Source organism: Trematomus bernacchii, unplaced genomic scaffold (assembly GCF_902827165.1).
Source record: "Trematomus bernacchii unplaced genomic scaffold, fTreBer1.1, whole genome shotgun sequence".
Classification (NCBI taxonomy): Eukaryota; Metazoa; Chordata; class Actinopteri; order Perciformes; family Nototheniidae; genus Trematomus; species Trematomus bernacchii.
The window spans coordinates 7,791,566-7,929,290 of NW_022987720.1; the positions used below are offsets into that span (position 1 = coordinate 7,791,566).

General features: G+C 38.6%; 7 protein-coding genes across 12 annotated transcripts; 1 reads left to right on the plus strand and 6 right to left on the minus strand.

The window, feature by feature from the left end:
* Positions 1 to 424: 424 nt before the first annotated feature.
* cdipt (CDP-diacylglycerol--inositol 3-phosphatidyltransferase (phosphatidylinositol synthase)) lies at positions 425 to 9,450 on the minus strand. Its single transcript, XM_034142433.1, has 6 exons — positions 9,257 to 9,450; positions 7,821 to 7,955; positions 6,279 to 6,432; positions 3,563 to 3,644; positions 2,709 to 2,790; positions 425 to 2,265 (listed from the first exon to the last, which is right to left on the minus strand). Exons 1-6 carry the CDS (start codon positions 9,297 to 9,299, stop codon positions 2,123 to 2,125), a joined length of 639 nt encoding a protein of 212 aa, XP_033998324.1. The 5' UTR covers positions 9,300 to 9,450; the 3' UTR covers positions 425 to 2,122.
* Positions 9,451 to 12,831: 3,381 nt separating this feature from the next.
* On the minus strand, positions 12,832 to 42,312 carry taok2a (TAO kinase 2a). Of its 2 annotated transcripts, none has more exons than XM_034142435.1 (20): positions 41,835 to 42,312; positions 34,888 to 35,028; positions 30,195 to 30,266; positions 29,737 to 29,838; positions 29,598 to 29,643; positions 29,412 to 29,508; positions 28,602 to 28,715; positions 26,769 to 26,860; positions 26,368 to 26,461; positions 26,095 to 26,176; positions 25,254 to 25,424; positions 24,900 to 25,109; positions 24,097 to 24,225; positions 23,532 to 23,768; positions 21,261 to 21,389; positions 20,649 to 20,852; positions 19,678 to 19,917; positions 16,717 to 16,929; positions 15,714 to 15,896; positions 12,832 to 15,268 (listed from the first exon to the last, which is right to left on the minus strand). In XM_034142435.1, the coding sequence occupies exons 2-20, from the start codon at positions 35,017 to 35,019 to the stop codon at positions 14,228 to 14,230; spliced, it is 3,588 nt and encodes a 1,195-aa protein (XP_033998326.1). In that variant the 5' UTR covers positions 35,020 to 35,028; positions 41,835 to 42,312; the 3' UTR covers positions 12,832 to 14,227. The 2 variants fall into 2 exon arrangements, with proteins under 2 accessions (XP_033998326.1, XP_033998325.1); XM_034142434.1 differs by having other exon boundaries at positions 16,708 to 16,929.
* Positions 42,313 to 43,469: 1,157 nt separating this feature from the next.
* On the minus strand, positions 43,470 to 47,478 carry LOC117492278 (heat shock 70 kDa protein 1). The gene is made up of 2 exons (XM_034142437.1): positions 47,364 to 47,478; positions 43,470 to 45,776 (listed from the first exon to the last, which is right to left on the minus strand). The coding sequence occupies exon 2, from the start codon at positions 45,751 to 45,753 to the stop codon at positions 43,834 to 43,836; it is 1,920 nt and encodes a 639-aa protein (XP_033998328.1). The 5' UTR covers positions 45,754 to 45,776; positions 47,364 to 47,478; the 3' UTR covers positions 43,470 to 43,833.
* Positions 47,479 to 69,684: 22,206 nt separating this feature from the next.
* LOC117492279 (trypsin-like) lies at positions 69,685 to 79,196 on the plus strand. Its single transcript, XM_034142438.1, has 6 exons — positions 69,685 to 69,794; positions 71,171 to 71,191; positions 73,118 to 73,277; positions 73,723 to 73,991; positions 77,236 to 77,378; positions 77,557 to 79,196. Exons 1-6 carry the CDS (start codon positions 69,743 to 69,745, stop codon positions 77,839 to 77,841), a joined length of 930 nt encoding a protein of 309 aa, XP_033998329.1. The 5' UTR covers positions 69,685 to 69,742; the 3' UTR covers positions 77,842 to 79,196.
* Positions 79,197 to 80,629: 1,433 nt separating this feature from the next.
* On the minus strand, positions 80,630 to 89,919 carry jmjd8 (jumonji domain containing 8). The gene is made up of 9 exons (XM_034143186.1): positions 89,720 to 89,919; positions 86,295 to 86,384; positions 85,182 to 85,230; positions 84,739 to 84,835; positions 84,593 to 84,661; positions 83,254 to 83,373; positions 81,945 to 82,012; positions 81,701 to 81,835; positions 80,630 to 81,092 (listed from the first exon to the last, which is right to left on the minus strand). The coding sequence occupies exons 1-9, from the start codon at positions 89,818 to 89,820 to the stop codon at positions 81,012 to 81,014; spliced, it is 810 nt and encodes a 269-aa protein (XP_033999077.1). The 5' UTR covers positions 89,821 to 89,919; the 3' UTR covers positions 80,630 to 81,011.
* Positions 89,920 to 95,895: 5,976 nt separating this feature from the next.
* LOC117492322 (calpain-15-like) lies at positions 95,896 to 121,773 on the minus strand. 3 transcript variants are annotated; one of them, XM_034142498.1, is made up of 13 exons: positions 121,727 to 121,773; positions 120,330 to 120,514; positions 112,875 to 113,922; positions 106,364 to 106,572; positions 105,843 to 106,026; positions 104,603 to 104,826; positions 104,271 to 104,396; positions 103,785 to 103,937; positions 102,074 to 102,235; positions 100,840 to 101,060; positions 99,847 to 99,980; positions 98,957 to 99,135; positions 95,896 to 98,005 (listed from the first exon to the last, which is right to left on the minus strand). In XM_034142498.1, the coding sequence occupies exons 2-13, from the start codon at positions 120,488 to 120,490 to the stop codon at positions 97,813 to 97,815; spliced, it is 2,994 nt and encodes a 997-aa protein (XP_033998389.1). In that variant the 5' UTR covers positions 120,491 to 120,514; positions 121,727 to 121,773; the 3' UTR covers positions 95,896 to 97,812. The 3 variants fall into 3 exon arrangements, with proteins under 3 accessions (XP_033998389.1, XP_033998390.1, XP_033998387.1); XM_034142499.1 differs by having other exon boundaries at positions 95,896 to 97,990; positions 100,834 to 101,060; XM_034142496.1 differs by having other exon boundaries at positions 100,834 to 101,060.
* Positions 121,774 to 123,788: 2,015 nt separating this feature from the next.
* amdhd2 (amidohydrolase domain containing 2) lies at positions 123,789 to 131,605 on the minus strand. 3 transcript variants are annotated; one of them, XM_034143672.1, is made up of 12 exons: positions 131,271 to 131,605; positions 130,641 to 130,751; positions 130,007 to 130,143; positions 129,177 to 129,316; positions 128,591 to 128,645; positions 127,658 to 127,870; positions 127,309 to 127,397; positions 126,177 to 126,321; positions 125,468 to 125,575; positions 125,259 to 125,327; positions 124,405 to 124,506; positions 123,789 to 124,326 (listed from the first exon to the last, which is right to left on the minus strand). In XM_034143672.1, the coding sequence occupies exons 2-12, from the start codon at positions 130,721 to 130,723 to the stop codon at positions 124,253 to 124,255; spliced, it is 1,215 nt and encodes a 404-aa protein (XP_033999563.1). In that variant the 5' UTR covers positions 130,724 to 130,751; positions 131,271 to 131,605; the 3' UTR covers positions 123,789 to 124,252. The 3 variants fall into 3 exon arrangements, 1 of the variants encoding a protein (XP_033999563.1); XR_004556950.1 differs by lacking the exon at positions 123,789 to 124,326 and having other exon boundaries at positions 125,434 to 125,575; XR_004556951.1 differs by lacking the exon at positions 123,789 to 124,326 and having other exon boundaries at positions 124,482 to 124,506; positions 125,449 to 125,575.
* Between the last annotated feature and the right edge of the window lie 6,120 nt (positions 131,606 to 137,725).

Genomic DNA, 137,725 nt, shown 5'->3' on the forward strand with positions numbered 1-137,725 from the left:
AATGTTGCTTGTTTTCAAAACCATAAGACTAATGGCTACTTATCTATTTCCACTTTATGGCAAGCAAGAACTCACCAATTCAGCATGCCTCCACCCCAAAATATTTTTATTTTTAAAAAAGGAAACCTTTCACTCATTTGTTTAACTTCTTTTGTGGATTACACCAAATTCATCCAAAAATCTATACACACTTTTTACATTCAGTATGAAGCACTGACAAAAATGAGGGCTCCTCTGATTCAGCAGGAAGTATCTTAGTGCCAAAAATGTTTTACCACCTAAGTCTGAGCAGACTTCCATTCTGAAGAGGATAATACCAAACCGCATTTAAAAAAAAAAAGAACCACAATAGAAAAATAAATAAAAGCGATGATTTTGAAACTTCACCTACATGAAGCTGGAAGGTAAGAAAAAAAAACTAAAGTCCGGTTTTCATTGTCTTTATTTTTACAGTAAACTCAAAACGCCTTCACTTCAAACCAAATATCCATCACATATTGTTCCTACTATGCTTGTAAATCTTTATATATAATATTAAACTTGGCATATGATCAATAAACATTTTTATTTTAGAATAATACATTCTGCGTAATGAGTTCCATCAAAAACAAACATTTATATTCCAACACACAAACACACACATTCAGCATCGAAACAAAGGCTTTACAGCAGTAAATGTACGCATGGTCAGTGACTTCTTTAAAAAGTAAAAATCAGAATACTTGGTGCTCTTAACGTCAGAAATAACTTATGACCTGCATAACTATCTATTTGTTTCTATGTCAAAAAGGAAACACAGCTCTTCTACCACCAACAAAAACATTATAAATGTCAAATAAGCGCAAACTGATCAACTTGCTCTAGTGCGACTATCATCATTTAATCAACACCAAAATATCTGCAGGAATCTCTAATAAAAGCAACACAATATGGCTCGGAGGTCACACAAGGAATATCTAAGCACTCCCTGGCTCAGTGCTTTGTAATAAAACAAGCTGCTTTCTGTTTTAAAAAGAAATATTTTCTACGTAACAAGAACAAGATGATGCATCAAGTGAACAAAAGCTTCAGTTTTTTGGTCTGTCGTAGATTTTAGGGATTTAGTTTCATCTTGAAAAATCATGAAGATTAACAATAAAAACGAAATAATTCAGAAGAAAAAGGTACATTTGTTTTCCACAAAGTTGCGGACGGTTTGTTTTAATGAATGTGTGGTTGGGACGGAGCTAGGACTCTATCCAAATGTAGTGCAAATTTTAACCAAATGTATCAAAAATGTGAATAAATGCTTGTTGAAATTACATTATTTTGAGTTGGTTCATATAGACAAGAAGTACGTGGCGAACCATTGTTTATTTGGTCAAAATGTGATCCTTTCTGATCAAAAGTAGGACAAAAATAAATAAAAAGATTTACTATTTTTCAGATTTATTTTATTTAGTAATCACAGAAAAAAAAAAGTTTTCCGTCAAAATGTGTGATCTTTTTCTCAAAAATATGGGAATTTGATTTTGTAAATTAAAGCATTGACCACAGCTTCATTTATAACTTTTTTACTACAAAGGCCCTACTAATCCGTCACAGTAGTCAGTGATCTTCTTTTACAATACATTATATTTTATATCGTCATATCTGTTATTCTCTCTGTATTTAAAACCTGTATGATTGTCAAATAAATTGGCAGTATAAACTTGTTTTTTTCACACTCAACTATTATATTATATTTGCTTTTTCGTATATTTATAAAATGTTAACACACTATTTTCTAATAGTTTTTACAATAATTTGTAATAGCAGTATATATATTTTTATTTTACAACTACATTTCTTTCACTGCGTTGTATGTATGCACTATTATTCACCATAACAAATTCCTTGTATGAGTAGACCTATTTTGCAATGAACTGAATTCTGATTCTCTTGATTCTGATTGGTTGTCTGTAAAAGTGAATCCCATTTTAAGTTGAGATATTTGGTCATAAAACATTCCTCCTTCCTGAAGTCGCCTAACAAAACAAGTGCGGTTTCACGTCCTATTTATGTGCACAAACCCTTAAAATAACAAAAGATAAATAGAAAACGGTGGTGGACATGCAGCTGAAGCTCTCACTCTCTCTTTGTCTCACTGTGACTTCCTGTTGGCCTCTCGCTCGGCGGTGTCGAGGGCGGCCATGTTCTGCGAGGCAGTGACGAGGTGCACCACGCTGATGCCGGTCTTCAGCAGACAGATGACCCCGCAGAGAGCCTGCAGCCCGTACAGCCAGCCTGAGCACACACAGCACATGTATACTATATTAATAATCATTTCATTTATAAAGCACTTTTCAAGGTGATGCAGAGAAACTCTCTCTGGAGGGAACACAGGGATTTTAGCCTTTGCAGACCATTTACATGCACAACAACCTATATTACACACTGCAGGAAAGGGAAATCCCCCCAAGAAGAATAATAGGGACTCTTTAAAATAAAACACCAACAATATTAATATAAAGAGGAAATATTAGATATTTCCTTATTGGAGAAAATTGATCAAAAAGATGCTATGTGAAGACAAAACCACAAAAGGTGAATAATCTTTTAAGCCTAAAATCTGTAAAGTGACTAAAGCTGTGAGAAATGCAGTGCAGTAAAAGTAGAAAGTTGCATGAGTACCTCACATTTGTCATGTAGTACTTTAGTAAATGTACACAGAGGAGGAGGTTCTTTACCTGCAGGCTCCTCGATGTGATGCAGGATGTAGAGCAGACAGAAGAAGAGCTCGTTCCCGGCGCACATCACAAACAGCACGGGCTGCAGCACACACACACACATCACTCTGTCAGTCTTTACATTCATAGATTTGAAAAATATAATAATAATAATAAACATGATCTGTATAGCATCTATTAAATAACAGTTCAGAAGTGCTATACAATAAAAATCGATCACATTTTAAACACAAAGAGGATAAAAACGAACTAAACTTCAAAAACTAAATGCATGAAAAAAGAGAAAGTAAAAAATGAAATGACAAATAAATACACTTTTCCACGTTAAATGTAAGTGTTTTTGTTTCATCTATCTAACGGAGTATATTTGATCAGTCGTTTCATGTATTGTCCCTAATCAAATCATGTCAAAGGCTAAAGTTCATTTTCATATTTAACCTTTTTTTAGCAGCCATATCATCTGACTATGCCGACCTCCAGGCCCGCTGTGGAAAACTCACACCTTAGCTACCTCCATTATCAAGTTCGGAAAAAACGATGTAAAAATAATTAGAGCGAGGCCTCTCAGGGCTTTGTGAGCCATTAATAGAATCCTAATATAAATCTAAAAGAGTGTAAGGGAGCCAGGGGGGGTGAAGCAGGAGACACGATGAATTAGTCTGTTAGGAGCTGGAGACGGGAGAAGGGCTTCTGCACTGATGCCAGAGAGAAGACAATGACACTGATCTGATTAATGAGGGCATGATGTACAGTGTGTGTGTGTGTGTGTGTGTGTGTGTGTGTGTGTGTGTGTGTGTGTGTGTGTGTGTGTGTGTGTGTGTGTGCGTGTGTGCGTGTGTGTGTGTGTGTGTCACCTTGGACGTGTAGTAGATCCGGAGGATGGGGTTTCCAGAGAGGTCGATTGTCTTGTGACTGGAGGATCCTTTTATCGTTGAGCTGAGAAAATACAAACGATGAAAGGATAAATGATGATGAGCAGCATATTCCCTCTGAACCACACACTCCGAAAAGCGTGTTCGACTTTCTAAAAACAGCACAATTAAATATGTTATCATAGCCAAAAACATTTCAAACACATTTCCACCTTTCAAGAGTCCTTCAATGTGTGACGAACGCAACTGTTGGGAGATAATACCCCCCAAAAAGCGTTCAATTGGGATTTTTCATTAAAATCACTTTATATGATCAAGTTCTTGAAATATTATAACTCGTGTTAAGGATGAAGAAAATGTCTCGTGGCTAACTGCCTCATTCACAGCAATGTCAAATGTCCCTGTTAAATAAACTTACCTTACCTAGACTGATGAAGATATTGGTGAAAACAGTGATCTGTTTATATCTCAAATGAATGATACAATGTCTTCCTTCTCAAGGAGAGGGTGCCTTAGGGACAGGAAGGAACATCATCTTCCCTGGCTGAATCTACAATACAGGAATATAATGAAATCTAGAGACCACCTACTGAAGCAGAGCTTGAAATCCGGACTATCCACTGACAGACAGAAATTCACTCATGCTCGTAACAAGGTAACACAAACAATAAGACAGGCCAAAGCTAACTTTTTCATCAATATAATTGAAGGTGCGAAAGGTAACGGTAAAAACGTTTGGCAAATCCTAAATAAACTATTAGGTAAACATACCAAACAGGAAAATAATGCTCTAGAATTAAAAATCAATGATGCCCTGATAAAAGACCATGCAGTGTTGGCCAGCTCTCTAAATGAGTATTTCATAAATAGTGCTCTGGACATTACAAAGCTCTTCCCGCCATCTGAGGTCTCACCTAGCCCGACTGTGGATACACACCCCGTTTTTGACCTGGAGGAAATCACAGAGGTTGAGGTAAAACATATAATCTTAGGGTTAAGAGGTTCTAAGGCTAGGGATGCAGATGATTTAGACACCAACTTTATAAAAACACATATTGACGGTCTAATAAAACCAATTAGTATGCTAGTGAATCAATCTATCAGCACGAGGGAAGTTCCATCATCCTGGGAGGCGGCCACGGTGACACCGATCTTTAAATCTGGGGATAAGGCAATGATGTCCAATTACAGACCAATCAGCATCCTCCCCTGTGTCTCTAAGGTAGCTGAGAAATGGGTGTCAAAACTAATCACCAAACATTTAGACAAAGGTTTCGCTCCACTCCACCCAATGCAGTTTGGTTTTCGTGCTCACCACTCCACTGAGACAGCTAACTGTGTCTTTGTGGAAAAGGTTAAATGTATGTTGGACACGAGCCCATATGTAGGTGCTGCTACAACATTTGCTTACAGTTAAAAGCAAAAAGAACAGTATGCATGATGTTCAGTAAACGACCAGTCAAAATCGAAGGATCCAACGTGTTTTTAAACGGAGCAGAATTAGAACTAGTCTCCCAGTTCAAGTATCTTGGACTCGAACTTGACTTTTAAGAAAGTATCAAATACTATTAAATTCAACTTGCAACATTTTAAACAAATTAGACCCTTCTTAACTGTCAATGCTGCAAAGTCATACCTCCACTGTATGATTCTATCCCACATTGAATACTGTTTTACAAACTGGTCGTTTGCTTGTGCCACAAACCTGAAACCTATAGAACAGCTGTACAAGAGAGCTATCAAGGTGTTTGACAGAAATGCATACCACCACTCTACCATCCTTGAAAAACATAATTTCTTAAGTTTTGACAAATGTCTTTTAAAAGTATGTGTTTTTTTATAAATGTTTACATGGACTGCCCCCCCCCCCCCCCTTAGGGGAATTCATCCACAGAAAACACACTGGACGCTGCACTAGGTCAGAAACCAGAGGAGACTGTGAAGTCCACCGCAGACGGACAACTTTTGGACAAAATGTCCTCTCCATTAAAGGCAGCTCATTGTGGAACAGCCTCCCTACTCAGATACAGGATTGTCCCTCTCTCAATAGCTTCAAAGGTCAACTCAAAGAATGGTTGAGAAACAAACAGACGTGCAATCACCGCTAAATGCACTTTAATACAGGGGTATCTTCTCTTGCACTTTATGTATCTCTTCTCTTGTCGTTGTTGCTACATTGTACTGCCATGTCATAAATACTTGTGTATGCTGCTCTTGCTCTTTCTGCATGTCATGTATTTGTTTTTGCTATGTTTGTAAAATGTCATTTTCTTAAATGCTTTATGTGAGGGACTGCAGATGGAAATTAGCTCAAAGTTAAATCTGGCACTGTTACCCTTGACACATTTGAATGTTTTAAGTGTTCATTACTGTGCATTGTCCCTGCCAAATAAACGATGAAATGAAATGAAAATCACACATTACATATTTTAATTGTCCACCAAAATATAAACCTTTTGCTTTAACCAGATCCTTTTTCATAAAACCTTCAATTGTGGTCTCCCTAACAGCACGGCTGTGAAGCCATGAAAACGTACGTGTTAAACTGCACCCTGTCTACGAAGCAAAGAGGAGACAGATGTGTAGACCTACAGCATTTGGAGCCTATTTTTCTAATATCTGTTTAACTTGTGGGTACAAGCATAGCTGCAGCAGGTAAAAGGATAAACAACCACAGGGGGGGGGGGGGCTGATGTACCTGTGCAGGTGCAGCCAGTGGCTGGCGATGTCCACACACATGCTGATCTGGAACAGGAAGGTGTAGGAGGGGTAGAGCAGCGACAGGTTGACCAGCAGACACATGGTGGCACAGCGGTCCGTCAGCATGTCCATCATCGCCCCGAACTTAGTGGCTGAGAGAGCGCAGTGACAAATACATGATAATAGGATCAGAAACTATTCAAACATCAGCAACTCAATTCATTAAATATGTATAAATAAGAACAAAGTGTGCATGTGTGGCAGAAAAATAACAAACATTTAAAATCCTAAAAGGTTTGTCATAAAATCATGTGTTTAATCTCAAAGAATTAGGGAGTTTTCTAATACTTATATCAAAACGTTGCAAATAATCAGCCAGGAAAATGTACCTGCATCTTTTCATATGAGTGGAAATGGTATTAAAACACAGTATATCAATAAGGCCATCATCAGCTGGAAAGTGATTGTTGTACAGGTCAAAGAAATTGATCTCAATTTGTATTTTCATGCCTTGTGTTTTGCACCCGGCCCTGCAGTCTCATGCTTGTGGTGGTCACAGTTTAGCTGCTAACTGTCATGCTTTCAATTGACTGTACTCACACTGCTGTGAAATGTCACTTTTTTTTTTACAATTGAATATAGTTACTAATGGCAGCTACTTCAATACTTTTATGATGATGATTTTAGCTAGGATGTGGTCTTACAAAGGCTTTTATTTTATTCATGTGTGCTTGACACTTTATTTAATATGTTAGTCTACTGATTTTATTCTGCCTTTTTATCTGCACTGTCCCCTTTGGTAACACTTTCATTTTCTTTTGTCTGTGGGACAGAGACATTAGTTCTGATCTCCAGAACAATGAGATTCATCATTAGAAGCAGAGATGGCAAAAGTGCACTCGTCCTTCACTCTGGTTTGTTTAAAAATACTCTGGGAAAAGTTGAAGCACTCATTAAACTTCTTTACTCAAGTAAAAGTAAAGAAGGTTTTGAATGTATTTAAAAAGTAGCCATAACTTCAAACTGTTTTATAGTCGCTCTGATAACTGGACCTAACGTTATATTGATAGAACATTAAAGAACTTCTATTTCAAATTGTAATACTGTTAATGTCATATATACACCGATTGTGTTTTCTGTGTGACATTAGGTTGAAATAGGCGCTCAATGACTCATAATAATGATCACGCCACCAAACACAGATTAAAACTAAAGTAACGAGCCTGTTTTGAAAATGTAATAACTAGAAAGGGCAGGTATTAGGGTTAATAATGTAAGGCTAAGGAGTACAAATTCAAAGTTGTCAGAAAAATAAAGAGTGGAGTAAAGTACTTATACCAGAAACATGTACTTAAGTACAGTAACAAAGTATTTGTACTCCACTACTTCCCACCTCTGATTATAAGAACAACGGTACGGACAACTCTTATGCTTTAAACAAGTCATACATTTCATGATGTAGACTTTTCTAAGAGACATTATCACAACATATCTACTTTTTCTTTTTGAATTGATAGGTACATATCCCCCCTGCACTTACACTGGTTGAGGGCCCGCGCGGCGTGGCCGTCGAAGGCGTCCAGCAGGGCGCTGAGCAGGTAGCAGAAGACGGCGGGCCAGGGGCAGCAGGGCATCAGGAGGAAGGAGATGAACGCCAGCGCGATGCGGGCGTAACCTGAAGCACAAACACAGCTGTGAGCTCTTCTGTTTCACAATGACAGTGCGTACAGAAGCACAGAATACAATTTACATCAGATATGAAACATTAGAAGGGTTACACAGACTCAGCAGCACCGCATTCATGTATATTAGAGTAGAAAACAACAAAGCATCATTCCATTACATAAACGTATGAGCGACATAATTGCATTGAAAACTTGTTTTGAATCAAACTTTATTTAAAGCTCAAGGAATTGGACATGCCTTTGTTACCATTAATGTCAAGACTAAACTTAAAAGCAAACAAATACAAACTAAATCATAACAAAGCCCTGATGTATGTGTTTGATTATTTACAGAGGACAGAGACTTTTCTTTGCTATCTAGAATTAACATCAGTGATGGAAGGATTAAACCAACAAAAGGGTGTTAATGCCAAAAATGTACTTTAAATGCCAAATATAATAGTTCTTATTATGTAGAATGGTCCATTTCTATTGTATTGTATTATTGGATCAAACATAATGCATTAATGACATGCTGTTTAGCTGATAGGATCATTCAAGTATCATCTTATTGGATTAGTTTTTGGACTTGAGTAATAATGATTGTTATGCTATATGAAATACTCCACTACAATAGAGGAAACTGTTGTGGTTTTTACTACTCTATATTAATAGAGTAGTGTTTGATGGGGGCTAGTGTTATAGCTGCCGGATTTCGCTTCGATGTTGTTAGTCCAAAAGCTAAAAGAGAATTCCTTTGATCGAAACAGAATAATAAAAAAACTCCATATTTCCGACGCTGAAAATAATAATGCATTTTATTGATATAGTCGCCTTTCAGGGCTCTCAAGGTCGCCGGAAACAGTATTTAAAGACACAAGTGCAGGACAAAATACGATTTAACATTTATCAAAATGATTCTGTCGATGTACTAATCAGTAGCTTTATTTATTACGAACTAAACTATCCAGCAGCATATGAAGTAAATAGACTGAGCTTCTTTTTAAAAACATTTAAATGCACTTTTTACATGATCTGTTTTCGTACAATATTACAGAACTAACCAAGAGGGATTTATCTTTATTGGGATTTTAGAGGCCTGGAGAAAAAGATGTCACAATAAACAAAGCAAGAAGTAGAAAACAAATACATGAATTCAGTGTAATAGATAGATACAAAGATACATATAATGTTTGATCTTTCTATCTGTGGCCCTTTGAATGGACTTTGGTGTGACTTCCAGCATCATCCCCTGTATGTAGGCTAACGCTAAACTAGCTACAGTAAACGGTGAAAACAGTAAAATACTCACCAATTAAATTGGGAACGAAGTAGAAAATATTTTCTTGCTCCATTGTTGATGTTTTTGTCGTGTTATGTCTCTGTTAGCTTCGTATTATAACTCCTATTTGAAAGAGAAGCTCCCTCAAAGCGACAGGATGCTAGTTGAGCGATGACTTCCTCACAGCAGCTAAACGTCAAGCAACAACAGAAACACCACTTCCGGTTACATTTCAGAATTAAAGCTTCATAATGGTTCATTTAGTGAAGAAAAGTCAGTTCTCATTTTATCCATTTTAAAAGCAAAAATAACAAGCCTCTGAAATAATTATTGGTTGTCGAGTTGTTTTTTTGTAAAGTTTGATAAAGAAAATACATACAGACTGAAAACAACACTTAACAATTGATCAATGAATGAATACTAAAATATATAATACATTTGTAATGAAACATTTTTGGATCATGGTTTTTAGTTATAAAAGGCACAGTATTGTACATTTTAATATTTTTTAAACTGTGACTACATTTTTTAAAGTATGCTTCTTTTCATACATTAAGTTAAGGATCATTTTCAATGCAGGCATTTACTGTGACAATTTCTTGTTGTTTCTCTATCCGGTCTGAGTGACTTCACGGCTTCTCTGGTTGGTTGGTTGATATTGTGACGTCTTGGGAAGCAGCCAACAACGTGCAGCGCGCGCCTCCCCTTTAATAACGTTTTAGGTCACCGGAAGTTAATTTCCTTCAGGATAAGACATTTTAGACAAAGATATACGCGAATAAAGAAATTGTAGTACCCTTAAACAATATATCACAAGAATATTGAAAAAACACGTAATTTAATGTATTTAGTCTTGAAAATAAATGTTTTCCACTTTGTTCCTTATTTGTACGTTTCTACTTAGGTGCTTACCATTATTACTTAGTTTCGTCAAAATAATGGTTTTGAATTTATAAATATTTTTTACATTATGGCATGTTTTTATTTTGCTATTTTCAGATTGTATTACTAAATTAGTTTGAGGATAAAGTACACAGACACTTCTGTTTTTGTTCATTTATTTCTCCAAAAGTATTTTCCCTTACGTTTCTGTACAACTAATGTCTCAACATTTTGAACCTGAACATGTTAAACTCGACCTCCAGCTGTAAAAACAAGATTGAAATCCATCCATCACACATCCATCAGACTCATGTTCATCATCTTCATCCTTCCTGTCAGTTATCTTCCTGCAGGCCACAAACAAACGTGTTTCTTTCTGTCTTTTCTGGGGGAGGAAGGTGTCTCCTGTGGATGAGGCGACTTTGTCCCACAGAAACATATACAACTGCATCAGGAGAAATATAGAAAATGAAGTAAAACTATTGATGAATTAAAGGAATAACAGCACGGCATTATGGGAAATGTGCTTGTTTGCCATCAGTCTGGAACTAGCAGTGTCTTCCCATTTTAAAAACTGTTGAATTTACATATTTTAAACCTAATATTTAGAGCTTTTGGACTTCTGTTCGGACAAAACAAGACATTTTCTTTTGTCAAATAAATTGACATTAATAAAATAATGACTGATCTGACAGCAAACCTGCACATTTCCCAAAATGTTCCTTTAATTTTGAGGAGATGAAAACACAGAAATCCTGATGTCAGTGAACTCAACAATAGAAACAGGAAGAATTGACCTCTAGTCTCTCTGCAGGAGATGTATTCAGAGTGCAGCATTAAACATAAAAGCATCTCCGGAATGATAAGCATTGGAACATCTTTACAAAACAATGCATTTAAAAAATAAAAATAAAAGTTGGCAAAATGAAATCTCACAAACATTTTCTTGAGGTTTTTTTTTTTTGAGGGAGTCCTCTCCATCAACACAGATCAGCACAACATGTGGGGTGAGTTTGTTTTCTCCACCTGAATATCTTTTAGTGTTAAAAGTCCAGCTTGTAAAGATGACATTTATAAACATTTCCCAGCTTCCACTCTGTTTTCCAACCCCTCCTTCTGCATTTCCTGTCTAACAGTTGCACACAAACAGGAACTGAAACATTTAAGCAATAATACAAAGTCTGCGTTCAAAAAAAAGAAGTATTATTTGAAGTCCGCCCAAACATTCTTTTACTATCAGTGCAAATGAGGTAGACGTGACAGCGACAGACAGCATCAGATCACACTGAGGCCGGCCTCCTGCAGACGCCATGTTGGCAGGAAGTCCGCTGATATTTCCCGCCGCTGCAGGAAGTGACCCGATGATTTTTCTACCCATTCACGCCGTGCAAAATCAAATGATGAGCTGTTTATCCAGAAAAGTCCTGCAAATAAAGCTCCACAAAGTGTTCAATATCTGATCAATAAGCAACTATAGCACAACAAGTCATTATCATTCATAATAATTCTTTATATATTTTACACGCAAAAACATTTTGTATAGGACATTAAAGTAATATCTGATAAAAACTGTTATCTTTGATGTAAAATATAAAGAAATTAACAAATATTTGTGAATGTTCTTATTTAAACTAAACTCATTACTTGTCATATTAATAAAATAACACTTAAGATAATGAGATAAGTTGAAACATTTTCTCCACAAACTGGAGAACTTAATATATATATATTTGACACAATGTATTTTCATATTACCATTCATGTCATAATGCGTATTTATATTACTAAATATTGAACACTTTGTGGCAAAATATTTGTCAGGTTACAGTGTTTTATGAGCTGGAAAATAATAATAGAGATAAAACCATGGCACCAAACGTCATGAAATAGTCTGAAGATTATGAAAATGACTCGGCTCCACTGTGGACGTTCCACACTTTAATACTGGCTCAAAAAAATAAAAGGTCAAAAGTGGAACTCAGGCCTGCCCAAAGGAATGCTGGGAAAGGTAGTCCTTAGAAACATTAATATTTTTTTCTTTTTTTTATAGCTCTATCACAGTAAAATTGCGCTTATTTCCCCACCTAGTGGTTAAAAATGAGCATACAACATAAATATTACAGCTGCAGTAGAGGTAATAATAATGATAGCGTCTATTTGTCTAAAACAACACGTACATCATTATTATTACTCTAACACAGTCTCAGTTAGTGCTTTATGTACACTGCTAAGTACAATGCAAGTCAAAGTGTTTGGACAGTGAACAATCTTCAGTATATACCTGCTACATTTACAGGTATCTTACATTTATTTATACGCATTTATATAAATAGGTAGTGTGCATGTTATCCATACAAATGGCGTCTGTACACAAGATCCATGCACTGCAACTCATTTATTTGTAATGCAACATGTACATCTATCTACAGATGCAGAGCAGACTGTGAAGAAGGGGGGAAACAACAGGTGGAGGGTGGAGGTTACACACACACACACACACACACACACACACACACACACACACACACACACACACACACACACACACACACACACACACACACACACACACACACACACACACACACACACACACACACACACACACACACACACACACACACACACACACACACACACACACACACACACACACACACACACACACACACACACACACACACACACACACACACACACACACACACACACACACACACACACACACACACACACACACACACACACACACACACACACACACACAAAAAATACTCTCTGGCAACGTCCCTTTAAAGGAGCAGTCAGACATTTCGGGACATTTTATGATTTGCTTTTTAAAATGTAAATGATTGTGTAAGTGGTATAATTATAATTTTAAAAAATGGTTTAAAAATCAAGTAATTGTCTTGGTTTAGACATTAATTTGCACTGGAAAAGCCTAATTGAAGTAAAAATAAATCTGAGTATCCAAATGTTTATTATCAATTTGATATGAATCAGTTTTTTTCCCCTTGAACTATTTATATAGTAAATGTAAGACAGATAATTTATTCTGTAAATTAACTTAAAAGATAGTAGTTTTTCTCATAAATTTGAGTTTTATCCAGTAAAATGACTTTTTTTCTTGTACATTGATGAGTTTTTTTTCTCTCTTAAAAGTAACACTTAAATCTTGTAAATTCTAAATTATTTCAGAATATTATTCCCCTCCCCTCCCGGGTAAGGGTCATTTCTGTTATTTCTATATACCTACAATGTCCCTTATGCGCGATAAAAAAACCACCAAAGTTCCCAAACAGGCAGACCGCCCCTTTAAGGGGACTTAAGGGCAGTGGTAGAGTTGTCCTGGGTCAGCCCAACAAACAGGTGGCAGTGTTTCTTTAAATTGTCATTTACAGAACCTTATTTATCACTACAAATAAAAAGAAATGTGTTTTCTAGAAATCTTCCCTTGGTCGACCCCGCCCCTCCGCCCGCCTCGCTGAACATATGTCACTTTTTAAAAAAAAAAAAAGAAAAGAAAAGAAAAAAAACTTGGTTTACAATTTACCGTTATTTACATAGTTACAGTGGTTTTTAAAGCACCGCTAGCCAAGTGGAAGCTCCACAACAGTCGCCTGAAAACCAGAATTTAGACCTGCTAGACTTTAAACCCGCTCTCTGCAGCTCAACCGTTACTGTGCAACAGATTCAATGTGGCGCACGATGAACAAATGCACAAATTCTGGTCTGTTTTTTTTTTTTTTAGATAAACTTTGTCTTGTTCATTTTGCGGCACATGGCTCAATTTTCACATGTGGACGTTGTGTTTCATTTGTTGGGATTGTTTAGTTCCGACACCTCCTGTGCAACTCTTTAATAATGTTTGGAAGAGGTTAGCAGTGATTTTAATACTTGTGTAGTGACTAAATAAAAAAAGGCGTCCTCTCTTTGTGCATCAGGAACACTTTTAAGTCCCTGCACACATCAGGAAAGGAAATAATTTACATTTAAAATCGGGGTATTTGTTGTTTTTTAAGTATTAACTTTGCTCCGGCTCTAAGAAGCATCTTAAAATATGTCAAAAACCTAAAGCTCTCTTTTAAAAAGAAGCAGAGCTCAGATCAGAGAGGAGAATCAGGAGTAAGAGAGGTGGGAGCCGTTAGAAATGTGAGAAGTGACTGACGTGCTCCGGCTGAGCCCTCCGTCACTCCCCCCGCCTCCCCCCGGCCCTCCGGACGCCGTCCTCCTCAGGGGCTGGGGGCTGTTCCTGAGCGCCATGAGGCCCGGGCCCCTGATGCTCAGGCCGCCACCGCCACCGTATCCTCCCTGTGACGACGAAGAGGACGAGGCGGAGGACGGAGGAGAGGAGGAAGACAGGGAAATTGGAGGAGGCGGTGGCGGGGGAGGCAGCAGAGCCAGAGACTGGGAGGAGGCGTGGGAGGCGAGGTGGTGGTGGTGGTGGTGTCCCTGGGAGTGGTGCGGGTAGTGGCTGCTGGCTCCTCCCCCCCACTCCCGGGGCCGCTCGCGTTCCCTGCTCTCATGGGGGTCGCGGTACAGCTGCGGCGTGCTCTGGTGGTGCTGGTAGTGCTGGGGGAGGTAGTGCTGCTGCTGCTGCTGTTGTTGTTGTTGTTGTTGTTGTTGTTGTTGTTGTTGTTGCAGTTGCTGCTGCTGCAGCAGCAGCTGCTGCTGCTGCTGGTGGTGGTGGTGGTGGTGGTGGTGGGAGGGGTGATGGGAGGGGTGATGGGAGGGGTGGGAGGAAGAGGAGGACGAGGAGGAGGAGGAGGAGGAGTGACCCCGGCTGCCGCTCTTGTACATCTCGCTGTCCCTGCCGAGGCCGTGTGACGAGGCGACGGACTCTGCGCGGCTGAAGGCCCCCCCGCCGTGGTTCTGACTGCGCCAGGAGGGCGTGGACACCGAGTTCTGCACGCTGTGGCTCCAGTGGCTGCCGGAGCGAGGGACGGGCCGCGAGGGCCAGCCGCTGGAGCCCGAGGAGGGGCTGGGGGTGGGGTAGCCCTGGTTGTAGGCCTCAGCAGGGATCCCGCTGAGCGCCATGTTGCTGAAGCCCAGCCGCATGCTCTCCGAGTCGAACGCCTCGATCTCGTGCGCCTGCCGCTCCAGCAGAGTCCGGATCCGCTCCGAGCGCTCGTTCTGCAGGGACAGCATCTCCTCCTCGATCTGAACAAGGGTAATTACACAGTTTTCCTTTTTGTTATCTATTGTATGTTTTTCCCTTATGGATTTGAGATTTTTTTCACGTAAATGTGTACGTTTGTAACGTTTGTCTACATTTCTGAGTTTTTTCATGTACATTTTTTGATGATTTGTTTGTTTTTTTGCGATTTTGTAGGTCAATTATATTTGTTTAAATCTGGGATTTTGTTTTCACTCGTGTATGTTTGGCTTTAGATGTTTCTGAGTGTTTTTCTTATTATTACGGATATCTACGGAAGTCAAATGGCTTTGTTTGGTTCATTTGTGAGTTTTTTTCTTAACGAAGTAACAACTATGAACACTAATGGACCCTTATGAAACTCATATGGTGTTGTGGTTTAAAAAGACTGGCCGACATAAAACAATAAAAGCTGCTTGGTGTATTGTTTGAAGAGGTGTTGTAACGTACCCGTTGCTCGAGCAGCGCTCTGCGGATGGACACCCTCTGCTCCAGGTCCTTGACCTCCCTCTCGTGCTGCGTGTCCGTGTGGATCTTGATCTTGCTCTGGTAGGCGTTCAGCAGCTCCAGCTCCTGCTGCAGCTGCATCCTCAGCACCTGGTACTCCGCCTCCTGCGTCTCATCCAGGCGCAGCTGAGGGGACAAAACGGGACGAGCATCAGCACCGGAGGGGCTTCATGATGATAAGGACAGCTGGACGGTTTGTTTATACGAGTGTGTTATTCAGTGTTTTAAATAAAGAATTATACTAAACTAATCGCAACCAATAATCATTGATCTGCTGAACTTTTTTTTTTGTTCAAAGTTTAGGTACATTTCACAAAATAAGGAATTGCCTAAATAAAAAATAAAAGTGTTTTTGCCTGACCAACAATTACAAATTATATATAATTATGAAAAAAGGTTATTTTTGTTTATTAATGATTTACATCATTAAAACAATTAACAATATCGCTGCCAATAAATTAAATAGCTATTGAAATAATAGCTTTGTCTCTAGGATTAAATATATTAAGTGTCTTTTGTTCAAAACATTTTTAGTCAAAAGATTTATACTGTATTAATAACCCATATCATTGAGTTATGATTTTTTACTTTTGAGTTTTTCAAAGATTCTCTTTTTTCCCCATTTTGTTCATTTGGAATTTGTTTACGTGTGAAATTCAACCATTTTCTGAATTATTATTTAGAACTAAATAATTACTAATTGTGTTACACTGCACTCTACGCTTTTTTTGTAGCTTTTATAAATGTTTTTTAATGCTTTGAATCACTTCTGTAAAATGCTATAGTGTATATCCAGCAAAATAAAAAAGGTGGTGATTTTCTTTGTAGATGTCCTAAAATACTACTTTGTTTTTATTGTGTTAATATGATAAATATGTGTTGTTGCAGTGTGTGTCTGTGTTGGTGTGGCGGTGCGCGGTGCGCGGAGGTTCCTTGCCTTACTCACAGCCTGTGTGGACAGCATGTCGTTGATGGAGTGGTCGTACTGCTCGGCCAGGATGGCCAGCTTACGTGTTTGTTCCTCTTTGAGGCGTTTGAGGACGGCCTTGTGGTCGGATTTGGGAGTGCTCTCCAGCAGGTGGTTCCTCAGCGCCTTGTACTGCCGGGTCTGGATCTTACAGGTTTCCTGGAACTGACGCTTGATCTGGAGCTCTTTGGTCTGAAACGATAGTAAAATCAGTCAGATAACACCAAAGTAATATACAAATATTTTCTATATTGTAATTTTGGGGTGCCCCATCTGAATAGTTTAGTGGACTTGATTGTTGTTTTGGGCAATTTCCTAAGCATTTTCTTTTGTTTACTTTTCACACTGCATGACCTACAACTAGTGTTTATTTCGTTGACTAAAACTATGACGAAATATGTTCGTCAACGACCTTTTTTTCCATGACTAAGACGAGACCGCACCGACGTCAGTAAACAATAACTGTAACGAAATCATCATGCAATATCGTTGACGAAAAAGGACAAGACGAAAATGTAGTTTACTAAATAAAAACGTTGCCAAAATCTCTCTTTACTTTCGTTGACGAAAAATGAGGAGACTAAATATAATCAAAGATAACGTTACATCTCTGATAGTCCGTTTTTTTCCCCAGCAGTTCCATTTCCGGTGCTGCGGCTGGGCAGCAGCTGTGTGTCTGTGCTGCGCGCGGTACATTTGAATTACACCGGGCAGCGGCACACTGACAGTCAGGAAGACTCGGATCTAACTAACCTTATTTAACAGAAAGGAAAATGGCAACAACAGGGCTTGGGAGCAGTGGTCGCGCATACATGTCAAACGCAAGGCCCGCGGACCAAATCCTGTGGTGGATTTAATTTCGGCCCGCAGGATCATTTCTAATTACTATTAGATCTGGCCCGCCGGTATATTGCACGCACACCTTCACTCAATCCTGAGAGTTTCCTCAGCTCAGAGCCTGACCCCAAACATTGATGAACTTGCACCCAAGATGAGATGCCAAGTATCTGGCTTGAACTAGCATCACAGAGCAGCAAACTGAGTTTACATGGACTACTACCGATTTTTTTTTATTTTGGCCCACTGTGTATTTGAGTTTGACACCCCTGCGTTAACCGAATATCTCCCACGTCAGCGCGAGTGAGTGACGAGTTGTGTACAGACCCGTCGGGTAATAACGGATTATGACGGAAATGTTACGATCCTGTCCGTCAAAATGACGGACAACGAAAAAGTCTAACGACACCACTGCCTGGGAGAAAGAAACAAGGCCATATTTGGGCCCATTTTCGCTACAATGAGGCGGAGAAGAAAAGTGAATGCATTGTTTTATCAGAAGGGAAGCAATGTGGCCATAACACAGCTGGTAAAAACACCACAAACCTGACCAGATACTCTCTGAAAAGCTGCATTCTTAATCATTCAACCTGTGTTTTTCATCAAATAAGGATAAGATATCATCTTATTATGAAATAAGTTTGACTAAAATGACAAATGATTGGTTTTGGCTAGACTAGTTTGACTGAAATGTTCAATATAATCTGATGACTAAAAAGAGATTAAAATGTCAACAGTTTTCATTAACAAAAAGTAGACTAAAATAGTTAGTTTTAGTGGACTAAAATAAGACTAAAATGCTCAGACTTTTAGTCGACTAAAACTTGACTAAATGAAAACAGGATGAAGGTGACTAAATATGACTAAAACTAACAAGGACATTTGACACAGGACTAAGACTAAATTGAAAAATAGCTGACAAACTGAACACTACCTACAACTCTGGTTTTACTATTTTTAGTTGTTTGTTTGAGTAAAATACACAAAAAACCTTTTAAATTGATTTTCTGAACTACTGACAACATGTTCCCAAATCACAATATTTTTATTTAGATAAATTATTTAGATTAAATGGAAAATGTTCAAAACAACAAAAAATATGCAGTAGTATCAGACCTAAAATAATAATGTCTTAGTCGAGGACAGACCTAAAATAAGCTTAAACTACATTTTAAGGGTCATATGACATTTTAGTTTATTTGATCAAAATGTTGTTGCAGATTATGTTTTTATTGTGAAACCTTTTTTTAAGTTTAACCATATTTCTTTGTTTTCCCAATATAACCATACATACAATAACAAATATATAAATAAAACACAATTCATTTAATTATTGGTTGATGAAAGCATTCAAATGACATTCATTAAAGGTGGGGTAGGTAAGTTTGAGAAACCGGCTCGAGATACACTTTTTGTTATATTCCATGGAATGCTCTTAACATCCCGATAGCAATGAATATCTTAAGTGCTTTGACAAAAAATCCATAAAAAAAAGTCATCTGTGGAAGCCGTAGTACTGTAAAAAGTACGACCAATCATTTTAGCCGGCCCGGCTAAAATAACTGGATGGCCTACCTGCCTGTCAGCCTTCCATCTGTGCACAAACTTATCTCGTGCCCTCATTGGTCATGTGTGCGTTCGTGTGTGTTGGAGGAGGGGCTCTGTAAGGAAGTGGCAGATTTTCTCCGGTTGTGTATTTTCAAATTCTAGCGATCTCGAGACGGTTTCTCAAACTTACCTACCCTACCTTTAATGATTATCATTTCAGTTATTATTTCATACGATGTAGTAATGACATCTAGTTTTAATAGTTTGCCATCACTATCATGAAGTGATATAATTGTCTTTATATTATTTTAAAGAGAATACTTGATAGTGCTCTAAAAAGCTTTAGTTTAATAAAATAATAAGATAAGATATTCGTATAGCCAAATATTATTAATCTTAATTAAACATTTCCTCAAAATATTTGTTTAAAAGTGGTTGCCGGTAATAAATGATCCAGGACATACAACACATTTCCAGAATGTATCTACGAAATGAGATAATGAAGATATTAAATATATAATAGATAGATACTGCAGACCCCCCCCCCCCCCTCACCTTGAGGCTCTTGGGCTGCTGCCGGACCTCCACGGTGTGTTTCTGCCGCAGCTCCTGCTCGCGCCGTTTGTTGTACTCCATCTGGTTGGTGAGCTCCGTCTGGTGCTGCGTGCGGATCAGGTCGGCCCGGGTCCGCTGCACCGAGCCCAGCTGCCTGAACTCCAGCTCCTGAGTGGACTCGTGGTGCCGCAGCAGCATGGCACACTCCAGATCCTTCTGGGTCTGCTTCTTGTTCAGGTCCTGGGGGAGGAAACACATGAGGGAGGACAGGAACATTAAGTGTGGTGTAGAAATGATTGCACTTTCCCTGAGACGGTCAATGTTTTAATGTATAATGTATTTGAAATAGGAATGAGCTTTTATTTTCCAGTTATTTAAAAAACAAAGAAAAAATGGTTCCGTTTGATTTTGTATTTTGAGTGCAATTTTGGTATTGGGTGTTGAATGGATGTATTCATGTTTTGTTATTTTTATTTGCCATAAAGAAATTGTTGTGTTCTATTCAACAAATATCTTCTTTTGAGCACATAAACAGGAAATGGCCTAATTTCCTAAAAGTTTGACAACAATAATTCCACTGAAATATAAAGACAAATAATGATTTGATTTGACATTTTCATGGATCTGACGGGTTCATTTAATAAATGACAAATAATGATTTTATTTTTTGGAATTCTTTTTTGCATACGAGAACCATTTTTAAAAATATTTATGTAATTGTATTTATCTATTTATTTTCAGATTTTTGTTTTCCTTTTTCAAGCTGCATATCACTAGAATATTTGCATTGTTATTGTTAACTGTGTGTGAAAACTCAACTTTAGTTTGAAGCAGGAGAGGGAATGCTTCATTTTTGCTGATACACGTTTCAGAAAGATCAGTCTTATGTCTACTATATTCAACTGTTGTGTTTTTTAATATTGTTGTTATTATTATTATTATTATTATTATTTGGATTTGAGGTGGGGTACCTCTCTCAGCAGGTCCTGCTCCAGGTTGTGGCGAGCGAGCAGCATCTTCCTCTTGTACTGGCGGCACTGCAGCTCGTAGTACTGCCGCTGCCTCCGCAGCAGGCTGGCCTCCTCCTCCGCCTGCATCTGCTGCAGACACTCCTTCTGACGGATCAACCACTCCTGCTTCTCCCGCTTCGGAGTCGACTGGTTCTCATTCAGCTCCTGGGAGACCCGGCAGAGGAGAAAATAAGAGACCAGCGTGAGAAAAACTGTGTGCAAGAACAGTTTGGATATAAATAACATCAGTCCTGCCATAATAAAGAATACATCATCTTTAAAATGATGAGAAAATCATTGTGCAAATATAAACATAAATAAATAAAATAATAGAAAGTCAATGGTTTATATTTTGAGAATTTTGTATACTGTAGTTTTTAATAAAACAATACTGCATTTCTATTCAAACCTTTTACTTTCCCGAAAGCATTTTTTTACGTTTCATAGACTAAATTATTAATCACACAAGCAATCTTTCATTGTAATCAATAATGAAAATAACATTTAACTGCAGTCCTAGATTTGATGAGTGAGTGAGTGAGTGAGTGAGTGAGTGTGTGTGTGTGTTCTGACCTCTTTCAGCTGGTCCTTGCGCTGGCGGTACTGCCGTTTCTGTGACTCCAGTAAACTGGTCAGCTCTTTCTTCTGCTGGCCCAGGATGTGCTGCTGGAACTTCTTCTCTTCAGCCAGAGCTGCTTTAGTCTGCAGGAGGTCAAAGGTCAGATTTCAAAATACAACTTTAGTGCTTATTCTCCAGAGATGGGTGATGGGTGATAATAATAATAAAAGATTACATTTGTATAGCGCCTTTCAAGGGACCCAAGGCCGCTTTACATGGTAAACAAACAAACAAACAAAAGGGGCAAATAATAAAGTAAAACATTTATTAACTAGAGAATGCAATTCCTGAAGAAATTGCTAGTGGAAATGCTTTATGCTGAAAAGCTGACGCTAAACTGCTATGCTGAAATGTAATGTGTAAGAAGAAAGTGAAGAATTTAGATTGAAATGATACATGAACACTGGGGGCTTGAATGTGTGATGAGTGAAGAAAAGAAAGTAAAAAGGCTTGGAAAAGCAGCAGAATATTTGAACTGCAAACTTTTGAACTAACTTGATGGTGAATGATCTGTTGCCATGGCAACGGCATTTGATGACACCCCATAATACGCTTAGATGTGTTGATGGCTGCATCGTTACCAAACCTGTGAAGTTTTGGGCCGTTTGGAACATTTTCACTGAAGTTATGAGAAAACCGTGTTTCATGGCGAGCATTGTATTGCCATGGCAACGGCATTTGAAGAAACCCCATAATTGACGTAGAGTTGTTGAGGGCTGGACCGGTGATATACAAGCGAAGTTTGGGGGACGATCGGACCGTTTCCATTGGACTTACAGCGACATCGTGCTTCATGGCGAGTGGTCTGTCGCCATGGCAACGGCATTTGATGACACCCCATAATACGCTTAGATGCGTTGATGGCTGCATCGTTACCAAACCTGTGAAGTTTTGGGCCGTTTTCACTGAAGTTATGAGGAAATATCTGCCTGAAATTACAATGGGCTTTAATGGAGACATGTTGAACGTTTTTGTCACTTCATGCCCTCAAGAGGCATTTTGTTTAATTATTTTTGCTTAATTATTTGTCATTTTTCAAGCTACGAGATGTTTTCCTACGTTTGTCATGAAACATTATGTCTCAGGAATGTAGGGTTTGGGAATTATGGCAGTTTTAAAAAAAAATATGAAGGCAAATTTCAAGATTTCCTACTCTCTAGCTGTGACATCACGCACTCTAGTTAATGTTAAAATCTGAAGAAAGCCTCTTTACCAAGGTCTGAACAATGTTTAATATCTCTAAAAGTAAGAATCAGATTTAAAAGTTGTGTTACACGAATAATGTCAGAAAGATGTGTAACATTTTAAAGTTGGAATGAGGTTTCTGAGTGAAAGTATGAATGAACAGTTAGCAGCTGAAGTCGCATGAAGATTTTTCAAGTCTGAAGATTTTCTCCATTGACTTCAATGGTTAAAAATGTGATGAATTATGGGATGTATCTCTGGAATTATGAAAGTTATGAATGATAAAAGTAATAGCCATCGATTCCCGACCGAGCTGAACGTTTTGATGTTTGAACGGAGTTTCTGCGATGTGGAATGTGGGAGAAGAAGACCGGCAAAATAACGGGCGGAATAATAAGAATAAAGAATTCAGTGCGTAGAGGAACAGCAGGGGGATTGAGGGTTAGGGGCTCAAAGGCCATATGATATATTGAATATTCTCAATGTATAGTGGCTTGTATAATAATTGATCTTTTTATAAATGCCGGCAAACAGTATTTTTGAGAACATTTATTTAATTAGTATTTAATTATACATTTTTATGTGTTAATATATTTTTGACAAACTGACCTATTTTTTTACTGAATGTAAAATTGTGTTGACTTTCACATGAAGTCTGTTTTTTATTGATATTAATAAATAAAACTAAAATGAATAAACATTAAATAATCAATCAAAACAAGCATTTTAGTATGTGAATAATTAGTCAAATGAAATAATAAATGTTTTCCCAAAGACAAATCTGACTTCAGAATGAAAGCAGACCACCAGTGTCACTGATGTGGATTTTCAAAACTAAAGCCCACTATGTCATGTTCAGTTGTTTTTTTTGTGGCATAACCTGAAAATGTCTAAACATGATTCCTAACTCATCATAGCCTACTCCTAGATAGCGATACAGCAGCACTTCCATGTAGTGCTATATAACCGTACAAACACCCACTGATCTTGTGGTTGTTGTTCCAGGTAAATTCCACTGAAAGGTGAAGCTCTGTGGTCACCTCTTTCTCCAGGATGGCCTGGTGCTTCTTGGACAGCTTGTCGGCCTCGGTGGAGAAGCTGTTCCTCTGGTTCTCCAGCTCTTTGTCCAGCTTCAGCTGGTGCTCGTCCATCTCCGCCTTCAGCTTGTTCTCCAGCCCCATCAGCTGCTTCTGGTGCTGCCGCCTCATGCGCTTGTAGCCGGACATCTGCTCTCTGAGCGCAGAGCCCTGCTCGTGTTCCTGGATCTGACGGGTCACCTGGAGGGGGGGAGGGGGGGAAGGGGGGGTTCAGTTCATGAATTAAAGTGTGGATCTACTGTATAAAGGGTCATGTCGCACAAATCACAAAACTTTAGGAAATCTTCAATTTTTCAATTAATTTCAATACATTTTCCCTTATTGTAGTCGTGTGTATACAAAGACTACAAGACCCCTATTTTCTGTTTTGTTTATCTCTTTTTGTATTTTTCTTTGTTTTTTTGTTGTTTTTTTATTTTATTCTCTGTCAAAGCGTCTTTGAGTTCCTAGAAAAGCGCTATACAAGTATCATGTATTATTATTATTATTATTATTATTATTAACTCACCAAGGAGGCAGTCCTGATGGTGGCGAAGTGGTCCCGGTTGCGGTAGTAGGCTCGGCGGCGTCCGGCTGAGGGAACCTGGGGCTGGTCCATCTCCGGCTGGTAGGGGTCATCGTAGATGTTATCCTGACCCTGGGGAGGAGGTGGGGGGAAGCATCGGACATTATCATCAAAAATGCTTTATTGCAAATAAAATACATTTGGATTTGAAATGTCCATTCAAAACGTATTTGCAAATCAAAACTGGAGTTTTAAAAAATGACTACTGAAACTTTTTTTAAATTCAAAAACATTGAAACACAAAGAGAGAAGTTATTCAAATTAAAATACTATATGAAAATATGGAGGTAGATTTGTCTAAATTGTAATTGTGAAAAACTATTGGTGTGTAAATGTGTAATCTGTAAATGTTGTAAACTAATTATAGTATTCACAGACTTTCTTTGTATATGTGGAATATGTTTGCATATTTGCAGATCATTTCGTTTGCAACATTTTTTTTGTGAGTTTATACTTTTTTATTTTGCATTTGTGAAAGGTGCTTTTCATTTACAGATTACACATTTAAACAGATTATTCATCTGTTCACACAAATAATATTGAGATAAAGCTAGCAGCATATAAATCCCTGGGGGTAAATGACAGGTTACAGGACACGGACCTCAAAACTGACAGCAGCTGTTGCCAAGCTGTCCCTCAAATTCAACTGGCCAACAGAGTCTTACACAAGAAACTCATGGAAAATCAAATAAAAACAAATGTTTATGTTTGTGCACTTTGGGTCCTGGCAGATGTGTTGTTGTTACCGTGGGTCTGTGGATGATGGAGCTGTTGGAGGTGACGGTGTGCTCGCCCTCCTGCATCATGGCCATCTCGTTGTTGCTGTCGTCCGAGGCGTCGGCCAGACTGTTGACGGAGCTGCTCTGAGAGCTGGCTGAGATGGACATGCTGGGCACCGACTGGGAGCTCTCCATGCTGTTCACTGTGCCTGTCCGCAGCAGGTACTGCTCCACCTCCTGACACACACACACACACACACATTCATTAAATACTCCGCTCCACATGATGTCAGGATTTAACCATTGTTCCACCTTTTTTTCTTAATGATGTATCCCTTCAAAGACATGTGCCCATACGTTACACGTCTCCTCGCTCCTCACCTCCTCGTCGTCCCCTCCCTCAGAAACGGGACCGTTCTGTTGGGTCTCATGGAAGAGGATCTTCTTCATCTTGCGGTACTGCAGGTTGTCCAGCTCTCTCACTGCATCCTTGGTGCGTGCGATCAGGTCCATGACCACAGTCATCGGACGCTCACGACACAAGAAGCGATGCTGCGTTAGAAAGGATGGAGATGTAAGCAAGACTAATGCTGAGAAGGCTTATGTTCAGTGGGCAGGTCAACCATATTCTCCTTAGTTGACCCCTTTTTTTAAGATTTACTTTAATGTCATTAAAATCTGAAGGGTGATCTACTATAACTTTAAAGTGATTTAAGCGCGTCTCCAGTGCATGCTGCAAGACATCCTCACTTTTTTAAGGATTGGTCAATAAAATCATACATATACGGATCGTTTTTGCAGACTTATGGTCACTTCCTGTGAAGAAATGTTTGCCTAAGTAAAGAAATGTGGCTGAATTGATGCTGCTTATTATGTGAGGCAGCGGTCTCAGCCCCGAGAGCAACATAAAAAACGGTCTACAATATCTTCTATCTGAGGCAAAGACACAAAAACTAATTTGGTCAAATTGCGTTGTTCATATTCAACATTTGCGTTCTTTATTTAACTCTGCTGTCACTGCAGGGAAGTCACTGGAAGCCATTTCTATTTAGTTATTATTTAAAAAATGTAAATAAATGAATGATTCACAATTAAATTCATTTAAATATGCCTCATCATCAAAGACAAATATACCGGTTAATAATAGATACATCAACATTACTGAGAGCTAGAAAGTGCAGACTCTGTTAGTGAAATAATGATGAGTTTGTTTAGTTCTTACATTCAGCAGCACGTCGGAGGTAGGCCGGTCCTGGGGAATCTTCTGTAGGCAAGAGTCAACAAAGTTGCGGAAGGAATCAGACCTGCAGAGAAAGATAATGGATGTTATTATTTATTTTTAAAACTCATCACAGGAAAAGCTGTGAAAGGGTGTTAAAAATCAGAGAGCCGCAGTGGTTGTTAATAATTTAAGTGCTTTAGATATTTATCATAGCAAATTGCTTTATTCATTTATTTATTTGAACGTTCATTCAGGAGACAGAAATGTCCTCACCAGTGATTGGACTGCAGGATGGGACTTTCATTCTGAGCGATGTGATATAAGGCACTCATAGCATTCATGTTGAACAGCGGGGGCTTCCTCTCCGCTGGGGAAAGGAAACGGCACAATGTCAAAAGATATATATTTACATTTAGAAACAAAGTCATGGCGATTCATTTTTAAAAAAGGTACACAGCTTTGATATCTAATCTCAAACTATTTCTATATTAAATCCGGATTAGAACACTCATACATAAATCATAGACTGCATATTAGCCCAAAGAGACGCAATAAAATGAACCCTGATTTATCCAAGTTTAGTAAAAAAGTGCAAAAAAACCATTCTTGGCAAAGATGATCCCCTTAACACTCATCACATCTGGTTTAATCTGATTTAAGCGTGCATGTTGTACCCAGTTCAATGGAGGTGATGCCCAGCGACCACACGTCCACTTTGCCATCATATTGCCCCTCGTCCATGGCCAAGATCACCTCTGGAGCCATCCTGGAAAATAAAAAGCACAGTAGATGTTATAGAATATTAAAGAATTTCATAGAGCTACTTCTACTCATCTTTTTTTTTATATCCATATTTTACCCACCCCCCTTAAGGAAATAAGAAAATAGACCCTACAGCAGGGGTGTCAAACTCAAGGCCCGGGGGCCAAATCCGGCCCGCGACTTCATTTTATGTGGCCCCACAAGAGCTTGCAAAGAATATAATATGTTTATTATACGGTTACATGATGATTTACAGAAGCACGTTGCCCATAAACGACATGTCCCACAATGCATCTCAAATTTGACTTTCTCAGAATTTGACTTTTTTTCTTCAACATAGAGTATGCATTTTTTCTCAGAATTTGACTTTTGTCAAAATATGCCTTTTTCCTTAAATTATCCTTTTTCTCATAAATAGATTTTTTTTTCAAACTGTCACTTTTTTGTTTTGTTTTTCCAGAATGTGGCTTTTCTTTTAAAATCATATTGTGACATTCTTACTGAAGAGACTTGCAATTACTTGCCCTAGACTTCTGCTTTCAGACGTAGTTAATTATGAAGTTATTACCCTATCCGATAATAATCCAATGCAGAGGCAATCATTTAATATAATACATTATTATATTCAATATTTATATATGTCTATTTATATAGTCTTAAAGTTACAACCGGCCCTTTGAGTGCAACCATAATGCTGATGTGGCCCGTGATGAAATTGAGTTTGACACCCCTGCCCTACAGGAAAGGGAAACCACCAAAAAGCACAATAGGCCCTTTAAAGAAAGTAAACTTTAAAGCACAATAAGGGGCGAAAATGCCGGTTTAAAATGAACTTCCCTAAGAGGAGGAGTTATTTGCTACACGTGTCTTAGGCTCCATTTACACGAGGATGAAACGGGTACCTTTGCGTTTACGCACCGAATTCGTTTTCAAAAAAGTCTTCCGTTCACACGCATTCGGCTCAATTAACGTGACCGCTCGACCCGCTGGAAACGCTGTAGTACATATGCCGGGCCTGTAAGTGGCGCTGCTGCCGCCACAAAATACACCAAAAGCAGCGAAGAAGACCCCGGAGCATGGTTGCCATGGTTGCCCTTCTGTTTATTCTCCGCGGTGGACGGCGTGTGCTCCTGCTGTAAATCTCTCCGGTAGTCCACCAGCAGATGAAAAACACCCACCTCTCCGCCTCTTCCAAGGGACGAGGGAACCGTGCGGCAGAGTTTCCGCTAAAAAAAATGTTCGCCGGTCAACATGTCCGTTAAAGTTTAAATCTTCCGGACACAATTAGAAAAGTGCCGGTCAGAGATCTTCTTTGTTATTTATTGAGCTTTAAAACAAATTGATAACGACTCTATATAATAATATAAGAATAATAAACGGAGCCTCTCTTTTCCTCCCCCTCTTCTGACAGCCCAGCAGCTGATCTCTGAGCAGGAGACGTGGGGAGAGGGAGGCGGGGCTATTTCATCGTTATCAGAAAATGATCATATAGGGCGTACACACGGAGCCGTTTGCCCCCCCAGAGCGTTCCGTTTGCAGATCTATCCACCTTGGGACCCGTTATCGTTTGGGGGTCCGTTTCCGCGTTTGCGGGTCCGTTTACGTGTCGGCCTTGTGTAAACGAACGGGCTATACGCGATAGAAAAGTAGCAGATACAACCCATTTTGTCCTCGTGTAAACGGCACCTTAATGTCCCCATACTTCCCTCTCATTGATTAAATGTTGTGTTGTAGAAGGAACTCACCAGTAGGGAGTCCCTACGAAGGAGTTGGCAGGCGCCACGATGGAAGCAGAACCAAAGTCCCCCAGTTTGACCTGTCCGGGCTCCGTCAGCAGGATGTTCCCTGCTTTCACATCCCTGCACAAAGAATCCGTCCTTACTAACAGTGTTTGTTCCTGCTGCTTTTTAACAGGTCAAGTCCAAAAATGGCCAGGCTCTTTCAAGGCATTTCAAAGCCTTTATCATCACATCTTAACTGTTATTATGAATGCAATTTGAAAAACAAGGGTTTACAGATGTTTCTTTTCACCATTGATTTGACTGATTTTGTGTTGTTCAAGATGATTTAATGATGCTGATTAAGGGATCAACAAGCTACGAATGATTAGTGAACGCGAGAACATTTTACTTTAAGCTTTCAAAAAACAAGATTACTTACTGATATTTTATAGACCAAACCTGCTGATTAATCAATGATAAAAATAATGGTTAGTTGCAGCCCTTATCAAAATAAAAAAAAATGTTGTGTTGTATAATTATTTATTTTAATCGATTGCTGCTGCTCTCATTGTATTATCTACATTATTTATTTCTATATATGTAGGGGTTTGCAACATCTGTTGAGTTGGTTATGGGTGTTCACAAGCTATAAATGTTAAGTTAAATACATTTTTATCCTAATTGTTAGAGATGGAAAATAATCTATAAATCTTTTTTTTAAACTGTAACACCTTGTAAACAATACAAAACATTTTGTGTGTTGCATTAAATGTAATAGAACAAAATATTGTAATTTGTCAGAAAAAGCTTTAATAAACAATTGACATCTTTTACCTGTGAATCATGTTGTGCGAGTGAAGATATGCTAATCCCTGCAGTGCACCATGGGTAATAGCAGCTATTTCCATTTCCTGGAGCGGCTTTTTGTGAACTAGGGGAAGAGAGGACACAAAGAGTCACAAACAGAAACAAGACGCATAAATAATGATGTTTTAAAAGCTCAGTAAGTGTTAAACTGACCTTCGAGGAGGTCTGAGGCCGAGCCGAGGCAGTACTCCATCACCAGCTGAGGAGAAATCATTATATATTATTATCAGTAGACACATAAACACGTTGACTTTGTATTTAGCTCTGTATCTATCCATCTATCAGTACGTACCCATGCTGTGTGCTCCTTCAGGTAACAGCCCCGGTACTCGATGGTGTTCGGGTGGCGAAGTTTCTGCAGGAACTTCACCTCTTTAATGATGTCCTGCCATTTCTGAACATGAACATACAAAAAGATGCTTGTCTTGTGTTTTTGAGCACATTTCATATACAGGAAAAAACGAGATAAATATATGAAACATCAATAATTAGACCCATCTTTGTTTGTCGAAAAGTACCGTAATGAAGAATGATTATTGTTCAAAAAGGTAGACATATGGAAGTACTTATTTATTCACTTTTCCCACGTTTATTAAAAGTAGAAGAATATGACAACATGAGGTTGATTTTAAAAAGGCAGAACATTTTTTATTAACTGAAGGGTTCATTAGTAGAGGATGAACATTTACTTAAGAAAATAAAGTTTTTTTTTTATTTATTTGAAAATAAACCAAATTTCTTTCGTGTTACCTCGTTTGTCTGCTTGCCGCTGTACGACATTTTCTTAATGGCCACCACCTCACTGTTGCGTACATCTCGGGCCTGTAGGGGGACAAAAACACTATCATCAGAAACACTCAAGAGAAAACAGGGGTGCATCGTACTTTGGTTAAATGGAATCCTTGCGTCGTTTCCCTGCGACTAGTCCCTCCCACCAGGGAAGCATGGAGAGACGCAAGGAAACCACGAGAAGCAGGGAAATGAGTTTTAAGAGCAATGGGACGTCGTTTCCTCCAGAGCGTCACGTGAAGCGACGTCCGTTTATGATGACACCGCACAGCTGATCGTCTGACAGCAGCCAGATCAGTGCATGCGCTGCATCGTCCAATCAGTGAGCGATACACAGTAGGGGGGCGGGGCAAGTGTCTGAGGATTTCACCGGAGGATGGTCTGGTAGTTCCTCGATTATCGCTCCTCCGTTATCGCTCCTCGGTACTCAAGATGGTGCAGACAAATCAACTTCCGGTGATACCGAGCCCGAGGAGCGAGGAAATGAAAAATAACCGTGAGACGCACCCCTGGTCACACCGGTAATCAGGTGACATGTTTTAAAACTTTATTTATTCAGGGTAGCAACATTGAAAGAAGGCCCTGAACACACTCGCACAATGTCACCCTCTCCCTCCTGGAAGCTGCTCAGTGTTCACACTGTCTGTCCTGCTGGTAACTGGCTTTGCTCGAAGGCACTTGAGTAGTGGGCTTTCTTTTACCTTCTGCACCAAGATTCATTCTGCCAGCCGGGGACCAAACAGACAGCGTTTGGGGCACTGCCCTCGTTTTCAAAAATGTAGAACAAAACTGTTTACAGGTAAATGATGGACCTATGTTTAGAACTACAATTTGTAGCACAGTGCTTTTTTTGCAGTGATGGTATTATAATCAGGTTATAACTGATTAAAAAGGGATAATTCACTCAAAACATTATTCTACATATTTTCACTTATTTGGCAATTAAGGCTGGACAATATGGAGAATATAAAATATTTCTGATCAATGCTTACCAATACCCATATCGCAACAATATAGTATTTGCTTTATTGTCATGTGGCCTTTAAAACCATGAAAAGACAAAAAACTAAGAAGATCTATAGTCCCACATCTCAAAATTGAATATTCACATATTCACCAGCCATACTGGAAATATAAGGGAGGGAACATATCTTAGGAAAGAAACATGAAAACAGATAGACAGTTTATGAAGCCAAATGGATATTAAAATAAGGTGTAGACCTCCAAGTGTTTAAGGAGGAGGAGCCTGTCCCATAATGTAGGTTAATTCGTGTATGGAATTTGATAAACTCTCCGAGTGAGAAGTGACTGTTTGAGGTCACTGTCGTACAGTTTGAAGTCTTTGTCCTGCAAATGCAGATTAAAAAACATGTTCAAGGAAGCATCCCTATTCAGGAGGAATCAGTTTCCTCTAATCCCTTCCATCCCGATTACAGAAACAATGTTTACATTCAGAAAGCAGCTTACTGGAGAGAGCCCACTGTAACCCGGTGACTTAAATTCATTTGAACAAGCATCTTCATCTTTGTGGCCGCAGCCCAGTACAATGGCAGCATTATATTACTAACAATTTCCTTTATTTACAGATTATTTTTTGGATTCAGATTGAATTACTTTTACGGATTTAACTAGGGAAAACTACCAATGTAAATAATAGGTTTTACCTCTTAAAAGGCTGTTTTTCTTTTGTCTTTTTCATCAGTGATTGTTTGTCAATGAAAGTACTCTGATATCTGAGATCCATTTATCAACAAAACTACACTATATTTTTCTCTGTAAAATACTACATTTCTATAATCTATTCCAAGTGCTTAATCCTCAAAAAAGGCGTAATCCTAAATCCTAAATGAGAGTGCTGCTCTCAGATGACCAAATAAAGTCCTTCTCCAGACCCTAAAATTACTAAATGACGCATCACTGCTGTTTCTACGGAGAATAATTCCTCAAGAAAAAAGAAAAAAAAAACGTTATGGGAAGGAGAAAGGCCAACTGATGCTGTCAATGGTTATTTAAGGTCAGTTTTCCCCTCTTACACAATCACTTAGAATACATATGCATTAATACATTACTGTTCGGATTGTCAGTCCATAATAACTAGGGATGGGTACCGAGCCCCGGTATTAAACGGGCCCCGGGGCTGAATTATTAAAGACCGTGGTACTGTTAAGGTCCGACGTTATCGGTCTTTTTATCGGTACTGGAGACATCTAAAAAAAATATGTCATATATTATGCTACACAAACATTATATTGCAGTTTTAGTGTCGCCAACTCCGTTTCTAATATGCAAAAAGACTGCAAAATGCGTCTATGATTATTTTTAGTATTTTTCGATCTTTCCAATCCAGACGAGAGATCTCTCTCCCCCGTCTGTGTGCGAGGGGGCGGGGCAGTTTACACACACAGAGCTGCTACATGCAGCAACACACACACACAGCGGAGAGAACGCGCTCCGAGGTGTGGTTAAACTTTACCCGTCTCGATGTGGACAATGCTCGTTACCAAAAGTGCAATAAGAGTTTAGCATGTCAGGGCGGCAACACGAGCAATTTGTCTAAACATTTAGCAAAAGTGCTCCACATTCAGACGGAGAAATGCACCGGGTTCGACTGTCTTTCTAGTGGCTCTGTAGCCCCATCCACGAGTAACGTTTCCACGTCAGGTGTTATGTATGCTAGCAGCAACACACGGAGTTAACTCAATGATACAAACATGGGTTAATGATTAGAGGGAACCGAGTTATTTATTTTGATTTTTACCAATCACAAATCTCCAAAGCAAACGGACCCCGTGATTAAAGGTAAAAACACTGAATAAAGTAGTTTCATGTGTTTCTCCAGGGCAGTTCGGCGCCGTTAACCGAGCTAGCTCAGCTTGTTGCTCTGATAACTTAAGATCCAGACGTCCGTGACTAAAATTCTTCATCCGGTTAAATATAGTTAAAAAAACAAAACAATTGTATAGCATTAAAGTTCAAGAAAGGATGGTTTGGGGGGAAAAAACTGTATTTTCTTCAATTCCTGTATGTTTTCATATCGCAATATATATCGCAGGGGGAAAAAAATCGCAATGTCAGTTTTTTTCAATATCGTGCAGCCCTAATGTACAATATGGAACTTTCTGTCCATTGGAAGTCATTCAATCATAACAATAACACAAGATGGGTTTGGCAGCTTGTTATGTTAGATATTGTACTTTAAACCCTTTGAAATCTGCTTGAGCTCCAGGGCGTACGATGACATATTAACTTATGATGTATTTTTTAATTATCTTCAAATGTTTCATATCCCTCAAATATGTGTCATCAAAGCTAAACGTATACAGTATAACTATTGAAAATGGGTAAACATGGCTTTCAATTTTACTACATAAATGCGCAAACATATTGATCCAAAACATTTCTAAATGTTGGAACATTTATAAAAATTAACAAACTATGTGCATTTTTTTGCCTACCAGGTGAGCTAGCAGGGCAACCCGAGAAGCTAGTCTTAGTAGGCACATATCTTAGTTAAACATAAGATCCGTCTCCATCTTTCACTGAAACAGGGTTTCCACCTATCCAGACTGAAACGCTGTCTCACAGATGTGTGAGCAGTATTAACGCTAGGTGTAAATGACAGTAGGTGAAAATGTAGCAAAAGATAAAACCCATCCAGATGTAGCCTAAACTGAAATACACTCTGAGCTGTAGGAAACACACAATAAAGTCCAAGTCCACCATGAGAAATTGATGCAGATCGGTTTTGAGATTCAGTTTCCTCTTTAATGAGCAAATGCAGCTAAGAAATTCTTAGGAACCCACAAAGTAACACTCAGACCTATGAGCTCAGTGATCATTTATTTTAAAGGAAAATCTGATAAAAGATTTAAATAGGTTGATTATCTTAAAGTTAATCTCAGCACCAGGCTGCAGGAACACGTAGGGTATCTCCCTGACTTATCCATGCACAAGAAAATTCATAAAAACAAGAAGATAAACACATTCTTACAGTTTCTATGTCTCTGAATCACATTGGATTTACTCAGATTTGTTGTGCTCATATCGGGTCTTTCTGCCAGCTGGTCCAAACTCATCTGCTTGCATGGCCTTAAAGCTTGATCCATGAAAAGTAGAGACATGAAATTGGCCACAAAAACTCTGAAGAGAACTATAAAAATAAGCGTTCCTTGGAATCAGCTTTCTGTCAACTGAAAAATGATATCAGAATGTTTGAAAATGTCAAAAATGGTCAACAGATAACCCAAACGCCTAAAGTGGGAGTATGCTTTATTAGAACTGCTGGTCAGAGAGAGAAATAGCTCCTGTACATTTCCAAAAACATCCATCTGAGGGTTAGGTTTCAGCAGCTGTGAGGAAGTGAGCCGCATTCATCACCATGAATGTTTTCCAGGAATGTTTAAACCATTATTAGAAATTAAAAGATTTCTGATTTTAGTGACATATTTTTAATGCACGTTCACATTTTTTTTTACTTCCATTTTGTGCTACATTCCCGCTAAAGCACAAAGTAGGATTGCACGATTTTGAAGGAAAAAAAACTGATTTTAGAAAAATGAAATTGAAAGAAGTCTGATTATCCGTCTGCATCTTGTTTACGAGTGAATAAGCTGTAAACGGGAATCAATTAACGCAGAGGGACTTCGGTACTCACAAAGTAAACGGCTCCGAAGCTGCCATGGCCGATCTCACGGAGGTCAGCGAACAGCTTCTCCGGATCATCTTTGCAGAAGAGGTCTGCCACTTCGGGGTCTTTTATATTGCCCGCCCGTGCACCTGAGGGCATGGCCAGGGCCTGGGAAACAAGGAGAAGAAGGAGAGGTGAGTACTGGCAGACTGTAGCAGGGGGAAACACATTTCTCTATAAGATTTGATAGAAAGAGAGAGAGAAAAACATTTGAATTTTGCCATTAAATTGCATTGGACTCATAGATATGATTAAAATACCTGAATCACATTATTGCAATTGGGGCCAAATTATGAGTTCAAAATAAATGATTAAATGTTTTTAATAAATAGCATTGTTGCAAATTTAGATGGTTGGACTTATTTTTACAACTTAAACATTTTTGTCATTCTAACCAGTAGACAGATAAGTACTTTAAATGGTACGGTTAGTTTTCAGTTCAATTCCTAATCATAAATATACTTTTTTTTTTACCTGAATGAAGAAATAAAATATATATGTTTGTTTCTTTTTAATTTAAAATGGTATATGTCTGCTATTTTTCCTTTCTTGCAACCACATTTGTATTCTGTGTAGTTTGAATATAGTTATGTCAAATTGAGAATTCATATGTGCATACAAAATTGAGAGTGCCACTGATATTGCTTTGTATAGCCTTGGAGCTGCAAATCACACTTTTAAAGATATTTGGACGAAGGAAGAAATGTAATTTCCTTGAAACGTTTAAATGTGAAATGGTTAATATATAATGCATATATAAAAGCACAATTTCATGGGACTGAGTTGATATGGACAGACCCATTTTAATCCCTACTAAAGTACATTTTCTTCTTTATTGGTAATTCAAACGCATACCAACATTTATTTTTTGGAACTGTTGATTAAAAGTTCATTAGTATTAGTAACATTAATTTGTATCTATCTTTTATTATCAGTATCTATCTTTTATTATCAGTTAAGCTTTAAAGGTGGGGTAGGTAAGTTTGAGAAACCGGCTCGAGATACACTATTTGTTATATTCCATGGAATGCTCTTAACATCCCGATAGCAATGAATATCTTAAGTGCTTTGACAAAAAATCCATAACAAAATGTCATCTGTGGAAGCCGTAATACTGTAAAAAGCACGACCAATCATTTTAGCCGGCCCGGCTAAAATGATTGGATGGCCGACCTGCCTGTCAGCCTTCCATCTGTTCACAAACTTATCTCATGCCCTCATTGGTCATGTGCGCGCTTGTGTGTGTTGGAGGAGGGGCTCTATAAGGAAGTGGCAGATTTTCTCCGGCTGTGTATTTTCAAATTCTACGCACTCGAGCTGGTTTCTCCAAAATTACATACCCCACCTTTAAGCAACAACATTAAATTACACTGTAATCTGAGTTTTTTTTTATTAATTTTTTTATTTTAACTGTATTGTCATACTATATCTTAGATATTTTATTTAAGTGTATTTGAAGTGTACTAAGTATTATGTTCGTAACCTGTATTTAAATCAGGCTTTATAATTATTTGAGTGACCGAGATCATGTAAATCTATTTCAAGTGTACTATGTATTAATTTATTGAGCTGTACTTAAATCAGGTTTTAAAATTGTTTGACTGATTGAGATCATGCAATGTTATTATTTGTCTATTGATTGTTATGAACCTCTCTGAGGACCACAGATGGAAATTAGCTATTAGCTATAATCTGGCATATTGCATCTCTTCTCTTTGCTGAGATTAATGTTTTAATGTTTAATGTGTATGCATGGTCAAAAAAAACAAAACATGTACTGGTCTTGGAGATTGCAGATTTATCCTAATTTACATATCTTGATTATAGCATCCTATTGATTTTTAACTAGCAAAAAATATTGGCTTAATTTATTTTTCTGTTTATTGAAATTTCTGATTTAAACAAATCTTTAACAGCATATGTATAATATCAATTTTTCATCAAATTGATGACAAACTTGAAGTCAATAGCGGGCTCAAATCATATGTTTTGTTTTTTGCTGAAGGGACAACCCCTTGGTTTAAATGTGGATCATCAGTGATGTGATTGGCCTGTTTTCCACTTCAGTTGGGCAGAAGATCGTCTAATGAATGTGTTAAACAGACTGGAAAATGCATTCTTGCACTCTTGTTAAAGTGACCCATTTGCAAAATCACCCTCACGTGCACCAACATCTAGAGACTTTATCAGCCTTCCTGAAGTTGTAATCTGTAGTGCATGTCTCAACAATCCTGCAATGTTTTAGGAATTCTTTGACTGTTTCCTCTGCAGGTCTGTTGAGATAGAAAGCAGTCTTTATCTCCCACAGTTCATCTATCTGGGACAGTTACCAGGTGACAGGCTCGGACATGAAACTGGATGTTCAACTGTGGAGGTGAGAGCGAGTTGTGTGTAAGAACACTGAGAAACACAGTGATAAACAGCGGAGTGTTGTGGGGGAGACAAAATGGCAGCTGCACTTCAACATGAATATATTTCAATTATTAACTGTTCAGTTTGAGCTGAAATGTGACGTCGAGAGCATAAATGATGTGAACACCTTCAAAAATAAGGAGAGAGTGAAGCTCTCTACTTTAGTAACATATTTAGTGTTTAAGTATTCATAAAGATTTTAATTAGAAGAATAAGTCGGTCATAAGGGAGCCTTTATGCAACACCAAAAACTACTTATTAATACGTTACCTATATTTAGATTGAAATGTAGGCTACTGAATGTTAATTTGGGTTGAAATGCACTTTGTGTATATTAAGATACAAATGTGCCTGATATAGCCTAAACTTATACAAACAAGTAATTCATGTACTGAATAAATATGTGTTTAATGTATAATAAGATTACATTTAAATAAAATAAAAAAGGCACTTCATGTTATTTTAGAAAAACATACTTAAATGAAAATGTAATTTATGAATAACTAGATTAAAATATACTTCATGAATATTTTTAAAGAGGCCCTATTGTGTTTGTATGTGCATGTAAATGGTCTGAAAAGGCTAACATTCCAAAGTTCCCTCCAGAATGAGTTTCTCTCATAAGAATGTTCTTAACGTTTATTTAGACTAAATGGAAACTGGAGGTCCTGCATATAACGATTGTTTTAATTATAACTAATTACACATTATTATTTTTGTAATCAATTTCTCATGTTGCCATGCCATTACAATTTCCCAATGCCCAAAGGGATGTCTTTAAATTCCTAAATGTTCAATGTTTTCTTGTTACTTAAAAAATGCTGAGGGTGTATCATCGGATGTTTAACTAATAAATATGAAATATAGGGGATGGTGATGCTCTAACAAATAAAACCCATAATTAAACAGCCCACAAGTAGGGCAAAGAGAAGAAAAACATATTCACATGCATGAAGATCAGAGAGCAGGAGGAAGCTGACTGACAGCACCATCCAACTCAAATCAAACATGGTTATGAATAAATAAATCCACCAAGCTTCATGACTAAATCAGCCCCCTGAATGTTTCTCAGCGTGAACACTGAGCCGTGCTAATTGACAAATGCAACATCATGTTATAACGGGGTTAATGTAGCTGCTCATCTGAGTGTCAGCTGGAGCCCTGAGGACAGCCGGCAACATCAGCAGGCCTCTGTGAACACATGAAGCGCGCCCTCAGGTCCTCTTCTGAATGCAGCACTGCAAGGCTTGTTTGTTTTTTTAAAGCACCGCTGTCGTTTGGATGCACTAGTATATCAGAGTAGACGAGGAGGCGGATCTTCACCCTCCCACCCCCCTACGACCCAACGTTTCTTCAAAACGCAGTGAACCGATTTCCAATGATATATTATGTGGCACTCAGTGTGGCCTGATAGTGTTTCAAACCGAGGCGAGGAGGCAGACGCCTGCAGCTACTGTATCTGAAGTCAGGAGGAAAACAAGCAATGTGAAAAATGAGAAAGACCAGAAGTATTTAGGTCCTTTAGTTAAGTGAAAGTACTAATAATTATCTGTAAAAAATACCCTGGTACAAGTTGTCCTGAAATTAAAATGTTCCCTTGTTAAAAGAAAGGATAATCAGAGAAAAGAACTCAAAGTATTATGTTTACATAAAAGTACCCAATGCAGAACATTATAAAAATCACCATCATTTTTTCTTTAATTAAATGTGATCATTCTTAAAGGTTTAAAGATGGCAATCCCCTGATTTGATAATTGATTATTTGTCTAATTGTCCAGATAAAATTATAATTTATAACAAAGCATCATTTTTATTTATATATTATATATTTTGTTTTATATGCAAAACTTTCATTTGACAATATGTAACTCTAATGTCCAATAACGGCAGCTCCAAAATAAAAGTAGCAATGTAAAAACTAGGATATTTCCCTTCAAATGTTGGTGTTGAAGCATTATGAAAGAAAATACTCAGTCAAGTATTTCAGTTTTGCGATTAAGTACAGTACTTTGACTGTTACATTTGATCTGCCTTTATTAACGTTTCTGTGTTATAATGTTTTTTTATTTTTCAAAGATGGTGTGTCCTTCACTGTTTGTAGTGTCTTGTCTGTTTTATTATAAAATAAAAGGTAGTGGGTCATTTCTTATTTTTCATGTCTATTGATTGGATTGATTCAGGATTGTTTTTGTGGTGATGCTTTTATCTAATGTTTTATTTGAAAACCTAAAAAAAAGCATTAAATGTAGAACATTTAAAAAAACATTTGTACCATAATGGGTTTGGAAAAATGATACGGAACTTTGGAAAAAAGGAGAATATTAGTATCATTTTCCAAGGAGAAGCAAGCTTCCTCGACATCCCATGTGGAAACAACAAACTCACATGTTCATTTTTGTTAAACTTGAATCCATTGTAAGACAGTCAAAAATAGAGAAGGGAAAAAGAGCTTCAGACAGTTCTTTCTAAACATAACGACTGACGTGACATTTGGTGTGTCAGTGGTGCCGAATGAGCAACATCACATGGTTGAAGTCAAACCCTTACAGTTTTGCATAACAGAAGCTCATTGTGGGGAATGTGTGTGTGACATTCCAACTAAGTGGTATCAAATAATATTAAGTCAATAATCCACATCTACCCAAAATACATCAAGTAATTTCTGTTCTTTTTATAATTTGTTTGAAGTAAAAGTGTTTAGATGACAGGCAGTAAGGTATCAAGCATTTTTATTGGGCGTGTTGCATACTTTTGAGAAAAAGTTGATACTGTAGCATTAACAGTGAAATGTCCACAAACTGTGCCACTAATGACATAGAATACATGTTAGCGGTTACCATAATACAGAAAATTGCATGCTACTCATACAGGAGCTTGCAGAATGAAAACTGAATACTTTTCCATGATTCAATGCCAATCTCCCAAAGCAGACGTCAAGGTTATATCAGCTTTACATCAAACTGGATCTCTCCATTGTTATTTTTAGGAAGAAATTAGATGTGTGGCTTTGGTTAAAGTATACATAAGCATTACATCAACCTCTGACTCAAAATATAACTTTGGAGCTATTAAGATACTTTTGTTTGGACATTATAAGCCCATAAGGGGAGGCGTGTGGCGCAGTGGGTTAGTGCGCTGATCTTCGAATCAGAGGATAGCAAGTTCGAGTCCCAATGCAGTCAGCATGTCGTTGTGTCGCTGGGCAAGACACTTCACCCCAAATTGCTCCTGTGGGGATTGCCCACAGTATTGAGTATGTAAATCGCTTTGGATAAAAAGCGTCTAACAAGTAACATGTAATGTAATAAATGTCCTCCAGTATACCCTGATAAATAACGAACAATAAACTATGCAATTAAGTAACACTTCCATAAGCGAGTCAGTTGATCAGATTTTAACCAGGCTAAAATGTTTGTTGTGGTTAGAGCATAACATTATAATCCAGTATTTACTCCAGGATGCAACTTGATGTGTAATAATAATACAACTATGCTCACTTTATTTGTTACCAAACCACATAACACTGTTTAGATTGCTGCCTTTCCCTTTGAATAATGAAAATGATGATAATGTATTAGTAATGATGCTGAAGTTTGGACTAAAAATAAAACATGTGAAGGTGTCACATCGTGCTTGATATAATTGTTTCTCACTATTTTTATAAAACAAACAATGTATTGACAGAAAAAGTATAATTAATTGAATCTATATTGAAAATATTCATTCGTTAATAGCTTAAAATGAGCTTCACCTTAACCAACCAAGTCCTGCTTTCACATTAATGCATGACTAATAATAATCTAATGATACCATATATACATACAGTCACATCGGATATTTTTATACTTTCAAAAGTCTAACCATATATTCCTGATTATAGTTACATCATTTTAATGAAGGAATATCTCAAATGCAGAGCTCTGTTAAGAGTACTTTAACACTGTGGTATTAGTACTTTATTAACGAATCTGAATACTTTCTCCATCACTGCTTTACGGTCTATTATGTCATGTACAAACAAAAATAGCGTAACATAAATTTAACTGAATACAAAACTGTACACGATGCATCAGAATGAACGGTAGTACATTTAAACTAAGTCATTTTTTAACTGAAGGCCCCTGAAAATATAATAAAAGACACTCGTATTTGGAAATGTTTTCCCATTTCTGCGGAAAACCCCAACTTAAAACAACTGAACAGCTCTTACATTCCAAGTCAGATATATTATTTAAGTCGTTTGGTTGTAATGTTTTAGTGTTCTATACTTATCTGTCTGGGGCTTTGTAATAACTTGCTTTCGATTTTTAAATTCATTTCCTGCATCTTTGTTTTTGCTAGGCACCAAGAGACCAAGGCAAATCCCTGTACGTGAAAACCCAAAGTCGCTTGGCAATAAATTCTGATTCTGTCACCAAGTTTGAAACCCCCCTGTAACAGCTAACTTTGGTTAGCTTAGCATTAAAGCGTCCTAACAGCTAGCTGAATGTAGCATCACTTACCGCGGCTTATTGTGGTTCCTCTCCGGAACGAAAAATAACTGGTAGGAGCGGGCTAGCGAGCCTCTATCCTCATAGCCCGGGTCTTTTCCTCTCTGCAGACAATCAACACAAATGTTGTTCCATTTTCACAGAAGTCCCGACGGTAAATTTCATTAACGGTCTCTAAATAACACCGCTAGTTTAGCTGGTTCAAATAGGAGCTTGCCTTGTCCTCTCCTATGATACTAGCCGTAGCTAATTAGCTAGCTTAGCTTCGATAGCTTGGAAGCTAACGTTAACATTAGCTGTTCTCCGGGGTGTGGCTGTGGTTTCTCTGCGGTGCCCCACTTCCAAGCATGCTGTCCCGTTACACCTCACGTTTTTTAGAGATATGCTCTTAAAATCTGACTTAATATATGCGCCCCATACCGAGGTCGGGCTTTTTTTGTTCTTTGCTAAATACAAGATGGAACAGACTAGTGGGGCGGGACTCAAGTGGTGACCGGAAACTGTTTTGTTCTATTTCCTGTGAAATTTCCGCTTCACAAAATAAAAGGATATAAATAAATCGACTTAAAGATTCAAAGGCAATATTGAATGATTTTTTTATTTTCTAAGAACATTCTTTTAAAGTGGGATATATTTAATAATGTTAAGTTTAGCACTAATTTATTTATTTATTTGTATGTATTTCATTAGATCCACATTAGCCATAACATGTGATCACTAAAATATGCAGGTGGGAATGTACATTTGAATAAATATATGTATATACAGTACCAGGGTTGGGTAACTTTGAAATATTGTCACTTATGTACGAATATCCTGGAAATATCTGTAATAAGTAACATAATACTTTAGATGAACAAATATGAAATGCAATCTGAGAACATTTCACAGCATAGGGACGAGATTTTATGTGACAAATGAAAACGAACAAACCCTTCAAAAACAATATTTTCATTGTCCGTAGTCAATTAAGCAGTGGGAGAAAGTAATTAGGTACATTTACATAAGTAACACTTTTATTTTGTAGCGCTACTTGATACTGCTACCCCTGTACATACATTTAAGTGGCAAGTATTTTATTTGTATTGAATACATATTAAAATGTACCTTTGCCAGCTGCAACATTAAAACAATATTTATTTAATCTAATACTACATTATCCTACAATGGTCAATGTTGTGTTACCAGTAGTTTTATTTTGGGTACTTCCTATATTGTAATGGTAATATTGCAATACTTACCCTTATATTTAGTATGTCTACACTGGGGTATAAGAGTTCAATTTTAGTATCTTAAATTATGTACGTCATTAACCACTGATTTGATTATAATCCTCATGAAGAGGGGTGTTTTTTCAAGGGATATTTTTTATATTTTCAGTGTTTGTTCCCATGTAACTTCAAAACATCCCATAATCTCTGTTATATTAGCTGCAACATTGTTAAAGCCAATGGGAATCATTTTTAATTTAAATCTGGCAGTAATGACTACAGATGGTCAGAAAACTATCCACAATCGACTTGGATCTTTGTTTGGTTCAGGTAAAATAGTCCTGCAATAAATAACTTTATGGAGGTAGCATCTGGGATATCTTTTCCTTTTAAACTTTTTTCTAAGATTTAAACCAGAAACCAAAATAACACCAAAAATATTTAGGTCTCATCTTTATTGCAATGTCCAGCAAGACAGAGATGACAAGTACATTGAACTGGAACATATAATCCAAAACATCTTAAATTAATTATAAAAACATATTAAAATGAGCTATAAAGTTAATGTTGTAATTGAAACAGTCCCAGTGATAACAGAGTCCACATCAAGGAGCAATTCTCAGGTCATCTTTGATGTTAGGCCCTTGGGAGTCAAGCAAGTCAGAGATGAAAAGTACATTCAAATGGAATATATAAACAAAACATTACCATCTTAATTTAATGATGAAAACATATTAAAATAAGCTATAAATGTTACAGTGTAATTGAAACAGTCCCAGTGATAAGAGTCCATATTATTTTTAGTCCACCTCCTCGATGGTGGGCCCCTGGGAGCCGGCACCGGCCTGCTCTCCACAGCTGCCTGCAGGCATTCCTCCCTGGTACAGCTTGCTGATGATGGGGTTGCACACTTTCTCCAGCTCTTTCTGCTTGTGTTCGTACTCTTCTTTATCAGCCAGCTGGTTGTCCTCCAGCCAGGTGATGGTCTCCTCACACTTCTCCATCAGCTTCTTCTGGTCCTCCTCACTAATTTTGCCCTTCAGGTTGTCGTCCTGCACAGTGCTCTTCATGTTGAAGACGTAGGACTCCAGGGAGTTCTTGGCAGAGATTTTTTCCCTCTGAACGTCGTCCTCAGCTTTGTATTTGTCGGCATCCTGCACCATCCTCTCGATTTCCTCTTTGCTCAGTCGGCCCTTATCGTTGGTGATGGTGATCTTGTTCTCTTTGCCGGTGCTTTTGTCCACCGCAGACACGTTCAAAATGCCATTGGCGTCCACGTCGAAGGTGACCTCGATCTGCGGGACCCCTCGTGGAGCGGGTGGGATTCCCGTCAGCTCAAACTTGCCCAGAAGGTTGTTGTCCTTGGTCATGGCTCTTTCTCCTTCGTAGACCTGGATGAGGACCCCGGGCTGGTTGTCAGCGTAGGTGGTGAAGACCTGGGTTTGTTTTGTGGGGATGGTGGTGTTGCGTTTAATCAGAGATGTCATGACTCCTCCAGCTGTCTCGATACCAAGGGACAGAGGTGCCACGTCCAGTAGCAGCAGGTCCTGAACGTTGCCCGAGGTATCTCCTGAGAGAATGGCCGCCTGGACGGCAGCCCCGTAAGCCACCGCCTCGTCTGGGTTGATGCTCTTGTTCAGCTCCCTGCCGTTGAAGAAATCCTGCAGGAGTTTCTGGACTTTGGGGACTCGAGTGGAGCCACCAACCAGGACGATGTCGTGGATCTGTGCCTTGTCCATTTTGGCGTCCCTCAGGGCTTTCTCCACAGGTTCCAACGTTCCCCTGAAGAGGTCGGAGCACAGCTCCTCAAATCGCGCCCTAGTGATGGAGGTGTAAAAGTCGACGCCCTCGCACAGAGAATCGATCTCAATGCTGGCCTGGGAGCTGGAGGACAGCGTTCTCTTGGCCCTCTCACAAGCTGTGCGCAGCCGCCTCAAAGCTCTCTTGTTCTGGCTGATGTCCTTCTTGTGTTTCCTCTTGAACTCCTCCATAAAGTGGTTGACCATGCGGTTGTCAAAGTCTTCACCACCCAGGTGAGTGTCTCCAGCCGTGGATTTTACCTCAAAGATGCCGTCTTCAATGGTCAGGATGGACACGTCGAAGGTGCCTCCACCCAGGTCAAAGATCAGGACGTTTCGTTCTCCTGACTTGATTTTGTCCAGTCCGTAAGCGATGGCGGCTGCCGTCGGCTCGTTGATGATCCTCAGGACATTCAGTCCTGCGATGACACCTGCGTCTTTGGTGGCCTGTCGCTGGGAGTCGTTGAAGTACGCTGGGACTGTGACGACTGCATTGGACACAGTTTGGCCAAGGTACGCCTCAGCAATTTCCTTCATCTTTACCAGGACCATGGAGGAAATTTCCTCAGGGTAGAAGGTTTTGTCTTCCCCTTTGTATTCCACTTTTATTTTGGGCTTCCCTCCATCTCCAACCACCGCGAAGGGCCAGTGCTTCATATCTGCCTCCACCACTGGATCATCAATCTTTCTACCAATCAGTCTCTTTGCATCAAACACCGTGTTGCTAGGGTTCAAAGCCACCTGGTTCTTTGCTGCGTCCCCGATGAGCCGCTCGGTGTCAGTGAACGCCACATAGCTGGGGGTGGTCCTGTTGCCCTGGTCGTTGGCGATGATTTCTACTTTTCCATGCTGGAAAACACCCACGCAAGAGTAGGTGGTGCCCAGGTCAATGCCGATCGCTACACCTTTAGCTGCAGACATCTTTGTTGATGTTAATTTTTGTCCTAAAGATGCAGATACAAAATATAAATAGTAAGGTAAATTAGAAAAGTAGATACATAGAACAACTATTATTACATTATGAATTACATCTTGCCCAGCCTGAATTATCTATTTAATATCCAACTTTGAGTTGTTTATTTTATGGACAGGTCAAATTAATGATTAAACATGGGTGTATAACTAACAACTAAAAAGGTAGACTAACTCGAATTGTCTATTTCAAAGCAGAATGTTTTTCAGCGGCAGTCCATTCATTAGACCACAAATTAAAAATACATTTGAAGATTCTTTAGATCAGGGGTGTCAAACAAAAATGTCATCGTGGGCCACATTAGCATTATGGTTGCACTCAAAGGGCCGGTTGTAACTATACAAATACATAATATATATAAAATATTGTATTATATTATAGCCTCTGCATTGGATTTTTATTGGATAGGGTAATAACTTCATAATTAACTACGTCTGAAAGCAGAAGTCTAGGGCAAATAATTGCAAGTCTCTTCAGTGCGCATGTCAAAAAATGAGATGCATTGTGGGACATATAGTTTATGGGAAACATGCTTCTGTAAGACAAGATAAGATGGACCTTTATTAATCCCTGTGGGGAAATTCAGTAGTTTAACAGCAACAGGGTAAGATTGAAAAACAGGACAGCACAGATTCACACAGATAAATAAAATTAAGGATAAATCAAAGATAAAAAAAATTAATTAATTAAAATGAACATATATAGATATACTGTAAAGTGACATGTAACCGCATAATAAACGTATTATATTCTTTGCAAGCTCTTGCGGGCCACACAAAATGAAGTTGCGGGCCGGATTTGGCCCCCGGGCCTTGAGTTTGACACCCCTGCTTTAGATGGACTTTGGTAGTTCATTCTTCAATAGAAAAAGCTGTATAATGGTATGTCAAAGTTTACAGCACATTCACAGGAAATGTGAAGGTCATGGGGCTAAATCAACAAATAATTTAACATAGCGGTTTTTTTCAAATACTTTGCATTATTCAACGTTTAAAACTGAAACATTCATTCGGTAGGCTGGGAGCAGACTCAAAGTATAGTTTATTCCTATATTTATTACTTTATATTTTTGTTTTAATAATATTTGTGTTAAATCATTTAATATAAAACTGCTTTAAAAATGAAATATCAAAAATGTAACTGAAGGCCTCTTCATTAATGGAAGCCTAACATTGACCGTAATTCTGAGGGAGTTAGGTGTAACTGTTACCCAGTAGGAGAAAACTCTTAAACAGCGGTTTAATCCAACGTAGGAAAGTTCTATAATGTGCACATCATTTTAAATAAAAAAATAAAAATGTATTACAAAGTCAATGTGCAAAAATAATAACAAATTAAACTATAAAGGAAAATGATTATAGCAAAAGTAAGTCTAAAATGTGCAGTTTTTCTAAGGGAGTTTGGTGAATATGACAACGTTTACCGTAGCTACATTTAACTCGACGACATTTAATTATGTAATTTTCACATAATTTTAAGGATTACACATTATATATACATAGCCGTTTTGAAAAACTCCCATTTAAACTGTTACAGAAAACAGAAGAAGCGTACTTACTTTCGATGAAAGATGAGGATAAGACGACCAAATAGAAAGATTATGTCTCGGTCACGTAATGCGGCTTCTTACTCGGTGTTCTGGATGTCTCAATGCCGGAAACTGCAAATGTCACATATTTATAGTTTCCTCACTACCTTCTGGTCCTTTCTCGAGCTTTCCGCTTTGGACCAATCACAGAGCTCCGCGTGGGTGACTTGCGTGATGACGTATCCTTAGAAGCTTCTACAAGCGACTTCTGGATGAATGGAGAAACCGCTAGAACCATTTATACGTTTTAATAGCAAATTAAAACATGCAGTCTAAATAAAAATAATCCCAGTTACCCAGACCAACCGAATGTGCCCAGTAAAAACGGAAACGTGTGTAGACTAATACATATGTAGACACAATTTACAAATCATAATTGTAACGCTAGTTTCATAATATTGTGTTTAAATTCAAGGTGTAGGAAATTAAAGAAATACATGGGTGTACAGTATACACACATCCTATTATACAATTGGTAAGCAACGCTTTTGTGTATCATCTAGAAGTCGTTTTTTTTTTTAATATGTGGTTGTTCCCATGTTTTTGTTCTACCAATATATCGTCAAAGTGCAACGTTTTAGATATGCAGTGGCCTTAATCTCTTTGTTTGTTCATAATTTTTTACAGAAATATTCACAAACTTTGTATGGACCTTCATTTAAAAATATAGTTGAAGAATTTGAGGTCTGTGAGGTATTTAACAAAAAGGAAAGGGAGAAGGATGATAAATGTATAATAGTTGAATGAATCTGTTGTTTTGCTCCTCGGATTAGTTTGAGTTAATTAAACATACATTTTTTTATTCATGATGTAAATATTAAAGCTGTTAAAACAAGGTTTATTTTCCAAAGTGTCTTTCTTAATATTACCACCAGATGACGCCAAAGGAAGACGTTTTCAAATGACTGAACAATGAAGGAATTCATATGAGTCTGTGGCCGTTTCTCAATCTCGAGGAAACTGGCTTCCAAGCCAATATTTGAAGGATGCTACGTCATCGAGTGCCGCCGAAGGACTGTTCCAATCTCCAGCATACTTGGAATTCCACCGAGGCCGCGTCCTTGGTTTGGGGTAAATGTCGAGGCTGCACATGGGTAGACTTCGCGTCCTTAAAATCTTTTTAATTTTAAGGAGGCGAAGTCTACCCATGTGCAGCCTCGAAATGTCCCCACACCAAGCACGCGGCCTCGGTGGAATTCCAAGTATGCTGGACATTGGAACGGTCCTGCTGCGCCACTTGATGACGTAGCATCCTTGAAATATTGGCTTGGAAGCCAATATCCTCGCGATTGAGAAACGGCCTGTGATTCACTATAACCAACATTGAAATCAGAATCAGAATCGAGTTTATTGCCAGGTACGCTTACACACATAAGGAGTTTGCTTTGGCGAATGTTGGTGCAAGCATAAACGCAGCATAAGGAAATTAGATGTAAGAGAATATAAAAAATAGAACGATTATATAAAGAAAATATAAAATATTCAGCTTTCAAAACAATTAAGAGACCAATCCAAAATCATCAGTTTCTCTGGTTTTACTATTTATAGGTATGTTTTTTTATTTATTTTATTTATTCTATAAACTACTGACAACATTTCTCTGTGTTGGAATTCAACAGACACTGGAATGAAATGGCTGCCATACATGTGTAGATTGAGATTTAAGAAAACTTGGAGCGGTCTCTTGATTTCTTCCAGAGCTGTGTATATATAATTTAAAAGAATAAAGATAAACATTTACACAAAATAATATAAAAATTCTGAAATACTTATAGTACAATGACTATACATGATAATATATGACAAACTGCAGTATGTTACTTTTTAAAGTGAGAGGCTGTGCAGATTTTATGAAGAAATGAACAATGTTGTTCACATGATGTGCATTCATGTAATGCATAATGTTTGTGGGGTGGGTCAGTGTCAGTGGGGGACCCAAGCCTTGTTAACCCTGTAAGGCCCACTGTTGTAATTTTACAACATTACTTTAAGCTATCCTAAAAAAGTCAGTAAATGTTTATGTTTTTTTAAAGACTACATTTACATAGTCAATAGGTCATTTTGTTCAGCCTCACAATGCTATTGGGTAGTACATGTGTTTATAGGTCCTGCTCTCTGGCCATACACTCACACAACTTCCGAATCTTCAAACGAGCAACATCTCTTTGTTTTATTGGACTGGATTTGTCAGATTCAAGTAAGTAATTTTTTTTTGTGATTATTACAATGTCTAGAACATGTACATATTTAGTTATTGTGGAATACATTCATCAAATTTGATTTTGGGCATTATGTCTTTGTTGTAATATTACAACACTGGGTCAGTGTGGTAGTCAAAATAGCACGTGCACCTGTCATGGAGATTGCCCTTCTTATATGTTCACATATGGAAATACAACACAAATATAAATATAATGTCTTTGATAATTCACTATAACTAAGTTCTAAATGTGTCCTCTGTTAAGATTTTGAATTAAGACCAGAATTGAATAAATGAATACATTATTTCTGATAAAAGTATGTGAAATTATATCTGTAGCAATATTTTAAACTACTTGTATCTTATCAGTTAATTAGTTACAAAAATACATTTAACTCTGGTTCTGGCAGAAACAGTTTCTGAAATGTGTTGGGACACTTGGATGTATCCCTTTTAGTATGATAATTAGCCTGTTATCATTAGCCAGACAGCATTGTGTGACTTGTTGAACTGGTTTACCTGCATGTATGGGTGTAGGTATTCCTTTTATTATGATAATAGGCAGTATTGTGTGACTTGTTGAACTGGTTTACCTGCATGTATGGGTGTAGGTATTCCTTTTATTATGATAATAGGCAGTATTGTGTGACTTGTTGAACTGGTTTACCTGCATGTATGGGTGTAGGTATTCCTTTTATTATGATAATAGGCAGTATTGTGTGACTTGTTGAACTGGTTTACCTGCATGTATGGATGTAGGTATTCCTTTTATTATGATAATAGGCAGGATTGTGTGACTTGTTGAACTGGTTTACCTGCATGTATGGATGTAGGCAGCGCCATATAGATAGATTCTATGATATGGCTCTGGGTGTAGGTATTGCTTTTATTATGATAATAGGCTAAGTCAGGTAGTATTGTGTGACATAAAATAGGATTCAGATGCTTGTTGCATCGGGACACCTGGAAGGGGGTGGTGCATGCATTCCTTTTAGTATGATAATAGGCTATTAAGCCAGACAGAATGAACACTTGTCCCACCACCCTATATATTCCTTCAGGTAATCTATTACAATATAATAAGCATATGTATTATTGATACATATTTATTAATTACTTTTTCCATTTCAGAATGCCACCAGCAAAGAGAGGTCCTCGATTCAGTGTGCAGGATGTGATTGCTGCCATCCAAAACAGAGAAAGCGGGTGAGAACTGGAATCTCTGGCATGATCTGTGACTTTGATGTGTACCAAGGCAGTGTCAATGGGATACGAGCCAAGTCTGAACTTGGATTGTCAGGTGATGTTGTGATGAAGCTTGCCTCCACGCTTCCAGAAGGTCAGAACTACAAGATCTACGCAGACAACTACTTCACCTGTGTCCCATTGGTAGTGAAGCTCCTTGGATTCATTATGTGGGAACAGGCAGGCAGGTGCGCTTACCCAACTGTAACCTTGAAGAGGAGAAGAGCTTGAAGAAAAAAGGGAGAGGAAGCTTTGACATCCGAGTGGAGGCCAACCACAACATCTGTGCTGTCAAATGGTATGACAGCAGAGCGGTCACACTTGTGTCATCCTTTGCTGGACCAGACCCATGAAGTCCCGACGCTGGTACGTGTACATCTTCTGGCACACCATCATCCTTGCTGTGATCAACGCCTGGCTCCTCTACAAGCGGGAGTGCAAAGCTCTAAAGATGCCAAAGCAGGAGATCCTGAACAGGAGACAGCTTCAGGCAGATCTAGCATCCTCTCTCATCCTGGTAAGAATGCATTTCTGCTATTTGCCGTTTGTAATATTTTTTTATATTTCACTGTAATATTTTTGACTTGTATCCTAATGTATTTTTTACATGTATCTTGTTGATTCTGTTCTAATCAGGTGAACACAACTCCTCTGAAAACACCCAAGAGAGGACGACCATCTTCAGGCAACGGGAGCTGTGAAGCTGACCGTTGAGCGGCCCGACCAAGCAAGGAGGCAGAGGCAGAGAGTTCAAATATAACCCGGTGTGGGCATTTATTACTCACGGGCACATGACACAGCCTCAATGTCGCTGTTCACGTGAGCACAGTCACCAGCCACAAGGATCTCACACCGCAAAACAGGAAACACAGAGCCTAAATACCCACATGTGCAATCAAGCCAACAAGACATAGGTGAGGGGGGAGGAGACAACACAGGGCACCAGGTGAACATAATCAGGAGCAACAGACAAAACGGGAGGGGGAACACTTTTCAAACACAAACATATAACTGAACAGAATTACACACATACAAACCCAACTTAAACACAGTCAGCACTTGTACAATTAATGCCACTTAATGCTATGATTTCTACACCCTCACATATTATTTGCACCCTGATTATTCTTAACCGCTGTCATTCTACACCAGCATCAGCACTTTCGGCGCTCTCGCTAACTCCCCTATCTTGTCAGGCGGAGCCGAGGACCCGACCAGCACCTGCCAGACGACATTTCAATTAATACGGTTTAATCAGTTAATAAATACTATCTCAATAATTAGTATAAATTATATAAAATGTGCAAATATGCCATGCCAAACGGTACTGTGCAATCACGCTAATAAAGTGCAAACTTTAAGAATCCATAATATTCCTTTAATTGTTGCCATTTCAAACTGAATTGCACCTTCGTCACAGGAGCCCAGCAGCGACGGTGACATCAAGGAGCCCGTTGAATGCTCAGAAGAGACCATCCTCAGGTGATGGGAGTCCACCAAACGGGGCCCCTTCCAAGAGATCACAACCTCCACTGGATGCACGCAACGACCTAATGGCACATTTCCCAGTGAAGACAAAGAGAGGACGCTGCAGACACTGCAGTAAAGGGTACACAAACACCCAATGCACCAAGTGTGACGTCCGTCTGTGCTTTTCTGACGATAGGAACTGTTTTTGGGACTACCATCGTATTCATATTTAATAAATGACTATTCATAAAAAATATGACTGATGTGTGATTATTATTCATGCTATAATGATATAGGGCTAAGTAAGCAATCAATCCTGCAAATCAACCCTTAGTTGTTCAATATATTTATTCAGACAATGTGAGTAGAAATACAGGAATTACAACATTTCTCTAAAAACTTACCAAAACGTAAAAAATGTGAAAACTCATTTCTGCTCCATTCTACAACAACATCTGAAAGGTCAAAAAAATAAGTAATGCACATTTATATAAATTCTTCACATTATTTGAGTATTTAAATGTTCTGCTTATAGTATACCTGCATTTCAGAGGCAAATCTTTTAGTTTTGACTTCACTACAATCATTTGAGAGCTTTAGGCCTACTTTGCAGGTTTATTAATAACGTGCGTTATGACGTAGCCTCAAAAGTTTCTAATCTGCACTATTTTATTCTAATCTATTCTACTCTTATACTTTTTCCTTTTACACAATTTTTTTTGCCTGTTTTATTGTTGAATGTCCTTTATCTATTAGGTAGGACAATGATGCATTGTTGGATTACCATATTTATACTAGCTAGTGTGCATATACAAATAAAGTCTTTGAATCTTTACATTTGAGCATTCATTTTCATAATATTCCATTAGCCTGCAATATCTTACAAGACTAGAATAATGGGACAACCAAAAAAGACCTACAATTGAGAGTTTTTCAGGTATTTTGGTGTAAGTATATATTTTTTTTATCCAGCATTTGAATGAACAGAAAAGTATGTAAAATACATTATTTTAAAATCTGAAGCTTTTAATATGTTGCATACAATTTTAGACAGAGCAGGACAAAGGACTGAATACATGGGTCCACAGTATACATAATGCTGTAATAAATAAGAAAACAATGCTTATATATTTTATAGAGATCCATTTTTTTCAAATATGTAATAGGTGTTACTTATTTTACATTTAACAAATATGATATTGTATTGTAACGTTATATGCAGACAGTGTTTGTTCTTGTTTCTATTCAATTGATTGTTTTCTGAAATATTCACAAACTTTGTATAGACCTTTTTAATATATTATAATGAAAGAACTTGAGGTCTGTGGGCTAAAATGTATAATTGAAGGTTGAATGAATAGCCCTTAGCCCCCGAGATTATTTTGATTATAAGTTCAATGAAGCTCAGCGCAAGTTCTTTCAGGAAGACTGTTTCCCACGCTCTCATTCACAAATTCTCTCTCTCTCACTCACCCTTTCAATAAGCAAGGGCGCATCATACCCCAGCTAAACCAATCGGTCCCGTCTCATCCCCCACAAGCCAATCACAGCGCATCCTGCAAACGTTTAAATCTGCTCTTTTTCTCCCCTGCCAGCATCATTCAGGAGAATCGATGCAACCCTCCTCCACCTCCTTCACCTCCAGTTCATCAGATCCAGGGCCAGCCCAGAAGAACCCTCATCACTCAGGATTTTAATTTCCCTTCAGCACTCCACCACCACCAGTGTCTAGACCCCTAAATCCATCACAGTATGATGGGGTCTAATCTACAAAATGTATATTACCCCTTGTTCATACGGCAATATGTTATCAAACTAACAAACTAAGTCTCTCCTGATTGAACTTTTACAGACATGTTTAATTCATGATGTAAATGTTAGGCATTAAAACTAAGTCTCACAAAAATGTCTTTCTTTATATTTCCCCCAAGTGACAGCAAAGGATGACATTTTCAATGAATCAATGTGAGGGAATTAACTGTGATTCATTATACCAGCAATGAAAGCTCTTTTCAACTGTTACATATGTAACATATTTAAACATTTTAGGTTGAAACATGACACAACACAATTTCTAATACCTGCTGTAATTGACTTTGTTTCCATTTAATGCAATTCCAATCCACTTCTAAAAGGAGTATGTTGCATTTTACTCCAATACATTTATTTTACAGCTTTAGTTACTTTTAAGATTAAGAATTTCGATTTAACCATGTGATACATGTTTAACATCAGTGAAGATTTAACCAGTGAAATATCGATTTAATGTACAAAAAGGTAAAATGATCCAATATATAACAAAAAGTTAAGAAAAACTTCAGTTTCAGAAGGTTGTTTTTCTACAACAGTAAAATAATGAACATTATGTATTTTATTCATTTTTAGCCAATGTGCCTAATGCCTTGTTAACCAGTTTCTGCTGGAACAAAACAGTTTCCAAATGTCTTATCAGTTACGTACATCTAATCTAATGTTATTCTCAAAAGGTTAAAAAAAATCTTTGCTCGTAACAGAGTATTTCAACATTACGGAAGAGGACGCTGGCCACATGTGGATTTTGCTTTGAGATCTGACCAAAATACACATATTTTTTTACTTTTTTGACATTTTAGTTGAAGTCAGAATTCTGAGGAAAAAAGGATAATATAATTTTTTTTTAAATTCTCATTTTTTTCTTTTTTCTTTAATCTTTTTAATGAGTCCACATTTGAGATTTTTGGTTCCAACCTCCGTGTCTTTGTGAGATGCAGAGAAGGTGAGCGGATGGTTTCTGCATGTGTGGTTCCCACCATGAAGCATGGAGGAGGAAGTGTGAGGGTGTGGGGGGGCTTTGCTGGTGTCACTGTTGGTGATTTATTCAGAATTCAAGGCACACTTTACCAGCATGGCTACCACAGCATTCTCTGAAGACTCTAAAATATAACTCATATTCTGGATTGTTCATCACTTTTTTGTTTACTAGATAATTCCATATGTGTTATTTATAGTTTTGATGTCTTCAGTATTAATATACAATGTAGAAAATAATTTAAATTAATAAACTCTTTCGATTGAGAAGGTGTGTCCAAACTTTTGACTGGTACAGTAAGTATTTGGATACTTCTTCCACCACAGCTGGGAAGTGTGAAGTACCCAATACAAACGAAACAAAACACACACACACACACATACGCTCTGTGCTGCAGCCGCTGCTCTCTTTTATCCCTTTTATTCAATTTTTAAAAAACATTTTTAACCCAGACCAAACAGGGCTTTTATAAACTTGTATTGGTTTTACTACAGGAGTTTTTAAACAAAATATTGACCCGATTTCCCCAAAACCTTAACCCTAACCCTAGTCTTCACCCTAAAATGAATGATTCCCCTCATGGGGACCTCCATTATGTCCCCATAAGGGAGGCGAGTCCCCACACGTGATTGTGTAAACAGATTTAGGTCCCCATAGTAATAGTAGTATAGTAATGCTAGGCCACACACACACATGCACACGCACACGCACACGCACACATTACAACACCAGCAGGTTGCTCCTTCCTGCTCCAGCCTCTTCACCTCAGTACGGACAATGCCCATCATGGAGGTGGTGGTTTTTGCTGTCGTGCTGCTGGTTTTTACAGGTGAGTGCTCCTAAATAGTGTCTTAAAATAAGCTGTGTTATTTCTCATTATTTCTTTTGGAGAATGAGAAAAAAAAGGTCCCAGGAGGATTTTCTTTTGTCATTTTGTCTAGTCAAAATGTCAAGAATAAAGTTGTGCCAGGTGTAAGAAGAAAGAATATAAGAGGAGAATTACTTTGTTGTACTTTGAGAATAAAGTGAATACGTTAAGAATAAAGTTACCTTTAAAGAATAAAGTGGAAACATTATGAATAAAATTTGATTTTAAGAATAAATTGGAAATGTTAAGAATAAACTTGAAATTAAGCGATTAAAATCAAACTTTCAGTATCAGTACTAGATATTAAAAAAAAGTTTATTTTAGATTTTTGAATTTGTAAAGAATAATATAGTGTCACATTGCTCTTATCTGCTATATACAAAGTTCAGCCTGCTTAGTGACAGGGTATGACAGAAACGTCCTTATCTCAGTCAACATTGAGTTTCACTCAACATGAAAATCCAGACAAGCCTGTTTCCCTCCCCATGTTTTCACTGTCAACTTGTTTTCAATCAGGAGTTTTTAAACAAAATATTGACCCGATTTCCCCAAAACCTTAACCCTAACCCTAGTCTTCACCCTAAAATGAATGATTCCCCTCATGGGGACCTCCATTATGTCCCCATAAGGGAGGCGAGTCCCCACACGTGATTGTGTAAACAGATTTAGGTCCCCATAGTAATAGTAGTATAGTAATGCTAGGCCACACACACACACACACACACACACACACACACACACACACACACACACACACACACACACACACACACACACACACACACACACACACACACACACACACACACACACACACACACACACACACACACACACACACACACACACACACACACACACACACACACACACACTGACACCACTTCAGGGGACATTACATTGACTTACATGCATTTCCTGGAGACTTATCCTAACCTTAACCATAACCAACACATGCCTAACCCTAACCCTACCCTTACCAGCTGATCTGCTTCCACAGGATCTGTACCTTTGCGGAGGATGTGGAGGAGGCTACCCGGACCCTCTTCAGTGCGCTGAGGCCGCGGGGCTATTCGAGGCGCTTCCTGAGATCCGTCAAGGCGGAGGTCGGCCGGACTTTTACTGAGAGATATCAAGACACCTCCACTCGGCCGTCCGGTCCTGCCCTCATCCCGCAGCGTTAAAAAAATCTTCCAACGCTTCTGCCCATTCACTTTGAATGGGGTGACGTCACTTTGCCTCACTTTTCGCCGAACTGCATTGTGGGAAGCAAAGCGGAGATTTCCAGGCATCTCACGGCCCCTACACACGGCGGCGTGCGTTGACGCTTCAACGCTTCTGCCCATTCACTTTGAATGGGGTGACGTCACGATTCGCCGAACTGCATTGTGGGAGCAAAGCGTAGCTTTTTTCGCGGTGCTCACTGCAAAAGTAGAGCAATGTTCTACTTTTGAAGCTGAGGCGGAGGCGTCAGCCAATCAAATCCCGCGTATGCAAATCTGCCAGTACAAGCGCTAGCCAATCAAACCGCGTGTATGCTGGGAGAGCCAGACCGCAGTTCATTTCCTCATATGCCAAAAAATGGAGGAGAAAATAATCGTAGCGGTAGGGAATCACCCGGTGCTTTCAGTCCCTGTTCACCTACCAGGATACAAACCTGAGGTGCCAGGCATGGAGGGAGGTGGCAGAGACAGTGGGTGAAACTGGTAGGTTTTCGCCTGTTTGGGGAGTTTATATCCAGTGTACTTCGTTTGAATGGACAGCTAGCAGGCATAGACAGTATTTAGCCAGCATGGAATGTTGCGTAAAATAGCACCATAGACATTAATGTCATAAATGTTCATCATATAAAGTGTGACATGTAAAACCTTTTATGCAATTGACAGCAGAGATTCATGTGATTGGTTGTTGGCCGCGTTGCTCGCGTAAACTCCCCAAGCTCAAGACACGCCCACCGCCAAGCGGCAACGCACGCCGCCGTGTGTAGGCGGCGTCAGGCTTCAAAAGTTGAGCAATGTTCAACTTTTGAAGCTGAGGTGGAAGCATCAGCCAATCAAATCCCGTTTATGCAAATCTGACAGTACAAGCGCTAGCCAATCAAACCGCGTGTGGGAGAGACATACCGCAGGTCATTTCCTCATATTCCAAAAAATGGAGGAGAAATTAATTATAGCGGTAGGGAATCACCTGGTGCTTTCAGTCCCTGTTCACCTACCGGGATACAAACCGGAGGAGCCAGGCATGGAGGGAGGTGGCAGAGACAGTGGTAGGTTTTCGCCTGTTTGGGGAGTTTATATCCAGTTTACTTCGGGCTTTTTTGCTTTGTATGTCGGGGGCGGGAGATTCATGTGATTGGTTGTTGGTCGCGTTGCTCGCAAAAAATCGAGAAGGGTCCAGCTGCGGCCGTGGCAAGTACACAACGCTACAGGACACGCCCTCTACACGACACTACGGTGGCTGAGAGACATTACCGTACATGGCAGATTAAAAACGAATTGCAAATGTTATGGTAGCATTTTAAGCAACTATTAGGCAAATAAATTAATAACCTAGTCTATCCGTTTGAGACACAACAGTATAACTTTCAACCCCAATCATTTTGTCAACAAACTGTGGTTTAGTAAACTTTTTTTTAATATATGAAATAGGTATTAATGAGATAATCTATTAATTATGTTTGTCTAACTGCTACACATGTATTTATACATAAATGTAGATATTTGTGAACATCTAAATATAGTTGTTAAAGGTTTTAAGATATACATAATCACATCATGTGGTCATTAAGGACCAAATTAGGAGGGCCAGTCAGGCCACTAATGAGCTCAATCATTCACATGTATTATTATTACTTTATAAATTAAAAGTACTAGGGGTCTATTACAAAACCTTTGAAGGAATCGTCATGCATTCTGAATGTTTCTGTACTTTAAAAACATCATGGCTCAAGATCCTGTTCTTGTTCAAGATTATTCATACTCATTTGTGAATTTAACATCCATATTCACTCAAAACTGAAACAACACCAAACATTTTTTTGAAAGCATTGCAGGCCTAAAGCTCCACGTCAGTAACCTATATTTTAATTTCTTCCATCAAACTTTAAAAATGGCAAACAGCATGTTTTTAAAGATTTAATCTTTTAAGAAACAAAATATCAAATTTCAACAGAAGGGTTTAAAAACACGTTTTTAATGCAAATAAACTTGAAACATAAACCTATTTGTCATTTCAAAATGCACTTGTATTGTCTGCGTGAAAGGCACAGTAGGCTATGAGCGAATACATATCAACATTAAAAAAATGACAAAGTCGTACAATATATACCATGTGCTACTGTCTAGGATTAAGTATGATGAGACTTTTTTTAAGAAGGGACCCCAGAGCCAAGGGCAGGCCGAGCAGACCGCCTTCTCCCGCCGCAGGCTTCCCCGGTGATGGGCTCCGTGTAACAAGTCCCCTCAGTCTGTGCGGGGAGCTGCACCACGGTGATGCTGCTGTCATCGCTCACCTCTCCTCCGGTGGTGCCCTCGGCTCCCTCCGCCGCCACACTGACCAGCACACTGGAGATCACAAGGCCCTGACACACCAGGCAGTCACCAGAGAACTCGCCGACATCCGACACCGACAATTCCATCGACGAGTTCTCCTGCGTATTGGCCGTGGGTGCGTTTCACTTCGGTTAAATGGATTCCTTGCGTCCCTCACTTGCGTCGTTTCCCTGCGACTAGTCCCTCCCACCAGGGAAGCATGGAGAGACGCAAGGAAACCACGAGAAGCAGGGAAATGAGTTTTAAGAGCAATGGGACGTTGTTTCCTCCGGAGCGTCACGTGAAGCGACGTCCGTTTGTGATGACGCCGCACAGCTGATCGTCTGACAGCAGCCACCTCTGTCCCCGTTATTTTCACAAACACCCCCGCCTCTGTTAGTACACATTTACAGACACAAACATTTGTATCATCTGTTGTAGACCCAAATAAATAAAATCAAATAAGAACTAATTCTCAAAAAAGATAAACGCCATTCTTAAAATGTATAAACGAATATTAGTTAGATTAATATTGATTAGAGTGCACAATAGAAATAAAATAATTGAGAGAAGAAAAAGAGATATGTTATCTATCAAAACCCAGTTAGATTAACATTCATTGGATTGCACACTTAGTTTGTTTGTGTGGATATGTAGCAAATTAACATTTTAAATAGCACTTAATGACTGACTGAATGGAAATGACAATAAATGAAAATGTAAAACGAAAAAAGCGATCACGAAAATGTTTCCAATAAATGAATGAAATGATTTTTGTCCACTTAGTTGTTCAGATAAATCACATATTTGTAACTGAATGATGCATTAATTGAAACAAAACACAGTATAAACTGAGGAGTGAGTCCTGTGAGTTTCATGTGTTTTCTTCACTCCGCTGGGAAACTCTGCTCTCATGTCAAGAAGCATCAGATCATTGCATGCGCTGCATCGTCCAATCAGTGAGCGATACACAGTAAGGGGGCGGGGAGAGTCTCTGAGGATTTCATCGAAGGATGGTCTGGTGGTTCCTCGATTATAGCTCCTCCATTATCGCTCCTCGCTCCTCGATCCTCGGTCCTCCGGCAAAAATAAGGCCATTGGGACGCTACAGCTGCAACTTCCGGTGAGACCGAGACCGAGGAGCGAGGAAATGAAAAATAAGAGAAGTGAAACGCAGCCCGTGTGTCGCACTGGAAATCACCGCAAAGACTTCAGCCGAGCACGTACAAACTGCGCATGCGTGAGTGGCAATAACTCTCTTTAGTGTGTATTCGTCATTCAAAATAGGCAACAACCGGAAGACAGAGAAGAAGGTCGGGTGGAGTCAGGAAGGGTGAGAGACGTGAGTGCGAGATTGAGAGCAGCTGGTGGAATGGCGTCTTTGAGCCCTGGAGAGGAGGATATGGAAAGTGCATCTGAAGGAGATGGAGGATGGAATGAAGTAAGGAAAAAGACTTCAAGAAAGAAGATAGACATGTCAAGTGACAGTCTTAGTGAATCTGATTCGCAGAATGAATTGAAGAAAGTAAAGAAAAGGATTGAGAATGAAGAGTGGAAAGTGATTGTGGAGTTTGGTGAGCAATCCGCAGCTAAGCTACATCCAGTGGCCCTGACTAAAGCGATTCACAAAGAAATTGGATCGATAAAACAAGCAAGATTTCTGAGCAAAGGACGGATGTTGGTTGAAATGATGAATGCAAAACAACAGGAAAAGTTACTGAAAATGAAGACCCTGAATGAAGTTCGAATTAAATGCCATGTTCCTGGAGCAAATCGGAAAATACTTGGAGTTATCAGTGGAGTTCCGATAGAAATCGGCATAGAAGAACTCAAGAAAGAAATTAAAGGGGGAAAAGTGTCTGTAGTTAAGCGTCTTCCTACTAGGTATCAGGGTAAGATAGTGGATAGTTTATCTGTTCTTCTTCAGTTTGAAGAAACAATTCAACAGAAGATTATGATCGGTTGCATGAGCTTTCCAGTAAGAGAATTCATCCCTAAACCTCTGCGCTGCTTTAAATGCCAAAGGTTTGGGCATGTGGCAGACAAGTGCAAAGCAACTAAGCCCAGGTGTCCAACATGTGCGGGGGAACATGAATATGGTAGTTGTGCTGCAGGTGCTAAGGTGAAATGTTGTAACTGTGGTGGGGAACATAGTGCTGCGTATCAGGGCTGCGAAGTGCAGAAAAAGGCCAAGGAGGTGCAGAGATACAAAGTGCAAAATAAGGTCTCATATTCTGAAGCAACAGAAAAGGTATCACTAAACATAGCTAGGAAATCCCAAGTAGCAGCAAGTATATTCTCTTCAAAAGATTTTCCCAAACTCCCACAGGCAAAGGAAAGCTCCACAAAGTGTTCACATAAGTGTGTGATAGGAGAGGATGCATTGATTGTTAATAAGTACAAATGTGTGGCCTTTATTGGAAAAGTGGTGAATGTTGCTTTGCAACAAACAAAAAAGAGGTCAAGACTGAAAACAATAGTGGAAGCAGCAGGTGAATTTTTGGGGATAAAGGATATAACCGTTGAAATGCTACATGATATGCTAGCCCCCAATAATGATGATTCACAGATTAGTGAATAGATTGATGGTTTTTCTCATTCTGCAGTGGAATGCTAGAAGCCTTATTGCAAATGGACAAGAATTCAAGACCTATATATATCAGTTAAAAGAAAAACCAGACGTTATTTGTATTCAAGAATCATGGCTGAAAACTCATTTGGACTTCATTATTGGGGGATATAGTGCTATAAGACAAGATAGAAATGATGGTCAGGGAGGGGGATGTGCAATCTTTATCAGAGAAATAATGTCTTATAGTAGGCTAACATTTAAGAGCAGTCATGATTTAGAAATAGTGGGTGTAGAAGTTTGGATTAATAAAAGGAATATTAGTGTCCTGAATTTTTATAATCCATGTAATAAACTCAAAATAGAGGATTTAGACAGTCTTTGTCAAGGAAATGAAATAATATGGTGTGGTGATTTTAATGCACATAATACAATGTGGGGAGGGAGATCAACAGATTACAACGGACAGGTGGTGGAGGACTTAATGGAGGCAAATGAATTAGTTTGTTTAAATAATGGGCAAGGTACAAGACTCAATTTTAGAGATGGAACAGAGTCTGCGATCGATCTAACTCTGGTAACAAGTGAATTAGCTTCTGGTAGCAGTTGGGAAGTATTGGCAAATAACAGTATTGGGAGTGATCATCTTCCGATTATAATCAAGTTTGATATAAGTAATGTGGTTGAGCTAGACGGTATCATGAGATGGACTTTTTCTAAAGCAAATTGGGAGATGTTTGCTAAATTGTGTGATAATGAATTTGATCAGATTGATATGGCAGGAAGTATTGATGATATAAATGAGCAATTTACTTCAAATATAATTAAAAGCGCTAATCAATCTATTGGGAATAAAACTGGTAAACTTAGTAAATGTGTTAAGATGGTACCGTGGTGGAACAAAGAATGTAATGATGCAATCCGAAACAAAATCAGGCTGTTTGGAAAGCTAAGAAAGACACATTCATTACACAATTTATTAGAATATAAGAAGGCACAGGCTCAGGTAAGGAAAACTGTTAAAAGAGCAAAAAGGGAGTGTTGGAGAGGATTCTGTTCGAGTATTGGGAGAACTACGCCATTAGATAAAGTATGGGGAATGATTAAGAAGATGAGGGGAATTAGACAGCAGAGTAACCTGCCAGTGTTAGAGCATGGAGGGGAAATTGCCACTGGTGCTATGGAGAAGGCAGAAATTCTAGCTACAAATTTTGTTAAAGTTCATTCTTCGGAAAATTTGACAGAAGAAGGTAAGATCAGGAGACAGTAAGTGTTAGATGAACATCCTAATGTATATGAAGAAAGACATTTGTCGCAGAGTGTTGTAAATGTACCTTTTTCTATTCAAGAGTTGAGAAGAGCATTAAGTAAGTGTAAAATGACTGCTCCTGGGAAAGATAATGTATGTTATATAATGTTGACCAAATTAAGTGATTTTGCATTAGGAAAGCTGTTGGAGATGTATAATAAGATTTGGGAGAAAGGGAAGCTGCCAATAATATGGAAAGAGTCTGTCATTATTCCTATTAGAAAACCTGGGAAAGATCCAACTAGTCCAGGCAGTTATAGACCTATAGCTCTGACATCGCACTTGTGTAAAGTTATGGAAAGAATGATAACAGAAAGGCTGACATACTTCGTTGAGAAAAATGAACTAATGACTCCTTATCAGAGTGGGTTTAGAAGAGGGCGGAGTACTTTAGATCCACTGCTATGCCTGGAATCTGAAGTCAGGAAAGCCCAAGCGAATAAGGAGTGTGTTGTAGCTGTATTCTTTGATGTGGAAAAAGCTTACGATATGATGTGGAAGGAAGGATTATTAATAAAACTGGACATTATGGGTCTGGGAGGTAATGTATATAATTGGATTATGGATTTTTTGTTTGGCCGTGCCATCAGAGTCCGAGTTGGCAATTCTTATTCTCGAAGGCATGAAGTTGAAAATGGAACCCCACAGGGGAGTGTAATTAGTCCTCTTTTGTTTTCTATCATGATAAATGATATATATACACAAGTAGGATCTGATATCGGTAAGTCACTTTTTGCAGATGATGGAGCTATTTGGAAAAGGGGCAGAAATGTAAATTATATTGTAGGTAAGATTCAGGAAGCCATTACGGAAATTGAAAGCTGGTCTCTGACATGGGGGTTTAGATTGTCGGTGGAAAAAACTGAAACTTTATTTTTTACGAGGAAAAGGATAGGTGAGGAGGTTAGGTTAAAACTTTATGGACAAGAACTAAAGAAAGTGAAGACATTTACATTTCTGGGAATATGGTTGGACGAGAGTCACATGGAGTACTCACATTGATAAAGTAGTAGATAAATGTAAAAGGGTTTTAAATGTTATGAGGTGCTTGGCAGGCACTAAGTGGGGGGCTGATAAAGCTGCTTTGAGGAACGTATACACAGCATTAATTAGATCAGCCATAGAATACGGACTAATAGTGTATGGTTCAGCTGCATACTCTTCTCTTCAAAAATTAGATAGAGTCCAGGCACAAGCACTAAGGATATGCTGTGGGGCAGTCAGATCTACACCAGTGTCGGCACTTCAGGTAGAGGTCGGAGAAATACCAATTTTTTTGAGGAGAAAACAGTTAATTGTTAATTACTGGGCAAATCTACAGGGCCATAAAGATACTCACCCTACTAAACAAACTGTAAAAACAAGTTGGGAAAGTAACAAAATGAAAAAAGAAAGTTTTTGTGTTTGTGTTTGGGAATTATGTAAGGAATTCAAAGTTAAAGAATGGAATATTAGTCCGACGGTGTTGTTATCAGCTGTTCCACCATGGTTGCTACCTCAACCTATAGTAGATTTATCTTTATTGAAACGGTTACATTCAATGAAAAACAAAATTAATGTACAGGCTTATGTGAATACTGTTCTACATGAACAATATGGGCAGTTTATACAAATATTTACTGATGGATCCAAAAATCCAGAAAATGGTCAAACTAGTTGTGCATTTTATGTTCCTGAATTAAAAGTAAAAGTGGGAAAGCGGACGAGTGATCATATCGCAGTATATACAGTAGAGATGATGGCTATCTCACTAGCACTTCAGTGGGTAGAGGAAATACAGCCAATGCGAGTGGTCATTTGCTCTGACTCCAGTGCAGCTCTGGAGAGTATAAACAACTTCTCTTCAGAATGTCGACAGGATATTTTACATGAAATTTTACACATCATGTTTAGGTTAGTTCATCTGGGAATTGTTGTTCAATTTGTGTGGGTTCCAGCGCATGTGGGTATTAGAGGGAATGAGGTAGTGGATCAACTGGCAAAATGTGGTTTGAAAGCAAACCAGATTGATATTATGGTACCCATCAGTAGAGTAGAAGTCAAATCTGTTACAAAAGTTGTTATCAAGCAACAATGGCAAAAACTATGGGACAGTAACACCAAAGGAAGACATTTATATCAGATACAAAGGGAAGCAACGGGAAGCACTTGGGGGAGTAGTAGAAGAGAACAGAGCATTAACAGCAGGATAAAAGTGGGTCACTCTGGATTAAACTCATCACTGCATCTGATTGGAAAACATCCAAATGGCAATTGTGATGGTTGCCAACAACCAGAGACAATACATCATGTATTTTTTAGCTGCCCGGATTATAACAGACAAAGACTCATTCTGAAAACTGCACTGGAACAACTCAACATCAAGGACATGGATTTCAAGTCAATATATGAAAGTAAATCAAGAAATGAAGCAAACAAGTTGATCTTCAAATTCCTCAAAAGCACTGGTCTGAGGACAAGGATTTAGTATAAACATTTAATAAAACCAACAGTAGGTGGCGATATATGCTCCAAGTGGAAGCGATTCGCTATTAAAGAGAAGAAGAAGAAGAAGAAGACTGATATAAACAAACAAATAGCATGTGCGTTCCATTTTCACTCTCGTCCATCGAAAACATGTTTTAGAATATAAAAATACATGAATGATGAAATGAGCACATAAAGTGCAGACATACTATAAAATCACAGTTAATAGACCTGCATCTGATGATCGCAGTGTTCTGGCGGGTGTGTAGTTTATTGAGTCAGCAATGTAATAATGGCCACTTCTTGCTAAATTTACGATGAGATGGAAAAACCGGATTTGACCAAACAAATCACGGAGCTCTCAGCAGAGGACAGCCGGGGACGCTCCCGCCGATATCAGAGATGTCCCTGCTATGTGTGGGAGGTAAGAGAGGACATTTAAGGGCTATGTTTGATGTCTTTAAGTATCACCTGCTGGTGTTTAGCTGCTGTCTTGTGCCTTAAATCGTTTGTTTACGTCCCTCACTTCCGTTTCGCTTCTCATTTGCTAGCTGAACAGCTGATCAGAGTGGTTTCTTGACCCGATAGCTTGTGTCCGACCGTGTCGACTGTGAAAGGCCAAATAAGGCGTGTCACGGCCGAGGGTTCGGGACACACCAAATTGACTTTGGGCGACAAGGAACCCGTTTTCGCCCAACAACGCAAGACGGCCGATATCGGCCTGGTGTGTAGGGGCCTAGTCCACACTAAACTAAAGAATATCAGTGTCCGGGCTAGGGAGGCGCCTCGAATTTCTGAGGTTGGTTTCATCTGCCTCTCCCACATTTGTAACCCCTTCTCAAAGCTCGGAGCTAACCTCGGGCGGGCCCTGCAACCTACAACCAAGAATGCGGTTTATGCCGTCAGGTGCAGGGCCTGCCACAAGCTCTGTGGGGGAGACGCGGCATGAGATCAGCCTCAGGATAAAACAACACTTATATAGAATAAATAGCGGTTACGGTACGAGCGTTCTCTACCTTCATTTTAAACTCCACGGCCCAGAGAACCTCCAGTCTTTGGGCCTGGAGAGCAGCGGGAGCTGGACCACAGAGACGGGCAGCGGAGAGGAGGTGGATTCTTCGCCTCAAAACGATAGACCCTATACAGGCCTCAATGAAAAATATCAATGATGGGTCTGCCTCCTTTTTATCAGATGGTTTTTAAATCTCTTTTACACATTTTCTTTTTAAAAAGATACTTACCTTTTTTAAGACTTGCAACTTAACAGGTCCCTCCTGTCCTCCCGACGTGTGCTTCTCCCCTCCGGATGTTTTTAGAGACCTCCTCTCTCCCCTTTCACACCAACGGTGTTTCAGGGCCGGTTCGGTGCTGGTGCTTGAAAAGCACCGGGTTTTCCTGTTCACACCGCAGCGGAGCAGCGTCATAGCTCCGGAATCCGGTTCGTTTCGAGCACCAAAAAGTTGTCCGTCGAGAAGCAAGAACCGCATACGTCACGCTTACGTCGGAGGGGGGCGAGATTAACCTGAGCTAACACTTAAGGCGAGTACGGCAAATAAAAGTTGTAACAAGCAGTAGTGCTGAGCAAAGTGACTAGAACGCAACCACACACTTGTTAAAAAAAACACACTTTATAAAGTCAGGCAACACTAACCAGGCTTCGTGTGATTCTGTTTATTTGTACCTTACTTTGACCATCCGTTCGCTGTTATTGATCATTGTGGAGAGCAGGCAGACGTTTTGTTTGTTATTATAGCAGCTATCGGATGGAATCAATACATGGGCTGCACAGGTTGTCATGTCCGACTATCACAAGTAGAATCATAATGAAAAATACGTCGGTAAAAAGTGCCTGTAGAAAACTGCTTAGCAAGTAGTCAGTTTAGCTTCGGTTGCTATGCTAACATCACCCATGTTATACCAGAGAAACTTTCATAACAGCGTTGTGATGCCAAACAGCGTCAATTCAGACTGACACCAAACAGCGTCAATTCAGACTGACACACATTCACTTAAGGGGAACTGGGGATATGTATCAGCTGCTTGTGTGACAGTCAGACAGTGAATACTTTAGAGCCGTGTGAGCTAACCCGGAGCTAACGGGAGAATACACTCGTGGAAGAGCAGCCGGCCAGCACTGCAGCGGTCGGTAAATGCCGCTGAAACACATTAATAAACAATGAACCACGGCACTCTGGAGAAAAGTATAAGGTTGGAGAAGTCGTTATTTAATTTAATCTGGCTTCGTATGATTAAAAGCAACGCAGTCCCCGGCCCGTTGTTATTGTGAGGTGAGCTCCGGCGTTGGGGAGAAACTCAGCGACGTAAACTGTGACGTCATGACGCAGCAGCGGCAGCACCAGTCGGGCTCTGAGCGGTGTGAAAAGAGCCGGCGCTAAACCGAAGAACCGGTTCTGAACCAGAAAAGCTCTAGCACGGAGCTTGAACCGGAGTTGCGTTGGTGTGAAAGGGGCAACTGTGGTGATGGCAAACCAGAAGTTCCACCCTATTTTATATTTTATATATATACATTACCTAAGGGTATTGCTTTTTAAATTAACTATCTAATTATTTATTTATCAAAGTATTATTTAATTATATTGTAGTATTTATCTGTGTATCATTTATTTTTTATACATATTTCCTATCCTTATTTTTATAAATCCTCCTCATCTGGACTCCTTTATGATTTTTGAAATGCATGGGTTTCTTTGTTTATTATTATTATTATTATTATTATTATTATTATTATTATTATTACTACCATTTTATATATTTTTCTTACATTTGATATTATTTACATTTGACATGTCACAGTTTATTTCATGTTTGCACTGTATTGCATGTTTTCTTATGTCATTAGGTTCCAAATTAGGAGATGATATATTTTATTATTTTTTTATATATTATTAATCCCCCGTTTCCTATTTAAATATTGTTTATATTGTTTTATTTATATTTTAGTTATTACTTTCCATTTTTAAATGGATGTTGAAGCCTCCCGCAGGGAAATACCCTGAAATAACCCCTTAATAAAGTATTTTTAAACATCATCCAAGGCTTTTCCCATGTCTCACCTGCACCACCTCTCTAGACCGAGGCCTGGGTTTTAAACACTTTTAGGGACACTTGGTTGACTTCACTTTAAGATATGTCCCCTCCCTGTGTGCCTACTAACCCATGTGTATTTTATATTTTATATTTTACATATTTGTTTTATATTATACATATTTTAACATTTGGGTTGATGTGATTCTTATTACCAGCACTTATTTTTAAAAGCACTTATTTTTAAAAGAACTTTTATGTACTTATTTCATCATTTTTTAACACTAATTTTACCTGCATGCCGATTTTAAACAAAGTCAACCTCGGTCCTTTTAGCCAGAGGTTTTTTTACCCACTTACCAGATCTTTTACCAGATGCTGTGGGACGCAGCCTCGGACACTCCACCGGGGGAGACCCCCTCGCGGGGGCAGGAGTACAGGTTTTAACCCCGCCGCATACGCTCTGTGCTGCAGCCGCTGCTCTCTTTTATCCCTTTTATTCAATTTTTTTAAAACATTTTTAACCCAGACCAAACAGGGCTTTTATAAACTTTTATTGGTTTTACTACAGGAGTTTTTAAACAAAATATTGACCCGAGTTCCCCAAAACCCTAACCCTTACCCTAACCAAGTCTTCACCCTAAAATGAATGATTCCCCTTATGGGGACCTCCATTATGTCCCCATAAGGGAGGCGAGTCCCCACACGTGATTGTGTAAACAGATTTAGGTCCCCATAGTAATAGTAGTATAGTAATGCTAGGCCACACACACACATGCACACGCACACGCACACGCACACATTACAACACCAGCAGGTTGCTCCTTCCTGCTCCAGCCTCTTCACCTCAGTACGGACAATGCCCATCATGGAGGTGGTGGTTTTTGCTGTCGTGCTGCTGGTTTTTACAGGTGAGTGCTCCTAAATAGTGTCTTAAAATAAGCTGTGTTATTTCTCATTATTTCTTTTGGAGAATGAGAAAAAAAAGGTCCCAGGAGGATTTTCTTTTGTCATTTTGTCTAGTCAAAATGTCAAGAATAAAGTTGTGCCAGGTGTAAGAAGAAAGAATATAAGAGGAGAATTACTTTGTTGTACTTTGAGAATAAAGTGAATACGTTAAGAATAAAGTTACCTTTAAAGAATAAAGTGGAAACATTATGAATAAAATTTGATTTTAAGAATAAATTGGAAATGTTAAGAATAAACTTGAAATTAAGCGATTAAAATCAAACTTTCAGTATCAGTACTAGATATTAAAAAAAAGTTTATTTTAGATTTTTGAATTTGTAAAGAATAATATAGTGTCACATTGCTCTTATCTGCTATATACAAAGTTCAGCCTGCTTAGTGACAGGGTATGACAGAAACGTCCTTATCTCAGTCAACATTGAGTTTCACTCAACATGAAAATCCAGACAAGCCTGTTTCCCTCCCCATGTTTTCACTGTCAACTTGTTTTCAATCACTCTTCTTTGGTTAACAAATGAATCTTGGTCAGTTTGATTCACCTCATGACACCTTTGTTATCTGTACATCATTTTGTTTTTACAACCTGCTGCATGTGTTTTTGTTACCTTCATGACGCACATGCCAGCCTCTCCCTGTCATGGTTTTGGATTTGTTGTTTTAATTTTCCACCTTTTATTTTGAAATGTTTTCCTCCTTGTGTCTTGTCTGATCCTACTTCCTGTGTTTGCCTTCCTGTCGTTAGTTTCCCTGGTGTGTCTGATTGTCTCATTGTGTTCACCTGTTGCCCTTGTGTTTCTGCCTCCCCTGCCCAGCTGTGTCTTGTCCTGTGATTACCCTTCTGTGTATTTCGTCTTGTCTTGTCCTGTGCTCCATGTCTGTTCGTCGTCGTTTCATGTCCCTGCTACCTTGTCTCTTCATGTCCTTGTTCCCTGCCTCGTCTATGCTTGTCCATGTCTCCTGCCTGTTCCCGTCTGTAAGTTTGTTCCTGTCTGTCGTGCTCCCCGGTTTTGGTTTTGTTAATTAGTTTCTTGTTTTTCATGTCTTCGGCTTTTTTATAATAACGCTCGCTTTTTGTTAACAAACCTTTTTTGTATTTTTTAACTGCACTTGGGTCCTATTTTCCCCACCTTGACTCTCCCATTCATGATGCAAAGTCACAAGACACTGATAGACCTGCTGGTTTGGTTTCCTCTAACAATGTGCTTATGACAAATGTAATTAACACAGTTCCTAACAAATGATATCACTATGCAAACTAAACAAGCAAACCCTACAGCTTCCCATGAGTAACCAAACAATGTTGTTGTCCCTCCCACAGGATGCAATGCACAGTCAGATGGTGAGTAATGCTCTCATACCTTTTTTAAATCCTTATTTATTAATTTAATTGAAAGGTTTCATTATTATTATTATTATTATTATTATAATCATTATTAGAGCTTTTATTTTTCCCTCATTGCTTGCAGTCTCTTTATAATTTACAAACATTAACTCATTCATTTACATAGTTACCTCCCTTGGTTTGCATATTGTAACATATTTCAATCTTTTTATTATTAGTCATTTTTCTTTACTTATTTATGTATTCTTTTTTGTGTCTTATGAACAAAAAGAGGTTAAAGGTGCTCAAGATGTGCATTTTTGAACTTTTGAACCCCGTTTAATGTCCTAATATTAGAAATAATAAAAAAACTACGCTTAATAAAAGGTAAAAACAACACTTATTAAAGATGTTAAAATTACTGCTAAATAAATAACAATGATAATAAATAATGATGATTAAATAATTATACTTAATTACTAATAGTAACATAACAATAACAATCAAGAACCTGGCAAACATAGATAACAGATGAGCTAGCAAAGCAAGTATTAAAAGATCGCACAAGTACCACTGAAAAACATTAAAGGTCCCATATTATACTATATTTGAACAATATATTATGGGGCCATATCTATACAAAACATATCTCTGAAGTGTTTTGCTCCAAATACATTGTAGCCATGCCTCATACCCCTCTATTTCAGCCCTGTTACAAAAGTGCTGATTCTGGGTCAGTAGCTTCAGATGTAACCGAGCTGCTGCTGGCCACGCCCCTTTGGAGCGCCCGCATGCAAGCAGTGAGCTCTGTGAAGAGTGTCTACTCTACCGGCAGTAACTCAGCTAAACGCTGCCGTGACTAAACGCCATATTATGTTCCAAACCACATCAAGCATTATTTCTGAAACAGTATTGGGATCAAACGCTTTCTCTCTCGTGGGTTTACCACAAGGACAGTACCCTTTTATATCCTGCTTCTTTACACATATTCTCTCCAGCACAGCGTTAGCTCTGAGTGTTAGCGATGCTTGCTAACGTAAACACAGACCATATTACTTTCTGATACAGCACATAGCTTGACATGTTCTTTATTCATGTTTACCGCTAGAACAGTGCCATTGTATGTATTATATATATATATACTTTACTCTAAGTCCCTCTCGTAGACATCCTGCTGAATACACAGACACACAGCTGTGGGAGGGGATTCAGCTAGCCGACTGTATATGGGGACGATAGGTTGGGCCACATTTTAGTAATGTGTTCATGACCGCAGCAAATCTGGATCAGCTCCATTGTACTCCCGTTTTTAGAGATGCGGGTAAGGAGGCAAAGAGAGAGGGTTTTATACATATTTATGTATAAAATACATAAAATAGTGCATTTTGGATAATAGGTGACCTTTAACACTAATTAAATAAAACGGACAAAAAGAGTTAGAAAAAACTTAATTAAAGCATCAAAATGCAATTTAAATCCCTGATTTTGATGCTTTAATTAAAAAAATTCTGAGTGATAAAAAAATAGACAAATGATTCTGAACTCACTTTTTCTACTGTACAGTTTTTAATTTTTAATTCTGTCTCATCTGATTTGATTTCACATGTGTGTATATAGGTTACTAATTCCTGCATTTAACTTTATCCACTTATGTTACATGCAACAATTCATTTCTTCATGTTTTAATGTCTTAAGTATAGTATTTTTGGAGGAACCTGGGACTTCACTTTCAGTACAAACAACAAATATTTTAAAAGCTAAGCTAAGCTAACCACCTGACTCTGTGCCCTATCCATGTGAGCATCTCAGTCTAAACAACAGTATTTTGTTTAAACAACAGTATTTCACAAAATGTCAAACTGGCCTGAGCGCACTGAATAATCTTTGTGGTGTTATTTATTGAAGACATTTTTCTCTGAACCCTGATGCACTGTGTCCCTGCAGTCTGTGGCACCGCACCGCTCAACACTAAGATTGTGGGGGGGGAGGCTGCTCCTGCAGGCACGTGGCCCTGGCAGATCAGCCTGCACGACGGATCCAGACATATCTGTGGAGGCTCTCTGATCAACAACCAATGGGTGCTGACTGCAGCTCACTGCATGAGGTGACACACGACTCTGCACCTCACCTGTCCCAAACACAGTCTGCTAACACAACAAAAAGTATTTGTCTTTTCCCAGCTGCTTTGGTCTCTTTTAATAATTGTGTATCTCTTTGTAGTCTTTTGTGTCTCTTGTCATTTTCCCTTGTGTTAGTTTGTGTCATTGTCTTGCTTTGGTCGTTTTTCGCCCTGTTGTGTAGATATTTTGAGTCCATTATTATCTTTTTAATTACCTTTTTGTGTCTCTTTATAATTATTTTGTGTCTTCTTGTGTCAGTTTGTAATGGTTTTCGTCTTTTGTTGTTTTATTCTTTGTCATCGCATTTTGTCTCTTTGTAGTCATTTTTGGTATCTTCTTCGGCATTTTAGGCCCCTGTTCATAATCCATTTGATCTGACCTGAGTGCTTCCTTTGCATCTGTATTAAACATGTTGTCTCTGTTTCTCAGATCCAGCACTTTCGGTTATACCGTGTATGTCGGAAGGGACACCCAACAACTCTCCAACCCAAACGAGGTGTCCCGGACCCTGTTACAGGTCATCAGACACTCGGGCTATGATCCAAACACAAACGATAACGACATCGCCTTGTTGAAGCTGTCTGCACCTGTGACCTTCACAGACTACATCAAACCCGTGTGCCTGGCCAAAGACGGCAGCACGTACGCTGCCGGGGCAACCTGCTGGGTCACCGGCTGGGGAACCATCAGGAGTGACGGTGAGAATTTATTTTATTAAAAAAATACTATACAAACAGGCTCGGGACTAACGGATAACATGGTACGGGATTACGTAATCAGGATGCATAAAAGGTAACTATATTCAGGGGTGCACATAACTGGTACGCAGGTACGCATGCGCGGCAACAATCTGAAATGCGTAACGTCACTTGTCACAACGCGCCTTTGCGTACCTGATAGGTCATCAAAACAAAACACATATTTCGCCTACACATGTTTCTTGTCAATACTCAGTGGAGTAAATTATTAGACATGTCCAAAAAAAACAAAGACATTAAGCAGCCACTTTGCCGTTTCGCTCCCTGCTAAAATCTTCAGACTTTCTATGACTGATTGAACTGGGTGCTGGCCGTGCCGCGCAGGACATAACCGACGGACCTGTGAAGCTTCACAGGAGGCAGAGGCTTAGATCACTGGACGACAGAGTTGGTCGCCGTGTGCACAGACGGAGCTGCTGTTAACGTCGGTGTGTACAACAGAATTGTACCAAAACTACGTCAACTGGCTGCGGTGGGAGACTCCCCTGTGCACATTCTGTGCCCCGCGCACACACTGCAGAACTGCGCAAAATCAGCTGATCACAACGTTCACGCTCTGTGGTCAAGCTGCTGCAGTTTTATTTACAACAAAGTGGAGTAAAACACACAGCTGCAAACTTACTCAGGGTTAATGGAAGAGTTTGAAATCAGACAGAGGTGGAAGAAGTGTTACTCAAGTAAAATTAGAAAAGTATTATCATCAAAATCTAGTTAAAGTAGCGACAGTAAAAGTAGATTGGTCCATTTCATAATAATGTATATGATATGTTTTATAATTATTGATCATTAAAGTGTTTAAAAATTAGTTTGAATGACTTTGTATACTGCAGGGTAGCTTGTGGATTTACTCCAGGTGGAACTAAAGTCTGATTTAACACTTGATTATATTTTCACATCATTCATCCACATCTGTAAAGTAACTAAAGGTATTAAATAAATGTAGTGGAAGAAAAGTACATGATTTACCTCTGAACTGTAGTGGAGTAGAAGTACAAAGTAGCATAAAATAGAAATACTCAAGTAAACTACAAGTATCTTAAATTGTACCTAAGTACAGTACTTGAATAAGTGTACTTTGTTACTTCCCACCTCTGAAATCAGATATGACTTCAAGTCATGTGATAATTTCTTAGTATTTGATCCTTCAACTTGGCCTCAGGAAATGCAAGGACTTCACAGTTTTGGCAACAAGTTTTGGAGAAAGCAAATTGGAGGCTTACAAAGAGACAGGGAGGTGCATCTTCATCATCTAGCATGCAAGAAGTGTAAATAGAGGACAGTGAAGGAGACACTGAGGAGGACAGTGAGGAAGACTGCACTTATTAACACCACGCTTCATGTGGGGTGAGTACCAAACGCTGTCTCCTGGTACTCATCTGAGTAACTCACTCAAAATGTTATGTGCACACCTGACTATATTCCCCTACAGTTACATAATGACTGGTAACTGTTTTTTGAAATGGGGATTACTAGCAGGATTACAATGTTATAAATCTTGTATAAGTAAGAATGATATATTATATGAACTATCTGAATTTTCCTTTTGCATTTCATATAGGCTTATTTAATTTTTTTCTTAAAATGGACACACGATTTATTAAACAAAAATACTGTGTTTGCATTTAATAAATGTGTTAAACTAAAAACATGTGTAAACTTTACTATTCTTTAACCTAGCCTAAAAAAGAGGATATTGATATTTACTCTCTCTTTATTTGCATTGATATTGAGGAAATCCAAAAGTAACGAAAAGTAATCGGGTTACATTACTTTTAGATTGTGATACTCGGATTACGTTACAGATAATTGTTGTACTACAGGTATCTAGTAAAAGTACCCCTCCAACCCTGTATACAAACCAGAAATACTCATCAGAAACTGTGTGAGGATAGTAATAATATTAATAATTTATTAGCAGCTTTCTGATGATTACTAAATGTACCTATTTGAGCCTCTTCAGGCCACGCCCCCAACCAGTGATGTCACAACAGGTGTTTTCCACCAGGGACACTGGTTACACAATCGTCAAGGTTCAAGAGTTTCAAAAGAGCTTTCGAATAAATAGCAAACACTCCCTCTGAGGTGACATCCGCAAAGAACTGAGTCATCCTGCAAAAGCCCTGCTGCTTGTATTATCATCCTTCATCAGACGGACGTCTTTGTGTGCGGGTGAATTTCAATGATCTGGCCAAACTGGAATGATCTACGTCCTGCTTGTTGTTGGTTTCGGCCTGAGGGAGTGCATTTATGCCCACAAAGTTATTTGGACCAGCAGTTCTGTAACAAACTGACTTAAACTTGTCTGTCTGGTCAGACTTGTGTTAGCATTGTTGCTTAGCCCTAAAAGTGTCAAAGAAGAACTGTGTAAAGTAAGGTCAGATATTAACCCTTACTTATCAGGGTTAATGCTCATCAATTCAAGTAATCCAGGTCATTGTATTTAAGGTTAACACCTTAAAAAATCAATAAAAACGTTTTACTATGAACCAAATTTTCACTATCGTCTGCCATATTTCTGTGATATGACGTTAACTTGGCAAATCCTTTAATAAAAAAAAATTCTGCTTATCTTCTAGTGGTAGTTCTGAATGTTCCCACACTCCCTAGAGGAGAAACCATTTAAATGGACCTATACGGCAATGCTGATTTGAGCTGTCCCAAGGCCATATCAAGACTCTTTAGCCTTTTTTTCAGAATGGTTAAAAGGCAAGATGTCCCAACACATACTATGTCATGTGCAGTATTCTTAAAATACCAGGATGTACTACTGCATATATGGTTACATTTTACAGTAAGGCTGGCCATTCATGACCCACAGTCCTTTGCACAGCACTTATATGATCAAGATGGTCAAAGTTCGCAGTGGTATTTCCCAATAGCATGCACACATAAAACGGTACGTGCTTTTTAAAAAGAAAAGGTGGCTGCGATTCTTATTAGAAGTTCAAAAGATAAAGTATTACATTTGGAAAGCGACTATAGTTTTTAAAACTCTAAATAATTGTTTAACTGCTTACTGTAATTTATATCAAACAACCAGGAGAAAATAGTGCATTCTTTTGGGACTTTTTTTAGCAGAGTATAATCAATGTGATGCTCTTTGTGTGAGCAGGACAGCGAACTACATTGTATGTTTATGGTAATGAAGGACCAGACTTAATACTATTTATTTGTTTTTCTTCAGTTTCACTCCCGTCCCCTCAGAGCCTGCAGGAGGTGAGCGTCCCCATCGTGTCCAACACGCAGTGTAGCGCCTCCTATGGTGCCCTCATCACAAACAACATGATGTGTGCAGGTCTGGATGAGGGAGGAAAGGACTCCTGCCAGGTGAGTCCGCTGAACTGTCCTGTGTTTGGTGTGCTTTGTGAGAGTAAGAGGGATCAAAGCTGAGCTATAGGCTCAAGTACAAGTCCCTCAGAGTTGTACTTCAGTATATTTCTTGAAAGTAAATGTACTTAATATCTTAGTCTGCTGCTGTTATAACCCACATGTCTGGCCTCTGCAGGGGGACTCTGGCGGCCCCTTGGTGAGGAAAAGCGACTCCAGGTGGGTCCAGGCCGGAGTGGTGAGCTTTGGACAAGGCTGTGCTCTGGCCAACTTCCCAGGAGTGTACACCCGAGTGTCGCAGTACGAGTCCTGGATCAACACTCAGATCAACAGCCCCAGCACCCAGCCGGGCTTCGTCACCGTCACCGCGGACAGGTCGTCCTCTGGAAGCACTCGTCTGGTTCCTCTCTCTCTGCTGCTTTCCTGCCTACCCGTCCTCTTCTCTCTCTTTGTGCTCTCATAGGACGTCTAGAGGTCATTAATACGCATGTAAAGCGTCATGTATCGCTGCTTCTCATTCTTTAAAACAAGCAAAATAATCTGCACATAAAGTGAAATATTTTAATTTCAAGGAATTTCCCTGAACATTTTCTGCCTTGGTCCTCAGAAGCAAGTGAGAATTTCCTTTCTGGTGATCCAAAGTCTGATGTGTTTTAATGTTTTTCCCAAACATGGGGAAAAAAGTTTGCTTGGTAAAGAAAATTCCCCCCAAAAATGTTCAACTATATAAAAAAGATAGTTTTAAAAAGGTGTTTGTTGTAATGGGTTACTATTTTCAGCGATAATAGGCTGAGATTGAACATTAGCCAATAATATAATTACGATTAAAATCATTCATGTATTCTCCCAGGGTAGTTTTAGAGTACATCAAGACATTTCACCTGGAAGAAAACAAGATTCCTTTTAATCAAATTGAAACAATACACACTACAAAAGTCCCCTGCTTAACTTTTTTTTCACCTGATACACAGATATAAAAAAGTGACATTCCAGAAAGTTGGGCATGTTCATTTCTATTCTCTCCTATTCTTAAATCATAATTACAGGAGAGAAGACATTGTAGATCAGACCTAAAAAATGGAACACCAGATTTGTTTTCCTCACTTGCATCTCAGGGCAACCAATATCAAGATACTGACACTCGTTTAAAAAAAAAACATAACTTTGCTCATTCTGTTCTCAATTAAAGGTATTTTCTTTATAACGAGAGGGATAAGGCCTATAATATCTAAATATACTTTTGGCATATCCTTTCTTTATTCTTCCCTTATATACAACTTGTATGCAGCAGTTTTGCACAAAACATGTAGTTCAGAAGAATATAAACATCTAAAATGTTATAACTCGGATATGTAGCATAACGTTATGTCTGATGTGTCGTTACTGTTTTTGTTGGGGCTGCAAATAACGATTATTTTCTTTAAAGATTTGAATGCAGATCATCTTTCTTGATCAAAATCGATTTTGTTTATAAAATGTTTTAAAATTGTGAAGAAAAAAAGATATAACTTTTGCACTGACGGTGAATTGTAGGGTTAACAAACCTCTGTGATGTGGCAGAGGCAATACTAAAGACATGTATCTGTGTGATTATACTAACATTCATCTCTTTTAAATTAATTACTGTATCTTATGACACATTTTCTAAAATGTTTTGCACTGAGCAAATGCAACGGTGATTTTATTTAAGCTTTAAATACATGAACTACAAATTATGTTTACATATATAAACATTTACAATACATCATTTTAAAATTAGTCAAATGTTTAACTTCATTGAGGTTCCAAATGACACCAATAAATCACAAATGAAATGTGTATGTCTGATTGAATATATTATATAAAATAAAAAATATATTAAAATCTCTAGTAAGATTTTTTTGATTATGAAGTTTTCTGATCATTCTCTTGGAAAAGGAAAAGTAGCAATAAATGCAGGGACGTGCACAGGTGCGGGCTAATGTTGCCCGGGCAACGGCCCGTTTTCCATTTTTGGCTGACCTGCCCCTCTGGAGAGAGCAAGAGGTTTTTTTTTTTCTGTTGTGGTCGAATCAACATAAGCCCACAATTAGTATTGTAGTGTCTCGCTGCGGGAAACACACCAGCTTCATTCTTCTTCTACTACTTCTTTTACTTCTTCTCCTTCATGTAATTGCCCGCGAAATGTTGAATGAAGAACTCGTTTCAGTGTGAACTCATTCCACAGTATGACCACAAAAGTGTCAAAAACAATGGACTCCAGTGAACACTATTACGGGCACTATAGAGCACGTACAAAAGCACGAGCGCACGCACACACACCTGTCCCTCCACAAAGAGAACACAGATGACCTGGTGCATGCAGGAAAGTCCGGATTTTGAACTAGGTGACACTGATGAGGACTTTACATCCTTCCCAACTCTTTTGAAATGTCATGCCAGACTCTGATACTCTTGTAAACCTGGTGTAGGGTGTAGCATACACTTAACTGTTATTTAGTAGGCCTATTTGAGGGTTTTAGATTATGTTCTCACACATTATCAGTCAATGATTAATTTCCTCCCATATATTTTACTGAGCTGTTGAACCCATAGCCTATAAATGTATTCTGACTCAGAATACATTTACAGGGGTTCAACAGCTCAGTAAAAATATATGGGAGGAAATGAATCATTCACGTAATTGGTGACTTATTCAAGGATGATATTTTCTTATCTTTCTGGCAGTTACAAGAAATATTTAGATCACGTAACAGTATTTATTTGGATATCTGCAAATAAGGCATTTTGTATCTTCACTGACTACGTTTTTTCTTTTAACCTGCCTTGCAATGAAACAGAGAAGTTTATCTTCTTGCTGCCACATATCCCACCCACCCACGGACAGGTGCAATTGTAACGAGATAATCAATGTTCTTCACTTCACCTGTCAGTGGTCATAATGTTATGGCTGACCGGTATATTATTGTTCATTGATTTTAAAATGTCTCCCGTTGGTGACATCTAGTGGAAATATTAAGAATGACACCAAACCTACTTTGACTGCTTTTACTATTTAAATCAAGCATTAAATAGATGTGTGTTCAAATAATTTATACTCAAACACATTTCTTATCCTTTAAAATGAAAATATCAAACCGCTTTTTCAATTTTTTACTCACTGAATGTATGAACAAATAAATGAAAAAGCAAATTAGATTTTTGCATCTTGAGTTTTGATGCAAACAACACGTTATCGTTTATCTGTTGAAAGAACCACCTAAATAATCTGCAAACATTTGACTAGCAGCCATCTTTATTCCCCAACGTGTGCTTCAAGAAAGAGTGATACAAATGATATGACATAATATTAAAATGTAGTACCATCTACAACTGATCCCGATAGTCATTTAGCTTGTTTGGGCATTAAATACTATTAATTAAATACTTTGTATTGCTTTATCATTATTAGAAAAATAAAAAGATTCACCTGGAATGTAAGTGTGTTTCTTTAGACTAAAATATGAACCTGAAACTTGCAGCTCAAACATGAATTACAATCATTTGTTTTTCTTCAGTCAGTCTGCACATGGAGACAAAGTGATGTAACAGCCGCCATTCATTTAATTAAATTAAATTAATTTGGACGGCTGAAGAGAGCGATGAATGAGAAGTTCAGCCGAGGAAGGTGGAGATGAAGACGCTGGTGTCCAGGTTGAGGGTGGCGTGCCACCAGCGGTCGGGGAAATACAGAACCTGACGGAGAAACAACCAAAACAATGAGTCTCAGACAGCAGAGCTGCAAACATTTAGAATTATATTAACAAGTCATTTTTCATGCAAAAATGTTTTTAAGCTCAGTTTTTTCAGCCTCTTAAATATGGAGATTTGCTGCTTTCTTTTCTTTTCTTTACTTAATTTCCTTTTCTCTTTCAGGAATAAACACATATTCACTCTTTTGCCCAACTCTTTTCTAACTTTGTATTGGCCAGCCAGAAAAAGATGACTATGTTAAACTGCAGGTAAAGATCATTTATTTTACATGTATTTATTGTTTTTGTATGTTGTTCTTCACAGAGAGCATCAGTAGTCATAACAGAAATGTTGAGTGATGTTTCAGCTAAAATAATGTCTGTATCCTTGGGCTTTGTCAAATGTGTTGAGTACATTTCATTTCTCATAAAACATTTGCACAGCTACTTATTACGCTTTTCTGAAGTATTTAAAACCTGCATTGTTTACATGCTCGCTTGTGTTTTTCTCTTTCTTTAATGCTTTGCAAAAAAGGTTTCTTAGTGTACTGAATGGAAATGTATTTCAAAATCTGCTCTCTGCTGTTTTTAGTCTGAGTAAAACAGACTCACCTCTCCAGGCCTGATGGTGCACTCCAGCGGAGCCTCCTCCTCAGGCAGGTGGGGGTACGTGTCCCTCAGCCAGGACAGGGTGGTGCGGTTCGGGTGGAAATGAGGCTCCCTGTCCGGCGGATATAGGAACCATCGCTGTGGCAACATAAGGTAAACAAGATGTTTATCTGTGTCAACACGTTCAGGATATTAACACAGATTAAATGAATCAGCATGACGTGCAGAGAACTGAACAAATAAGAACCTTTCTGCCATAGATGACCTCAGAGTAACCGGGGCCGTGCCAGTGGAAGGGGACGCCGGTCCCAGGACCTGAGGACACAAACCAGGATCTGAAGGTTTTTATTCAACACATAACACTGCTGAAAATAATTAACAAGCAAACAATAGGCGCTTTCACACCGCAGTACTTTTCCCACTTTAGTTCCGATAGTTCCGAAATGTCGCGTTTACACCAAAAAAATCCGGAACTAAAATGAGTTCATCAGAACCTTTTTTACCCCCTTTTCCGTCCGAAAAGTACTGCGGTGTGAAAGCGCCTATAGAGGCAGGAATTTTACAGTCAAGTTAAGGAGAAAGAAAGAAAGAAAAAAGCATCATTAAAGGTGGGGTAGGTAAGTTTGAGAAACCGGCTCGAGATACACTTTTTGTTATATTCCATGGAATGCTCTTAACATCCCGATAGCAATGAATATCTTAAGTGCTTTGACGAAAAATCCATAAAAAAATGTCATCTGTGGAAGCCGTAATACTGTAAAAGTACGACCAATCATTTTAGCCGGCCCGGCTAAAATAACTGGATGGCCTACCTGCCTGTCAGCCTTCCATCGGGGCACAAACTTATCTCGTGCCCTCATTGGTCATGTGCGCATTTGTGTGTGTTGGAGGAGGGGCTCTGTAAGGAAGTGGCAGATTTTCTTCGGTTGTGTATTTTCAAATTCTAGCGCACTCGAGCTGGTTTCTCCAAAATGACCTACCCCACCTTTAAGAAAAGTGAAACAGAATAATGACATCAAGGAGCTCAAAGAAATAGAGAAACATAGTAAACAACAGAGAAAAATCTCATAAAATCCAAGAAATACTTTTATTCAAAGTAACTGAGATAAAGTGCAATCAAAAGTACTAACTCAGAACAGCGATAACACTGCTAGTACTTTAGCTTAAAAAAACAGCAACTTTTTTAAGTGCTAAGAACTGAAATGAGAATGTTTTTCTCATTTGATTTCTTTATTTTTTGTATTGTTTTGGCCAATAGGCTTTGGCCACATTGCATTCAGTTAAAGTGGAACATAATTCATTCATGTAGAATATGATGACATTTTCTCTAGGTCGAGAACAAGAACAGAAATAAAGTTGATAAAGAAAAAAAAAAAGAAGCAGAGAAACAATATTTATAGAAATCTTTGGATGACCAAAAGAGACTAAATGATTTATCGTTGATGATCTTTGTAGACGATTTGTTCCGTAGGAGTGTAGGACTAAACTAAACATCGAACAGGCCACACGTTCACATTCTGCAGCACTGGGTGTGATTTGATTTGAGCAGAACGAACCTGCGATCCCGAAGCTGTACACTCCGCTGGTGTGAGGCAGGGCGTACGGGGGAGACTCGTACTGCTCAAACAAACTCTGCCACTCTGTGAAGTTGTTGTCTCCAAAGAAATACAGCGTCTCTGCAGGAAGAGAAACATCAATATAAAGCTCTGTGTGCAGACATGGAAGAAGAGTCAAAGTAGAAATACTATGTTTATATATGATATATGATGATTTCAATAATCCATCACAAAATCCTGAATCATTTCTTATACTGGTAAAAAGTTGCTTTAAGTGTTTAAAGGTGCCTGTTTTGAAGTTACATGTTAAATTGACAGATTTTGAAATTGAGTTTGGTGCGAGTAGCAGCCCGACTCGGGGCTATGCTATGCTAGGCAACATTTTGCATTTGATGCAATTGATTTCAAGGTAACATTTAAATTAAATAAAACCCAGAGGTGGATAAAGTACTCTGAAAAGGAGAATAACTCTGCATATATCCACCTGCAGAACCTCTAACTGAGACAGGGTTCATTACTGGTGAGTCACATTCAAAAATCTGAAACTAGGCCTGAAAAAGATTTTTGAAATTCACACAAAACATATTTTATCCTCAAATCCTTCTTTCAAGTAAGGCTAAAAAAACTCAAAACTCAAACACACATTGTTTTTGAAGTTGATCCACTTCTTTTTCATTAAGATTTTGGCTTTCCAATATTTTAATTATTAAGACAAGATATCGGATGTGGAACAGTTGTTCATGTTAATGCTCTAGTTTTGTCTTTTGCTATAAATCCAACGCACCCCTCCTTTTGTTTGCAGCATTACCGACTCAATTATGTGGAAGATACTTGATTTAAATATATGTTATGTAGGTTGTGGCAGATCACTACGACAAATGTGATATAATGAATTGTTCTCAGAATGTCTTTAATATGTATAATATTCAGTATTATAGCACTACGACAGTTTATCTTATTTTGATGTGTTTGTTTTTTCACTAGGTTGTGACAGTACACTATCTTATTTATTATTATATTGTATTTAACTGCATTCACAGTTATATATTTTATATTATGACCTTAATAAAAAAAAACGAACTTAACTTAATTATATTTAAAGTTCAAGAAAATCCACAGTTAGAGTTTTTCTGTATTCTTTTTTTTTAATAAAATGCATGACGGTTCCCGACCTAAAGCTGAATCCTCCAGAGGTCGAGTGTCAACGTCAAGGGCTTTATTGTCATATTCACAGACATAACATCTTAAGTCCCAAGCTCCTCCCACAATGCAACATAATGTGAGGACATACAAAAATAAAACATATTTAAAAATAAAAGTAAATACTCTTTGAACTCACCGCTGCCGAGTGCGTCTGCAGACTGCGGCCGCAGCAGATCGTCCACATACTCCTGCAGAGGGATGTCCACTGGAACAAAATAATCACTTATAAACAATAAATAAACAACAACAAATCCTACGGGGTACACGCAGACTGTCAGTTACCTTTCCTGTAAGAGAACGTGTTCGCTGTGCTGAGACGAACTTTGCGGGCGCCGTATTCTTCCAACAAACTGGCCTTGGAGCACAGCGACCTGAACCTCTGAAACAGGCAGAGTATTTCTCTGATTCTTTATCTAAGTAATAACAGAGGGGCACTTTCTGCCCACCCATCACTTTTCAAGCACTTGTTGAGGTTTCAAATGGTGACTTTCAGCTGTCATTTCAGATCAAAAATAAAGGAGTTTTTTGTTGTTGTTGCAATATGTCATAGTTTCATTCAAAACAATTCACAGAGAAATATAGATGGAAACATTTATATTATCACAAATATAATAGGGCAAAAACATCAAGAATAAGTGCAAGAAACATAAATATACAAAAATGTTGTGTGATGGAGGAATGTGCTAAATTAAATTACTGTACTTGCACATGTTAAAAATACGCACCGTGTTATCAGTCAGACCTCTGAGGATCACCGGTCTGCTGTACGCATATCTGAGGAAACACTTGAATCAGCAGGGAATTCAGAAATCAGGACGATCGATGAGAAATCAAAAGGAAATAATGTAAATGTCGTTTTTTAAGACAACTTTCAGTGTTTCTGCATGTTTTACAGAGAGGCTGTTTTTCAAATGAGCAAACTGATTATATGATAATGGTGTTTATACATTTAAAAAGTGATGCTAATTACAATAAAGTAAACATCAAAAGCAAAGACGAAAGGAAACCTTTTTCAAACCTGAACTACTTACTGTTTAAAACATAAATACAATTGATACGATTTGGCTACTGCCTTCTTTTCCCACAAAATTGAGAATTTCTAAATAAATTTGACACAAAAAAACATGTAAAACTGGTGTTTTATGTTTTTTTTCAAAGACACAAAAATGTTTGACAAAACTTGGTATGTATGACCTTTGTCCATTAGTAACAATATAGATAAGCCTTTTGGAGAAAATATGATTTAAGCTAAACCTACATTCAGTTATTGTGTCACAATCATGTTCAATCCGTGGATAACTTTGAACAAAATCGAATTTGACATCAGTATTTGACTAAAGTGATGACATATTTTAGGGGCATTATTAATGCATTAAGATTCAAGATTCAAGGTTCAAGGCTGTTATTGTCATTCGTACAGAGCTACAGTGTAGTTATGACAATGAAAAGCTTAGGTCACAGGCTCCTCCAACAGTGCAACACAAAACACAGATAAAATAGTGCAAGTAAATACAATAAAATAGAATAGAAGTAGTGCCATAAGAATCTATATACAAGTGATACATAATTTGTTAAGTTAAAAACTGGTGAATGTTATGGATGTTCTTAGTTCAGGTGTTTAGCAGTCTTATGGCCTGTGGGATGAAACTGTTGCTGAGTCTGGTGGTTTTAGTCCGGATGCCAGACGGCAGCAGACAGAACAGTTTGAGGCTGGGGTGATGGGGGTCTTTGATAATCCTGAGGGCCTTCTTCCTGAGCCGCTGGGAGTAAAGGTCCTCCATGGATGGCAGCTCCGAGATATTTAGGAGATGTTAAGGAGATGTTAATACTACACGTACCTTTCAATGAACTGTTTATGTGAGAGGGAAAAGCCGTCCAAAATGTCGATGTTACAATCTCCTTCATCCTGTAGTCTGAAGCCTGAAGACCTGAACACACAACAGACATGAACATAAGAACAAAACAAATCTTCTATTCAGAAAAAGACATATTAGACACTGTGGTAATGCATTGCATACAAAACATTATTAAACTTGTGTTTATTTTATTTTGGAATCAAGTTAAGAAGAGTTTGGTCAGTTGAATCATGAAACTTTCTGGTCAAATCACTTGAGCTGTCTTAATAAACATTTCAGTTTGCAGTTTATTCCAATTATGCCATTATTATTCAAGTTCAATACACTAATAAAACCTCCCTGCAGTGGAGGAAGAAGTATTAAAGGTCCCATGTCATGCTTTTCCGGTTATTACCCGTCCCCTTGTGTGTTATGAAGGTTTTTCTGCATGTAAACGGTCTGCAGAGTCACAAACCCTCAAAGTACACCCTGTAGCGAGTAAAACTCTAACACAGAAAAGACCTGTCTATGCTGACCCAGAACGCCTCGTTGGAGATTTCTCATTTTCCATTGTTTGCTTCCTGGGTTCTGTGACGTGTGAACACCCAAATCAACAACAAATGACCGGATTGGCCCAAATGGACCAATCCGCGGAGCACCTCACACACCAGGATCCCTTGGCTAACTAACAGGGAGTCCCCATTGACTTGCATAGAGCTCCCTGAACGCTGGTAATAGACGAGTTGGGATGGCGGAGAAATGCTCTCCGCAGACCCATTCTCACAGCGTTATAAACCTTGTTCTTACTCAATATCAAGCCACACTTATTGTTTTTACTTCGGCTGTGAGCAGGGGCGTCGCCTGGACCTGAAAACATTCGGGGCTTAGCCCACAGTGGCATTTTTCACTGCAACACTCCCCACGCACACACACACAGTACACCCGCGACTGTTACAATGAAGGCTCGATAATCAGCTCACGGCATATAGGCAGGGGTAAAGTGGTATTTTTTATGAGTGGGGGGCTCACCTCCTCTAGGGGGGGTCCGGGGGGATGCTCCCCCGGGAAGATTTTTTTTTAAATATTGAAGTTAAATGCATCAATCTGGTGCACTTTGAGAGCAAAATGAAGAGATCTATGGATACCTCTCTCAACACCCATATGAAGCAGAACTGTAAACAGATGTACTTTTTCTTTATGGATATTTTACTAATCACTCCCCTTTTAAACTCTATTCTTGTTTTACTGCCATATAGTATTTCATAACTGTTTTTCCTTTATTCTCTTTTTTTTTTTATAACTATAATGATCATATGAAGGTGTGCCGCGGAAATAATCTTTTGAATAATTTGTGACCAAACCGTTTGAGACCCACTGAGATAACTTAGACTAAAGTTAACTATCTAAACACTCAGAGAGTCCTTTAGCTCACCTGGGTCTCTCAGTCTGAGAGGAGAGGACTCTCCTCCAGCTTCTTGTGGAACAAACAGCTCCTTATGTCCGTTAGTGCAGCTAGCTAACCAGATGCTAACAACATGGTCCATGCTGGCACCGGGCACCGGTCCCTCCCCCTCTCTCCCTCTCTCTCGCTCTATCACACTATGCGCTATTGCCACACACACACACAGAGCCGAGCTTGAATGACACAAGCACACGTTTATTTCCATGCAACTCTCTGATTGGTCTGGTGTCATGCCTCTGTTGCATTCACTGAACACGGGAAATTACATTGCTGCCGTCCTCTCTTGTGTCATGATGAGGTTCACGTAAAGCACGGTTAATGTATTATATTATTGAGGGAGAATTGTCCGGGGCTACAGAAAAATCATTCGGGGCTAAAGCCCCGGATGCCCAGGCCAGGCGACGCCACTGGCTGTGAGTGTTTGTGTGTGCTCAGGATGAGTTTCGCTTGTTCTCACTGTGTCGCCGACCCGGAAACCACACCAGTAAGCCAGCTCACTGAGCAGCGAGCCTCGCAACGTCCCGACCAATCAGAGCACACTGGGCTCACAGGGAGGAGGGGGGGGGGGCAGGAGCTCCAACAAGCCATTTAGGACAGAGAGTGAATACACAAACTATACAGAGATGCTGTATGAGAAACCAATGTGAGTTTGGAAAATTGCACAGTATAAATATATTCTAGTAGACCTCAACAATGGAACTATGATCAGTAGAAATGGCCATGACATGGGCCCTTTACTGCGGTAAAAGTAGTGATACCACACTGTGAAAATACTCCACTATAAGTAAAAGTCCTGCATCTAAACTTTATTTAAATGGAAGTCAGGATTAGCTAAATGCTCTTAAAGTAAAATAATTAATTAATTTTACTTTAAGAAATTAAAAACAATTGCCCGTCAGTATTCTCCTTTTATATACAGTAGAAATGAAGGGAGGTAAAGGGCAACAATGCCAAAAACATCTCCCCTAGATACTGATTGAGGCGGAGAAACTGACCACAAGATATTGAATATTTATTTATTTTCCAGAATTTGGTATATGATGTTTCTGTATAATCATTTCTGCTGCATGTAAGTGTATTCTGTATTATTTCAACTGTTTTGAAGGTTTTCAGGTAATGTTTTGCAGGAAAAAGGTAAAGGTATTACCCTCTGAGATGTAGTAGAGTAGAAGTATAAAGTAGCAGGAAATGGAACTACTCAAGTAAGGTAAAACTAGAATTTGTACTTAAGTACATTACGTTGATAAATGTACTCAATTAGTTTCCACTTCTGGTAAAGTGAGAAATTGCTTCAGGTGTTAAAATCTGCTTGTTTTATGTTACACGTTAAACTGACACATTTGGAAATGGAGCTTGGTGTTAGAGTAACAGCAGGTGTCAGGACTGATGTAGGAGACACTTTGCGTGTGCTGCAATGTATTATGTATAATCCAGAGACAGTTCAAGTACAAAAAAAACGATTTAGCAACTAAATGTACTTACAAAAAAAACATTATTTAATTAAAAGTGCTACGTAGAAGAGTTTCATATAATTCTGTTTATAACTAAGTATTATAGGCCAATTTGAGCTTCTTGGTAGTATTACGGCATCATATCACAAAAGGAAGGTGGTTGTAAATGTCAAAAAATGTCGTGCAGTAAAAAATACAACATTTTCCTTGATGGTACAAATACCTAAATATTCTAAAAAATATACATGCCTAATAAGTACACAACTCGGGAAAATACTTATTTACGATTCACTAATAGTAATTAAAAAAAGTTCTCCTAGTGTTTAACGTTTAGGGAAGACTTGGTAAACTGACAACATTTTAAATGGGATTCGGTGTAAAGCTCGGTTAGAGTATGAGGGCTGAACTAGGCAACATGTTGCGTGTAGTGCAAGAGATAAAATGGTCAAATAAAAACATTATGTTAAAATAACTTCACACAGGCTATGTCAGTTTTTAGTGTCGACTCGACTCACCATCCGCCTCCGTCACCCGACGGTTCCGCTGCTTTTATCCCAATAAAACATAATAAAACAAACTGAGCACATGCAGTTAATACAGCCGTATTATATTCCATTCAAAACTTTATCACAGAAATCTAAATGATTACTAAATTAAGGAGAAACCCTGTGAATCTCTCGCATCATCCCTGAGAATGAAGTATTTTCACTTCCTGCCAAAGAGCCAATCAGAAACCACCACATTAGAAGCTGAATGCGTGCTGCGTTCAAGTGTAATGGGAAGAACATTTGATTTTTTCACTGTCTCGATAATACAACAGTGTTCTGGATACATTACCGATAACTGAAATACAATGTGAGACGTCATGCTACATTTTAGTGGAGATATGATTGAAAAAATTAAATATATCAAAATAACGTGCTGTATATATATTGTGTTTGTGTATATAATTCAGTTTTTACTGCTTTTATTTTGTTGTGTATCCATTTGTGACTAACTCTCACATGAAAGTGGCAATAAAAAACACGATGTTGGTCGTTATATTTTATTGTTTTACAGCCTCTTTTTGAACTTTGAACAGAGCCAGGCTATTTTTTAAAGTCTTAATGTTGATAGTATTTAATCCTTAAAAAAATTAAAATACATAAACAAAACGTTATAATAACACTGACAAAATTAATAGTTATAATGGTAAAAATTATTCTAAATAAATAAAAAATAGAACGTATAAAAAATAAACAAGGTATCAAGTAGAAAAGAACAATAAGTATTACAAGGCAGCAAGTACACATTTAAAAACACTAACATTAACTTAACAAAAAAGACAAAGAGTAAATAAATAGTTCAGTAAAAAAAAGCATAAAAAGCTGTTAAAATTTATAAATTGTGAATATTTTAACGGCGCTATACTCTTACCGATACTGCTTATTGATCCAGTAATTTAACGGTATTTTTATCGGTTATTTTTATTTATTTATTTTTAAATGGAAAAACTAAACAAATTTGAAACAGAATTAACATTGCTTTGTTTTATGTAAAATATATATTTTTTTTAACAAATCATTTGGACTAATCTGATGATGGAAATGCAAAACAAATTAAATAAAGTATTATTTAGTGCAAAAGAAAAAAATGTTACCTTTAATAATAAACCTGTGGGGGAAACTTCTGAAGCAATGGGAGTCAGGACTCAGAGAGACACGAGGAGAGCTGGAGCTTTGATGGCAAACACTGACGGTTTATTTGGAGCTTCGGCCGGAGAATTCACAAGACATGTCACGGGCCACGAGTTGACCACACGGTAGAGATGCCACAATCAATTCTGAAGAACCCTCCTGTAGCTCGAGGTTTGAACTAGTTCAGAGTGTAATAATCAACATTCTTCAATAGATAGACTAAACAGCTGAGGAAACTGAACCACATTTGTTGTCGCTTATGGCTCGGGGTCATCTACACCCCGAGAAGGATGTGTTCCAGGTGTCCCACAACAATAACTATCTCTGACAGAGAGTTGCCCGGTCATAAACTGGCAACATCAACAATATGCTAGGGCCAGTGGCGACTGGTCATTAGGGGCAGGTGGGGCACAGCCCCACCTAGTGTCAGCAGAAAGTATTACAAATAATGATTACAAAAATGCAAAAACATAAATAAAAAAATATATAAAATATATTTTAAGATCATGTTTAATCATCTGATTCGTCTGTACATTGCTGTTTTAGTCTGTGTTCTTCTAATTAGTGTGTCTACAGTCACAGTGTGTGCCTATTGAGCTGTTTAGAGCCATGTGGGACAAAACCTGATGATGCCCCTTCCTCTCGCTGTGAAGTGAACGGTGACTGTAAAAACTACACTGCGCATGCTCAGAGTATTTTTCTATGTAATGTGTGTGGCAAAAAAATAATGACCAGAGGGGCACGGAGCTACCATCCCCACCATACGTCATCTCAAATCATTCAGAGCTGATTGGCTGTAAGTACGTGTGCCGCGAAAAGTGTGGTGCTTGAAGAGGAGACGAGAGAGCTGCAGTGGCGCGTCCTAAAACCAGGAAGTAAGCACAAAAAAGCAATGAGATTTCTCCATAGCATTTTAGAAAATAGCTCGAAATAAGATCTGTGGAAAAAGTACCTGTTAGATAAATGCACATTTTGTTCAGCCGGATAACATCCACATGTCTACCCTACTTTTATACATTTTTTATCATAAATCTATCGATTAGATTTATGATAGACTTTTGAAACTACAAGAAGATAAGGAGGACTTTTACAAAAAAGTTATAGACATTTTTGTCCAGAAGGATAGGCAAATGGACTTCATCTTCAAGTCAAGGTAAGACCGCAATTTTTTGAAAATGGGATCTTACTAAGAGAGAACAATTCAATATTTAAATGATAAAATTACATTTTTTGGGTATCCTTTTGTTGAACTGTCTGTTTAAAATTAATCGAAGCATCAGACAAAAAAAGCTTTTGAAAATAATATTATATTTTGGTTTAGGTCAAAATATAATATTTGTAAACCTGAAGAGTCAGTGCCATGAACCAGCCATGAACCTCACTGCACGTCACTGCAGAAGCTTATATATAGACATCTAAGTTTTTTGTGCCCCACCACTTTTGTACATATAAAAACACCACTGGCTACGTTCGGTCATTCATTGTAACTGGCATGAATACATTGTTTTCCGCTAGCATGTATAGCTAGCCTCGTTAGCTATACATGCAGTATGTACATGTACTGTCACAATGTACGGTAAATCACCCGGAGTATACTGTATGAGTATTCCGTGTGTGACTGCAGACATTCTCCTGCCATGACAAACATGTAAGGCCATCTGCTGACATTGTAGTTGATATATTTAAACTAGGGCTGTCAGTCGATTAAAATATTTAATCGCGATTAATCGCATGATTGTCCATAGTTAATCGCGATTAATCGCAAATTAATCGCACATTTTTTATCTGTTCTAAATGTTCCTTAGAGGGATATTTTTCAAGTTTTTAATACTCTTATCAACATATGAGTGGACAAATATGCTTTATATGTTTGTTTATTATCATTTGAACAATGACAATTCTCATGAATATTAAACACAACAACCTCTGAACATTACAAATATTCGCCTCAATTCAACCTGGAACCTCTCTCATACAATAATACTGTGTGTGTGTGTGTGTGTGTGTGTGTGTGTGTGTGTGTGTGTGTGTGTGTGTGTGTGTGTTGGAGCTATGTGCCGCTCAAGGCATAATGCTCGAACGTGTGCTGCCTGGACGCTGCAATAATGTTGCGCGCACTATCCGTGCTGAGTGTGCTGACTTTTCGTACAATGTCCCACTGTCTGGCTACCTGCATAAAGTCAAGTGCTCGGCGCAGTTGTCGGCGAAATGTCATTGAAACAGCTCCTTATATCCGTTAGCGCAGCTAGCTAGCACCAGATGCTAACAACAACAACACGTAAGGTGTGCCTCGCTCGCGCGAGTCGCGCCACACATACACACTACCTCCCGGTCCTCCCGATGGCCAGTCCGGGCCTGCCGGTGAGCGTGGAAGTGTGGTCTGCCACAAGCGGGCGGCAGGAGCGGGGCTGTCAGCATCAGCTTGTCGATGGTATTTTAAACTCGATGCGCTCTGAAACTACGGGGCGGCCGAGGACAAAAAATACACATGCGTTAATCGCGTTAAAATAATTAGTGGCGTTAATTTCTTTTTTGCGTTAACGCGTTATTAACGCGTTAACTTGACAGCCCTAATTTAAACGCTAGCAACGTCGTTAGCCCAGTAAGCTGGGCTTGTTTAGTGTAATAAAACCACTATGAACAAAAGCTAGTGATTCATATTAGGCTAGCAAGAACGTGTTTACAATTGCAATCTTATACGGGTAGTCTGCTACATTCATTGTAGCTGGCATAACAAAAATGTTTTCCCGAGCAAACCCATGTCTAGCTCCGTTGGTTAGCTCGGTAGCATACACGCTACGCCAGCTATAATGTAATTACGTTTCGCGACTGACCGTACGGCAAATCACCCGGAGTATACTGTCTATGAGTATTTCGTGTGTGAATGCAGACATTCTCCTGCTATGAGATACATGTATGTAAGGCCATCTGCTGATATTAGAGTTGATATATGGAAACGCTAGCAACTTAGTTAGCACAGTTAGCACTGGCTTAGCAGTCCGACACAGTTTACACATTTAAACAATCTTGTTTGATAAATACACAAACAACAATGCAAACTTACAGGTTGTGTACCCGAATCTTCCCCTGCTCCAAACGGTCCAAACAAACTAGGAATAGCATCGTCCTTCAGTTTCAAATGCTGTGCATATCCGGCCTCAAACTGGGAAATGTTTTGGAAGCTTTCGTCTGTGAAATGCCGCGCACACGGTAACGTTCTTCGAACCTCTGAAAGAACAGTGTTAAAAAGAAATTTCAACCACTGACTTCGTCGTGGTTCTACCGTCGGTAGGACAAACAGCTCAGATTTCTCCTCACATTTCAGGAAACAGGTCCTTGGCATTGGCATGACTGGATCGATTGTGAACTGAACCAGAGCTTCCAACAGTAAATGTTAGGCTGGCAGAGGGTGCGGCCAGCGCCGCTGGGTGTGGCCATAGCTCTTCCGGATTGGTCCATTTTGTTCCGCATGATGTCATGCGGTACCCGGAAGAATCAAATGGACAGTGACGTATCTCCAACGAGGCGTTTTGGGGAGGTATTTTCTGTGTTAGAGTTTTACTCGCTACAGGGTGTACTTTGAGGGTTTTGACTCTGCACACTGTTTACATGCATAAAAACCTTCATAACACACAAGGGGATGGGTAATGACCGGAAAAGCATGACATGGGCCCTTTATCATGAAGTAACATTAAGTAACCCAAAATGTTAAACCGTAAGAGTAGTAGTCATATTTCGTGAACCCTTTGAATAGTACTGTCACCGGTGTGATCATTCTATAATACACAATTTAAGCCCGGGGGAGAAATGCTAACGCTAACGCTAGCATCGGCAATCTTCTCTACTTCATGCTATCTGCACAAATGGTTGACATAAACATTAAAAAGACCAGGCAGTTCAGAGAGAATCAAAGGAAGGCAGGCAGGCAGCTTTGCATGACATTCTTCAGGACGTGTTTCATTGTGGTGATAGTGAGGGTAGTCAATCGTTTTGTTGACAAGACAGTAGTGACGGCCATCTTGGTGACGTGTGTTGTTCTGTGAGACCAAAGATGTAGTTCATTGAGCGTTTCACACAAACAAATGTGTTACTTCACAGTTTTACGACACATTTTTTTTTTTTTTACTTGCAAAATTATCTTTTAAATTGACAAACATCATATGTGTAATTCGTGGCACAATTCAAACGGGATTGAAAGATAATCTTTCTCTCTCCATTGACTTCAATACATCATTTTTCCGAAATAAGGTCCCATGGAGGTCCACCGGAAGGGGAGGGACTTCGCCACTCTATGTTGGTGCTCCAACACATTGCACGTGATTGGATAAGGGGCGGGAAATCTCCAAGCGGTTAATCAATCATAACAGCGTCGGCCAGCTAACCAATCAGAGCAGACTGGGCTCTGGTTTCAGACAGAGGGTGAAAAGAGGTGCTGCAGCACAGGCAGTATGAGAAAAATAAACATTAAAGCATGTGAACATGTCATAGTAGAAGCGTAAAATGAGCATAATATGTCCTAAATAACAATGTAAAAAAATATTTCTTGTGATGTAGCTAGGTGGCTAACCAACAGATTTTAGTTTTGGTCTGTGACGTACAGTAAATCGGGAGACAGTGGCATTTTTGGGAGAGATCTCAATAAAAGGTTTCAAAATGAATATATAAAACAGTAATTACAACCTATGGAAGCCCATTTCCGCCTCCAACAAATAAATATGATGATGAAAATGTACCCTTATGATGAAAGAAAAACTATCCTGATCAGTTTAAGGACATAATATAAAAATAATAACCACTTTGTACTGCAAGATAATGATTTTGTATCTCAAGAAAAGGACATATTATTGCAAAATGATGACACGTAAAATGTATAATAACTTCCGATATGTAAACATGAATTGAACATTTTTCATTATTATGGAACATGAATGAATTGATTTTATGAGTCACTATAGTAGCAGGATCCAAAATTCTTGAACTGGGCCAACATAAATTAAAAAGTTCAAAATAAATTTAAAAAATAGCAAAATACACATAGAAATATAACAGATAACCCAACGATAAAGAGATATACATGTTTAATTTAACTGAGCATCACAACAGCTTTCAAACATTTGCATAGTTTATATTTTAAATTCTCTCACAATAATGATGTTTTGGATTAGATCGGCACAAATATTTTTCTTCCTTGCGAATTTTAAAGTAAAATATGACAATTCAGCATAGTTTTCAAGTTTGTAAAGTGCTAATGCTTTCACACAAAGACTGTCTCTACTTTAAAAATGTATTTAAACATCCTTCATTAAAGGACGTCCTACAAGTATAATGACGGAGAGACACTAAGGAGAATAAACACCATGTTTGTTATTACTGTGAATATTCTTGGCAGCCAGTTCAGACACAACTAACTAAAGTGAATCACTTCTACTCATCTATCACCAGTGCAATTAAGACAGTGTGGACCTGAAGACCAGCCTGTGATCTGAAATGTGTGAAATATAAAGTGCATCATGTGTTTCTACATGTCTCTGTGGAGGAATGTGCAACTACTGTTTTTGGACGCAGAGCTGCTCTGAGGACAGAAATAAATAATCAAATTGTCAATCCAATCACTAAATTAGTTGACGCCTGAATTGATTAGAATGTTAAGTAACCGAAGTGGAGAAATCAAATGTAACGCTCTTTGATAATCCACACAATCCAGTGTAAACAGTTTTTATGGGGACTACTTTCAACCAAAGAAATAGTCCCTATGAAAAGTGATGGCAGTGGCACTTTTTAACACGAGTTGAAACCTTTTAGACAAAATGATTTGGCCTATATATAAAGCAATCCTCAATATTTTCTTTATAAAATCTCAAATTATTTTAATATCACTTGTATATTTGAGCATGTCTTTATGTTTGATTGTATTCTGTGTTGGTAAAAGTGTGTTGCATTTATTTTTAGTGAAGCACTTTGAGCTGCATCTCTTGTATGACGTGCTCTAATGATAACATGTTATTATCTAATGTGTAACCTAACATAAACATAAAAAGCTGCATAACTGTTTTATTCTCCCCATTAAGGTTTAATTATAATAATAAAAGATTCTTTCTGTCTCAGGGGAGCTCTGACTCCAAAACGTGGGAGCTGAAACAGAACGACTCACTAAATGTGATTACTCTTTGTAAACAAGTCCAACATTTAAGAGAAATGTAATATGGTGTATTTGGGTCATTTAAGGTTACAAACAAATAACTTTCGAGCCGGGGGAGGGGGTAATATTTAGGGGGGAAAAACAGCCTTATTATTTATTTTAGTGCAACAAAAACATTTGTCCTAGTGCAAAAAACACATTTATTCTGGTGATATAAATGGTCTTATTTGAGTGCGAAATGACAGTGTAATTATTTATTTTAGTTGGGATTTTAAAACCGGGGTTGTTGGCTGGTGACTTTTCTTTGTTATTTGTTTTTTTCAGTATTGCCAAGATGTTGAACATTTTATTTATAATTTAAATCTCGGATAATTATCCTTTCCCGTAGATTAAAAAGTGTCTTTGGGGATATTGAAAAAGAAATTATTGTAAATGTGTTTTTTAATGTACACATGTATTCTCTGAGAATATCTGAGGGTTTTTTTTCAAGTGAAACTTCTGATTCTTTTACCATCATTTTACCATTTTGATTTCGGAGAATATTTTTTCATCTCGCAAATGTCTTTTGTAAATGTTTCACTGTAATCATAATTCAGAATGTATTTCACTGATTATATATCACCTCCCATGTACTACATTTAGTCAATGTTTGACCTGAAATGATCCAAAGCTACTCCTTAGATGTTGGACTGTTCCTTTAAAGCAGCTGCCTCCCTGTTAAATCCCCTGTGTAGTGTGTGAAGCAGATCTTTTATCTGGATCCTGGTGCTGGGGGTCAGAGGGGCCGGGGGGGTCAGAGGGGGCGGGGCTGATGCAGACCTGCTATCTCCGGGCTCAGAGCCGGGCTGTGTGTTGCCTTCGAGGGACTCCAGTTCCCCAGAGAAGCCTGCACGGCCTTACGGTGAGCCAGCCTGTGAGTGATGGAGAAACCAGCGTTTCCCTCCAGCTGAGACAAAACCACCAGCACCTGCCTGAGAGAGGAACACCTTCACATGCACAGGAATACATGTTCATACATCTTATACAGTATTTATCACAAGTTCAATGTGAGCACTTCATGTAGCTCAATAAAAGTTCATCTAAACTGAGGAACTATTCACATCTTTTCCTGAAACAATAATCATTTTATAATTAATAGAAATAACAATAATGTTTAACACTAATAAATAACGGTTGTTGTAGATATATTTATAGATTTGATTTAAATTAAATACATTAAAAAATGATAACAGAAGGTTCGGTAACTTTTTTCTTCACATGAGTTTACTGTAACGCAGCCTTAAAAAACAAAAACAGACAACACTAAAAAATCTACGACCATATCTAGCCTTATGTCACAATATCAGTATATCATACTCATAGACTCATACTGTATGGATATATTGCCCAGCCCTAATTGATGTAGGTTATAAAAGTTGAACTGGCTGGAGAATCTATTTAAATTACATGTAGACAGCGTAGGAACTTAATAGTATATCTACTCAATTACTTTTCACGATCTTTTCAACATCTTTGCCTAAAAACTTAAAGGTAAATAATAATAATATTTAATAATGATACATAACAATCACAGTAGTTATATATTTGATTAATGGTATACTAATACAAGTACACCAATTGGGTTTGGTTCAGGGAATCGTAAATAAAGTATATATATACATTTATTTTATTTGTAAAATATTTTGTAACTCAATTGAATGAGATTTAACTTGTTTGGCAGGGGAGATGGGGAGATGGAGAAACTCTACCAACTGACTTTTTTAAGTTTCTATTAAGATTTATGAGTAATGATTCAAACATCACAGGAAGGCTCTTTTTCTTGAATCAATGTTTTGTCTGACCTAGCATTAGAGCAAACAGACAATAATAATAATGTTTTTGAGATGTGTTATCCTGTCATCTGTCCTGTCAGTTTGACAATAGATGTAGTTTGTAACCTGTGCAGAGGCGGGATGCTGTCGATGGTTTTGAGGCTGCTGCGCGTCGACACCACGTTGAAGCTGTCGCTGCAGTCACATGACACGTGGAGGTGATGTCTCGGGTGTCTGTTCTCCACCATGACGATAAGCCCCGCCCACCCGTGGGTCAGGTAGTAACAGGTCATCCCCTCTCGACCCTGGGGGAGAAAGTATTTGGTAAAAGTACATGAAGCTCACCTTATAACAAATACTCACAGAAAAACTCCTGTGCATTCGAACCCTTACTATTGACAATGAAGTACAATGTACTTAAAGTTCTTAAAGTCAAAGTATTCATTGTGCAGTTTACTGTCCCTTCATTGTTTAAATACATCATGTTTCTGGAGTAACATTACTGCTGCGTTACTGCTGCTGGAGATTTGTTAACCCCTTTACATTCTGCAGGCCAGTTTCATCTGCAGCAATGCATCGTATTCTATCAAATCACAATATGTTTGTATCCTTTTCCTGTGAGGACCATGTATCTCTAAAAAGTCAACTTTTCAGTTTCAGGAGAATCTTCTTAACAAAATCGGTTTTCAATGGAAAGCAAAGTAAGAAATACCTTGAAATTGTTTTTAATAACAATAATCAGTTTTAGGTCAAAAATATTTGATTTGTCAACATTCTCTTGTACTAGAAGTAGTGCTTTACCTTTTTGTACAATTGTACTATCAGTTAATCAAAAAGCATTAAAACATTTCCTCCAGATGGCAAAGTAAACTGTTGTTGTAAATCGGTTAATCACCTTATCGTTTCTGTAAAGTAACAATAGTGCAATGCATTTTCCAGCATTGGAAAGCAGTTTATTGTGTGTGTTAGGTATGTACAATAAATCTGAGTTGGTCACACTGATTTGACAAACTGACCTCGTGTCTCTCTCCTTTAGTTTCGGTGAGCTGGATGATGGCGTCGGCGATGGTGTTGCTGGAGGCCGTTACCTGCTCCACCATCACCAGCCTGGAGCTGTAGACCGCCAGCATGTAGCCCGGCTCCTCAGAGGCTGGGAACACACAACATTAATACATTTAAATAAGGAGCTGCAAAACCATCATTCTTATTGACATTTAACCTGGCTTTGGTGGCCTAGACTCTGTCTTTTTAACACAAGTTCCTCTTCCACATTATTTATATATTAGGGACATTCAGATCAGAGTCCTGCATCGGGTCGGGTACCCAACGGGTGACCCGCAAAAAAAGTGATTCGCGGGTGGTATTTTTTCAAGCGCTTTTTTCCGGGTTCGGTTCTGGGTAAAACAAAGATGATGCGGGTCGGGTCGCGGGTGTTGCATAATAAATATATTAAAATAATAATAATTTAGTTTAATGTTTAAATCCTCAGACCTCTCCCCCGCGGGACCGCGCATAATCATAACCTCTGCAGCGCATCAATCTGCTGCTGAGCGTGCCACATTCGAAATGGCTAAGGTGATCTCTCTAGCGGAGAATACAGCATTTTCAATAACACTTCCTCAAGAGCGAGATCCAACATCTGGGAGGCTTTTGGTGTCATCCTAGATGGAGAAAAGAACCAACATCCCACGCTTTTTGAGACAAATATGCAACTGCGTGTGTTAATAATTGCACGTTTTCACTGCTCATATATATGCGGGATCGGGTCGGGTTGCAGATCTTGTGCCGACGGGTCTGGTCGGGTGGCGGAACTAATTGGCAATATGTGCGGGTAGCGGGGCGGGTTCGGTATTGCACGTCGCGGGTGCGGGGCGGGAGCGGGTCTTGAAAATCAGACCCGTGCAGGACTCTGATTCAGATAGCCCGCTAGTCTGTTTTAACTGAGAAATATAACGGTTGAAAATCTGCCATTTTCTTGAAAAGAAAACCTCCTGATGTTGCACCCTTACTGTTCCCCTCTGGGGGGCTGCTGTGCCAGTGGTTGAAGGCGCAGCAGAGCACGGCGTACTCTCCCGGCTCCAGCATCACGTCGCAGCCCACAAACCTCCTCACAGAGCGGCGGCTGTGAGCCAGCAGGCGGCCGAGCGTGGGCGACCCCGTGCTGTCGTAGGAAACTCGGTACAACAACACACACAGATCCAGCAGGTGGCTCTCCGCTGTGTCCCACCGCCTGAGGACACAGGAGCAGAGACGGGTTCAGATAAAACAAGGAGCAGTCTGCAGTCATTAAAACATTTTTGCCTCAAAGAGCAATCATGAGAAATAAACCCAAACCAAGGAGCTGGAAGAGAAGGTAATAAAAGTCATACAACTAAAGAAAGAGTGGTTTGTTTTCTGTAAAAGGGAAAGAGAAAAAAAACCTCTTAGCTTATATTGTAAAGCAATCACATACTATTCCTTGTTGTTCCCAGTAAATGTAACACCTTGATCTCAGTGAATATCCAGGTCTTTCTTTCTTTCTGTCTTTTCTTTCTAATACATTTCAAATACATATCCCCCTTCCCCTGCCGTCATTGCTTTATGGTTGACATACTGCATGGAACTGACTCATTACAAGGATTACATGTTAAGATAAATATGATTGTTTGCTTGTCTGAATTCAATCAAAACATTTGTTGTATTTGTTTAAGAAGGAGAGAAAGGACGCTTAACGCTGTGGTAATACAACTTTATTCTCACTATGAAGAAATGTTGCTGCTTTCAACGATTTCATGATTTTATTTTTTACGAGGGCAAGGGATGAGGTTTTCAGAATTGTATTCAAGTATTTCAAAATGTTTAACTGCAACTATTCACTGCAAACAGTAATTGTAGGTTTAAAAAAATGAAATCATTTTGTTTGTGTTATTATTGACTCTATTGTCTATTGCCTGACTTTAGGTGATGTTAGGTGACCTTGGTAGTATTCACCATCACCCTTGGCTCCATAGATATTTTATCATAGATTTAGTTTTACCTGAAATGGTCTTAATACCCTGAAATAAAAATGTGATGGGTTTGTTAAATGTGCATTAAAGAATGATTTTTTTATCAACTTGCTTAATGCTTTTTTTATTCTCCACCGACATTAGAAACTTGTAGAGCCCAATCTGGCGTACTATAGTTCTTATTGTCTGAACGTACTATCTCTAACTGACTGAGGGCTATTAGAAGGGTCTCAGGTGAGTAGAGCTGTAGTCCTACCTGCTGCCCTGCTGGAACAGAGCCAGCTCCATGGCGGTCCTCTCCAGCACCGTGATGGACACCAGCGTCAGCGGGACGTTGGCTCCTCGGGGGAAAACACCCGGCGTTCTCACCTCCTGCCAGTCTGAATGAATCTTACAGATATCCACTGAGTCAAAGTACCTGCCGGGGTCAGACAAACACATAGACACACACAGACACGTGTAACGCAAAAACACATTTCCCTTATTTTGGGGGGAACTAAAAAAGCTATGGGGAAACTATGGAAAGCCTGAGAAGCAGTTGGGGAGGAAGGACATGTGGGGTTCCCCTTACTAAAAGTTGTCTCTCCTGTGTTTAACGTGGGGGAAAAAGGTTGTACGACAAATAGTTCTGGTGAATGATTATCATTGGCTGAGCCGCTTCGTAACTTATACTCATATTACTTCAATTTGACAGCATAATCTTTTTAAATTACCCCTCTTTCATTGGTAAAGGAAGGTGGAACAAAATGTGTCAGGATATTGTTTTTAATGTCATTTCCCCCTTTTTGAAGGATCTTTTTTTTACCTCTTTCTTGAGTCATAACTTTTGTAATTGGATCCCAAGAATATCCTTTTTTTCCCCCACCTCTCAGGGCTTCCTTAGCAATCACAGTTTTTAACATAGTTTGATCTGAAAATGTAAAATGGATGGACAGAACTTAAAGGTCCCATGTCATGCTGTTCCAGTTATTACCCGTCCCCTTGTGTGTTATGAAGGTTTTTCTGCATGTAAACGGTCTGCAGAGTCACAAACCCTCAAAGTACACCCTGTAGCGAGTAAAACTCTAACACAGAAAAGACCTGTCTATGCTGCCCCAGAACGCCTCGATGGAGATTTCTCTTTTTCCATTTGTTTCTTCCGGGAACCGCATGACGTCATGCGGTTCCCGGAACCAAAATGGACCAATCCGCGGAGCTCCTCACACACCAGGACCTTTAGCGTAAATGTTCAACTAACAGGGAGTCCCATTGACTTGCATAGAGCTCCCTGGTTGGTAATAGACGAGTTGGGATGGCGGAGAAATTCTCTCTGCAGACCCATGCTCACAGCGTTTATAAACCTTTTTCTTACTCAATATCAAGCCACACTTATTGTTTTTACTTCGGCTGTGAGTGTTTGTGTGTGCTCAGGATGAGTTTCACTTGTTCTCGCTGTATCGCCGACCCGGAAACCACACCAGTAAGCCAGCTCACTGAGCAGCGACCCTCGCAACGTCCCGACCAATCAGAGCACACTGGGCTCACAGGGAGGGGGGGGGCAGGAGCTCCAACAAGCCGTTTAGGACAGAGAGTGAATACACATACTATACAGAGATGCTGTATGAGAAACCAATGTGAGTTTGGAAAATTGCACAATATAAATATATTCTAGTAGACCTCAACAATGGAATTATGATCAGTAGAAATGGCCATGACATGGGACCTTTAAAAGATCACAAAGCAATAGCAGCGTTCTTTACTTCTGATTAGGGCTCAAAATAATGAATTGCAATTGTTTTAAATGTTATTGTAACTCATTTACAGTATGATTCACGATATTTGGGGGAATGATAATTTCTGCATTAGTATTTTAATTTCCATTAGAATATTTATATACTTCGTGCAATTTTGATTATTTGGGTATTGAACTGGTCCATATTGAAGTTCTTAACATTTTGATGAATTGTGCGGCTCTGTTCTGGATCTACCTGATGAAATCCCAGAAGTCCATCCAGAAGAGGCCGTCCTCAGCTCTCTGGGCACAAAGCTCCCTCTTCAGGTTGGGAGGCCAGCTGGGCCAGTCATCGGCCCAGGATCCCGTCCAGGAGAAGCGGCCCCACGGGTTCCTCAGCTGCACTAACCTGGAAAAAAACAACAGATGTTAAAACACTACTAAAACAATTACATCTCAAAATAAAGCATAAAGAAGTACAGTGCAACCACAAGCTAAAATCATATGCAAACTGTGACTCCAGTCACAAGCTTCTTTTTTTATGGAAATTTGGGAAGAGAGCACTGGTTTTTTTCAAATACCAGAGTTTGGTAACATCTATCAGGAGAGAAAAGTCAGTTTGTTGCATCTTTTTTGTTATTGATAATAAGCAGAACTATTTAAATTGAATAAAAGTTTAAATCAAACAAAGGTACACTAACTGGAGTATCATTTTACTTACTTGAAAACACTGTCTCCTCACCTGTGAGCGTCTACATCCCTCACGTCTAGCACAGAGTAAGCGTGTCTTGGACGTAAACCCAGGGACTCGTACTCCAAGTCATCCACCTTCATGTTACCACCCCCACAGGACGCCCCCATCAGGAAACTAGCAGCACAACAAACAGTTAAGATGCATCTTTAAGGGGGGAAACTACAAATGAATAGGGCACAAATGCATATCATTAAATGTTATATTTAAATATGTTCAAACAAGCCTAAAAGAAGACATGTTATAGAAGCAAAATATTGGATCAGTGCATGAAAAAACTAGTGTAGTGTCTTGTCTTTTCAGAGTCTTTCCCCGACGCTCACCCTGCCTCTTTGGAGCTCAGCATTTTGGCCCAGATGAGGTCTGTGTCGATGGACTCCTCCTTGGGGTTGGTGGTGCTGACCTGCAGAGCCAGAGACTCGCAGGGGGCTCCGGTGAGCGTGGACAGACCCTCGATAGCACGACCTGCCTGCAGAGCAAAGTAGGAGCCGTGCAGCTTGGCCAGAGCTTTTTCAATCAGAGCCACCCAGAGCTGCTTCCGCTGGGCCTGGGGAGGGAGAAGGTTAATTATCTTCTGCACTGCAGCTTGAAAAGCACATCAGGGGACCAGCATCTGCATTAAGAGATAAAAGGCAGTGTTACCCGGAGGAATTATTGATGTAACTCGTAAAAAAAATATATATATATATATATAAGTACTGAGAAATAAACTTTACATTTAAGGTTGAAAACATGTCTCTTGATAGTAGTAGTAGTATAACCTTTATTTAGCCAGGAAAATAAATTAAGAACAAATTCTTATTTTCAATGATGACAGGAGGCAAAAGGCGTCCTGAGGGGATGGGGGTTGGGAGGAAGAAAATAAAAAGACAGATTCCGAGCACTACAGAACCCAGGAGACAACACGATGACACAGAGCAGAGATGACAGGCATAGCAGTTCAACATATAACATATTTAAAATAATGCTGCTGGAGTTCAATCAGTCATTAAAATAATATAGAACATTCATCCATTCATCCCTTCATGGCAATGCATACTATAGGAGAGGTCATTGATCATGTTGAGTTGAAGTGTTCTGTTTCTGAAGGTTGTGATGTTATAATTGTATGAGGTTGTTTATCTTTCATTTACATTTTCACAGCTGGGTACTTTCAAAGGGTTATATTATTATAGAATATTATATTATCCGGTTTGAAATCACTAATGACTAAGAGCATTTTAATGTTGTAGTTTGTTAATATGGATCCAATTTTAGATATTTTATATTCTTCTGGGGAGATAAGTAGTACAGTACTGCATTATATCATATGATTTACATTTAAAATAAATGTAGTGCAGTAAAAAGTACAATATGTACATGTGTGAATATTTTGTGTGTATGCAAAAATGTTTAAAATGCACGCTCGTAAGTTGTCACAGCAATTGTGAATTTTCTCTTGTTCACTTGCTAAAATAACCCGTGTTATGGACTCACGGGGGACTCAAACATATCATGAATAACCTATTTGTTTGTTCTTGATGAATGAAAAGTCAAATGAGTATTTGGTCAAAAGTTTTTCACCTGAGAGAAGAGGAGGTGTCCGTTCTCGTCACACGGCAGCATGTCGTCCACCAGCACGGTGGTCCACGAGCCGTCTTTGCACAGACGCACCTGATAGGCTCCTTCTGCACACAGCGCGCGCGTCACCATCACCTTCTCCACCAGCTCGGGACGTTCAGCCAGAACAGCCAAGGCACTCAGGAACCTGTTCTCCAAAACATGCAGACACACCGTATAACTGACCGGAAGTTTAAGGTGAGACATTACAAGTAAATCTTTCTTTTCTACTATTTTGGGTTATTTAGTTTCACTAACATGTCTTTTTTTCAGACTAATTGAAAGGAAACATCCAACATTTCTACACCAGGCTCCGTATAAAAAACGACCATTGCTCAAATTCAACTTTGAGGAGAGAAAAGTACGACGGGCTAGCAGAGTGAATTAATGATGTATTGTTTATTTTTGCTTACAATTTCATAAAGAGAGATTCAAAACAAGAAACACATATGGCCTTGTGCATGCTACATTAACCGTGGGCTCACCAGCAGTTACCCAGAAGTCCTTGCAGGATGTCGGACGGACGAAGCGTTCGAAAGACAGACCACTTCACTGTGCGGTCTCTCGAGTTGCAGCAGTTGATTTCGTGAGGACGAAGCCACTTTCTGACCCGATGCTGGACGCTGTCGTCTACTGGGAAGCCCACCGACTTCGGACCGGGGGGGAAGCTGTCGTCCACAAACGTCACGGCATTCTGGGCGAATCAAATCACAGAAACAAATACACCTCAACTTTGTTGTAGAAACAGAAATGTAATAGACCTAATGGTCCACTTTCAGATTCACTTGTAAACTGATTTTTGCTTAATTTCGTTTGGCTGCCATTGTTTTGGGGAGTGTGTGGGAGAGAAACTCCCTCTGCAAGGAACTTGGGATTGTAGCCTTGTCAGACCATTTACATGCACAAAAACCTATAGAACACACTATAGGAGAGGGAAACCGCCAAAAGCATAATAGGACCCCTTTAATGTTTTTGTTTTGTTGCAGCTGGTAAAAATGTAGCTTGTTTTAATTACCTTTATACCGCTGGCTATTTTATTCAATCAAAAATCTTCATCATATACAGATGGAGCCTCTTATTTTGGACCCCAGCATACAGCTTCCTGCCGACTGCCAGCCAGTTGCCAGCCAGTTGCCTGCCAAAGACCAGTATTCAGGAATGTTAGGCCCTCCCACTATTCTCCAATTTCAGGGTTTAACCAGGAGATGGCGCTATATATTAAATAACTAAGACTTAGTTTTTCACAATAGAAAATGCAGATATTATATAAAAAACTAAAGTTAAAATCTTGTTTTTAATGCCCCAAGAGCAATAACATCTTGTCACAAGCTTTTTGGAAGAAAAAGACTGACTCAAGAGACCTGTAGTTGACTAATTACAGGCCTCAATAAAGTTCTGCCATTGGTTGTGAAAAACAACGGTGGACATAGTGGAAAGTGAAATTGACATTGTCGAATTTAATAAAAATACAAAATAATGTATCTGTGTACGTGTTTTACTATGTGATCTGCACTTATCAAACATCTAATTAAGGCGAGACACCCCAGGTGAATAGGGTATTTTTAACTTAAAGATATCAGCTAAATATTTCTCCAGTTAATTACTTACAATAAGGCAATTGTTTTTTGTATTACAAGTTTTCTGAAATAGCATGTTTAAATATCCAAATGAACCATTATCTCATGAAATATGCGCATATTTTAACACATTTCAGGAACCGAAATCTGAACTTTGGATAAAGCCAGGATCAAAATTATTGTTTCATTTTGTAGTCATATTAGTATCTAAGGCTTTTACAGAAGGGATTTTGGATATCTCTTTGTATCACTCCATAAATCAGAAAATACTGTCAACAGCCCTAAAATATCAATTTTCACCATGTTTTTAGCTATAAAATGTTATATAATTCAGGCTATGAATTATATATGACCAAACCCTTCTGTAAAAGCCTTCATAATATTGATAGGAATATAACTGGAAGGTTTGGTGTATGTAACTGCTGAGTGATTCTACAATTTAGGGTACATTCCATGTCCATTGATGTCCATTGATGATAATTATAATTATTCTAACTATTTTCTTCAAAAATATCATATTTTGCCTATTATTGGAAAGCATGTTATAATATCACACAAACATTATGTGCATCCTATGCTTTATTTAGCTTGAAATGTGTCATGATGTTCTTAAATTGTCAGTTTTTGCTATGTCCGTTTTTCAGTTGAGGGTGTCTTGGATTCAAAATAATGAATAAAAACCATTAAAGTAAATTTAAAAAATGATTCATTTATTTCAAAAGTCTAAATACTAAAGAATAATAACATATTTTTAATTGATTTCCCCCTTTAAATAATTTAAATATCTTAATATATGAATGTCCGCAAAAGTTCTGTCAACTATGTTACTAACAGAACTTCCCCCTTTAACTCAAAAATTGTTTGTCCCAATACCATGTCACCAGCATCACATGATGCCATGTTCCTCTTTGGCAGACATTTTGAACACACTGTGGTGATTGTCCTCTACATTTTTACAATATTTTATGTATAATAGCACATGGTCAATTAATATACTCATTGACAATCAACAATGTTACGTACATTGTTATGGTTTACAATTGTTTAATGATTTTAATTCAATTATATGTGCAAATGTGATGTTAACCTGTTCAAGAAAATGACATGTGGTCATCCAGGCAAGGCCTACCATTGAAATGATGGGTCAAAATAGGGAAATTGTCAACTAGGTTACCTGTCAACTGAGTTACCCAGTACTGTAATAACTGTAGTAACTTAGTTGACAGGTAACCTAGTTGACAATTTGTACGACATGTAGACGTCATTACACATCATTATCAATGGAATTTTGCACTTCTGCCTTGAAATTAACATAGTGCTGATGGTTAATAATGTGTCCAGTCAACTATGTTATTTGCGTCAAATGTTTGACTTTCATTGTCAACTATGTTGCACCTCATTTTTTCAAATTTAAAATATCTAAAATAGTGCTTCTGATATCCTTTATAGTATAATGTATATCTACACAGGTTGGAGTTTTACATGACATCTCTTAAAACTATCAAAATGACCTGTATGGTAGTTTTATAATACAAAATATCCCTAAACTTAATGACAGTGCTGAACATATCACATGAAAAAACAAAACTTTAATACAATTATTTTTTAAACTTTAAAAAATCTTTGGATATATGGTAGAATAGACTCAAGAGCCTTTCAAATTTGATTTTACTTGAAGTGCAGGACTTAATCAAATGATTGTAATGACATCAAGTTTGTCCGTAACATAGTTGACAAACTGAGTAGTGAAAACATCCTTTCCCTTAAAATAAAAAAATATATAAAAATGTTTAAGCTTTGCAACTAGTGGATATGTTACACTGAGGAATATACTAACTTGAACCACTGATTGTTCTATCTATACATTTTATTTGGCATTAGTAAATAATTATGCACATTTACAGATATTTTACATGATATGAGTGATAACACGTGTTATAAGGGCTATTTCGCACAATAGGTGTGCCTTGAGATTTTTACTTGTCCTTTGGTGTGCCTTGGGCACAAAAAGTTTGGGAACCACTGCTGTAGAGAAATGTAAACGTTCACCATCCCCCACCCGCCTACTGTATGTTGCTTTTTGACATGTAAATGGGTAACTACCCCCCTCTGAGTGAATACCTGTTGTACCTGTCCGGGGCTAAGCCCATAGGACGATGCTCTGATGTCATCACCCTCGCACATTGGTCATATGTTTACAAAAAACGATGTTAACACTTTCTCGTTCTTAATATATGCTATATTTAGGGTCGATATGTGTTGAATTTACTTTAAAATAGCAGATCACTGTGATTCACTTCTCCGCGGCTCCTCCGTGCAGAGAGGCGTTGACAATTCACGAGCGTCTAACTCTCTCCCCCCTGTGAAGAGATATCACAGGGGGGGTTGGGACACACACATTCCGATGGCCAATTCGTTTTAAACAAAGAGTGGGGTGGGGGCTGGTGAACGGTATGGTCAATGTTTGTAAACACTGTGACATTTTGACTTTATTTGATCATTTCAGTTAAAAACTAACGTTCATATTTCATATTACTGTTTTGCCTGGCTGGACCTGTAATTTACAGGAAAGGAGTGCACGCTACTAAAGAGACACGCTACCATGGAAACCAAACAATGGTGTTGCTGTATTGAAGTCCGAGTGGAAACAGTCATATTTGGAGCGTTATGTTAGAATGAAACAGCGAGGTCGTGACTCACAAAAAAAAAGTGTTACTTCACTAACTGTAAGCTTGTCACTCAGAGTAACCTACAGTTAACTTAACTGTTGGAAAAGAAAGATCAGAGTTAGGAGTGTGAACACACAGCTGAGAGCTGCCGTTTCATTCTGACTGTTTAAAAAACGGTAACAACGGACTATTTTTCTTAGCGGATGCATGTAAATTTAAATCAATACATAGAACTATGTTTTAAATCAATAAAAATATTTTCTAAATCCATAAAAGCATTTTAATTAATATTGGGAGTCATGTCGTTACTTTGTTGAGAATGTGGCCATGTAATAAGCGGGATAATTTGCAGCGACTTGGTCATTATGGGGAAAAATAACACCCAGGGATCAAGATCCCTCCGCGACGCGGAGGGATCAGTAATTTTTAGTGAATTACTGAGTTTAGGCACGTTAATAACATTTTAATGAAGTTGAATACAGTATATTCATATTTGTCAGTGATTTCATGTCAATTCGGCGAACATAAACGATTAAATTAGGATTAAAAATCGAGAGCCGGCTGCTGTTCGTTACGGTAACCCAGCTAGGACACTTGACACAGTGGCTTTTGGCAAAGCACACAAAGAAAACAAAAAAAACCGAGAGAGATGAATTATTGTTATTACAACGTGACTTCACTATTATTTAACAACTATTTTTATTGGGTTCTTTTATTTGGGGTTAAGTACATTGTCAGAATAAGTGAGAAATGGATTTAACTTCTGTTAGACAGCTATCATACTGAATAAATATTTATGCAAAAATGTATGGCATTAATAATGTATATCTAATTACATTTAAAAATGTATGGCATTAATAATGTATATCTAATTACATTAACTGTGAATGTCTTTCATTTTATTTAAAATGAAATAAAATTACATAAAACATTTTCCATAAAAAAGTTGATTCAAGAACAAATCAGTACTTTTCTTATATGACTATTATTGCTAAATTTGAAAGGTCTTTACCAGCTTTGGAATTATATATATATATATATATATATATATATATAGCACCTTCTGCCATCCCATCTCTACTGACATATGGATCTTAACAAAGATCCGCTATACATTAGTACCAGATATACTGTACACGGACATTTTAGTGAACCAGACCAGCTGTTTCCGCCGGGTCTTCGCTTCCCGGGCATCACGTTGTTTACAAGTGTGTTCAGATGCTAAATGACAAGTGCAAGTGACAATTGTTGTCGTCTTCTCTGTGAACGTTTTTTTCTCCGTTATTTTGCCATTTTCAGATTTAAATTTCGAGCGGAAAGCTAACCAGGAAGTAATAATTACTTAAGCGGAGAACGGAGAAAGTAAACGTTACAGCAGGCATAACAACAGCCGGTGTTTATTTTATTATAATATTCAAGAACAAATCAGTACTTTTCTTATATGACTATTATTGCTAAATTTGAAAGGTCTTTACCAGCTTTGGAATTATATATATATATATAGCACCTTCTGCCATCCCATCTCTATATATAATATCTATCCGTGACATATGGATCTTAACAAAGATCCGCTATACATTAGTACCAGATATACTGTACACGGACATTTTAGTGAACCAGACCAGCTGTTTCCGCCGGGTCTTCGCTTCCCGGGCATCACGTTGTTTACAAGTGTGTTCAGATCGTTCAGATGCTAAATAAAAGTTTAGCTTGTACTTTTGATACCCCGCCTCTCGGCACCACAACATCCAGTTTACTGTATTTCACATGAGCGATGTCGAACATTGAAAAGTCCTTATAAAATCTCTGTTATTAGATCAGTACTTTTCTTATATGACTATTATTGACTTGAACACTGAGAATGTATTTATTAACTTCAGACATTTGAAATATTTGAAATCAGATGAAAACAAACTGTAACGGACCCTGCCGTGTTATCTATGATTACTATGCCTTACTGTACATTCATAATTTCAGCCGGAGGTGGTAGGCGTTGCGGAGGAGCAGATTGCGAGTGAGGTGCCTGTTCTAAACGAACTATTCCAGCTGTTATAAAGCATTAAATAAAAAGTAAGCAAGGAATACAGAATGTTTCGTTACGTAACTTTGTTGAGAATGTGGCCATGTACATGTAATACATGGGATCATTTGCAGCGACTTGGTCATTGTGGGGAAAAATAACACCCATCCTGATCGTTTCAATGAAGTTGAATACAGAATATTCATATTTGTCAGTGATTTCATGTCAATTCGGTGAACATAAACATCAATGATGATGATTAAATTAGGATTAAAAATCGGGAGAGCCGGCTCGTTCGTTTTTTCCGACTAAACAACATCTATTATTTAGAAGTTGATTTCACATGACTCCAGTGTGGAACCCCACTGCACCCCCTGGTGGATCAATGATCCATTGCAGCTGGCTTCACAATAATTAAATGTATTTATCATGGGGGCGGTATCAAGTCTGACTGGGGGCCGGCCGGCCATCACGGAACGTGCATGAACCGATCACGACCCTCGCACTTTAAACCGTCCAAAATAAGACGCTTCATCTGTATGGGTTGACTTTATTTTGTGTTATTGAGTCTGCAAAGAACTGGTAAGTAATATTGTCAGATATATGTAGTTGATAGAAAAGTACATATTTATACCTGAGATGCAGTGGAGTAGAAGTATAAAGCAGCATAATATGGAAATACTCAAGTAAAAGAAGTTTGTACTTAAGTAAAGTACTCGAGTGGACAGACCTCAGTGCAGAAGCTGACGATGTTCTCCCACAGCTCCTTGGCCTCTCCTTCATCGCTCTGCCGCAGCTCCTCCACCAGCATGCTCTCCTTCCTCCCCGGGGACGGAGCAGGCTTCAGCTGCCGGCCCTGTTGCTGAGGAGTGTGGCAGGCCAGGCAGTGTTTGGCTTTGCCCACATTAATGAGCGTGCAGGCTGGACACGCCCACTCCTCCGTCCTGTTGACACTCTGGTGGAAAGATGCAGGGCCGTCCGGGGCAGGGGACAGCGGGGACATCTCCTCCTTCAGGATGCTGAGCCGCCTGCCGGGCTGCTGCTCTGGCTGGGTGGACAGATGTGAAATAGCGAGCGTGGACGGAGAAGGACTTAAGTTGTGAGTTTGATTGAGGCAGCCTTCTGGAGGTGGCACCTCTCTGCGGCTGCAGGGGAGGGGGTTATTATGAGAGGAAGACCCTGCGCTGAGCATCGAGGAGGAGTTTGTGTGTGGAGATGAAGCTTCTACGGGTAAACTCTCTCCTCCGGTGGATATGGAAAGAGAAAACGCGCCGGCTGCAGGCTCTGCTTGTTGCACAGTTTGATCGTCAGGCAGGAGCAGGGCGTCTGCAGGGATCTGGGGGAGAGACAGTTTGCGAGGCCCGCCACATGCGGAGCAGGACATGGAGGTAGGGGTGTTCTGCAGAGTGCACCTCGAACACTCCCAATGCAGGCTGCTTTTAGCTGCATCTTTTGTGTTTTGCTCAGAGTACGACGTCCTCAGGGGTCCGGAGCAGCTGCTGGAGCGCTGGGGCCGGGGCTGCTCCTCAGAGGAACGCCGGGGTCGCTCCGGTGCTCCACTGTAGAGACACAGAGAGCAGGACAGGCTGTCGGGGGGGTTGGCGAGTGTGCAGCGTGGGCAGGACCAGCGACCATCCTCCCTGCTGCCCCCTGGCTGCCACGTCCAGCGCCGGGGGGCTTCACAGATGGAGCAGCGGTGGGCGCCGGCTGCGTTTAGAAAAGTGCAACAACCACAAGCCCACTGGCTCCTCTGCATGGGCATCGAACCTGAAGAGAAACTGCAGAGAAAACACAAAACAGAGTCATAATAAATAAAACATTAACATTCCTCCGTTTTTTCTGTTCTTTTAAAGGGGACCTATCATGCAAAATGCACTTTTGTACGTCTTTTATACATGAATATGTGTCCCCGGTGTTCCAGGGAACTCACCAAGTGTCAGAAAACACAACCCTCTCTATTTTCCTCCATACCCAAATCTCTAAAAAAGGGGCTGCAACGGATCTGATAAAAACTGATCCAGATTTGAACACTGTCCTGACGTCAGGACGGTGGCGCTACGGCTATTGGGCCAACTCCACCAATCAGGAGGAGACAGCCACGGCCATTGCCGTTCGAAAGCGCTGCAGACGCTGTAGTACATATGCCAGGCCTGTAGATGGTGCTGTTGCTCACAGAATCAACCCTTGCAAAAACAGAGCTAACATTTTTCAAAATGAGCGAAATGAGGCATGGCTAAAATGCATGATCTGTTTGGTATTTTGAAAAAAAAAAAAGTATAAATATGCCTTATATAGGTATGGTCCTACACTATATTATTCAAATATAGCATGATAGGTCCACTTTAAATTAAAACACATATATATAAATATAAATATATATGTAAAGGGTATTTAAATATAAAAAGATGAAAATGTATTTACATTTCAGAAAAAAATCTAAAAGAGAGAGATCAAACTTAATTTTAATTTCATATATTTTGATTTGGCTTTAACACATTTCTTTATACCCATGTTATAGAGATGGTTATGTAAAGTTGCTTTTTTTATCTTGCTTTTGTTTGGATATCTGTTGTATTGTAAAAGGGCTATATAAACAATAGGAACTATATTTGTATGCATATAATCAATATCCTAACTTATTTACTTCAATTAGTTGATAGATCTCGCACGATTACGCGCACTATTCTTTTATATCTGTAGGAGCCAAAATGCTTGTTGGTTATTGTTGATTGTTTGTACTTTGATCATTATTTGTTTACACCATACACCATTGTAATTAGTCACTTCCTGCGATTGTCACCTGGGTGTGGTTTAAGGTATTAGGTCCACCTGTTGGGTGCTGTTTGTTGACCATATGGTCTTGCTGCAAATGTTTGTTTATTTGGGTTATTAAATTGGATGGAACAAGATCTTCAGTACAGACTGTTCATTGGGAACGAGTCACAAATATGAACCAAACGTAGCCGCGACTTAATTCACTGGGAGTTTTGTCGCTACAATACCATTGTCCTCACTTATATATTGTTGAGAGCTTTTCTAAACCTTGTCTCTCTAAATTCTTCTTTTTTTTTTACTTCATTCAAATTGTTCTTTAGTTTTTACTTTGTCTGTGCTGCAATATCTTATGAATTTACCCTCTGGCATAAACAAAGTCTCATCTTATTTTATATTGATAAAGAAGTGTCTTGAACTCATGTAACTGTAAAATCCTGAGGGGAGAGAAGAAAGGAAAAGCCGGGAAGACGACGGGAAGAAATCCAAATATGAATGTGTGCATTAACATATTTCTGTACCCTGTGGTGGCTCGGAGGAGAAAATGTAATTTCATGAATATGGAAATAATACAAGAAGCTGCACTACAACACTAACTTTTCCTCTCAGATCATATAAAATGATTCCTTCAGTGTTTTATTACAGCCTTTTCACCATCGCTAAGATCAGTTTACAGCATGTTCAGCTCTTTGTAAAACACTGGATTTGGTGCAAACACATCTAAGATTTATGTTGCACATTGTGCTCAGGCTGTGAAACAGACCCAGATTATCTTTGCATCCAGGGGGAGATTTAGACTGGAGGGACATCTGTGTGCACGCTGTCCCACATTTTCTTGCCGCGTTCTAAGTAGCATTGGCGTGAAACCGGAGACTTGCAGCTTACTGCAGAGCAAACTGTGAGGTGCAGGTGTTCCTGATGCAGAGCTCAGCCAGTTCTCCTGGCAATGAATGAAGCAGAGAAAGAGTTGCCATTGAATGAAAGGTTTTTTACAAACTAGCTTCAGTATTTCTTATTTCATAGTTTCATAGTGTCTCAGGGGGCTTTACAGTGTGTACAGCATACGACACCCTCTGTCCTTAGACTCTAGCAACGTACAAAGAAAAACTCCCAGAAACCCCACAAGTATTGGGGAATAAATATAAGAAACCTCAGGGAGAGAAACAGAGGAAGGATCCCTCTCCCGGGATGGACAGAAGTGCAATACTGTAGGTGACATGATCCAGATGCAATCTTTAATACTGGCAAGAAACAAAAGAGGAGAGAAACAAAAACTCAAGGTACGAAGCTTTGGATGCTGAGTTAGTAAACATGCATTGTTGGGACATGAATGCATACAGATAAGTATAAGAAGAGAGGTACAAGTCGAATGTCCCCCAACAATCTAAACATATAGCAGCCTAACTACGATAACTATGAGCTTTATCAAAAAGGAAAGCATAAAGGGGCCCTATTGTGCTCATTTTTAGGTTCATATTTATATTCTGTTCCTCTACTGTGACATGTCTCCATGCTTTAATGTTCAAAAAGCTCTTTATTTTTCTCATACTGCCTGTGCTGAAACCAGAGCCCAGTCTGCTCTGATTGGTTAGCTGGCCGGCTCTGTTGTGATTAGTCAACCGCTTATAGATGTCCCGCCCCTTAGCCTAATAGGGCCAATATATAAATATATACCCCTTGATATTGTAGTACACAAGCTACTGGAGCCATCAGCCTGATATTTCCTGTGCTAATATATGAGGTGCAGGGGGAACTAGGTAGTGCAAGTGATCAACAACTGGTCGGTTTGCAACCTTGTTTGTCTGGGGATTAGGGATTTCTTCTGGTCAAGAATTGCACGCCATCTGTGTCTAGGCTGTAAGTGTGTCAAGTTGTTTCCTGTGAGTGTCAAGCCAAAGATAGTCTTTCATCTGAATCTCTGCAGCAGCTCTGTGTTTATTTTTTTATGTTGTACCCACAGCTAAGGTGTCTTCCATTGTTCATCCTATTGAGAGATTTTGTTTGTATACTTAGGTAAAAGTAGCAATACTAAATTGTAAAAATACTCTGTTCTAAGTATAAAGCCAGCATTACAAATCTTGAATTTTCAAAAGTATTGGCATCAAAAAATACTTCACGTACCGAGAGTAAAAGTACTCATTAAGTGTGTTTTGGCCCATTTCAGCATCATATATTACAAATGACTGGATTATGATTATGGATGCTTTAATAGGTCTTTTACAGCCTGTAAAGGTGAGGTTGATTTTGAAATACTTTGTGCCATATCTTATCCCTATAAATATATATTAAAGTTGATTTATTAGTTGATTTACATGTTGTATTAGCTAAAAATAAGAAATGGAGAAGTAACTTGTAACTAAAGCTGGATACTGGCTTCCAAAATGTAGTTGAGTACAAGTGTAATGGAGCATAAGAAAAGAAAATACTCAAGTAAAGTTCAAGTAAATGTATTTTCTTGCCTGCTGCCTAAAGAAAGAGGATGTCATGTGCTGAATAGATGGTAAAGCCCCCTTACATACATAAACAATTGGTACCCAGTAAACACTTCTCTAATCGACTTCTTATTGAACGCTTTTACATTTTTATTGTATTCTTATTGGCTGATCATCTAATTTGGACTTTTGATATTATTGTTTTTCATTGTTCCTTATGTATTGCTGTTTATATATTGATTCTGTATCGTGTCATCCTTTTCTTAATGTGTAAACTGTATAGAATACATTTATCTTTATACTTTCAGGTTTAGTGTCAAATATGAATGACTCAAATGTCAATCAAATGCAGTGTTGATGGGAAAATAGATAAGGACTACTCATGCATGTTGGGGAATAATTTGCTTAGGTATTCAACCTTCGACCCAGTTCATCGTTTTCTCTTTTTACTGTCTCTTTTCCCATGGCATAGTTCTACGGCCTTGGGGATTGCTGCTATCTCTCTTAAGGAGGGGCAGCTTGGGCGCATTGTTGTTGCCAGCTTATGACCGAGCACAAGCTGACATGAGGTAGTTTATTGTTCAGGGACATCTAGAAGCCCTTCTTTTTAGGAACGCAGCTCTAGTTAGATTCAGGGTCCATATTTGTTTAGTCTCGCTGATAAAGAATGTTGGTTATTACACTCCGAACTAGTTAAAACCTGGAACTACAGAAGAGTTCTTCAGAATTGATTGTGGCATCTCTACCGTGTGGTCCGATCGTGGCCCGTGACATGTCTTGTGAATTCTCCGGCCGAAGCTCCAAATAAACCGTCAGTGTTTGCCATCAAAGCTCCAGCTCTCCTCGTGTTTCTCTGAGTCCTGACTCCAATTGCTTCAGAAGTTTCCCCCACAATGCACATTAAAATAACACTGCATAGAAGTATAGACCTGACATTAATGAAAGTTCATGTGCTACCTGAGTCATGTGACTAAATCACTTCAAATTCTCCAGTTTTATAAAACTTCATCATTCGTTTTTTCCCCTGACACTACTGTTGATCCATTAAGATCATTATGCATCAAACTTAATGTCAAAATTCCCTCCGGAAATATCTTTTTCGAGACTCTTGTCTACAGTGCAGCCATCAGGGGTTTCCCTGGTCGCCTTACACTTCCTGTCAGAGAGTAACCTGACTCCGGATCAGTCAGTCGGAGGCCGGGACAATGTGGCAGCAGAGGAGACTCAAAATACACGACAGCACATTAGACAGAGACGCAGTAATAATTAATAAGGCTGAGGTTTACTTTATATCGAACAACTGATAAAAAATTCATGAACACATTCTGGAGCACGGGACTACCAACCAAATGTAGGATATAAATTAAACATCCATCTGAATCAGCCTCCACAATAAAGGTGCAATGTGTGGAGTATTTACATTAATAACTTATTGTTTTTACACGCAGAGTTAACACAACTGACAGCCTCTGATGGCCTTTAACCTGTATTACACACAGGGTTGAGTAGTAACAGATAGCATGTATTCAAGGATTAAAGGTAGGGTAGGTAAGTTTGAGAAACCGGCTTGAGATACACTTTTTGTTATATTCCATGGAATGCTCTTAACATCCCGATAGCAATGAATATCTTAAGTGCTTTGACAAAAAACTCATAAAAAAATGTCATCTGTGGAAGCTGTAATACTGTAAAAAGTACGACCAATCATTTTAGCCGGCCCGGCTAAAATAACTGGATGGCCTACCTGCCTGTCAGCCTTCCATCTGTGCACAAACTTATCTCGTGCCCTCATTGGTCATGTGCGCGTTCGTGTGTGATGGAGGAGGGGCTCTATAAGGAAGTGGCAGATTTTCTCCGGTTGTGTATTTTCAAATTCTAGCGATCTCGAGCCGGTTTCTCAAACTTACCTACCCTACCTTTAAGTCATCAGATTAGAACATGTAAACAACTTTTTCCCGGAAAGACGGTATTTGAAAATAAATACAATTAGATTGTAGTACCACTGACAAGGATTATATCTTTAAAGAATGCTATTTTTTTTTATTCTGAAACTTTTTTTCAATTTATGAATGAAAAGTGTGCTTTGTAAAATACAAGTTGTACACCTGGAGTGTGTGCCTGTAGATTTTGTAAGTGATATTTAATTTGATCAACAGTAATGCTAGATTACAAAAGCAATATAAATCAAATATCAATATTTGTGAATGTTTGTGCCATATTTGAATTAGATTTTGGTAGTATTAGGTGCAACATATTACAAATAGTTGTGAGTTGATTGCAAATGAGCAAAAATATAGTTTGGAAAAGACGTAATGTTAGGCAGAAATTAATGTTTGTTTTGATCGATCCACGAATGCAGCTTCAACACGTTTTCTTCCACTCCCCAAGATCTCAAAGTGACATTTAAAAATATATATATATATTCTAAAATAGCTCAAATAAGTTTCATAAATACAAAAAATGCATATATTGCCAAGTCGTACTTCAAAAGCTGACATTTTGTTGAAGTTTTTAGATAATGTTTTCCTCTCTTTGCGCCTTGGAAGTAGGTGAAGTTGTGCCAGTAACCCAGTTCTACTCCCCGTGAAACTGTTTTAAAATCACTTGTTGCTGACAGGTTTCCCTTTTCTTCTGTCTCTTAAGCAAATCAGTGCACGAAAAGAGAAACAGACGCAAGTAAAATAAACAAACAACTAAAATCAAGACCACATACGCAGCTTATCTTTTCATTTTTCATTTGATCTAATCATTCTAATACTCAGGTTATTTCACAACAACATGGCCACCTGTAATACAACTAAGTGGTGCTTGTGAAAATGTTTTAATTTGTGTGTACAACAACAGCTTGTATATCTAAGTTTGCTGTAGGCAAGCTGTAGGCTTGTGGAGCATTTAAACTTGTTGACCGACTTGCAGGCAACGTAAGGCAGTGAGCTCTTTAAAACGAATGATTTGGTGTCTGTCTGTGTCAGAGTCTTTACCTGCGCTCTCGGTGCCTGCTGGGTCTGTGGCTCTGTCGAGGGATGGAGGTGCTCTGGCTGCTCCTCAGACATCCCATGACGGGGGAGGGGGGCAAGGCGGCACCCCGGGGGGCAGATTCCCCCTCGGCCTCATCAACAAGGGAGGAAGTAGAACCTCCCATGCTGCTGGCTCAGGAGGAAGCGCCCTGAAGGAGGAGGCAGAGGGAGAGTTTGAAGTGAGATCAATTATTCTGATAATGGAGTACATAAATGTTTACAACAAATAATGCAGAATATTCACAGAAAAGTGGTTGCTTTGTATTTGGATAATCAATAATGTAACTTTTCATGCAAAAATGTAAGAAAAATGCAAATCTCAAAATGGGGATTAACTGCTTTTCTAATTTTTGTATCATACTAAAGTAAATATGTGTGACAAAACAATACTTTTAGAGTGATCACCTTGGACATATTTCTCCTTTTTTATGCACAAAACTAATCGATAAAACTAAAACATATTCAGCAGATTAATCGATAATGACAGTGATTAGATTTTGCAGCCCTAACTTGTTTTTACAGTCAGTACATTTGACTCATAAAAGATGTCATGTGTAGACATGCAAGTAGCAAATATTTTCATTGTTGCTTAATTGGTGTAATTAATTAATTAATTAGCTGCTTGAATTATTAAAAAAAAGAAAATAGTAAATTACTGTTTCTTTTTGTCTTCATCTAAAATATATTCAGTTTGCTGTTATAGATGCGCAAATAAAGAAGACAAATATTTACATTTAGGAAACCAAAACCAAATAATTTTGACTCTTTTTCTTTAAAAAAAACGACTCAAAGTGATTAGTTAATTATCAAAATAGTTGGTGATTAATTTGATAATTTAAAGACTAATCGATGAATCGACTAATGGTTGCAGCTCTTGCTTCAGCTCCCTCCCTGCTCACTCCAGTTTTGTCCTTGAACAAGGACTTAACATCTGTGTGATACCATCAGGAGCTCCAGCTTCAGATGTGTGTGTGTTACAGACACACAGTTCAGAAGACATGTTCTCCATCGAAAATGTCCTGTATCATAATAAAGATACAATCTTAAAGCATTTGTCACATACTGTATATCTGGTTTATCATGCATCTGCTTCTGCATGACTAAAATCAGTACATTAAAATGTAAGATTTCAAAACTTGAAAGTGAATAAATACTCTTTGTGTTGTTTGAAGAAAGCATGCATGCTGAGTGAATCCCTCTGCACCTCAATGCAGATGCTTCCCTGCTGGTAGTGAAGTTCAAATAGACTTTAAGGTAACCTGGTGCACCTGCAGTACAGCTGGTGGCTGCGTGGGAAGCTGCAGAGCGGCAGGAGGACACTGAGACACAAAGCAGCGCAGGGGAGAGTTAGTGAGACTTACCCGACTGCAGACAGGACACTCAGTGCACCAAGGAGAAGAATATTCCTGCCAGCTGCCTGAGATCTCCATGCATCCTCTTTAATTGAAGCCCGATGTGCACAGTCACCACTGTTCTCCTCTCACCATCATAGACAAGCCACTGGGAATAAAACACACTTCCTGTCACATAATTCACAATAAAGCTGCTTTTGACAGATACGGTTTGCAATGAATTTAAATGCATGCTTTTGATAGGCAAACAAATACAAATGTTCATGTAAAGTGCGATTCTGTCACGAACTCATCATATATTTGTTGTGATCTTTTAAATATCATTTGGAAAATCAATTGATCTAGCTTGAAATATTTTCTTCTTTGCACTTTTACACTTCATATATGCTTTATTGACTTTATGTTTTTAATTATTAATCAATTGTTTATGTTTTTATTTGATAATCTATTGTTTCTGTTGTTTTATTCTAATGTTATTAATTTTGAACTATTTCTTAGTTATCAGCAACTCTTTTGATAATTTATTTACTATAAATTGTTTTACAAACAAAACTGGGAAAACGTTTTTGGTTCCAGCTTCTCAAGTGTAGATATTTGCAGTTGACATATATTAGGGTCAATATAATATTATACATACAACATTTTGGGCTGCTGGTTGGACAAAACAAGCAAACTGTGGACATCTACATTGTACCCAACAGTAATAAAAAAAAACTACAATATAAATGAATACAACATCCTCACCATTTTTCACACAGACATGTTTATTTTGAAGGTTCCCTCTGTTTCCGGTCCTCGCAGTGGCTAACTGTGGCTAGCTTCACTCACTGTGCAGCTCTCTCCCTTAGCCCGCCGCCGTGGACAATTACCTTTGTTTCCCGGGACATCTGTAGGACGGAAAGGACACCGGGCAGCAGCAGCCGGGGCGTATCGATCTCTCATCCGGTCAAGATGAATATCTTCTTCCCACATTAAGTTCCAGCATAATGGAAGCTACATACCGAGACAGTCGGTTCAGTTACATTTCCCCACCAGACTCCATTATAAATATAGTAATATAATATTGCTTGATTTATACACGTGTGTACATTCTGTAAAACATAAATTAAAGTTTGTCTTAGGAATCATTGCTGCTTTCTTTTTAATTCGGCATAGACCACCAACCACTTCAAACATATATAATAACATTAAGTAAATAATAGCAGCACTACTTAATTTCCAGGAAAATATCATTCAACATTCCTAGGTTTTTACCAATGACTATGGTTTAGTCTTTGAACTAACAATGTTCCTGTCAAATGGTATACATCTCTGTTCGTGATACTTATTGGAAAAAAGTAATTAACAGCTAAAGTTAAAAGTGACCTTCGTTTCTTGACATATCACAACTCATACAGTGTTTATTCGGCAAAAGTGGTTGAGCAAAGTAGTTTGAGGTAGTTTATGAATGTTCTTAACTGCTCATTTTAGTTAACTTAGCATTAGCCTTATGAAGCTTAGTTGCTTTTGAACCCATTTAAAGTTGTTTCGATTCGGAAAACGTTGCTTCTTGTCGTAGTACATAGTCATTATTGTATATAACCAATGTTTACACCAAAAAAATCTAAGTTATAGATTCAGTTTTCCTGGTTTGTGGCAGAAATAAACCGTTAATTGTTTGTCTACCATTTTGAAAGCCTTTTTAACGTTCACGTTCAACAAGTGGACAGGCGAGGGGAACCAATCAGATTCGACCAAATACAAAAAACGTTTTGGGAAATTAAAACATTTGTATTTTGCCCTTTTCTTGTTGTTTTAAAAGTTGTTTCCCTTACATATGACTTTAAGAGTATATGAACGTCAAAAACTCAACAAAAAGACAGGCTGAATCATGCAAACAAATAGTAATGTACCCAAACGTCAAAAATCCACCTGGAACAACTATAAATACAACACAAGTAAATGTTATTGAGGAACATTCATGTTACAGTAACATTTACTAAAAGTTGATTTATTTAGTTTAATACCAAAATGTATCCCTTAAAATCGCATCTGTAAAACATGTGATTCAAATAAACAGGCTAAACAAAAGTATCTTTTACATCAGAAGCAATATCATTTATCAAATCTCAATGTCAGAATAAACTTCAAATCTGAGTCAGTGTTTGATTGCTGAAACTTGAATTAAAGATACTTTAATAGAAAAAAAGTTTTAATAGAAAACTGCAATGATTACTTTCAAACACACGCAGAATAACATTTCTGAATGAATGAAATATGGAGAGACAACTTCTATATTTTTATATCTAGAGGTTTTAAGAAAAGTCCTTTTTATCAATATTTAAAAAGGTTTATCCTCTGTACAGTGGCCTTTTAAGGACATTAATCGCCTGATCTTTACGTCATAACTGACATGTTTTTCGTGTAGAGCAGCCTAGGATAAAGAACAATGTTTTCTGATGAACTAAAACATTCAACAGAATTTTTGTTGTGTGTTTAACAGCGTTCCCTGAAGGCACCACGGTGTCCCAGCTTCTTCTTCTTCTTCTTCTCTGGTCATTTTCTCCAAACCTCCTCCCCAGAAATAAATGTGGCTTTGACGTTGAGGGTGTCATCGAGCAAAACCAGGTCTGCAAACACAATAAATGGATTATCGTTTCCGTCTGTACGCTGCAGAGAGAATGATTTATCTTCCAGTAAATCCTCACCTGCGTCCGACCCAAAGTCCAGGTTTCCCTTCCTGTGGCTGAGACCCAGGAGTTGAGCGGGATGCAGCGAGGCAGCTTCCAGAGCCTCCTCTACACTGCAGCCTGGGCGTATAAGAAATTGAAAGAAGATTAGTTAAGTTTGCAAACAATTTGGTTATCTTTTAACAGTGAGACATATTAATGCCTGGGGAAAATTGGGTTTTGTTACAGTTGCTCCATTTCAATTAAATCAAAAATAATTAATTTATTAAAATATGCAGACTGTACTGCAATATATAACGACAATAGATATGTAAACATATTAATATTCTAATATATACAATAGTGAAATAATATTGTTTCTGAAAATAAGATATATACAATTGTGTAAAAAGTGTTTAACGCTGAGTGGCACAATTAAGGTACGTCAAAATATAGCTTGAAATATATATTCTAATACTGTATTAATGCCAAAGTGGTATACATTTTACACAATTGAATTGTTTTTGCAGATATATCTATTTTTTTCTCTTTAATTTGTCTCTTTATTTTTGTATTACTTGAAATGTTGTCCAGAAGTTAGCTGTAGTATAGGTTATGCGTAAAGTATCAGTATCATTTTGTTTGTTGAACTATGTATTCTTTTAAATTGTCTTATTTATTGCAGGATTCTTGATTGAATATTGAAAATAATTTTGATACTATAGAACGAAGATGTCCTGTCCAACCTCAATGTTATTTTGTGATCAATTGTCCTTATTTCTGGTTCTGACAAATCATTTTTGGTGACATATCTCAGTATTTTCTGGGAAAACAGAGACGTGTATAGGTTTTCCAAAATGTGTAATCTCTTATTTTGTTGCATAAAAACTCACCTGAAGCATGTTTAAAGTGCCGCACACACATATCCATCGTGGCTATGCTGCCGCTGAGTGTCTTAGTGCCTATAACACAGAAAGATTTCAGAACATGTATTTATTTGATAATACATTTGTGTTGCCTCTATAAATCCCTCATAGTTGGTTTCATTGCCAAAAGAAAATGTGTTACTTTTATTTTTCAAACCAAGATAGGAAGTAGAGACCTGCCACGTAGGCATGGAGACCCTGGATCTCGATGACCAGCTGACCCAGAGTGTGACGACCAGGGGGGAGCCCCATCGCTGTGATCGCATCCGTCACCAGCACCAGACCTGAGGGGACACACAGACAAGAGGACGGGAGGTGATGTCAGGACAAGGGCAAACTCTTACTACCAAACACAACAACAACAACAACCATGATCTCTACTGCCTACTGGGCCAAAGAGGTTAGGGGCAAAAAGAGTTGCAGCATGACCTACAAGATACAAAACAACCACAAAAAGATTCACAACTTCCACAAAAGAATGCAAAATGTCCACAAAGAGACACAACAAACTAAAAATAACTCACAAAATAGAGGCAAATCGTTTTTGACTGATAGAAACAAAAACAAAAAAATGCAAAACAACCAGAAAGAGATGCTTCACAAACCATAAGGAAACAACAATAATAAAGACACAAAAGGCTACCCAAAGATGCACATTGTCTACAAAGAGATACAAAATAACCAGAAAGAGAAAACATACCAGCACGAAGAGATGCAAATGTACCAAGAATAAATGCAAAACAACCAAAAACAATAGAACAATATCTACAAAGAGGTAAAAGGTACAACTAACTTAAACAGACACAAAACAACAACAAGACAAAACAAGACCACGAAGACATGCAAAATGACCAAAAGAGATAGCCAAAACGTCACTGCACCGACCTGAGGGGTGGGCTCTGTGTGCGATCCTCAGCGCTGCAGGGTTGGTGTGGATCCCGTCAGCGATCATGCCGTAGTAAACCGTCCGGCCTGCAGGGACCTGATCACTGGTCAGCAGACCCACGATACCAGGGTCCCTGTGGTGGAACTGCAGAGCAGACAGGAGGAATTCATGTGAGCAATGACATCAGGAGTGAAGGGAGTACTCAGATACTCTAATGCAGGGGTCAAACTCAAGGCCCGGGGGCCAAATCCGGCCCGTGACTTCATTTTCTGTGGCCCCACAAGAGCTTGCAAAGAATATTATATGTTTATTATACGGTTACATGATGATTTACAGAAGCACGTTTCCCATAAACTACATGTCCCACAATGCATCTCAAATTAGACTTTTTTTTCTTCTAAATATGCCTTTTTTCTCAGAATTTGACTTTTTTTTTTAAATGTCACTTATTTTTTTTTATTTCGACTTTTTTTCCAGAATATGGCTTTTCTTTTTAAACATTTTGTGACATTCTCACTGAAGAGACTTGCAATTATTTGCCCCAGACTTCTGCTTTCAGACGTAGTTAATTATGAAGTTATTACCCTATCTGATAATAATCCAATGCAGAGGCAATAATGTAATATAATACATTATTTTATATATATATATATTTATATTTATATATGTATTTTTATATAGTCTTAAAGTTACAACCGGCCCTTTGAGTGCAGCCCTAATGCTGATGTGGCCCGCGATTACATTTAGTTTGACACCCCTGCTCTAATGCAATAAAAGTACTTATACCACACTGTAAAAATATGCTCTTACAGTAAGAGTTCTGTATTGAAATGTTCCGTCAGTCATAGTTTAATCAAGAAGTATTAAAAGAAAAAAAATGTGCAAGGCTGTGACAAATTAAATGATTGTTTATGTAAATAACCTAATATCACAACTAATTTGACTCAAGGGGTTACACAGGTCAACTAGACATAGATGACAGATCAAAAAAAGCCCAAAGTGACACCTTCACAAAGTACAGTAAAGCATAAACAAAGGGAAAGTCGCTCCACTGTGATGTAAAAAAGATACTGTAAGTTATTTTATCAAGAAACTATCTTTAAATAATGACTTGTCATTTGTTGGACTCACAGGCAGCATGGCATTGAAGAGGTGGGTGATGAAGGAGGCTCCGTGTTGAACGGCCTCCTCCGCCTGAGACATGTTGGCTACAGAGTGACCTGCAGGAGCAGAAGCATTCTGTTAATAGAGCCAGAGGAGCTAAATGCAGCGAACAAAACTGCATCATGTGTTTTTTATTTGTTTACATTTGTGCATCCTAAGGATATGTGTAGCTTTTATTTACATTTAAATTTTTTGGCTGTGTGACTTTTTATTTGTATTGCAAGTGTACCCTCTGTTTCTTTCAAATGTACATAATAAAGTTGTTTGTAATTTGAGGTTTCCTTGAGCTTTTTGGATGTGAGTAAACGCTGCTCACCTAACGACACCGTGATTCCCTTCTGGCAGAGATCCCTGATCACCGATTGGCTGCCGTCCAGCTCCGGAGCCAGTGTCACCATGGCAACGCTGTCCAGGCCGCCGTAGGTTTCCATCAGGTCCCTGAACCCGCCGCTACTGAAGGTCCTGAGAAACTGCTCCGGGTGAGCTCCTTTCTTCTCCAGGCTGATGAACGGGCCCTCCAGGTGAAATCCTGCAGACAGGAAATATACAATTATATTTATAAAAAGATAGATACAGATAATACAATATTTTAAATGGTATGTCTGCCAATGTTGGGGTATATCAAAGCCTGATGTATCTCGGTACTGTCCTACTGACACAAATACTCTCTTGAAAAAATTTTGTTACATTTGCAGATAAGTAGAAAAGTAGAACAAAGCAAAGATTCAGAAGTCCTAACATTTGGGAAAAGAAGGTTGTGGTTTTATTTCAACTCAATCCCACAAACACCGTCCTTTTGACACAAATACTCACTAGAGAAAAAAGTCAAGCAAGGTTGAAAAGGACAATTATAATTTTAAAATGTTTTAAATGAATTTAATTGAAAACATTTATTTTATTTTTATTTTTTTTTATTTACTTTATATTTAATTTTTATAATTCTAAAAGTTACCAGACATTTTGTGGGGGCAATTCAACTTTTTATGTAAAAATTGATAAAAAATAAGTAATATTTCAAGAAAAAACAAGCTAATATTTAAGAAAGAAATAGAAAGATAAAGACAATCTTAATAATTCCTTCTTTTTGTTGATGAAGCTAAACAGAGCCACCGATAGGAAGCAAGACCATTTTAAGAAGCAATAACAAATTGTTGGTTTTTATGTTTTCATGGGAAGACAAAACACAACATAAATATACAGAATATATCCAGACTAATCCTCTAACATGATTCAGTCAGATTACACCCACCAAGAACTCCAGCTCCATGCGCTCCTCCATCTTGAACTTTGACCTGAGGCAAAACCTGAAACACATTTTGAGTAAGATTCTATTTTGTAGAAATACACATTTATTTCAGTCCTTATTGGAAATCCAAAACAATGCACATGTTAATATGTTTATAAATAAATAACATGAGGCATTTCATTTTAAGGGTAAAAAACAATATCCCTTATTATACCTCATCATATTCTAGAGCTTAACGATTTGTAAAAGATATCTGATTACAATTATCTAGTCTGATATTACAAATGTGATATGATCCACAATATTGTAGGGAATTATACTTTTTGTATAAATATTCTTATTCTTTATTTATAAAAAATAAAATATATGAAAATTAAAAAATATATGAAAATAATTATGGTGTGATTTTTGCCTTTAAGCATCTCTTACGATTTGGATTTTGCAGTAATCAATATTGTGAAATGAATTCATTCTTATTGATTGCAAATAGTTTGGTGCTTGATATACAAACAATGCAGGACCTATACTGGCTATCCCTCCTCTGGTTCCTGATGTGGAATAAAGATTTAAAGCTGGTTATAAGTGTTACCTTGTGGTAGACGTGGGGGGGCGAGGTGACCAGCGTGGGGCAGAAGGACGTCACGCCATGCTCCAGGATCTTTTTGGCCACTAAAGAAACTCCGCTGCCGGCATCGTCACAGGCCTGAGAGAAATCGATCCCGTATCCTCCTGCAGAGGAAATGACATGTTTCATCTGAATAATCTCCAAAAGGAAGATTCTCATGGTTTGCTCATTAAGCTTCAGAGTGGTTTTTGAGTTGCAGGTTCAGTTTTTAGTTAGGGGACCAAATTAAAAAAACATCTGCGATCTCTCTGTGAACTTTTATTTAACCTTTTTTTTTTAAATCACAGATGAATAGAGTGCCACAGTGCCACAGTCCTAAAACCCGGAAGTAAGTTAGCATTTTACCTACTTTTATAATTTTCGAATCATAAATCTATCGATCATAAATCTATCGATTAGATTGATGATTAGAAAATTACAAAAGTAGGGTAGACATGTGGAGATTATCCGACTGAACAAAACGTGATCTGTCTCTTCAATGTGTCTCAACCACAGACCTTATTTCCAGCTATTTTCCAAAATCCTATGGAGAAATTGCATTGGTTTTTGTCGAAGGAACCGGAAGGAGTTTACTTCCGGGTTTTAGGACGCGTCACTGCACCACTCTATAGACACTGATTGTAAGTTGCAGACATAATAAAATATTCATAATTGTTGCAGATTAATGTATTGATCTATAAAGGTTTACCGATGTTGGTGTTCAAACGAAAAAAATATTACACATGATATGACAGAGCAGAAGCTGAGGTATTTAAATGTTTTCTTTGTCTGGGGGGGGGGGGGGGGGGGTTTACCATTGATCTGAACGTCTATAAAGCCCGGGGCGATGATGCTGCCTTCACAGTCCACACACTTGTCGGCGTAACCGTGCTCATCGAAGAAAAGTTTCTCTGGATCTAAAATCTTTCCGTCACGCACCCACAGGTCCTCTCTGCATGAAAACACACACACGCACACACACACACAGGTACTTCAATAAAGTATTTCCATTTTAAAATACATTTAAAACATGTAATTTTTACTCCATTAGATTTATTACAGTTTTCATATAGCTTATGTAGAGCAGGTAAGATACATGTACAGTAAGAAAACATCAGGATGCAGCATTCCTTTATGAAGAACATTTTCCCTTCTCTTAGACTAAATATTGTCTTCAAAAGAACTCTTGGATCAGCTGGAATATGTATCGTCACAAAACCCAAGAATAGTTGAGTTTCTAGAGATATGTGGTTCTCATTGGACAGTGAAAACGCTACAAGAATATGATGATCCTATAGATTATATTGCTGCAGATTAAACTAAAATGCAACATAATGCAGCAGTAATAATACATCAGAAACATCATTTATAATAGTTTAGTGTGTGTGTGTGTGTGTGTGTGTGTGTGTGTGTGTGTGTGTGTGTGTGTGTGTGTGTGTGTGTGTGTACCTCTGCAGACAGTGGTCTCTCAATATCCTGCAGTTGATGAACTGAGTGATGGGAGCATCGGACACTGATTTGTTGGATGGCATTTTTTTGAGTGGAGTGGATAAGCTTCCTCTGAGAAACACAGCAGAATAAATCAAACACTCCTCTTGGGGTGCATAATGTGATTAAATGTAACACTTAATGACAACAACACATTTGAAAATCAAAGTTCCCAAAGATCCCACCTTAAAAAACAAACGTGGAAATTAGGGCTGCAACTAACAGTTATATTAATTTCAGGACATAACCTAAACCCCTGCACCTTAAATAGTGGTTGCTGCCAATTAATCCACATTTAGATAATTTAACAAATGCCTTTTTTAAAGTGTGTGTTGACTTGTAACCCTTTTGATAATTACTGTACCATCTGAAAGACATGTCTCAATCACTTTATCTGATGATGCACCAGTATTAAATCATATCTAAAATCTTATCAGTGTAGGTGCAGCAGTTGACTTTGACCTCTGGTCTTCTTGTTGCTACAATAACTGTCTCTGGCTCTGGTTCTCTGGGGGGAAATGCACAACACCAAACTCCATGCAAAAAAACAGTAAATTAAAGCTTTTGATAGCTCTGACCTACTTTACATACCTTGAGAGACAAAGACGTAAAATGTCAACACTTGGAAGAGTCCAGTAGTCAACTCGGCATACACTCAATGTTTAATTCAACACGTCCTCCAGTAAAATATGAACTTCTTCTACCGCCACACCGTCGCTCTGCTTCCACACAAATACAGGAGATAGCTATGTTAAAACCCCATATTTTATAACCGAGTTCGTTGACAGTACATTCCGTATTTCCCTTCAGATATTTTGACTTTAGCAGGCAAAACTTAAGCGAACTGTTGTTTTACAGTGTTAAAGTACTTATCTAGATGTGGTACCAGCCCCAGCCAGGAGCGTTTTCAGCTGATTCTGTGGAATAGAAACAGGGGAAACGGATGTCATGTGACGAAACGGAGCTGCAGGTCAGCTGATCAAAAAAATAAAATAACTGTCCCAGCAGTTTTATCATTTGAATCCTGCTGAATACTGTATTCTGACACTATACTTCAGTACAAATACATTAATGCAGTTGTATTGTGGCATTCCTTCATTTAAAACCACAAGTTTGATATTTTTCAAAATACATTTGAGAAATGACTGCAAAAATAAATAAATATGCAAAATTATATTAACTGTATTCACACAAAGGAATAGCTATGCAGTGTGTGTGTGTGTGTGTGTGTGTGTGTGTGTGTGTGTGTGTGTGTGTGTGTGTGTGTGTGTGTGTGCGTGTGTGTGTGTGTGTGCGTGCTCAGAAACGAAAGGCGCACGTAGACACTAGATGGAGCTAAAACACAACACTAGTTATTTCCCCAAATACAGAAACCTCACTTGACTTCTCTTCTAAAACCCTTTGTCAGTGCCATGAGTTCTGTATATGTATATGCATTAGTACATGATGCTTTTGAAGCAGCATCATGTATGTCTATAGCTACCTCTGTTATTCATATCTTATAGTCTAAAATGTTGTTTTGTTCTGATTACATCCTTTATGGAAAGCCAATTCTCTGCAGGTTAAACACGTTCGGCTTTGATACATTACTGATAATCTTTCTCTACGTTTACTTGTGTGGAATCTTACAAATGTAGGACTTTAACTTGTTATTTTGGCTGCTACTAACGACTGTTTTCATTATTGATTTACCTACAGATTGTTTCATAGATGTATCATTTGGTGTACAAAATGTAAGAAAAAAGTAAATAAAAGTCTACCCCAGTAACTTAAAGCCCAAGGTGATGCTTTTAAATGTCTTATTTTTTGGTCCAAAACCCAAAGATATTTGCTTTAATATGAAAAAAGAGCAGCAAATATATAACAATTAAAGGCAGTCCTGCATGAGTTACTTAAACGATTGAAGAAGAGCTTTCTTTTCTGTGAATCTACTAATCTTTGCAGCACAGTGTGACTCATGAAGCTTTGACTGCAGCTTGTACTTGTAATTAAGTACTTTTACAGTCATCTTTTTATACTTTTAATAAAGAAATCCTTTGCTCGCCCAACAGCAGGGAAACGTACAGTGTTAAAACAGCAAAGGCTTACACATTAAATACATATAGTAAATTCAGAAGCTTGGTTAAATGAAGTAGCAGCATCATAAAAGTAAGTGAACTAGTTGGCAGAAATAAACAGTATACAGTATATATTGCAGTCAGTAATCAAGTATTTCTACATCAAAGTATTTGTCCTTTGATCTCAGTAGAGTACTGCTGCCACACTGTACGTTTGCACACAGTGCAGGTGCATGACCACTTATCGTCCCACCTGACTTGAGGTTAGCAGGACAATGAAGTTAAACCTCTGCAGGATATCTTCACACTACCAGGAAGTAGCTGCACCAACCTCTGTCTGCAGTCCTAACCCCCCCCCCCCCCCCCCCCCCCCTTGCAGCAACCCCCTCCCCATTCCTGAAAGTCAACAATAAACTACGTTTCCAGTAAGCCGGATACCTCCCAAAGGCCTGCTCATCCCCATGGAGACCACTACGAGGGTCCGCAGGCCTGCGTCCCCTGGCCAAACCCGGCCACCCATGAGGTGGGAGCAGCTATGGAGAACTCACATAAGTAAATACATATACAAGTAGTAGTACAATAATGCTGCTGCAGCTGATCTACAGTCTGGAGTCCTCACTAACACTCCAGCTCCAGCTCTGAGGTCTTTACTCTGACTTCCTTTCTGCCAAATACTTGTTACTTCAGAAATGTTGATTATCTTAAAACACTAAAGGGTTAAGGGCCATGATATGTTTCCTATCTTCTGCTACATTATGAACCATGTAGATCGAATTCCCCTCTTCTTTATAACCACTGATATCAGGTAGCATAAAGAGGAAAGACTCAAGAAGGTACAAGTACCTTAAATGTGTCTTTAAGTATTACTTTAAAACACTGGAAGAGAAGGACAGAATATATTTCCCCCAGTATGGATCAGAAAGATCTCCTCAAAGCGTCTCTGCATGGACATAAAGAGGATTCTTGGCCGGTGAGTATTTGCGAGGAGAACCAGGACTGGTGTAATATATTTTACTGTCTCCGTGTCCCCCTCTTTTGTGGGCTGTGACGTCAGTGTTCCCCTCAGTGACACAGTAGCTTTGTTTTGGAGTCTCCACATCTCATTCACGGCCGCTTAGCTCAGAGTCCGGGGTCTGCGCAGTGGCCTTTCAGCATCCAGACTCCTTAATCCTCCAGTTTTTTAAGGCCCTGAATAAGCAGCCGTTTGTGTGCTAGGTTTAGGGGCGGCGGAGTGCTTCTTGTTACGCCCAGGCCTAGGGGAACCTAGGCGCAGCACAACATTGCCCTCTCCCCACTCTTCCCACTCCCAAGAAATGGTCAATGACACAAGAAAATGCGTTTGGTAATTTTAATTACCTGTTTAACGGGAAATGTCGACTTGCAAAACAATTGCTGAGGACAGAGAGGGGACGATTGCTGGCAAGGTCATGGTGAAAGGTGACACTGCTCACATTTGGAGTTTGAACACAAACAACAATATGAGTTTCTTCTGTGTTCGTCTTATATGATTTTAAACTGAACATTTTTGAGATTCAAATATGTTGTTTTCAGCTCACATTTCTTGACATTTCAGAGACAAGGTTTGGACAAGATAATAAACGGGCCTATTGGCCCCATCCTCCGGTACGGTGGCCAACAGGTGCAACCGCTTTTAAAAGGGCCAAAACATTTACATTAGGAGAAACACGCTGCAGTTTCACAGTTTGACACAATTGTGCCAAAACTAATGCAAATGAAGAAACATCTTCACCAACTTCACAACACATGCAAAGCATTTAGAAAACATTCACTAACTTGACGACACATGCGCAGCATTTACTAAAAGCACCGCGTAAACAAAAGAGATTTGTATTTGCAGTGTTTCTTTTATGCAAGAACCCTTGCATTTGTTTCCAAGTTGATGATGTTTCTTCATTTGCATGTGTTTTGGCACATATTTGGTGCGTGCTTGCACCTGTCAGCCACCGTACTCAGGGGCCCAACAGGTGAGAGACCCTGTTTGAGGTAACTGCTAAAATGTCCTAGTTGGAAGTTACAAATAGACACAAAATGATCACAAATAAACCAAAACTAAATATAACAAAAACACATAATATGATCACAAAGACACGCAAAACCACCAAAATGTGAATTAGGTAAACCAAGAAGAGACACAGAATGTTTAAATAAAAGATGCTAAATAACATAAAAGGGAAACAAAAAGACACACACTACAACCAAAAGAGAAACAAACACAAACAGGTGTAAGACCTACAAAAAATGGAAATATTGAAATACAAAAAATTGAAAATGAAGAAAGTATCTATATATAAATAATAACACAAATAGGAACCAAATATAAAAAATAATATATATATATAACTTCTCTACATGTATAGAAGTTAAAGTTTAGATGTGGACATTTGAGGTCAAAGTCATCCAGATGATCTCCACCTCTCCTCCTCAGCGACACCGTCACATCCTGTGAGATCTGACGGGTTTGGATTGTTTGCAAACAGAGGTGGAGGGCTGGAAATAAAAGTGAAATCCATTAGCAAACAAAGCCCCAGTGAAGCGGCTTCACACTCACTAATCTGCTCAATCTGTTGTCGTTTGTCCTCAATGACCAGCGGCCCTCCTCCCCTGCAGCCCCCCCCCCCCCCCACCCCCGCTCCTCTCATCCACGTCCTCCTCCTGGTTTAGATGTCTGAGGTAAGAGAACCACAGCACAGACAGTTTCCATATTCATATACTAAAAGGGCCTAAAAATGTCTTGTGTGATAATCAGTCAAGCAGGAAAACATTTCAATGATTCACTAATTATTAAAAACAATTGTTGCCAACAACTTTTTGCTGGTGGTTTACACTTGATTAATTGATCATTAGTTTAAATGTACCTTTAAATAGTATTAATTATTTGTATTATTTATTTTCCTTTTTTTAGTTGTGTAATAATAATACTTTTATTTGATCTCTTAATCTTATTTTATAATCTTGTAATTGTATTTAATGTTAATCTCACTTTATTTTATTTAAATTTAAATGTTATGTTTTATTATATTTCTTTTCTTTTTTAATTGTATCTTAATCTAATCTTATTTTATCTCGATTTTATTTAATTAAATGTCATTTATTTATATTTCTTTGAATTTTCTTCATCATAACAATCCAAGTAATTAATGTTTATTAGTCAGATAATTAAACTTGATGTGACTTCATGTTCAGTCTGCAGCAGCATAAGGTCTCCGTGTATTATTGTTCTAGAAAGCTCTGGATCTCCTGGAAGGGGAGTTTACAAGAAGTAAAGGGGGAAGAGGATAGAGGAGGGGGGGGGAGTATCTCCTTCTTCTCCTTTCCCTTTCTTCACCTCACATCCTCCCCCCATCACCCCTCCACCCTCAGCAGCTCAGGCCTGTTTGCATTCCTCTCAGTTAATAAGTGTTTGTCTGATCCCTGGCGGGGGGTGTAAAGATCACCCCACACAAACACCTCCTCCTCCCACCTGACTCACCCAGCTGTAAAGACAACAAGGAGTGATGCTGCGAGGAACAGAGGGGGAGGAGGGGGGAAGGCGTCATACACGCTGCTCAGCCATTAACTTTATAACAACCAGCAGGCTGCAACAATACATTCAGTACTGTGGACAATCCCCACAGGAGCAATTTGGGGTGAAGTGTCTTGCACAGGGACACAACGACATGCTGACTGCAGTGCCGTGGGACTCGAACTTGCTATCCCCTGATTCGAAGTCCAGCACACTACCCACTGAGCCACAGCCTACATGCAGGGTAAACACACGGCTGAAATCCATGTAAAGGAAACATCTAAAACACACATTTAGGTGTTCATTTTTATAACTTATGCTGTTTGGGTCGTAGATAATTTCAACAAGAGTTAGCGCGAGATGATGCCATGTTTGCAGAAGAGTTTGGAACCTAGCTTTATCCAATGCTCACATTTCTGTCCTGAAAAGGTAGGCAGATAAGCCCACATTTATTAAGATCATGCCTCATGTGCATATTTAAACATAACATTTCAGAAAACTTGTAATACAAAAAATAAGTGTCTTAATGTTAGTAGTCATCTGGGGAAGTTTTGTGGTGACCTCTTTAGGTTACATCTTTTAAACAAATATTACAATACATATCGTTAAAGGCCATTTTCTCCAATTCATTTTTTCTCTCTCTCAGCAAATCTCCACTTCAGTAGCACTTACACACAGCAACAGTTTCATTCCAATCTATACTCTGAAGCTTTTTACAGAGGGCTTTGTTCACATATCAATGAGCCTGATTACAAAGAGATATCCAAAATCCCAGAGGTAAAAAACGTTCACTCTAACATGTGAACAATGTGTATATCTAGACATTTCACCCTGTTCACTTGTATCGCAAAGGTAAAGCCATAACTGGCATTTTACATAAATAACAATAGCCACGGTCTCCTTGTGTTAAAAGTTAAAACCTTCTGTCAGCTTAAAGTGTCCGTTGGCTGCGGCGTCACTTTCCTCACGTCAAGTCAATCATTCCTCAAGTAAACAGGTTATTAGATCACATATTAAACCCAAACTGAGTCTCTGGCGTGGTTTTTTATCCTGATTTCGGGAAAAGATCAGGGAAATGTCGAACAAAACTGACTGCGAGCGAAATGCAAACGTCATAGCCTTTTAATTTGCAGGACTTTACTGGCTACTAAGGCCCCTTCATAGTGAGCAAACTATGTTTTTCTTTCACAGATTTTGAACACCAAAAATCATGGCTATTACATTTTTAGTAGTAACATTTATTAGGATCACCTATGGGGTCTGTTACTAACATTAACGGACAACAAAATACATTCTGAGATATCATAATAGCAACACACAACAAAGAATATAATGTCAAGTCAGGGTTTTTTTCCTGGATAGGTGAAATGCAGTCGAGGACGAGGGAGGGCTCCTCAAACAGAAGCTGGAGCGGTGATAAAACACGGCTCCATATGAAATCAAAAGCTGCCATTTAACACTCCTGC

Coding starts and splice junctions, on each gene's coding strand:
- cdipt (XM_034142433.1), bottom strand. CDS start 9,299: ATGGAGCAAGAAAATATTTTCTACTTCGTTCCCAATTTAATTG. Junction 7,956..9,256: donor CTTCGTTCCCAATTTAATTG/GTGAGTATTTTA, acceptor TTTGTGCTTCAG/GTTACGCCCGCATCGCGCTG. Junction 2,791..3,562: donor GGATCTACTACACGTCCAAG/GTGACACACACA, acceptor TGTGTGCTGCAG/CCCGTGCTGTTTGTGATGTG.
- taok2a (XM_034142434.1), bottom strand. CDS start 35,019: ATGCCCTCAGGTGCACGGGCGGGCAATATAAAAGACCCCGAAGTGGCA. Junction 26,861..28,601: donor TTCGTAGGGACTCCCTACTG/GTGAGTTCCTTC, acceptor TTTATTTTCCAG/GATGGCTCCAGAGGTGATCT. Junction 15,269..15,713: donor GAGCGCTGCTCGAGCAACGG/GTACGTTACAAC, acceptor ACCCTTGTTCAG/ATCGAGGAGGAGATGCTGTC.
- LOC117492278 (XM_034142437.1), bottom strand. CDS start 45,753: ATGTCTGCAGCTAAAGGTGTAGCGATCGGCATTGACCTGGGCACCACC.
- LOC117492279 (XM_034142438.1), top strand. CDS start 69,743: ATGCCCATCATGGAGGTGGTGGTTTTTGCTGTCGTGCTGCTGGTTTTT. Junction 73,278..73,722: donor ACTGCAGCTCACTGCATGAG/GTGACACACGAC, acceptor TCTGTTTCTCAG/ATCCAGCACTTTCGGTTATA. Junction 77,379..77,556: donor GAGGAAAGGACTCCTGCCAG/GTGAGTCCGCTG, acceptor TGGCCTCTGCAG/GGGGACTCTGGCGGCCCCTT.
- jmjd8 (XM_034143186.1), bottom strand. CDS start 89,820: ATGGAATATAATACGGCTGTATTAACTGCATGTGCTCAGTTTGTTTTA. Junction 85,231..86,294: donor CATAAACAGTTCATTGAAAG/GTACGTGTAGTA, acceptor GTGTTTCCTCAG/ATATGCGTACAGCAGACCGG. Junction 83,374..84,592: donor TGCAGACGCACTCGGCAGCG/GTGAGTTCAAAG, acceptor CTCTTCCTGCAG/AGACGCTGTATTTCTTTGGA.
- LOC117492322 (XM_034142496.1), bottom strand. CDS start 120,490: ATGGGAGGTTCTACTTCCTCCCTTGTTGATGAGGCCGAGGGGGAATCT. Junction 104,827..105,842: donor GACACCTCCTCTTCTCTCAG/GTGAAAAACTTT, acceptor CTCCCTCCCCAG/GCCCAGCGGAAGCAGCTCTG. Junction 104,397..104,602: donor CTGAGCTCCAAAGAGGCAGG/GTGAGCGTCGGG, acceptor TTGTGCTGCTAG/TTTCCTGATGGGGGCGTCCT.
- amdhd2 (XM_034143672.1), bottom strand. CDS start 130,723: ATGCCATCCAACAAATCAGTGTCCGATGCTCCCATCACTCAGTTCATC. Junction 126,322..127,308: donor TCTTCAATGCCATGCTGCCT/GTGAGTCCAACA, acceptor TCTGCTCTGCAG/TTCCACCACAGGGACCCTGG. Junction 124,327..124,404: donor GGACTTTGGGTCGGACGCAG/GTGAGGATTTAC, acceptor TTGTGTTTGCAG/ACCTGGTTTTGCTCGATGAC.